This window comes from Silurus meridionalis, chromosome 3 (assembly GCF_014805685.1).
Source record: "Silurus meridionalis isolate SWU-2019-XX chromosome 3, ASM1480568v1, whole genome shotgun sequence".
Lineage (NCBI taxonomy): Eukaryota > Metazoa > Chordata > Actinopteri > Siluriformes > Siluridae > Silurus > Silurus meridionalis.
In genome coordinates, this window is record NC_060886.1 from 17,646,343 (window position 1) to 17,790,521 (window position 144,179).

A 144,179-nucleotide genomic window follows, 5' to 3' on the forward strand; every position below is an offset into this window, starting at 1 on the left:
GTTTGAGTTCAGGAGTAATCTAACTCCTATTCACATGTTCAGTTTTTCAGTAGTGATCGCCCACTGTGGTCTAATAGCAGGGGGTTCCTTCATGCTGGACATCATAGTGGGTTATAGATTCAAAAAACAAGTTGTAAATCTTTTCCAAACGTGTTTACCACATGTATGTCAGTGATTAAGTAGAGGTGCCAGCTGTAAGCCAGACCTATTTATATGAGTGTGAGAGAGCTGTGAGTTTGCTAACTTCACAGTGAATTATAATGAAAAACGCACACATATAGATCTAGACAGATCACGATTACATCATTCCTGTTTAAAATAAAAGGAGATAGTTAAATGTTATTCACCCTTTCATCAAGTTTGACCAAAGCAACTACTCACTATTTTAAGATTTGGACTAGTGTATATATGAATAAATTGCATGTTATAATGAGGAAATGGAAAGTCAGTTATTTTCTGATTATTATACGCTTCTGATTTTAAAAACACTTTATTTTGTGTGTTTTATTTTTATTATTATTATTACATTTGCTTCCGAGTAGATTATTCAGTTTGTGATTGTGTAGCCTTTTGTTCATTTCCATTACACAGTTTTGTTGGATATCTGGCTATGTGATATTTCTAATGCACCCTAAATTAAAATTATGGGCACATCACATCAGGTCAGGTGGGCCGTGCACAGTCCGTTGATTGAAAAGCTCGTACATCTCTAAATGTTTGTGAACACGTTAACAATGAAATGCTCTTAAAAATGCCCTGCAAGCAGGCTGTTCATGCCCATTATTAATGCATTACCTATTTTTTATTTTTAGATCTAATGCATGTTGTGCAGGGTCATTTGCTGAACTGTACCTCTGAAAGAGACGTGCAAGAGAGAAACCTGTCAGTTGGTGTCAGAGTTATTGGTCAGAACTGCCAATGTACCCTACAGTCGGCAAATTCATTTTCTTTCATTAGAAAATGAATAAATTTTGTTTATGAGGACCAATACTGCAGATTAAGTTTATGTCAGTTGTAAGTTTCTATAGATAATTTAAGTAGGGAGGAAAGTTAATCGCTTGCACACCCAATACAAGTCAGAAAGATATGTAACTACATACCTTTCGTTTTCTCTGTTCTTACTAAATAATTCACTGTTACTGAGTAGTATGCTTTAACACAGAAATAAGCAATAGGATAAAACGTACATATAGAATTAATACTGGATGAATTTTTTTGCCTTTCAAACAAAGTTGATCATGTATTAAACCTGTATTAAACCAAATGATATTATATGTACCAAACTCAGTTCAAATGCTTCTTAACAACTTGTGTATATTAATATAGAGCATGAAACATGTTCTTAATGTGACTGGCACTCGGTGATATGAGGGAATGATACAGGGCTGGTGCTGTATATGGTGTGTGTATTCAGGACATCAACAGCAACTCCTCCCATGGGTGTTGATTCGAGCTGAAAAGCTCTTTGGGATCAGGCCCATCTCACGCCCGATTGTCAATAAGTGCAATTTTGAATGACAGCTCCATATTACATCATGACAGAGTCAGTCATGTACATAGCTCTCAGTTTTGTTCAAAAACATGAATTTTGCCTAGAAAAACAGCATTTTGTTTTTCTCAAATTTAAATGCACATGTCAGAACCAGTATCACTTCCTTTTATATCTGTCTGCTTTGCTTATAAATGTCAATAATGTCAATAATGCAATATTTTCTTGCATTATGTAATGTTATTGGGGTAATATTTCAGTCTAGATAGCTTCTTCACCATACTGTCTATAAGGTTTTGTGAGTACAAACAAGATTTCATGAAATGAAAAACAATAAATACAGATTATGTGTGCAGTGACGTCATCGAGAAAACGTACGAGGGAGAAATATAAAAAGTGTAATAAGAGTTGATCAATGGGAATCATACTTTGCGAGTTATCCAGCACAAACAAAAGTGGTGTTATTCACTAATTACATTTATTCGTTGTCTGTGACTGCTTATCTAATTTGGGGCCGTAACAGTGCCGAACACAAGGCAGGAGTACAGCTTGGACATAACTAATTACTAGATTTAATCTCGTAAAGCCCATTTTTTATTGTTCCCGGTTGTCAATAGATTAGTTCAAATGCATTAACCTTAAAGAGTTGTATCAGAGTTACAGCCAGCTGACATTGTTCTGATTAATTGTGCAAAAAAATGCCAGACACTGCATTATCAATCAGGAAATTAATTTCAGTCTAGCTGTGAGAACATGGAGTTTAACAGAGAGCATGCTAACTCTGCACAATCCAGAGTTTTATTATCTAAGATACAGTATAATGTGTTTTGTCATTTCCTCCTTTATCATGAGTGGGGATTTAAAACCTTGAATTGCTTATACCACTAATGTGGTCCCCCCAGTGTGATGAATCCATTCTTCTCTGCTTGTGAAGACACAGGTTTACAAGTGAGAATAAACAAACTGATGAGCCCTGATGTCTTGGATGCATTGCTATCTGCAGTCAGAGTGCAATGCAAAACATTATATCATTATAACCCAGTAGGTTTATGGTTGCAATACTATTAATGTCCTAATTAATTAACTATTGCAAATGTGGAAACTATGTTAATGCATTATTGATAAAACCCCAAAAATATATTATATAATATATGCTTAAATTATGAAAGACTTTTCTAAGTGTACCTCATACACAGGAGTGTTTAATATAAGCATACATTATTTAATCACATCTTGTGTGTGCATGGCCTTTTTTTCTACCCTGTTTATGCTTTAGCTCATCTATATTTCAGCATGTCTGTGTAGTGCAGCACCTCTGTGCTATGTCCCAGATCAGATATAATAGTCCGGCTGAATGTGTCGCATGTGGGACTTGGGGAACAGACACAGTTGATGGCTCTGGAGATTAAAGGTATTCCCGTGAGAACCTATGCTATGAAACACACCGAAAAAAGTGTGTTCTTTGTAAGTGACCTGTAGCATTGTCATGGCAACAAGACAGATATGATCCTGGTAAAAATGAGCCAGGCCCCAATGGCCAATAAGTATGTCTGAAAAATGCTCGGCGCCTTTTTGTAGGAACAGACATCAGAGACTGATGTGAAGAGGAAACAAAGGAAACAAGTATTCTAAATATCACTAGGATCACATTCTAAAAATACTACCTTTTTTTATTTAATTTTTTTTAACAATTTTTGTTCTGGAAAATCCTGATCACAAAACAATTTAGAGTGCTGATCAGACATTTAATTTGTCTCCAGAGATCTGATTAACACATTTCAAAGCTGTGTGACAGAAAAAAACATCTCTAGTGTACCATAGTCTGCGTATCTGAGGTTAACAAGGTTCAACCCACTATCTATTAACACTTTTTCACCTCATGCCATTTACTGGCCAGTCCTTCATGGTGTGTCAAGTGAAAGCAAAAAGAAACAGATTGCTCTCGTTTTGTTGTCTTTTGTTTCAGGAAAAGCTGAAACTTGGCTGCTTTGTGCAAGAGCATCAGCCATGCATTTTTTACAAACCGTTTGAACAGTCTGTTTGCCTGAGGCAGTTTCTCTGGCTACCCACACACATTTTCTCTCAATTTCTATCTATTTCGCTCTGTTTTTCTCTTTGTCTCTCTTTCTTACTCTCCAATTGGATGATAGAGGTTTTATAATGTTATTTTGTCTCTCTATAAGATCTATGATTCCATTTACTCATAATGGCTTTGGATGTTTGGTTCAATTCAAAACATTCAAAAGTCGTCCCAAACTTCTGACTGTCTTGCTGTAGCTCATGTGTCATGAGAAATAATACATTTCTCAGTGGTAGAGTCACAGTGCTGACAGGGTGGAATGGGTCTGTCTCGTACTAAAATGCATCAGGCCATCGCTGTCTGATAAAATTGAGTCAGACCTGCTTCATATCTTCCTATGTAACCTGCTGAATTGCTCCCAGATCAACTCATAAGACCTATTATTACTTTTCAGCTAATGACATGTCAAAGCAGAACCATCAGATTGTCATCAGTGCCAAGACACTAATGACCTCCAGTGGTTCAATCAGAAATACTGTAAATGGATTTATACTGAATCTCCTATGACAGCATGAGTTTTAAAATCCTTGGTATGTTGCTAAACAATATTTGGGGAGAAAGAAAACCCTAAAATGTCCACAAAAGAAATGTTGTTCTTCTCCTTCTAACTGCTGTAAATGGAGCATGCACATCTTTAATGAATGTATGGGTTTCACAGGATAGATGATTAATCCCGACCTCATTGACCCTTAGAAGAAATGCTCCATCTAGCATTCTGCAGGGGTCTCTGTTTTGTCCTAATAGACATATGTTACTGGCATCCTTACAACTTTTTGAATAATTTGAATTCGGTTTGCACTGTTTTACTCGAAAGTTTCAGATTACTTAAAACCTACTTCATTCTTAATAAGACCTTTCAGAAGTTGTACAACATTAGTCTGAAATAAATCTTCTGTTTCTAAATGAAATGTATTAAATATAAACTCCACACAAAAGCTCTAATATAATTTGCCGTGCTGATTACAGTGTCTTTGAGAAGCTGCTTTCTTCCACCTTTGGGAATTTTTGTTTAATGGTGCACTGCCTTCTTCTGTCACAGTACACTGAGCATTCTCTAAGAGCCTCTGTGGGTCATGGCATATTGCATCACTCTGAAATATGTGGCAGAAAAAAAGAGACGTGTTTAATAAGCAAATCACCAATGTTTGGCATTAAAATATTTAACTACACTGACCGTCCACCTGTAAACCTGCAGCCAAGTAAAGAAATCCAGGCTACAAAGGGCACACATTCACCAAAGCAGGATAGTTAAATGCTGGAACAATGTTGTCTGCAATTTTTCTATGTCCACTGTTCAGGTTTATTCCAACTATGCTTACTTGTGCTTTGGATTTCTGTTCTTGGCAGATAGGAGCTAAACCAGATGTGGTCTTCTAAGTTTTAGCCTATCCAACCCAAAGTTTACCTGTCAGATGCTTTTATGTTTACCACGGTTATAAAGAGTTGTTATTTGACTTATTAAAGACTTCCTGTCAGCTTGAAATAATGTACCTATTATTCATTGACCTCTTTCATCCTCAAGGTGTTTTCTGACGCAGAACTGCTGCTCATCGGATGTTTTAGTTTTTTTTCAATATTTCTCACTTGTGTTTCTGAAATACTCCCAACAGCCTTTCTTGTATCAACACAAACCATGCCATATGCAAAGTCATTTCAACAGCATTCTTCCTCATTCTGATATCTGATGAGAAAATTGAATAAAGCTCTTGACTTGCATGTGCCTGTTTTCATGCACTGCACTACTAACTCATTATTAGACAATTGTGTACAGGTATTCCTAAGAAAGTGGATATTGAAATATGTTATATTTTTGGAGAATATTTTATTAACCATAATTTTTTTTTTTTACAATAACCCACCACTGAAAGAGTTTTGAGTTTGGTATTGTGGCACTCTACATGTGAGCAAATCAACAAGTCTCTATGAACACTAGTGCTGAGTTGTAATTTGTGCGGCAGCTCTGCTCTTTCCATGCTCGTGGCTTTTACAGCCACATTTGTACATGTTCATATGACATTACTATAAACATACTGCATACATTTGCGCATAAATTATTAAATGCATTATCTACACAAGTCACAAACAACAATTAAATACTCTACATGTTAGAAACAATAAAAAAATAAAAATAAAAAAAAGACACTGATGGCACAAGCTTTCATCAAAAAGATTCTTTTCTTTTGGGGACAGTTAAGAGCTTGTCAGCTGCTCATGAAGGCAAAAAGGCAAAAATAAGGCCAGATGTAGAGCTTTTGCTGTTTTTGCAAGTGTTACTGGCACTTCTGTGGTGACTGGAGTGGAGCCAGTATTAACATGTGCATATGCAGAAAAAAATACAGTCACTTGGCTTCATTTGTGCCAAGTCTGGAACCACAAATCTAAGATTTTGCAAACAGACAGCACTGTAGAAATCAGGCACAGCACTTTTAGGAAATAAATTGGGGACAACATTAATATTTCCTCTTTCGCACTTTTCAGGAAAAAGGCTGCAGATAACATCTCATCATTAAATCACATCAGAAAATTACTTGTTGAGGAAGAAAAACAGTGGGAAAAAGGTATACAGAAAGTGCACTTTATGCATTTCAAAAGTGTAAAAATTTTACTTTCCTACTTATGTACATAAACAGTTAAATACATTCACTGTGCATTTTAATAGGAGCACCTGCTCATTTTGGCAGATATATATATATATATATATATATATATATATATATATATATATATATATATATATATATATATATAGTGGCAGGCCATGCATTTGGTACCTGGGCCTTCAGTGGATTTCAGTGGACCCAACTTAATACCACCACTATCACGTCACGATTATAAAATACATCAATACAATACAAAAACGCATTATAACAACACGCAGCATTACAGAGAGAGAGGCTTTTTGCATTTAGAGGGTATATACCATTTTATTAAAGCAAGAAACCCACTTAAGAAAACTCCAAACCTCTACACTACAAATGCAACTGTGCCACCTACATCATCTGAAGCAGTTCAGAATCAATATTTGTCTAATAATATATATATATATATATATATATATATATATATATATATATATATATATATATATATATATATATATATATATATATTCACTGGTTTGGAAGTGGAGAACAAACCCTTTCGGAATAAATTGAGATTAGATTGTCATGGCAGCACATAGAGGCTGAAATCTGATTGAACAAAAAATCGATGGGTTACTTAACGTAATCCCGGGTTCTTTGATAACAGAGTGAGGTGTTTCACTATGGGAATCGCTTTGGGCGTGACCAACTACGGAAGCTCTAATGACACCACGTCTGTCTTGACAGACAGGTCGACCTGAGATCAGGCTCCGCCCCACCTTTATCCCTCAGGTCGACCCCTTCTAACATCATTGCAGCGAGATTTCTTCCCGTCCCCGTGCAAGGAGGGAAGTGCTGGTGAAACACCTCACTCTGTTATCAAAGAACCCGGATTACGTTAAGTAACCCATCGCTCTTTTCTAACCGCCGGTGTTTCACTATGGGAGATATAGACTGCTCCCGGATTGCACAGGTCAATCACATAGGCTCAGAACGCCTGGCACTCAGCACTGCATGTGCCAAGGATGACTCAGACACATCTAGTCTATAAAACCGCACAAAGGTGTGCGGCGTGGCCCAGCCAGCTGCCGCACAAATATCCTGAACAGAGACACCCTTAAGCAGGGCCCATGATGTCGCTATCCTCTAGTAGAGTGGGCCTCAGACCCGTGGGAGCCTGAGAACCACAGCATTCATACGCTATAGATATAGCCTCCACAATCCAGCGGGACAGCCGCTGACTCGACAACTGTAGACAGGACGGACTGACAGACAGGGCTTGCAGCTCGCTCACACGCTTAGCAGTCACTAGAGCCACAAGCAACACCGTCTTAAGAGAAAGAAATTTCAGCCCTACGCCATCCACCGGCTCGAAGGGGTGATGAGAAAGGGCTTCCAAAACCAAGGACAGGTCCCACTGAGGCACTAACCGCCGAGACACCGGCCTTATACGGCGTGCACCTTTCATAAACCGGCTAATCAAAGGGTGCCGACCCACAGGTTCGTTATTAAACCCGACGTGACATGCAGAAATAGCCGCCAGATACACTTTCAAAGTAGAAAAAGCTTTCCCTTTATCCCGCAAATCCTGGAGAAAACACAAAATGTCTCCCACAGAACACTGGAAAGAGACAATGTGACCGCGGCCACACCACTCCTCAAAAACTCGCCATTTATTGTCATAAAGCGTGCGAGTAGACGAGGCCCTGGCACTCTGGATAGTGTGTATAACCGATTGGGGCAAACCAGCCACACTCAAGTTCCACCTCTCACGGGCCAGGCCCAGAGAGCAATTCTGTCCGGGTGCGGATGATAAATCTCCCCGCCCGCCTGGGACAGAAGGTCCCTCCGTGGAGGGAGTGGCCAAGGCTGATCCGTCAGTAGCTGAACTATTTCTGCGATCCAGTGCCTGGAAGCCCAACGTGGAGCTATCAGAATCAGTGACAAGCTGAGTTCTCTGACCCTGGCCAGGGTGGGGGAAATCAAGCTCAGTGGAGGGAACGCGTAGAGAAGAACGTTTGGCCACGGGTGGGCTAACGCATCCACACCCACAGTGCATCTTCGTCCCTTAGAGAAAAGAACAGAGGACACTGAGCGTTTTCTCGCGAGGCGTAGAGATCTACGGCGGCCCAGCCGTATCTCTGCCATATCTGCTCCACCACCTGAGTGTGCAGTTTCCATTCCCCGTACAGAGGGTTTCCTCTGGACAATAGATCTGCACCCCTGTTCCATACGCCTGGAACATGAGTCGCCCTGATGGACAAAAACCTTGTGTCGCACCACATTATCAGTTTCCTCGCCAACTGATGCAGCTGGAGGGAGCGCACACCTCCCTGCCGGTTGATGTACGCGACCACTGTGGAATTGTCTGTTTTCACCAACACATGTCGGTCCTTTATGAAAGGCAGAAAGTGTTTCAGTGCCAGAAATACTGCCAACAACTCCAAGTAGTTTATATGTCTCGGGATCAGCTGTGGTGGCCACACGCCGTTCACAGCTCTGCCCATAAGGGTCGCACCCCAGCCCTTCAAAGACGCGTCCTTCGTCATAGTAACTCGTGACGACACCGCCCCCAAGGGAATCCCCGATCAAGAGTCGCGGGCATCCCCATTGGCGGAGCGCTAAGACGCACGAATGTGTTATTTTGACCGGCCGATTGAGATGACGTCGGGGACATAAGCGCAACCGCGCGACCCATCTCTGAAAATCTCTCATCATGAGAAGTCCCAGACGCACCACAGAAATCACTGAGGCCATTAAACCCAGCATTTGTAGGCACACTCGGAACGGGACCATAGACCCAGCCCGAAAACGGTAGCAACACTGAATGAGAGATGCGATTCTTCTCTCTGTCAGCGTGACTCGATAAGAGAGGGAATTTATACTGAGTCACAGATATTCCGCGCACTGCGCGGGACACAAGCGGCTCTTTTCCTGTTTATTTTGAAACCCAAGCTGCAGAGATGAGTGACTACGCTCTCCGCATCTCTGACCGCTTGCTTTCTTGACGAGGAGCATATCAGATAATCGTCTATATAAGACAAAATCCGAATCCCGCTGTTTCTCAACGGCAAAAGAGCCGCCTCCACACACTTGCTAAAAGTTCTCGGAGTGAGAGACAGTCCAAACGGAATGGTTTGAAACTCGTAGGCAGTGCTTCTGTGCGCAAACCTCAAATATTTTCTGTGTGACGGGTAAACGTCTATGTGAAAATACGTCTGTCAGATCGATCGTCACAAACCAATCGTTTGGACGGATCGACCGACAGAGTGCTTTGTGTGTCAACATTCTGAATGAATATTTTCTCAGGTGTTTGTTTAACACACGCAAATCCAAGATCGGACGGAGAGATGCGCCTCTCTTCGGGATCACAAAGTACCGAGTAAAACCCTGACGGCTTTCCGCCTCCGGAACAGCTCTGATTGCCCTTTTGCTCAAAAGAGAGTCGATCTCGGTCGCTAGGACGCGAGCCGACTCCCCTTCGGCCACCGTTGAATCTGGGTGGTTTCATTGCGAATTGAAGCCTGTATCCCCGTGAAACCGTGTTTAAAACCCACGAAGGAACCGCGCATGCGCGCCAATTGACGAGGTGCGCAGAAAGGGAACCTGCGCGCACACAACTCTGGTCGCGCATTGATGACGTCACAACCGTCGCCGCGCAGGGCTTCGCTGACAGAGCGAGCGCGCCCTCCAGTGGTAAAACTGGGGGGTGCACGCCGGAATCTCTGGATTTTCGTACACTATCGCCCTCGGCTGATCGCCTGGATGCGAAAGTGCCACATTTATTGTGTTTTGTATTGTCGAACACATCGCCCTCAGCCCGTGGCTTGGATGCGATGATGTAATCTTTATTGCGCAATCGTCTGAACTGACGTGCGAGAGAACAAATGTCGGGAGTGCTTGGTGACACTGAACATTTTCCCTTAAGCCTCGAACTCAAAGAAAAACTAGAGAGGAAGCCCTTACGGAACTTAGAACCGGGCTGCGTTCCCTTCTCCTTTTCTTCGCCAGCGGAGAAAGGAGGATAGGAGAACATTCGCGTGTCAGGTCGCGACGCTTCTTCTTCCGCTCCTCGGGTGGGGCGGACGGTTTTAGCCGCCGCCGCAAATGAATGCTTTCCCCACGGTCCCGATCCATCCGATCTCGGACGTTGACCAGCTTGCTGTCCGCCGAGAGTCGATCTTGAGCTCCTAGCATTTATCGGTCTTCCCCTCGCAGCCGCGGCTGCGGCAAAACCTCGTCGCGCTGGCTGAGAGGGCGTGCTCTGAGACAGCTTACGAGGCAAACAGAGGTTGAATGCTTCGTCCTCCTGTTTCCTGAGAGTGCTGGTTTCTCTCATCTTCTCCAGAGCAGGACCGAACAGACCTTTAGCGGGGTCGTAGGCAGCATCCATGATGTCCGCTTTCTGTGTGTCACCCAAGCCTGACAGGTTGAGCCACAACGCTCTCTCACCTGACACAGCCAAACCCATCACGCGGCCGCAGCCCTGAACTGCGCCTCGTGAAGAGCGGAGAATTAGGTCGTTCACCACACAGATCTCGTCCCAAAGTACCGGGTTCGGTACTCCCGTGTCGAGCTGTCGTCCCATCTCCTCTAAAATCTCCGCCTGGTACGCGGACAGCAAAGTCCCCGCGTTTAACGAGCACACTGACTGCGCTGCGTATTTGTACACCCTCTGATGGATGGACGCCGTCAATCTCTCGATTTTTCCAGGCAGCGCAATTTGAGAGGAGGCAGATATGGAACGTCGATTCGGATGGAGGTGATAAGCCACTGAAGGTTCCACGGCTGGGGTCCGCCAACCCCAGCTCCTCCATCCCTTGAATCTCCAGCTTGAGCACCCTTTTGCGGGAAGCTTGCTTTTGAAGGGGCTAGACCAGTAGCGAGACATTTCCTTCATGCAAGCTGGCACGGCGGGCAGGAGCTGTCTAGCGGCGGGTTGAGCAGGCGGCAGCCTTTTCCCGTCGTAAAGGTCTCTCACAGCTCCCTCCGCCCTGGGCCGCGGGCCAAGCTAGTCCTAGCTTCGCCGCTGCTCGCTTGCATACCTCGTGCAGGTTACCTTCGCCTGTGAGGTTGCATCGCCCGCGCCTGGGGTCTCGACTGTTGGGCCGGAAGGGACCACTGTCGCCCTCATCCTCGCCCTCCATATCCAAGTCGAGGAGGTCTGAGTTCGCGTCTGCGTCCTCGTCGCACGGTCGCTCCTCATCCTCCGCGAGGAGGTTATCAAACAGAGGCGGCATGACCAGCGATTCGGCCTCCATCAGGTCCGCCCAGCTCGCGGAAGCTCGCGGCTGATGTTCGACGATCAGACCTCGCGGCGGCGCCGGACAGGCACGGGTCCTGTTGGTTAGCCACCGCTACTCTCAGCCGTCTCTCCAGATGTTTCACCGGCAGCAACGCGCAGTGAGCGCATGCTTGAGGGTCCGCGAGCGACGTTTGAGCGTGCTTCGGGCCCATGCACGTGATGCACATCGGGTGAGGGTCCCTGCCCGAGATGGTCGCCCACATGATGATGGACACGGGCGGATACAACCTCCTGATCTTCGACTCATTCCCTTTGGTGGGGGATGATCGAGACATGGCTGAGTACGGGTTAATATTAGACTCGCCACAACACGTTAGTCCGCCGATGTTCGCAGGGTAGTTAGCCCTCTGAAAGCTTCACCTTGACGCGCTAAGCCTGCAATAGCTTGACGCTACTACGTCCCTACCGTGTAACTTAATACACAGCAGGTTGGAATAGGAATAGCTCGCCGACGCGGACGCTATTCCGTGATGTCGCCAGCACGATTCCGCACGACTGACCTCGCTCGTGGCGGAATCCAATGACGCCCGCACGATGAACAGTTAAGCGAAACCAGCCGAGAACCGGAAGTGCTGAGAGAGCTATGTAGTCCTCACGGGAAGAAAGCGAATGATGTTAGAAGGGGTCGACCTGAGGGATAAAGGTGGGGCGGAGCCTGATCTCAGGTCCACCTGTCTGTCAAGACAGACGTGGTGTCATTAGAGCTTCCGTAGTTGGTCACGCCCAAAGCGATTCCCATAGTGAAACACCGAGCGAAGTTAGAAAAAGAACCACATACACGTACTGGAAGCAGTGCAGCCAAGAGAAACGCTACGAAATGAAAAGAATAGACTGTTGGGAATAAATTAATACAATTTTATGGAACAAATATTACAATTTAGGTTGTAAATATAGGTCAGTGCTTCTGATGGTGTGTAGGCCAAAAGAGAACGCTTTGCTGGCCCTGACCACCCACCACTGGCAGCACAACGCAAACAATCATGCAGATACAAGTAAAGACCCCCATTAAATATCCACTTTAAACACCAGAATGACATGGTTGTTTGGTGCCAAATATGCTGGTTTGCTAATCTCCTGGGATTTTCATAAACAACAACCTCAGGATTTTACACAGGCTAGTGAAAAGTGAAAAAAAAAAATCACTGAGTGGGCAACAGTTACAGAAAAGGCATCTTAGTGTGTACAATATATTATATATAATATATACATTTTGACCCCTGAGGTGGATAGGCCACAACACTTGAAGACTACATTGGGTTACACTAATGTCAGTCTCCAAAATCATAATCATCCTGATGAGCAGGTGTATAGGTGTTCCTGTTCCTGTGCAGTGAATAATGAGTGTATTGTATCTGTTCAAAAATAAGCCCTTGTATTTATTTATTAAATGTTGAGATGTGAGAATGTCTTATGTCTATTTTGAAGGCCAAAATGTAAGCTATAAAAATGTTCTTTCCCTTGATAATAATGTTTAATTTAAATAATACCCGTGTACATTTACAAAGAAGTGCAATTTTTCGAGTATTTCCAGCCCTAGAAAGCAGTCAGCTGAAGTGGTGCCTTACTTTCTTATGCACTTGTCATACTTTTTTTGTGTGGCTTAAAAAAACATTCTGCACATCTCTAAATTTGGGTCAATAACTATGAGCTCCAGATTTGATCTAAGGACAGATATGGTGTCATAATCTTTTTAGTAAAGTAGGCGAGGTTATTTGGCTGGGTTAGGCAGATCATTATCACTAATAAGTAATCAAACATTATGGTTAGCATTGTGGAACTTGAATGATTATGCATTAAGTGAATAATTTATAAGGTACCAGTGATCCTGTCTCTTTCTTCTTTCCAGGCCTGTCTGATTCATCCTAACACCCCACCTCTGGATGGAGTTTTTATCAGTTGGATTCCACTCGCTCCTGCTGTTAAGCTTAAGTTAGTGAGCTTAAGTTACTGAGCAGGGTTAATCTTAAGAATCATGAAAATGGATTGATGTAAATGGTCTGGTACAATGGTTTACGACTACAGTTGCCATTGCAGTTTTTGCAATCATGTGTCCATCAGGAACATTAATGAAATGATGGAACTATAATAAATGGCTTATTCAGTGTCACCAGGACGACGATTAGTAACCTCTTAAGTCTGGTTCCACTCAAAGTTTCTTCCTTACACCATCTCAGCGAGATTTTACTTGCCACTTTTGCCACTGGCTTGCTCATGGAGATTGATTTATACATTATTATTTATCTGTAAAGCTGCTTTGGGATGATGTCTATTGTTAAAATCTTTATATAGATAAAAAACAATTGAATTTAATTGAATTAAATAAGACAAATATCAGTCTTTTATTTATATTCACAAAAATGTGAACAATATGTATCCCCTCATCTAATTTATTCCATTTTATTCAGCTGTTCCATGAATATGCTTATAGGTAAGTCTGTTCATGCAGGTTGAACATGCAAAGAACTCTGTGTGTGTGCTGCACCTGGCAGAGGTCTGAAGGCTTTGATCTTTATCTGCTCAATTGGGCCTTTGTAATGGGTGCTATGTCTCTCTCTCTTTCTCCCTTTCTGTCTGTCTCTTTGTCTCTTTTCCTTACTCTTTCTCTCTACTGAAAGAGCCCTAGGATTGTAATGATGAGCATTTCGAAGCAGAGGCAAATATCTGGCAAAGGGAAGAAAGGAAGCTGAAGTGAGAAAGGCTGAGGGATTGTTTGTGTGACAGAACTGAGTTGGTTAAAGGTGTTTGTCAGGTGAGATAGCACAGCATCACAGAAGACACTGGCAGGGATAGGGATGGGTCCAGAGATTTTTCAATGTCATCTCTTTGTTTCTCTCTCTCTCTCTCTCTCTCTCTCTCTCTCTCTCTCTCTCTCTCTCTCTCTCATACACACACACACACACAACACTGTCTCAGAGAGATATATTGTATCTGACCATCTGACACTAAGTGAACTGAACCTTTGTATATAATTTGGTAGTACACTGGCATACAGGCATGAATGAAACTGATATTTTATAGATTATGTTAAAAATGAGAAGAAAACAGCACTTATATCCAATCCAATAAAAGGAAGGAAGTAGTGGCAGTAAAACATCAGTGATAGAAGCGATGACTTTCATCTAAGTTGGCTTGGGAGGATGCCTGTATGCTGTCATGGTTGTCACAGGCTGGGCAGCAGAGCCTTCCTGCAGCATCTGTTCATAGCAATCATCCAGCCGGCATCTGCACAGGGGTCGCACCGCATACCTCATTTTAATAGCTCAATATCTGTTGCAGGAAATAAAAGGGCATCTCACAAAGGATTTCTAATTGTATCCCAAAGGAAATGTGTTTTTTGGGGAAATGTTTATTGACAGTGTGTAGGAAACTACTATATTCCACAGCTTAATTGGCTGTTGATTACATTTTCTTGAATCCATGCAAAGGAACCTGAGGTCATGCCATTTACCTGTAGATAGCATACCGAAACTATTTGACATTTCCATTAAATTTAGAATTTTGCTTACTGACTGTGTTAAACCAATTCTTACTACTTTCATCATTTAATTTCTTCTCATTAAGCATAAGCAGCGAGCTTAAATGTCATCATTATTTTCTCCAGGCAACACACCATCAGTCTAACTATAAAATAGATAGCTGACTCTACACCTGAATGTGATGGTCATTGTTACAGAACTAAACAGAGCAACATATCTGATTGAATTTTTTTCTTGTGTGTGTACATGTTTGTGAGTTTAGATTGTATTAAAGAAAAATACAATTAGTTATAACTTGTGCTTTTACTTACTCTTTCAGCTCACATTTTTGAAAGATACGTCAGCAATATAAAATACATGAGTCTATTTTCCATCAGAAGCATTTATAACAATTAACATTAATGTTTGTTTAATACATCCCCAATTCTAAAAAGGTGGGACACTGTGTAAAATGTAAATAAAAACAGAATGTCCTCTGGACTAAAGAGTAGAGGGACTATCTGGTTTGTTATCAGCGCTCAGTTCAAAAAGCTGCATCTTTTGCCTGTTTCTGTGGAATGGGCAGCTTGCAAATTTGGAAAGGCTTCATCAATGCTGAATGGTATATAGACATTTTAGAGCAAAAATTGCTTCCATCCAGAAAACATCTTTTCTGCATACTGCATTTATTACAATAGCATGACTTTGTAGTAGAAGAGTCTGGTCTCCACAGTTCCCAGATGTATACAGACAGAAGTAGTGATGATACCCAGTGGTAAACACGGCCTGCTTTTTTTTTTTAGACCTGTTGCAGCCATGAATTTCAAAGAGATCTTATATTTTACTTAAAATGGTATATATTCTCAGTTTAAATATTCCATATGCATTTTTTGTTTAATTGTGAATAGAATATTGATTTATAAGATTTGCAATTTATTGCGTTCTGTTTTTATTTTTACATTTTATACAGTGTCCCAACTTTTTTGGGAAACTTTTATTTTTAACTTTTTTTTCATATTTATACTCAACTGTTTTCAAAGTAATGCTTTCCTTTTTTTGCTAATAGTAAACAAAATAAATTTAATACACTTGCATTAGCCACAACGTATCTTATTAATCAGTAAGAAAACACGCATTGAGTAATGATTTCTTCATTTGTCTATTTACAGTGAGTAAGTAGCAAAAAATATTTTCATTTCAATTCAAATTAGAAGTTTTTATTATCTTCTTCTTCTTCTTCTTCTTTCGGCTGCTCCCATTAGGGGTCGCCACAGCGGATCATCCGTCTCTATACCACCCTGTCCTCTACATCTGCCTCTTTCACACCAACTACCTGCATGTCTTCCCTCACCACATCCATGAACCTCCTCCTTGGCCTTCCTCTTTCCTTCCTACCTGGTGGCTCCATCCTCAGCATTCTTCTACCAATATAATTCATGTCCCTCCTCTGCACATGTCCAAACCATCTCAATCTCACCTCCCTCTCCTTGTCACCAAAACATCCTACATGCACTGTCCCTCTAATAAACTCATTTCTAATTTTGTCCATCCTCATCACTCCCAACAAAAACCTTAACATCTTCAGCTCTGCTACCTCCAGTTCCACCTCCTGTCTTCTACTCAATGCCACTGTCTCTAATCCATACAACATGGCAGGTCTCACCACAATCCTATAAACTTTCCCTTTCATTCTTGCAGATACCCTACTATCACAAATCACTCCTGTCACTCTTCTCCACCCACTCCACCCTGCCTGCACTCTTTTCTTTACTTCTCTAACACACTCTCCATTACTTTACACTGTTGACCACAGGTACCTGAACTCCTCCACCTTCTCCACCTCTCCTCCCTGCAACCGCACCACTCCACTGCCCTCCCTCTCATTCACACACATGTACTCTGTCTTACTCCTACTGACTTTCATTCCCCTTCTCTCCAGCGCATATCTCCACCTCTCCAGGCTCATCTCAACCTGCTCACTACTCTCACCACAAATCATAATATCATCCGCAAACATCATAGTCCAGTGAGACTCCTGTCTGACCTCGTCCGTCAACCTGTCTATCACCACTGCAAACAGGAAAGGGCTCAGGGCCGATCCTTGATGTAGTCCAACCCTCAACCTAAACCAGTCTGTCATTCCTACTGCACACTTCACTGCTTTTACATTGTCCTCATAGATGTCCTGCACCACCCTCACATACTTCTCTGACACACCTGACTTCCTCATACAGTACCACAGCTCCTCTCTCGGCACCCTGTCGTACGCTTTCTTAAATCCACAAATACACAATGCAATTCCTTCTGACCTTCTCTATACTTCTCCATCAACATCCTCAAAGCAAAAAAGGCATCTGTGGTGCTCTTCCTCGGCATGAAACCATACTGTTGCCCACAGATGGTCACCTCTTCTCTCAGCCTGGCTTCCACTACTCTTTCCCATAACTTCATGGTGTGAGTGATCAACTTTATTCCTCTGTAGTTACTGCAGGTCTGCACATCTCCCTTATGCTTAAAGATCGGTACCAGCACACTCCTTCTCCATTCCTCAGGCCTCCTCCCACCTTCCAGAATCTTGTTTTACAATCTGGTTAAAAACTCCACTGCCATCTCTCCTAAACATCTCCATGCTTCTACAGGTATGTCATCTGGTCCAACCGACTTTCCACTCTTCATCCTCTTAATCGCTGCCCTCACTTCCTCTTTACTAATCCTATCTACATCCAACTCCACATCATCCAACCTTCTCTCTCTCTGATTTTCCTCATTCATCAGCTGCTCAAAATACTCCCTAAACCTTCTCAACACACTCTCCTCACTAGTCAACACATTTCCTTCTCCATCCTTTATTGCTCTAACTTGCAGCACATCCTTCCCAGCTCGGTCCCTCTGCCTGGCCAATCGGTATAAATCCTTTTCTCCTTCCTTAGTGTCCAACCTCTCATACAGCTCCTCATATGCCCTTTCCTTGGCTTTCGCCACATCCCTCTTTACCTGCTGCCGCATCTCCATGTACTCCTGCCTACTTTTCTCATCACTCTGTCTATCCCACTTCTGTTTTGCCAACCTCTTTCTCCTTATGCTCTCCTGCACTTCCTCATTCCACCACCATGTCTCCTTGTCTTGCTTTCTATTTCCAGATGTCACACCAAGTACTCTTCTAGCTGCCTCCCTCATCACTCCTGCAGTAGTTGCCCAATCATCCAGCACCTCTTCACCACCACCAAGCCCCTGTCTTACCTCTTCCCTGAACCTCACACTACACTCTTCCTCCTTCAGTTTCCTTATTCTTCTTTCAGTCCTCACTCTCCTCCTCTTCTTCTTCGCCTCCAAAACCATCCTACAGGCCACCATCTGATGTTGTCTAGCTACACTGTCCCCTGCCAACACCTTACAGTCTCCAATCTCCTTCAGGTTGCATTTCCTGCAAGTACCAACCCGAACCTCTACTCTCCTACACTGCTCCTTTCCCTGTCGTCTCTTTAGACCTCTTCCTCCTCTCCTTCTCCTCCTTTGGCCAACAGTAGCCCAATTTCCACCGGTACCCTGTCGGCTAACGATACCTGTGGCAGTCGTTGTTTACCCGGGCCTCGATCGATCCGGTATGAAATTCTCATTTGTGATCCGCATATTTGATTTGGCACATGTTTTACGCTGGATGCCCTTCCTAACGCAACCCTCCCCATTTACCCGGGTTTGGGACCGTCACGAAGAGTGCACTGGCTTGTGCATCCATAATGGCTGGGTTAGAAGTTTTTATTATAATGCTTTAAATTATTGCTAATCTATGCAGATGCACTTTAGTCATAGACGAAATAAACATTGGAAAATGCAAGTGTACTTAATTCTAATTTAAGCATCAGTCAATATGTATATGAGTTACTGTTAATATCAATGATGTTTTATCATTTAATTACATTTTTAGTTTAATAATCTTAGTTGAGAAACTTTAAAATACCAACATCTGAAATCTGTAAATCTGTAATGACAAATTTGAGTATGAACATACTGTATCAGCCCTGCAGAGCCATAATGACAATATTTAATAATAATTTAACAAATAATGTTAGAAACCTGATGATGAAAGACCTAGAAATAAAACAATATTGTTTTATGCAGTTGTGTTTTCTGTAGTTAAGAGCAGCACATCTAATCGAAGGTATGACACATTTATACATCCATATATAAGACCAGGTTTAGTCAGACATAGCATTACGCTGGGACACTTCAAAGCATTAATGGGTGTAAACTCAGATTTTGCTAATGGACACTGACTTGAGATGTAATTCATTTTTACCATTATGTTTTCTCTTCCCTGATTCCTACCCACTAACATCCTCACACTGCTCTCTGGGGTAAAAGTGGTTATAGGAGCAGTGCCGCAGTCCTTCTCAGCTCTTCTGATTGCATGACTTTAATGAGCTCAATGAGGAGAGCAGGACTTCATGCGCTGATGATCTCATAGATCAGCTTAGCTTCCAGGAAAAGGAATTATGGCTGACATTTAGGGCCATGCTCCAAAGTTGCAGAAATGGCAAGTGATGTCTGCTTTTTCATGCTGGTAGCATTTTTGGCTTTGAAAAATGTAGTTCTCATTTTAGTTTGAGGGGGGGGGACATTGCTAATAGTTTTTTAAGAAAAGTGATTCAGTGTCAGTAATGGACAGTGGGTTGTTAAAGAGCTAAAAAAAAAAGGTCACATTTGTGTTCTCTTCGAGAAGCTTTGATGCTCTTCCTGGTACCTGGTGACTAAGACAGGTGGTTTTTAATTAAGTTTAATAAATCACTGAATAAATGTTCAATAGCCAAACTGACCTCCAATTTTCCTGTAAATATTCAGGAAAAAGTCACTATTTCTAGGCGATGCAATCTGAACATATTTCTTTTCAGGGTTTTTGGGGTGTTTTTTTTTTTTTAGCATGTGCACATTTGCAATTTTCTTGCTGCTAAATGGGTTCTTCTAGTGCCAGAATAGCAGGATGTGGATAAAAGAAAAAAAAAACTTTTGATCATGTGCTATACTGTGTGTGCTCCATGACTACCAAGGTCAGTGTGAGATTGTCCTTGGCAAAGTCTAGACACCCACAGCAGGTTCCAAACCATAGCCAGGATTCCTCTCATGCTCACCCTCCAGGCCATGCTCACACACCACACACCAGTCTACACAGATCAGACATACGTTTTTTAAAAATTGATATGCTGCACTGAAGTTGTGAATTGCTGTTATTCTCCAAAAAACACAGCCATATTTTGTCCTGTTGCTAAAGTGCTCTGTGCTCCAGTGTGCCTAAAAGCCCCAACATGAAATTAATTTCCTCCCTAAAGCCTAACTGTGAGGCACAATTATGCACTAACTGAAGTTGTTTTGCCCCAGATGGGTTTGGTAATTAGACAAAAAGTGCCTTGGGGCTGAACAGGGTTTATTCTTTTTTATTCCTTTTTCTCACTTGTGTAAACTCTAAGCTTTTGGAATTACTCCTCAGCAGGGCTCCAAACAAACCACTGGCTCAGATTCACAACTAGGAGAACAGGGCAGGGGACGACAGAGTGAAGAGACTTGATTGCCTCTGCCAAAAATCTTCCACAGCATGAAATGAGAAGAAAGTCAATAAAGAGAAAAAATCAAGCTGAAAGCAGAGGGGAGACAACAAAGTGAGTGTGGAAAAAAAAGCAAACATGTGAAGTTGAGAAGAGGAGAAGGAGGAGAAAGTGGTGCAGAAGAAGATATGTGGCAATAACATGGTTGGTTATAAGGCGTACACACAGTTACAGTATCAAGCAGCAACAAACAAGAACATTAATGTTTAAGTGCAAATTGACATTTACTGTCAATTATAAGTGACCACAATGAAATGATTTCATTCACAATGATCTTTTCCACCCTTTTCTCTTCATATCATTTATTTACTTATACCCTCTCACAACACTTAGCAAAACACCACAAAAACATCTCATATGGTCTTAAATGGTCTTTTATTAATTCGCTAAGGGTTTCTATTAGAGTATCATGTTTATATCTTGTGTTTTATAACATAATGTATGTATTGATGTATTGATTGTTGGTCTTGGATTGTAATTATTACATTTTCTATAGGCAAATATTTAACTTTTAATTACAATCAGAATCACACACCTTAGAGTAGTTTAAAGCATATAGCAGCATATAACAAATTGTTGGTAAATGATTTTTAAACTATTAAATCTACTGTAATTTCCGGACTATTAAGCACACCCACTGAATTTGACAAAGATTTTTATTTTGAACATAAATATGCCGTACCTGTCTATAAGTCGCAGGTGTCTACATTGAAACTAATAAACTTTACACAGGCTTTAACAAAAGACAGTGTCTGTTACACGCCTTGTATCTAAACAGTAGCCTGCCAAGAAAGTCACTGTCTTCCCCCTTTCTTTTAACAACAATTTATCTCGGGAGTTTATCTTTTGGCATCGTCATGCGTTTAAAAATCACCATCGGTGAAGCTTTTCTTCCGTTCGGCAATTTCATTGGTCTAATGTTATGGGGTTTATTTTTTAAATTATCCGCTTCATTATTTAAGCCGCGGGGTTCAAAGAGTGGGAAAAAAGTAGCGGCTTATAGTCTGGAAAATACGGTAAAATGATAGGGTTAAGATATTTTAATAATTTAATAAAACTTCAACTACAAAATAAAAATGGGATGCTGTTTTTCAAATGTAAATAAAACCAGAATGCACTATTTTGCTAATCTCATGAGTTCACATTTTATTTACACAGAGAAAACTACTGTTAGAGCAGTAAAGATGGAGATGGAAATGTGTTGACTAGTGAGGAGAGTGTGTTGGTAAGATGGAGTATTTTGGGCACCTGATGAATAAGGAAAATGAGAGAGAAGGTTGGATGAGGTGGAGATGGTGAAGCAGGAAGTGGATAGGATTAGTAAAGAGGAAGTGAGAGCAGCGATTAAGAGGATGAAGAGTGGAAAGTCGGTTGGACCAGATGACATACCAGTAGAAGCATGGAGATGTTTAGGAGAGATGGCAGTGGAGTTTTTATCCAGGTTGTTCAACAAAATTTTGGAAGGTGAGAGGATGCCTGAGGAATGGAGAAGTAGTGTGCTAGTACCGGTTTTTAAGAATAAGGGAGATGTGCTGACCTGAAGTAACTACAGGGGAATTAAGTTGATCAGTCACACCATGAAGTTATGGGAAAGAGTAGTGAAAGCCAGGCTGAGAGAAGAGGTGACCTTCTGTGAGCAACAGTATGGTTTTATGCCTAGAGAAAACACCACAGATGCAACATTTGCTTTGAGAATGTTGATGGAGAAGTATAGAGAAGGTCAGAAGGAGTTGCATTGTGTGTTTATGGATCTAGAGAAAGTGTACGACAGAAGTTGTGGTATTCTATGAGGAAGTCAGGTGTGTCAGAGAAGTATGTGAGGGTGGTGCAGGACATGTATGAGGACAGTGTGACAGCAGTGAAGTGTGCAGTAGGAAACAACAGACTGGTTTACGGTCGAGAATGGATTGCACCAAGGATCGGCTCTGAGCCCTTTCCTGTTTGCAGTGGTGATGGACAGGTTGATGGACGAGGTCAGACAGGAGTCTCCATGGACTATGATGTTTGCGGATGATATTATGATTTGTGGTGAGAGTAGTGAGCAGGTTGAGAAGAGCCTGGAGAGGTGAAGGTACACGCTGGAGAGAAGGGGAATGAAAGTCAGTAGGAGTAAGACAGAGTACATGTGTGTGAATGAGAGGGAGGACAGTGGAGTGGTGGGGTTGCAGGGAGGAGAGGTGGAGAAGGTGGAGGAGTTCAGGTATCTGGGGTCAACAGTGCAAAGTAATGGAGAGTGTGTTAGAGAAGTGAAGAAAAGAGTGCAGGCAGGGTGGAGTGGGTGGAGAAGAGTGGCAGGAGTGATTTGTGATAGAAGAGTATCTGCAAGAGAGAAAGGGAAAGTTTATAGGACTGTGGTGAGACCTGCCATGTTGTATGGTTTAGAAACAGTGGCATTGAGTAAACGACAGGAGGTGGAGCTGGAGGTAGCAGAGCTGAAGATGTGGAGGTTTTTGTTGGGAGTGACGAGGATGGACAAGATTAGAAATTAGTTTATTAGAGGGACAGCGCATGTAGGACGTTTTGGTGACAAGGTGAGGGAGGCAAGATTGAGATGGTTTGGACATGTGCAGAGGAGGGACATGGGGTATATCAGTAGGAGAATGCTGAGGATGGAGCCACCAGGAAGGATAAAAAGACCAAGGAGAAGGTTTATGGATGTGGTGAAGGAAGACATGCAGGTAGTTGGTTTAAAAGAGTCAATGTAGAGAACTGAGGAGACGGATGATCTGCTGTGGCAACCCCTAAAGGGAGCAGCCGAAAGAAAAAGATTGTATTTTGAATTTGATGGCTGCAACATGTTTTATATCTCTTTCAGCACTGATGTGCCATCAAAGATGCAGAATTTTCTCTCTTCTCTTTAGTTGAGAGCACTCTTTAGTCATGGCTTCCAAAAATAATTTTATATTTATATATTCTTAGACCACAGAACAGTTTTTCACTTTGACTCAATTTTAAATGAGCTTTAGTCCAGAGAAGATTGTGGATTGTGGATTATGTTCACATTATGGCCTCTTATTTACATGCTTTAACCCGCATTTGTGGATAACATCGCAAACTGTTTTCACACACATTGATTTCTGGGGGGGTTAATAAGCCCATGCAGTGATTTCCATTATAGAATCATGTCTGTTTTTATGCAGTGCCACCTGAGGACCAGTAGATCACAAGTACCCAATATTGATTTTTGCCCTCATTTGTTACTCACAGAGATTTCTACAGATTCTCCGAACATTTTGATGATTTTATGTACTGTGGATGATAACATATTTAATGTCTTTGCAATTTTATGTTGAGGAACATTTTACTGAAATTGCTCAATAAGTTGTGGACAGTTGTATCTTTACTTCTGAGAGACTCTTTTTTTTTATCTCTGTTTTACCCAGTCATACTGACTGAAAACCAATTAACCTAATTAGTTCCTCCATCAGGTTTTTTTTTTTTTTTTGTAATACTTACAAATTCAGATTCAGATTTATTTCTTAAAATAGTACTTTATTATTGTGAACAAAATATGGTTTTATGAAATTTGCAAATAATTGCAATTTGTTTTTATTTAAAAATAAATTACGTTTTCATTTTATTTATTTAATTATTTATATAATAATAATTTGTGTTGTACTTTACATTTCATATTTTACATTCACTTTTTTAGATGGCAGTAATACTCTGCTGAACATTTAGCAAATGTATTAGCTACATGATTTTCTTTTTACAGTTTTTTGTGATGGAATGGGGTAAAGTTGTTTGGTGTGTATAGTGCTTTATGATGGATGAGTGCGGGTAAGCAGGACACAGCAGGTCTGCTTAAGCTGTCACCTTTTGTTACGGTGACTGTTTCTTCACTAGAACGTGACAACTGCTCCTAAAAAGACAGCAGGAGGGCCATGAAGTCTCCTCTCATCGGTGCACAGTCCTACATGAGAGCGACACTGGACCGAAATCAGGAAGCTTTATATTAAATATTCATTTGAACTCTGGCTCATCCCCATGTGCAAACCACACAGAGAAAGCAGCTGTCACTAAAACACTGGAGAGAGAGAGAGAGAGAGAGAGAGAGAGAGAGAGAGAGAGAAGAGCCTCAAATACAGATGAGCCACATACATCAAACAGACGTTTTCAAAGGTGGTGATATCTATCATGTAAGAATTTGATGATTACCACAATTTCCAAATCAATTTCGGACTTTACCATCTGCAATGTTTCTTGATGGCCTTTTAAATTAACCATTTGGATGTTTAACAAGAGGAATGCAAGAAGGGATAAATATAGAAGGTAACATCTTTAGAATGTGCGACTACTACTTAGTGAGACTAAGTGATGCTGGCAGCCTCTCTGTATGTAAATCGAGTGTTACAGTAGGTGATGCAGCAGACGCTTTGGTTTATGTAAGCAAAGAGTCCAATATGTTGTTATGATAAGAAACAGCTGCCACTCAAGATTTGAAAAGAAAAGTAAATCGATCTAAGATTTAATGAAAACCTGGCACAGACAAATTTTTTTAATAAAAGCAAAAAGATTATTCAAATATTTCATACAAAAAACAAAACCGCAGTTCTGGGAAATATAAATAACCTAATTTGATTAAAAGAAGAGGAGGAAAAACACTACTTAAAAATACTTTTAAAAGAAGGTGGCCAAAAAAAATGCGTATTTTGATTCGTCTCTAGATGGATGAGCGTGCAACTTGATTTAACATCTCTCTTTCTTTTTTTTTCTTTTTTTACCTGAGAGCCTGGTTGTAGGCAAGCATTGTTTTCCACTGAGAGAGGGAGTTTAAATTATCTCTCTCAGTGCAGAGAGAACGTAACTGTTTGGTTTCATTTGCATAATGTGTCAAACACACACTATTATAATTATTGCACATTTCATGCACAAAAGCACAACCTCCAAATCTACACCTTTCTCTACTTATCTCCAACTGTGTACACTAAGTGTCTTTGAGCAAAGACAAATAACCAGACACATCTTAAGTGGAAATGGCATGATATTTTCCTTGGAGAGCCTCTGAGATGATATGTTATTATGAGGATCAACAGGACAAGCCTCTCTCAAGAAGGCACTCATTATATTGCTTTCCAAATACTGCCACCCTGCTCTGAATGCAATTATCATGCGATATCACTTAATTATTTATTACTTTTTCTCACTGTGAAATGTGATAGAATCACTTACAGAGAGCATGACTTACTGCCTATATGCAGTAATTGAAATATGAATTATGTATTAATAATAATTAAATTATTTAATAATTATTTGAAGATGTTTTCAATTAAGCCAATGGAAAAACCAAAGTATAAGGTGCGTTATACCATCGAAGACATGAATTGCTTTATAAAGAATTAAGGTATGCGTACTGACATGTTCTGATCTTTTTTTTTTCATTTCCAAGATCCACTGTGACACACTAAGCAACACAATAACAAATTACAGTTTTTTCCAGTTACAAAATTTGTTGTTAAAGCATATCTAGACATAAATTCATTCTGACAGACTGTCAACACCAATTAGAACACATGCTATATGAAAACGCAAGTACAGACTAGTAAGAGACAGAGGGAGTCTTTCTTTTTAAACTGAAATAAAGGAGGGGAAAAAAAGAAATCTGCCCTAAATAATTCACACTAACTCCTCTCAATTTCCTTATCTCCCTTCTCACATTTTCAGCCTGGACTTGTAATCTGTCAGCTGTTAAGTGAATTCTGGAAATCTAAATGGACCAGTACTTTATATTTCTCAGGTCAGTAACTAAGGATAACAAAAGCAGCCTGTTTAAAATGGGTTGTTTGTTTTTCATTGAATAGCAAGTGCACATACTTTAGTTTTGCAGGCATTATCTGTGTCTGGAAATATGCAACAAACTACATCTACACATTTCAGTGTGAATTTTCTAATAACTCTTTTTTACTTTTATAGAAAAGTCATTCATCTAAATGCAGATTCTTATAGCTCTAAATTTACATTTATAGAAAGCCAGTTCCCTTATTGTATCTTACTAAGGATGCTAGCTATGTATGTTTATAGTAACATGAGCTTTAACACTTGTAAAAAAAGGAAAATGTTTGGTATTTTAAAATGGTATGAAACAGCATAATCCAGTAAACAATTATTAATTTTTGTTACAAAATATTTTAGATCTTTAAACCAGAACTGTTATTTAAACATATAAATGATTTTAGTAACTTACAAACTTCTTTGTGTAAACCTAATTAGGATGGAAGCTCAGGAGGCCAGTTCAGGGATTTCAGAGATTATTTAGTAGAAGCATAGTTGCTTGTCTCTTCTATCAAACTGGCATTGATGCTGAGGCAGAGAGAGTGGAAAAACCGCACCATGGAAGTTGGGTGCTAATGAACGCCAGTTCTCCTGGCGTACTGAATAGACACCTGATATCTGTTAAGCTATAGTGAAAGCTCCAACTGCACGTGTGAAGTCAGTAAGTAGTGCATGTGCACACACAAACACACACACACACACGCGCACACACACACACACACACACACACACACACACACACACACACACACACACACACACACACAGAGAAGGATGAGATCCAGCCTTAATTGACAGCCAGGCCTGCTCTGGCAGTGGTGATCTGTTTCAGGGAGATATCTGTGAAGATGGAGCATGTGGGAGAAGCTTCTGCATTCTATCAAATTAATAATGTTGGATCTGAAGTCACCACACTTGCCAACTAAAAGTTTTCAAACAAATTACATAGTATTCTTGCGTAATCACACTTTTCTGAAGATTTGTGAGTTTTGTCTGAGGTGTAGAAATAACAAAGATAGAGGAAAACTGTCTATCAGCATTTTTTTAAAGACAAATTAGATAACCCCCACACTATTTTACTGGGCTATTCACAATCATTTAGTTCACTGTTTTTAGTCGAAATCAAACTATTTTAACAACAATTGGTGAAATCAGTTATGTTCACAACTGTATAAAAACAATTCAGTGAATCAGACGCCTACACTGTAACAAAATGCTGTAAGAAAATGGCCAATTTCCAACAGCAACATACCATTTTCCCTTAAAACGGTACTATACTGTGGAAAAAGGGGAGTTATGGGAAATTTTCATGTTCCGTTTGCTATATAAATATTGCAATACTGTAAATGGTGTTGCATTCTGGCAGTGATGTTGGAATCAACAGCAAAGAACCACACAAATTTTTCAAAGTGGCATGCGGAACAGACGTGGAGCCAACTCTAGCCTTCTTTTCGAGGATTATACATCTGAATCCTGTACTTTAGGAGCCAATTTCATGGTAAGGTGAATTACATTTTACTTGTCTGCTAACTTCATATTAGCTACTAAAGAAACTTGAACTGAAACTAACACTTTAGCTTAAATTATAAACAAAAAACTAGCTTGCAGTCCTCTTGCTTTGTTGTGGCAGAAACTTGCAGCACATTGACTTTTTATTGTTTGGTAAATAAAGCTGATTACTCAAGGGTTAAAATAAGTTAACCATGTTGGTTTGTGTGTTTTTCTCTTTTTCTTTTATTTTTATTGCCTTGAATTGTTGCATCTTTAAATTAATCTTGTGAAGCTAGCATTCCCACAATTCTATTGTCTGAATTCCTAGTCCTCTTCCACAGTGGCTTGAAGACTTTCAAGCTACTCCCACAACTCTTCATCTAATACTGGTCAGTATGTATTTATTGAAATGACATACTGTGTATTTTATATCAGGTGAGCTTTTTAAAGTTACACTATATTTTCAAAAGTCTTGGGTCACCTGGTCATAAGCAGAGGTGGGAAGTAATGAAGTACAAATACTTCATTACGGTACTTAAAGTAGATATTTCTTGAATCAGTACTGTCTTTTACTATTTATTTTTCCCTTTTTACTTTCATTCATTACATTTTCACACAAATATCTGTACTTTTTACTTCTTACATTTTAAAAACAGGCTTGTTACTTTAGTTTTAATCTATTTGGTGACATGTTTTCAATATTTGTTCTTCTCACTGCGTGCCGTTTTTAGCCCATCAACCTATTTTCTCTCATTGCATGGATTTTTCAATCTACCACTGTATCACTGGTGTATCATTTCCTGGCTCTCATGCACCACAGATGTAGGCTAGTTTACGAAGCTAACAATGAACGGGACAGAAGGCAACAGGAAGTTTGGGGGTAACGTAGATAAGACAGAGGGAGTCAATGATGTAAACATGACTAAGAACAGAGACATTCCTGATCACCTGATCATCATCATCATCATCTTTTCTTTGCTTGTGTTCTATATGGTGGATATTCAGCCTGAATACATTCATTAGGCAACTAAATTTGAAAAATTACTTAGGGCTGTCAAAATTCAAATTCATTTAATAGTACAAATTTTTATGAACGCGTGATTAATGCAGGGCGCATTTCTGTTTAACCAGCATGTCACTCTGCAACTGGCTACTGGACTTTCTGACCAGCAGGCCCTAGCATGTTTGGGCAGACCACCACTGATCTTCCACCCTCATCCTTTGCACTGGAGTACCACATGGCTGTGTGCTGGGTCCCCTTTTCTACTTCTCCTGCACCAACGACTGCAATCGTGTATATGGTTCCAATATCATTATCAAGTTTGCAGATGACACAACAGTGATTGGACTTATCAAGGACAACAATGAGACTGGGAGATTGTCAGATTAGAGCAATAATGCATACTTATTGATTAAATGCACACTTAATTGCACACGTGAAAGGAGCTCCTGCATTTCGAACAATAGATTATAAAACAATAAATTATAAAAATTGACTTGCCATATTGATGCTATCCGTACTATCTACATTTTCTAGCAGGAGTCTTCATTTAATATAAACATCATTTAATAGATTAATTTGTAATGCATTTTGCATGATGAGCTACAGCACTGTCAATTCATTCACAAAGAGGGAAGCCTTTGCAGGGTTAACCTAGGTTAAAGAGTCCATAAGTGTAGTGTTGTACAGATCTGATCAGAGGTAGAAAGAATTATAAGACATAAAGGCTTATCTCTGTGTGTGTGTGTGTGTGTGTGTGTGTGTGTGTGTGTGTGTGTGTGTGTGTGTATGAGAGAGAGAGAGAGAGAGAGAGAGAGAGAGAGAGAGAGAGTGATTATTATTCATTCTCCCATCAGGGGTTTTAGCATATGCTTTGCTCGAGGTCGGAGGTGCGTGCTAGGGAGCAGGTGTGAATATTCCAGTGCAGTGTCAGTCCCAGATCATGCTGCAGGTTGAATAAAGAGGCTGGAGGTGTAGGAGTGTAACAGCCCCATGCCATTACTACCTTCATCCCCTGAGTCCAACTACCAAAACTCATCCATCTTCTCCATGACTACAGTACAGAACTCTCAGGAGAACACTGAGCAGGCAGATTCTATTAATTTTTTAATACTCAAATCCTTCCTTACAGCTAGAAGTGTAGGCAGGAAAGTTAATTGAGAGTGAGTTCCATGTAATAAAAATATTTATGGAACGTACTTTGAAATAATTTATAAGGACAGGCTCTACGTATTACAAATGCTTGCAGCTGACAGGAATATATTCTTAATATCTTCAGTCAAGCAATCTCTCTCTCTTGCTCTCTCTCTTTCTCTTTCTCTCCCTCTCTTGCTTCCTCTCTCTCTCTCTCTCTCTCTCTCACTCTCTCTCTTCCTCTCTCTCTCTCTCTCTCTCTCTCTCTCTCTCTCTCTCTCTCTCTCTCTCACTCTCGCTCTTGCTCTCGCTCTCTCTTTCTCTCCCTCTCTCTCTTCCTCTCCCTCTCCCCCTCCCTCTCTCGCTCTCTTTCTCTCTCTCTTTTTCTCTCTCTCTCTTTCTCTCTGCTTTTGCCCTCTCTTATTGTTTGAGTATTACAAATATTGCACACAATCAGGAGAGTAACAGTAATAAATAATAAGATAGCATCTAACTAAAAGCTGAAACACATTTGTCTCAGACAGTTGATTAGGGTTTGATGAGGGTGGTATAGGATTGTGTGTATATTACTCCATTAGGTTTAATGGCTCTGGTGACAAAGTGAATGGTTATATGGTTCCTCAATACATCTTTCCATGGGGAGACAGGGGCATTGAAAACGTGACGCTGCTCTGATAGATTTTTTTCACTGTTTTCTGTTCTGTGTCTTTGTTTTCAACACACTTCAAAATATTATCATTACTAATTGTAACTAATAACTCTGATGAAGCATCTGCAGACGCCGTGTTACTAATATTAGTTTTCGCACACATTGAATCGTGACTAATTACAATGTTAAACCATTACTCCATTCACTTTTCACTAAATGTGTCAGGACAGTGTAAAATGTCAATTTGTCTAGGATAGGATATTGATTGTGTTCCTTTTTAAAGCAGCATCGGTGTAGAGATTTTGTGCAGAATGTATGCCTTTGTAAAATGTATATTACATGAGGATAAAAGCAACCCCAAATCCAAACTATTGTCATAAATACAGAATGCAATGATTTGAAAATCTTTCAAACCCAATTTCATAACCCAATAACCATATAGAATATTTAAGAATATTTAAGAGATCGTGTAGTGAAAAATTAAAGGTAATTTTAAATTTGATGAATGCAATATGCCATGATTATCACTAAGTAATATCCCCTCTACTTTTAACAACAGTCTATATACAGTATGTCTGGGAACTGAGGAGACAAGATGCTTGAGTTTTCGGAGTTTCTTTGTTGCATAATGTGTTAAATGTTTTCAAATGTAAAATGTCTGGATTACAAGCAGCCCAGTTCATCAGATGGACTTTTCTTTTCTACGAATCCATGTAGTAATAGATGCAGTATGTACTGTAGTTTAGCATTGTCTGGCTGAAATATGCAAGCCTTTTCCTGAAAAAGAGGCATCTAAAACATGCATATACCTTTCAGTATTGATTGCGCCTTTCCAGATGTGCAACTGCTAATTCCATTGGCACTAATGCACCCCTATACCATCAGAGATGCAGGCTTTTAAACTGAGTGCTGATAACAAGCCAGATGGTCCCTCTGCTTTTTATTCCGGAGAATGCAGCATCTATGTTTTCACAAAAAGAATTTCAAATTTCTATTTATTTAACAACAGAAGAGTTTTTCATTTTGCCTCAGTTCCTTTTATATATGTGTGTATATACATATACACACATGTTAACAAAAATATTGAGCCACTTGACTTTTCCTGCCAGATGTGTTTTTCCAACATTGAATGATTTACATGGTTTGGAGTGGAAGATCTTGAGTGGCCTGCTATAAAGTTACCAGTAAGTTTTTCAGTAAATGACTGTAATATCTGTTGTATATGTTAGAAGCCACAGGTTTTACAGAGGACCAGCTCCTTCCACAGATTCAGTTATGGCTTAGTGAAAAGTAGCTTTAATCTTTGACTCATGTCTTTGAGTACTATACATATTAAAATTGCAGGCCATTTTAAAATAATTTAGCTTTCTACTTATCCCATTTCCTGCAAATAAAATATTTGGAAAAAATATTATCCAACATGTCAAACTGCATATTGTCTAGAATTTGTCTTTAATAATAAAAAATAAAAAAACAAGCAAAAAAAAGCATTGTGAATACACAGAGCACAGGAGTGGGTTTCCACACTATCTCGTTTAGTATTTCTTTAAAGCTGCTTTGTTAAAATGTCCATTGCTAAAAACATTATACAAATAAACATGAATTGAAAAAGGTTGAACTTTTAGCACAGTAACATTTGCAATCTAAAAATGAATTTTGTTTAAAATAAAAATCAATACCCACAACAGAAGTATTTAGGGACAGCGTCTCGAAATAAATACAAGAGGCTGGCACCAGACTGTGATGAGATGAGAGAGAGAGAGAGAGAGAGAGAGAGAGAGAGAGAGAGAGAGAGAGATTTCTCTGATTGATATTCATATAATCAGGCGCCTTGAGGAAGTGAGATCCAGGGAGGCTATCACTTCTCTCCAGCAATCAGAGGCTTTGTGCCAAAAATCAAAGCCCAATGAAAGACATATTTAGACATATTCAGCCACCTTTAGACATTTGTGATACAGGCAATATATAGACATGTCTTTGATGTTGTCTGAAGGTAATTTTATTACCATAATATGGTATGTTTGTTTATTGATGCTTTGTATGAAATTATTAAACACTGCCTGATAGGAACAATTATAGATTTATGCTAATATAGGCAGTTTTGCCACCAGGATCAATAAGAAATGTATTGATTACTATAATTATAAATTACTTATCAAAAAAAAAATATCGGTTTATATATATATATATATATATATATATATATATATATATATATATATATATATATATATATATATATGAACATTATTTTAAAAGGAAAATAAAGTACTTTTTTGTGAATTGTACCCTAAAAATGAAGTAACACCCTCATCCCAAAATAAACACTATGTAGCTGAGTCCACTGAATGTAGGAGACAAGAGACAGGGTTGAATCAGTTGCAGTAGGAACCACACAGTAAGGATCAATGAGCTGTGTTTGGATCTGGTCAATATTTTGCCACAGGACAAATACCCATTTAGAGTAGTAACACAACCATTGCAAAGCCACATCATGCACAGATCCAGGGAGTTGTTGTTGTTGTTTTTATTTATATATTATCCCTACACATTCTCATATACATATGCAGTTAGAAATAGAATTTAATTGTAAACATACCTTTTTTGTGAAAGACTAGATTTCCTCACTTTTTTTGTAATGATGAAGCACTATTGAGTGGGAAATGATACCTGAATCCACCCACTTTTCAGCTCATTTACCTGCTATTTATGTCTGAGTAAATTGCTCAACAGATAATCCACTTCATTGGTTTTCTCTCTCGGACTCTAGCAGTGACAAATGCGGCTGTTTACAAGAAAGGGTGGAAAAATGAGAGAGGAAGTGAAGCACTCAGGATTTTTATAATATAGCTCATAAGTTTCTGCACTTGTGTACAAATGTGTGAGAGAGAGAGAGAGAGAGAGAGAGAGAGAGAGAGATCGAGAGAGAGAGAGAGATCGAGAGAGAGAGAGAGAGAGAGAGAGAGAGAGAGAGAGAGAGAGAATGAAAGAGGGGGTCATTCTGTCTGTGGATGTAGCTACAGAGTGTTTAGCAAATAAAGCAATATGCTTTAAAATTTCTGCTTTAATGGTTTGCTCTAGTAATCTCTTCACAGCAGGAAATACTAATGTAGGTCTTTACATGACAATAATATGAGATGAATCTTCTAACAAGCGTATCAAATATAAATAAAACCTCCTAAAATATCAGTTATTTACTTTTATTCCCAGTATAAGCATTAACCTCAATTGTTTGATTGATATGGTGTTGCTTCATGTAGCATATTAGTTTTTGAGCATATAAAGTCCTTCACAGTAGTATTTTTGTTGGGCTGTAGGGAAAAAGGTACAATTCTCTGTCATTATACTTTGTGTAAATTTATTATGCACCTTTTACTTAGAAAATGGTTTATTCTAAAGCAAATAAAATACTTACAGTTCAGTTATGTTTTGTAAATTTTTGATGTACATCATATCCACATTTAGAGGTGATAAATACATATTACAGGTACAGATAAGAGTGAGGAAACCACACTGGCAACCGTGAAAGACACAGTTTATAGCTTATTAAAAACATTTTTTTAATAACTTCCTTTCTACGTTCAGATGTAAAACACATACTGTATGAAAAGGGCAATATTTTGTGCATATTTTTACAGTAACACTTCCTGCAATGTGTTTGTTCAGCAGGTATAATAGCAGTTGCAATTATACATTCATTTCTAGGTGTAATGTAGAATTGCCAGTTCATGCGCCCAGAGGAATTTTACATGATGGGAAGCAAGATATATTTTTATGGCAAACTTTATATAGCAAGACTTTAAAGCTCACTCAGGACAACTACCAGTGTTTACTGTATTCACACTCTATGTTCATCTCTTAGTTAAGACCAGAAAGTGAGGAGACAGTAAATACATAACATGATGTTTATAAATATGAAAATTACCATTAGATATGGTTATGTTTATATCCAAATAAGATATGGCAAATAAAATATTGCTTGTTTTTTTTGTTTTAAGCCATTAAAATTCGGCTAAGATCGATGTAATTTGTGTTTTAAACTTTATGTATAAGTCATTGTTTTTTAACTTTTAATGCACTTTAAGTTGGACTTGGTTCCAGCTCTTTCAGGACACAATGAGGAATTTGTAGTTTAAATCAAATTAAAGTGGATCCCATGTGGAACAAATGCGATATCTCCATTTTGCTGTAGTTAGTATATTTATTATGATCTCATCTGTAAATACGAATAATGTCATCAACTGATAAGAATATCTAAAAATGAGACCGTTTTTCTAATGGCACTTTTACTTTTAAGTTCTCTGTGTTCTGCTTGATAATTTCGTGCACTGTTTATGTGTCCATGTACCAGCGTCTCATATTATCCTTTGTTGAAAATGTTCAAAGAGCTGGCAAAGCAGTAGCCCTCACAAGATCACCGTGTGCCTGTGTACGTCTCAGACCACTTTTTGAAAGGCTTTGAAGCTAGCACCAGGCCTAGCAAAAAACTCATGGATGGCAGCCAATTACATGAAAATTGTTCTCTCTACTTCAGATGATTCTTTTGTCATGCTATTCTCCTCCATCTCTCCACCAAATGTGAAAGAGCACCTTATTTTCTACCATTGAAGATTATAATGGTTTGTAATTTTAAAAGTATGAATAATAATCTGAACTTGCACCAGACATCATAACATAAAAAATATATAATGCTTAAGACTTTTTTGTTGTTTTTGTTTCTGTTCCCAACAATCCCAGCACCTGTAAGATCAGTGATGAGATCAATGAAACAGAAATGGGTGGTGGTGTAAGGGTATAATAATTCAACAACAAAGCATGTCACCCCTCGTGCAGCAAGAGAAGTACATTTAAAGGTAAACAGGAACATGTGGCCAATTAAAAGAGCATGACGGATGGCAGTAACAACATGGCGACTGACAGCTTTTCAGGGCTACCTGCGGACGGTTTATAAATAGATCCTGTGCCAGACAGAATATTGTTTTTTGCCATCTCACTGTCAGCTGTGTACTGCTTAATGGGTGGCTCTACTGTTTGATTTTTGTTGAACAATATCCAACATTTAGGCTGACTATTTTAGCTTGCTGCTTATACTTGTTTATATATTAATATTTGTCTTCTGGTGGAGCATCAAATTTATAAAAACTAAAATTATGCAGATTGTAAATATTACTGTTTGTCACATAGGCCCCAATTTTAGATATGTGTAGCATTTGTCATGTTTAAAAACTCCAATAAAGTGATATACTTTTATTTAGAATAAATGTTAAAAAAAATGTACCATATTCAAAATACTTTTGACTAAACTTGTCTGCTATACACTGCAGAGATGATCACACCTTCTTGTAAAAAATAGTGGGAGATCTTTAATGCTCTTCAGCTACTTTACTGATCATCAGTATAGAGTTTCTTTCAAAGATCAGTGGCATCATGAATTCCCAAAAATACACGGATATTTTGTCCGAAACTCTAGAGGCATCTAAAAGACAATGTTTTCAACATGAGTCATCCAAAAAAACACATCAAAATAAAAAGCTCACTAATGTAAAGTCTGTTGAAAACCTGTGGACTGAGATTAAGAGAGGGCTGTTCACAAAATCATACCTACCATTAACCTTAAACATGAGGAAATATACTTCTTTAAATGTAATGCTTAACAATTATTAATATTATTCATTTTCTTATTATTAATGGTTAAAATTAAGGTCCTTGCTTTTACTACAACCAGAGTTCCGAAGAAGATGCAATGATTTCCAAATCTCATAAACCCAAATTTTATCTATAAAAAGAATAAATAAATAAAAATGTTCAAACTTAGGAGCTGTACCATTTTACAGGAAATAAGTGGGTAAATTTAAATTTAATGGCTGCAACAGGTCTTACGAATGTTGGGACAACCAGAAAATTTAAAAGTATCTATTTCCATCATTTGCATCTATTACTGCAGCATGGTTTTATAGTAGAAGTGTCCAAGCGCTGAACTGGTCTGCCAATTCAAATTGCTTCCACTATTTGAAAACATTTGGTGCATCATGAAACAAAAAATACAACAAAGAAGACCAAGGACTGTTGAGCAGGCAGAAACTTATATCAGACACAACTGCGACAGTATTCCTTCCTTTTACAGATTACGTGTTTGTTTGTTTTTATCACCTATGTCACATCGGCATACATTTTCCTTTCCTAATATGCTAACTCTCAAACAAACATGAATGTTCTCTTAATGTAAACTTTAATAGGATTTCTCATTAAAACAAATCTATTAGCAAATATATGTAACTTGAATTATATGCATCTTGTAGGGCTGCAACTAACGATTATTTTGATGATTGATTAATCGGACGATTGTTTTTCGATTAATCAGATAAAAGATCATTATACAGTTTTTGTTTGCCGTGGTGATGTTTCACCTTTATCCGTGACATCAATGTGTTCTTTTTTCATTTGCTCATTCATCACTGTGGTTCTTTAATGCAACACAAGCTCAGCTTTGCATAACTTGTTTTGTTGATTTAATATGAAATGGTCCCTTGGATGACTTTGGACGCACACTTTTTCCTGCTGCCAGTTGACCTGTACACTCTGCCATTTTGCAAGCGGCTGTTATCTTCTAATTGGTAACTTGAGCAGGCCAACTAATCGATAATTACATTTGTTGAGAACAAATTTCATTATAGATTATTATCGATTTAATCGATTAGTTGTTGCTGTCCTAATGGTTTGTCATCTGGATGTTCATTTTACTTTGTTAGAAATGTCCTTTGCAAATATGCCAAAACATTGCACAGACACTTAGTAACTTAACTGTATATTAAAGTCATCTACATTTAAATGTTTGATTTCATGTTAAAACTAATTGTTTACAAGAAGTGAAACATGCATTTTCATGCAGAGTTGTAACTTCATTACAAAAAAAAATAAATAAAACTATTATCTGTTTTTTTTTTTTTTTACTATTTCAGAGACCTCATCGGTTACATTATTACACATTTTCAGTTTGGGACAAGCATTAAATTTTGGTGTGTTTTCTTTCCTTTTTTTTATTTTTTACTAAACATAACTTTACTCATGAAATGTATTTGTAAAAGGGTTGAGGTCTCTTGTTTTCTCCCTCTTTTTTTTTTTTTTTTACTTTTAGATATGCGAGTTTTGGCAGTTACATTATTCCATCATTTTTGACTCCAGTTTGGGACAATCACTGCACTGTTTCAAGTTCCAGATCAGGAGAAAGTGCAAACTGATTACCATACCATGCAAAGATATCTTAATGTTACTTAAAAAATTTAAAAGTAATGTTTAAGGTTGCAATGTTACAGTTGTGTTACATTATGTTTAATGTTAGATTTGATTCCTTGTTGATCTCTGTTACTTGTTGGCACACAGATTTTAAACAATTGCTTTAATTTAGGTACTGCATCATGTCCTGCTGCTTGCTCTTTTAAATCCAGAAGCATTTGTAAACCAACAATAAATGTTTGAAAATGACCATTTATTTAATAGAATTAAGGAAATGTAAGGTAGTTGTATAAAGTAAGTAATAAAAAGTTATTAGAAAAGAGTACATTTTATGTATTTCATCAGTTTACCTAACGTTTATTTAATTTATTCAAAGACACACACACAGAGAGACATACACAGTGTATACAGTGTATATATGTATGTGTGTATGTATGTATGTATGTATGTATGTATGTATATATATATATATATATATATATATATATATATATATATATATATATATATATATATATGTGTGTGTGTGTGTGTGTGTGTGTGTGTGTGTGTGTGTGTGTGTGTGTGTGTTATAAATACAAGTATAAACATCCTATACCCATGTTTATGTATTCTATACGCATATACTGTGTGTGTATTTGCGAGAACTGCACTGCCTGGTATCCATCTAGCGAATCTCCGCTCTCTACCCAGCAAAATGGACGAACTTCTCCTGCTCTCCTAAACAAAAATAAAGACTTTTTAAACTCTGCTGCTCTGTATTTGACTGAAACCTGGCTGGATGAAGCCATTCCGAACAGCGCGTCACATCTGCTACATCTGTACATCTCCAGCTGTTCAGAGCGGATCACGACACTGAATCTGCGGGGAAATCGCGAGGCGGTTCGATATGCTTTGACATTAGTGAAAGCTGGTGTACGGATGTAACAGCATTGAAGAAGTTGTGCTGTCCTGATCTAGAAGCGCTCTTCATCAACTGTAAACCTTCCTACTCACCGCGAGAGTTTTCCTCTGTCATTCTGGTCAGTGTTTACACTCCTCCGCAGCACTGCAACAGCTGGCCGATCAGTCCACAGACCCTGAGCAACAACACCTGGACTCTGCTCTAATTATCCTTAGGGACTTCAATAAAGCAAACCTCGCACGAGAACTTCCAAAATTCACGCAGCATATTACATGTCCTACCAGAGACAAAAACATTTTGGACCACTGCTACAACACAATAAAGGATGCATATCGCTCCATCCGCTGAGCTGCTTTATATCTCTCTGACCACTGCCTGGTTCATCTTCTCCACACATACAGACAAAAAGTTCAATCTGCTAAGCCTGTAGTACGGACAGTGAAAAGATAGACCAGTGAAGCAGATCGGGCATTACAAGCCTGTTTTGACTGCAATGATTGAAGTGTTTTTAAAGCTGCTGCCTCTGATATGGAGAAACTCAGACTGTTACATCTTATTTCAGCTTCTGTGGGGAATATCCATTCCTACCAGGAACAACAGTTAGACATTTAACATACAACAACAGTAAATCATGGTTCACAGCCAGACTCAGACAGCTTCTTTGGGCCAAAGAGGATGCCTACAGGAATGGGGACAAAATCATGTACCAGGAACACACTTATAAAGGAGATTAGAGTGGCTAAGATGAGCTTCTCTAAAAAGCTGGAAATTCAGTTTTCAGCCAACAACCTTTCTTCAGTGTGGAAAGACCTGAGAAACATCACAAGAGACCATCCACCAGCTCTGTAGGGAATCAACAACTGTTTAATGATCTGAATGAGTTCTACTGCAAATTTGAAACACCTGGTCTCACACCTTACACCTGTCCTGACCATCTCATCACTCAACCAACACCCCCCCCCCAAGACCAGCTGGCGTCCATATTTTCACAGATCTTTAACAGATCACTGGAACTGTGTGAAGTGCCTCCCTGCCTGTTGTCTGGTGGGGTCATAACATGCCCAAAAAAGTGAAGATGATTGTTGATTTCAGGAAAAACCACCAACTCTGAGGGCTTGAAGTGAGACAATCACATCCACTAACGTTAAAAAGGTGCAACAGAGGATGTACTTTCTTTGTCAGCTGAGGGAAGTTCAACCTGCCACAGGAGCTGCTTATTCTTCGATAACTGTCTGGTTTGGCTCAGCTACACAATCAGACTTCAGAAGATTACACAGGACCGTTCGAACGGATGAAAGAATTATTGGTGCTCCCCTGCCCAATCAAAAACTGTATACATCCAGAATAATAAAGGCCTCAGAATATCATTCTGGATCGCTTACATCCAATTTATATGTTTTTTTTAACTTTTGCTGTCTGGCTGACGCTACAGGGCACCAAGTCCTGGGATAGCCAAGCACAAGAAAAGTTTCTTCCCTCAGGAAATCTACCACATGAACACTTATATGCTTTCCTCCTACTTATTTACTTCTTTAGTTTTCTGTGCAATATTACTACTTATTTCTGTTTCTTTATAAAAATGTGCAATAACAATTTTTGTAAATTATTATTTTACTGATAATTTTTTTTTATCTTTTTTTTTTTTTTAATCAAATGTGCAACTGTAAGCTTATGTCATCAAAACAAGTTCTTCAGAAGAAGCTAAACAGTGGTAACTTTGTTGAGACTTGTTACCATCAAATTCAATATTGCCTTTTATTTCCTTAACGTGGTACATTTCCTCATTCAATATATATTATATGTTCTATTGTGAATAAACTATATGTTTATGAGATTTGCAAATCATTGTATTCTGTCTTTATGTACATTTCACACAGCATCCAAAACAAAACAACTTTTTATTTTTTTTGTTATTGGGGTTGTAATATGTTAATTTGACCAAACTAAAACATATAAATTAGTTTGAATTTATATTTTAATTGTAAATGATATTACAATTTCGAGCAGCAGATTTAAGGTTTAGCAGTATATTAGGATTCATCTGTCCTTAAATAAATGTAAAGCTAGTTAAATTAATCATTTTATTCACTCTTCATGTTGTGTATGCTTTCAAATGCATATTCCAGTGCACATTAATCGAAACTGGTAAATGTCCTGTTTCAGTGTCCACAAAAGTGAGCTTTTATTTAAAAACTTCACCCTTAAATTTTTCAGATCTCGAGTTGATACACCTCTGAGATACCTGCTAATATTGTAGAAATTCGGTTCTGCGCATGCCCAATTCACTCGCACATAAAATCCATGCGTGTTTGCATTATTTAATGGTGCAACCATTTAAATAAAATAAGAAATAAGCACAAACCTAATAATTTACACTATTTAAATATTGTATATTTACATTTCCGAGCTGTAATAAAAGACACTAACATAATCGGCCCAAAGTGTTTTTTTACACTATTGAAACAGTCTATACATAAATTCCCTGGTGTAAAAATCTTTTTATTATTATTATTGTTTTACTTATTTGACTAAAAAAAAACAGGTTTTGTTCGGTTCGCTTCTTTCTCACTATCCACCGCTACTGCACGCGAGCGCTGTCGTTTCCTTCCTGACCTTTGAACCTTGGCTGAATTATCCAATCAGATTGAAGCTTGTTGAGTCGTGGAGGAGAAGTTCGGCTGCTAAATGCTAAGTCAACATGGTGAGTGACCCTCTGTCGAAATGTGAAAAAAACGTGTAAATAGTTGAGTATTTTTGCGATGGAGCAGTGTGAGGGTTAATTAGAGAAGCTATTTTCAGCCTCGTGGAGTTTAGAACAGGTTATATGTATTGAGTTGAGCGGGTTTGGGAGCGTTAGCGGCTGTAGCTAGGCGCTGCGGCGCGTGCCGGATGAATGAGCGCCGTTAGCGCGCGCCCTGTTGTTACGTCCCGGGCGTCTGTTTGTGATTGTAAACAAGCCTGTAAACATGTTCGTGTCTTAATGTTCTATATTCCGGGTATTTTCTTCCCAATTTCATGACTATAGGTACAGGTGTTTTAGTAAAATCGGGCTCGTTAGCTCACGGTGTTAGCGACACCACGGAGTCGGATTGTCTCTCACACAGCGTGCAGTAAAACACCGAGGAGATCCGATTTCAGCTGTATAATTCACACATGGATCTCCGAGCTGAACTGATGTACACACTCAGCTCACACATTTCACTATGAAGCTTAGAGTCCCATCTGGCTAAACAATGATCTAGGGTTTAGCTAACTGTAGCTACATTGGATGAAGTTTAGCTTTCCATTAGTAAAAGATTCACTTTGTCTATAACAAACTCGGCTCCTGGATTTGTTCATTTACATGTGCCGTATATGAGAAATGCCATTTGAAAAATCAGGACCAGCTTTGTGTCTTTCATTAGGTCTATACATTGCTGTATTCTAGGTTTTGAAGTCTATTGTACAATACATTGAATCGTTTCTCATTGTACTAGAAGATTCAAAATACGACTGCATTAGTCGAACAGGTCGCAGAGAAATGTTAATGAATGAGAGGATTGCAAATTTCATATAATTTTTGGCCCTTAATCAAGTTTGATTTATGGCTTTTCACATAAAAAGCTTTGGCCTCCACTGCAGTATGTAGTGAAATGTATAATCTCCTGAAGTGCAAGATTACCAGTGACTAGACTAATAAACCCACATCACACATGTTTTATGTCAATTGATTGCTGATCTTGTTCAGTTGAAATTCTAATTTATTTTGTATTGGTACTAAAACATCTAATTGGCATTTAGTAAATATTTTCTAACAATAAACAGGGTTTATTTTTTAATTCAAAGGCACTCTCAGGAGCACGTTTTACAAACAAGTTTGTTAGGGAAATCCTCTCTTGTTCTAATCTTAAAAAAAAAAAAAAAATGACCATACATTATTATATAAAATATTTTGTGCACCAATACAACATTTTGGAACATCTGTGCGATTTGATTTGAAATTGGAGAACGATCCTGATTGTAGATGATCTAGAACCAGATTTTGTATTGTATATAGAAAAAAGTGCAAAGTGTTGTTTTTTCTGTTTTAAGGTTTATAAAGAAAGTATAAAGTGCGTGTACAACCTGCTGGCAGAAATTGATTTCAAACTCAGCAATATGTGATGAGTGCAGAGTTGGAGCCTTGATCAGTTTTAGATAATGTACTGTCGCTGTGAGATTTTTCTTCTGAGTTAATTTTATTTTTATTTTTTTTATTACTACTGATTCGGAGATGATATAGATGCAAAATTTTCCTTTCTACTTGTTGAACAGTGGAAGCACACTTACTGGTGTAGTTTACCCTGTACACAGGTGAAGTGTAGTCATTAATAGTTTGAACTCTTGTTCATTAAAGTCCTCTACTGATGGGAATAATGCTCCAAGCCAAGCACCACCTTATCCTGGAGTCCCTCCATCAGCAATTCCCCCTCCTTTTGTAAGTTGCCATTGAATGTGACATTTCTTTAACAGGTGTTGCCTTTGTTGTGTGATTTTTTTTTTTTTTTTGTTTTGTTTTGTTTTTGTTGAATAAAAATAAATATACACTGTTTTTGTGTGTCATTCGGCCTTAAAAGATGGGACCACCTGGAATACCGCCTCACTTCCCACCTATGGGAATGCCACCGATGGGTCAGAGGCCCCCCAGCATGGCTCCTATTCCTGGAGGGATGATTCCACCACCCATGATGCCCCCGATGGGAGCCCCTCCAATGGGACAGGTAAAGAAAACAGTTTATTAATAAATCATGTAATTACTAATCAGTAAAAAAAGGGCTGCCTGTACAGCTATCAGATCTCAGTCTCATACATTACCAATGTTTACATTTCCATTTATCTGTACTCTGTGCAGCTCTAATGTACCATGTTTATTGTTCATGAGCATTGTCAGCATTGATCTGCTTTTAATGAGGCATATAATTTTATAATATATAATTTTACATGCATAACTAAAAGCTACGTCTCCGCCTCCATGTGATGTCATTTTCAATTAGAAGGTGTTGTGTGGAGAATGTTGGTTGTAAGTGTTCATCTCCACATCACCTCCTGTGCTTTAGTATGAAAGCTAATTTCCTTTATCACGAGAATCAGAGCTGCAGCTTCACATTTCTAAACAGGGGCTTCTAAACTCACACGCACACTTGCACGCGCTCTCTTGCGTCTCACACTGTGTATTAATACCACCCAGCACACTCTGCCACACTGGAGAGAAATTAGCATCTTAGATGAATTTTTCATGGAGCTCTTTTATTAGATGCCAGGCATGATGCCACCGATGATGCCGCCAATGATGCCACCACGCATGCCAGCAGCGACGTTGCAGCCCACAGGACCGGTAAAGTAGTCTCACAGAGCGCCCCCCACTCATCTCTCGGGTTAAAAATAGTTCCTCAGAACCACCAATGGTGTTGGGATTAGCATAATGAACACAGGGGCATGGAGGGAAACTGTACCCATTAAAATTAGCTTTTTTTTTCTTTCTTTCTTTTTTTGGTTTTATAACCTAGCTGTGCCATATCTTTCACTCTTAAAGGTTGAAAGCTATTGCAGTAAAAACAGTCATCCAATTTGCAGTGGTGGACAGTAACGAAGTAAATGTAATTCGTTATGATAATAAGGTAGTTGTTTTGCGTATCTTTGGAAGACTTTAACTTGAATTTAACTACATTTTAGAGTCAAATATCGTACTTTTTACTCAACTACATTTCACAAAACCAGAAAAAAAAAACGATCGTCACAGGAATTGAACCTGGTCAGGACTCGGGGTGTGCACTTACCGCCGGGAAAAGTTCCCTCACTCAGAAAGAAGGTTGGGTGACGTCAAGCTGTTTAAAAATAAATAAAATGTATTATTTATAAAAAAAAAAGGTCATCTCGTTATGAGGATAGTATATGATAATGCATTTGCTGAAAAAGGCTAATAACTGTATCACTTGGGTAATGCTGAGTTGCCTGCTATGCTTTTACACAACAATATTTCTTTTTGCATAACCTAAATTATAGTGTCATTTATCATAATGTGTGTCGCTTGTAACAAAACAATTACAACCTAACTAGTCTAGTTGGATTGTAGTTAAACTTGCACTTATTGGTTTGGGTACCTTTAATTAGGTGATGCCATAAAGTTTTTCTTTAATTGTACTGAATAGGTTCTTAAAAGGGTAATTTAAAAGAACTATATTATAAGGATATAGTTTGTATTTTATGGCTACATTTGGGCAAAGAGTTGGATGGTTCTTAGTTCTGAGAGTTTGATAAATTGTGCACACTGATGTGTATTTAATTGTGCAATAAATGCATTTATGGTGATATTTCTACATGGATTGGAGCTCTCAGAAATGTATTTAAATTTGTGGACTGTTTTGAGTATGTCTTACTCATTCAGTAAGAGTAGCTGAAGCAGAGAGGAGATTTTCAAAGCTGAAACTAATCATTGCGGAGACGTTGGTTCACCCAGGGCCTTATTCAAGCTAGAACCGCTATTGCTGCTTGGTGGTATCTACTTAGCACAAACATACAGTTCAGTCAGTTTAGTATGAAGCAAAACATTTTGAGAAGAATCAATGATGGAAGAAACTCCTGAATCTAACTTTCCATAGCACCCATGGCCTTATTTGATAAATCGTTGAAAAGAAGGTTTTTGGCTCATGATAATTTTAACAGATACCAATCAGTGTTTGACTTTAATAGAATTGTGCTAAGAGTAACATTTTCACCTAAAATGAGTTGATTTAGCAATTTAAAGACACATACTTTTGTACTTTTACTCAGGTGAAAGTTTAAAGGGACTTTTACTGGAGTAATATTTAACCTAATGTATCTCTACTTTTACTCAAGTACATGCTTTATGTACTTTGTCCACCACTGCCAATTTGACAGATTCACTGTGAAACAAATGTATTATAATTGTGCCCGTTTTTACCCTAGTGCTGAATTACCATTTTTTCCAATCAGCAGTGATTATTACAATCAGAGAGATTTTTTTCCCTCAGGGCTTGGAAATGTGAAAGTGTAGACACATAAATACTTTAATATAATGTATGAATGCATGAAGGTTTCTTTCATTCTTCTTGTACTTACATGGCTCAGAGTGTTATTTTACCCAGTGACATAATTATTTGTTATTTAGGATATTGTTTGAATTAATTTTGATCACACTGATGTTTTTGTTTGCATGGATTTGAGGTTGTTTTATTATTATTATTATTATTATTATTATTATTATTATTCATACATTATAAAAACGATTCTCTGTGTCTTCTTTTCCCTTTAGCCCGGTGTTAGTCCTGTGGATACAGCTGGTAAGTCAGCTTAGAAATTAAAATTTTAATATTTTCTCATTATGATTAATATTGTAATTAAAATTTTTTTTTTCCCCTTTTAGCAACTGCTGCTCCTGGAACTACTGTAAGCACAACAAAAAACTAATTAATTACAGATAACTGCAAAAAATAAGTGTTAATAGGGGTTTAATGGTACACTCACCCTGGTTTTTGTCACGGTTCGGTTTAATTTTGGTACAGTTTGGGGGAAGAAATGCAAAGCTAAAAATTGCTTGGTTTTTTTTTTTTATTAACACAGTTTCTTATTATTAACATTTATGATCAACATGTGACATTTAAAACTATTTTAATTGAAATGCATATCCTTAGTTAAATAATATATAAATTAAATTTAGATCAAATAGAATAAACAAATGAATGCAATAAACTTATTTATTATATGGATTGAATTGAATAATCAATTAAAATGGCACAAATTAAATTGATTAAATAAAAAATTAAATAAAAAAAATAAATAGTTTATATTTGTTATATATTACAGGTGTGTGTGAGTTTTACATTTAATATTACATTTTCTAAACTTTTCTACTTATTTCAGCACACTTTAACAAAAGACTTCATTCCTTCTATTTTTCATTTATTCACTCCCTCTATATGCAGAATTGTCATAATTTTCTCCTTTTAAGGGAAATTCTTAAAAGGAGATAATTCTCCTTACAAAAAAAAAGAAGAAAAGCTGTTCTTAAAACATTAAAGAATCCACCGTGCTAGTGTTGGTCACTAGCCACTTCCTGGTTAGCGGCTAATGCGGTGTTATGTGTTATGGATTCTTTAGCGTTTTCATGCATATGCAAAACCTGCGATCTGCCACTTAATATGTTCCAACTCTTTTTTTAAACTCTGTTCCTCACGTAAAATAGATTCCACCGAAAAATGTTTGTATGAATACGTGTACCTTTACACCCCTAGTAGTTAAGAATGATCTTGCTGTTTTGCAGGGTAACATTTTGTAATATTTTTGTTTTTGGGATTGTTTTTACAGAGCACAACAGCAAATGACTCTTCCCCAGATGATCAGCCTAAAAAGGTCAGTATACAGACGGCCTACAGACTCTGTGTTTAAATCTAATGTAAAAAAAAAAATAATAAAAAAAACGATGCCTGGAAAGCTTGAAATAAATGTTGCCAGCTGTTGCTGACACTAGTGACACTAATATAATGTGTATGGCTCCAAGCAGAAATCAGTGTGGACAGAGCATAAGTCAGTGGATGGCAAAACCTATTACTACAACACAGAGACCAAGCAGTCCACATGGGAGAAACCAGATGACCTCAAATCACCTGCAGAGGTAAAAACAGGGCAAATCCTAACTTTATTTATCTAGTGTTTTTGCCCTATTTTGTCCATCTGTTCAAAATGTAATCATTCTTTTAGTTTTATTGATCTTTACTGCTCAAAAGTTCACTGATGTTTATTAATGTTATTGCGGTGTAGCAAATGCTTTCTAAGTGCCCATGGAAGGAGTACAAGTCTGACACTGGAAAGCCTTATTACTACAACTCTCAGACTAAAGAGTCACGCTGGACAAAGCCTAAAGAACTCGAAGATTTAGAAGGTATGTCTTTCAAGTATATTCTCAAAATATTTAACAATAACTGATGGATGTGGGGTTTATAGTTTTTTTGCCTGAGAACTTAATCGGTACAAAGTATCCTCAGAATCCTCTCTTCTTTGACTATTGCATTGCAGAGAATCAGACATGTGACAGAAATAAAAAAAACAAAACCACACGTTATTTTTTGTTATTTTTATGTTTTATTATTGATTCATCAGATTTTCATTTAGATTTTTCACGTCACTAATTAATTCAATACATAGATTTAAAGAGTGACTTTCTCTACATTGTGTGCACAGAAAAAAATAAAAATATATAGCTGAGGATTGGTTGGTTGTGCCAGCATGACAATCTGTACAATGCTGCTTAATAAGCGTCACTTGTTGCATTGTCAAGCATTACTTATTTTTTTATTATTTGTGATTTGTAGTCATAAAAAGTGTTGTATGATCTAATATGAAACTGATCACTGTGGAATGAAATGGCTTGAAGAATAAATTTTCTTTCTAGCTACTGAAAATATGAGCTGGAATTATTGTATGAAGATGTATAAAGAGTCTCTTTTAAAAAGAACTTGTCTTTCTTTCTTTCAGCGATGATAAAGGCAGAGGAGAATGGGTATGAATATTAATATGACCTTAATTGATCATTGCATTTAAAGTAAAACGTTCAAATTCTTTGCTTTTAAGTAAATATTATTGTGTGTGTGTGTGTGTGTGTGTGTGTGTGTGTGTGTTAGGACCGTGGACGTTGTAGCTCCTGGCACCACTCCCACTCTCGCAGCTCACACGGAAACAGCGCTCACTGTGCCAACTGTTCCAGAGGCTGATGCTACCATAGCAACGAGTGTTGCAGAAGAACAGCCATCTCAAATGCCTGTGCAGGGGACTGAGGGAGGCAGTGAAGCAACAGTGGCATCACCCAAGGACACACCCACAACCGAGACCCAGCCCAGGTACACACACACACACACACACACACACACGCATGCATGCACAGTATTTCGATCCTACAGCTGTAAGCTACAATTTGCTAATGGCTTATTCTTGGCTCGCTTTTGCTCGTTGGCACCGTAAACTGATGTTACTGATAGCTATCCTTTCTAGCATGGCCTCAGCATGAACTTCTTTTTCCTCTCACATGAACAGTGTACAACGTTGAAACTCTATCATGTGTGAAAAGTTTCTCACCTAACCAAGGTTCAATGAAAGTGTGACTTTAACTTAGCTAAGTGGCTGATACAGAATATCCCCAGAACCTGGGTAGATGTTTTAAGTGACAAAAACCTGGAGTTTCTGTGAGGTCAGAAATTACTGACTGTTTAAGAATCTGTATATGCCCTTTGATCAAGTCACATAGTGATGTTGCACATCTCCCTTGTTGCTGTTTATTCTTTCATATTATTTTCTGGGAAATGGGTGCCCAATAGATTTTGAGTTTAGTAGATGACAAGAACTTGCTGTCACAGTGAAATAAAATCTCATAAAAGCCAGTATGAATGATTTGTAAAACTACAAACGAAACGATGCAAACTATAAATCACTAGAACTGCAGAAAGTACTCTTTCTTACAGTCGATTCTCACATCCACAGTTCACCAAACTAATAAAATGTTACACACTACAACAGTAAATCAGTTTTTATTAGTCCAACGATAAATCATTACACACATGCTGAAATGTTAACGTGAATTGTTTAGGTAAACAATTTGCCATTTGTATTTTAAAGAACTTAAAGGTTAAGATCTCTGTAGATTATAGATTTATAGATGAATCTTCTGTAGATGATCATCCTAAAAAGATTAAAGGTTTAGCGTAATGTTTTTATTAATGTTTTATCAGTGCTGCTGATATTTATTAATGAATTGTTCATTATATTACAATATGCAAAATAAGACCTCTGATATGAAAATATAATATTGACTAAATCTACTGTTATCAGTACAATCTTAACAATGATTATTCCTTCAGTAATGACACATCTAAAGAAGAAAGGCCGGAGCTGGTGAAGAAAGTGTACAAGTGGAACACCAAAGAGGAAGCAAAACAGGCCTTCAAAGAACTGCTCAAGGAGAAGGTAGAGCTCTTTGCTATTTGTGTACACCCCCCCTCTCTCTCTCTATCTCTATCTCTCTTTTTCTTTGATGCAAGAACCTGCAACTCTAGATCTCTGAAATGCCCGTTGGACCACTTTCTTGGACACACACTTTCTCACGTCATTCCTGTTACAGATATTGCACTCATTTGAGTGATGACCACCTGTATGTGCTTCTATATATAGTGTTTTAATTTGATGCACAAAGCTGTGTTCCTAGGCCCCTGCCAGCTATTCCTAAGGGTGCTCTAATTACCCCGACTGTATGATTAGGGGGTTGAGAGTTGAGGACCACACAATAGGATGCTCCAGTGAGCAGCACTTATAATGAAGGTGTATAAATGGAGGCCTGAATTTGTCTAGTTTCCTTTTTGAACCTGTCACTTCCTACTCACCATCCGCTTTGTCTCTGTCCCCTGCATTTTGTCTCCATCCTGTCTCTCATCTCATGAGGGATGGGGAAGTATTCGAAAAGGTGACTTATGTAAGGTCCTGGCATTTCTAAAAATTATGTTAGTGTCACACATGCCTACTGCACAATTAGGAGAACACATCACCTAGCCTCCTTACAGCCACAGAGGAGCTTCTGGCATTTCCATTATTTCTCTCTCACCCACTCACATACTCACACAGATATTTTTACAGAATTTTCTATTAACCAGTTCTCTGTTCACCAACTTTAAATTTGAAAATTGAGTATTTTGATCTGCCATGATTCTTTTATACTTATTTGGTATAAAACTTTGAGGACATTTTATACCAGCAGTTGTTTGTTTATTTTTTTTAAACCTTATGTTGTCAGTCAGTGTCATTTAATTTTGGCAGATCAGACATGATCCCAGACAAGAACAGCACAGTTTCAAGTTCTATAGCGTTTCTCACAATGGACATCATCTCAGAGTAGCTTTACGGAATGTAAGACTTAAAGTGAATGATGTGTGTTTATCCCTGATGAGCAGCCTAGGGTGACCATGGCAAGGAAAATCCCCCTTAGATGTTTTGAGGGCATGTTATAATGAGGCTGATATGCTGAATTTGTAAAGAACTGCTCTATGGGTTTTGTGTCCAGGGTGTGGCGTCGAATGCGTCCTGGGAGCAGGCCATGAAGATGATCATTAATGACCCTCGTTACAGGTACCTACAGACACTGAAACTACTAACTAAATTTAACCCTGAGACGAATAGATAGTTCATGCCTTGATAACACTGCCTTTATTGCTTTGTCTTCCATCATTAAGTGTGGTGTGTGTTTGTTGACAGTGCTCTGCCCAAGCTGAGTGAGAAGAAGCAAGCATTTAATGCCTACAAGGTTCAGACAGAGAAGGAGGAGAAAGAGGAGGCCAGGATAAAATACAAAGAATCCAAAGAGACATTTCAACGTTTCTTAGAGAACCACGAGAAAATGACTTCCACCACCAGATACAAGTAACAACTTTAGCGTAAATGTTTTAAACAGACCAAGGAGGGGAAAAATACAGAAGCCCATATACTGAATTAAAATCCAACCGGCCTAATAATATGTAGGTCCCGCTTGTGCCACCAGAGCAGCTCTGACCTGTTGAGGCACAGACTGTGAAAGACCTCTACAGCTGTTCTATGCCATCTGGCAACAAGATTTATTTATGCATTGGATTTGTTTGTCCAGCATTGAGAATTTGAATGTTCCTCAAACCATTTATGAAAAAACTGTTGTGGTGTGGCAGAGCGCATTATCCTGCTGATAAGTACAGCAGGATTATCCCAGAGATGCTACAATTCTTTGATTTTCATAACTATTCAAGAAAAGCAATTGTGAATTCAGGCCTATGTGCAAAAGACATACAGATCACCTTTGTCCACCACTAAGTGCATTTAAAGATTGGATACTCTACATTTAACAGTTTTTTAAAATGCTACACCATATCTTTATTCAGAAGCTCACCCATTAATATGTACAATTTTGAGTAATGACAGACTATGAATATATAATACAAGTAACTCATTAACGAGTTCAGTTCATGGTACACTACTTCCTCCTTTTGGCAAACAAATGCACTGCAGCAGTGTTCCTTGGGTGATGGTGTGTGTGTGTGTGTGTGTGTGTGTGTGTGTGTGTGTGTGTGTGTGTGTGTGTGTGTGTGTTAGGAAAGCAGAACAGATGTTTGGTGATCAGGAAGTGTGGAGCTGTGTTCCAGAGAGAGACAGACTGGAGATTTATGATGACGTTCTCTTCTACTTGGCCAAGAAAGAGAAGGTGTGATATATTTACTTGATTTGCTTAATTGTGACTTAGCCGTTATTAAACGTCTACATAATTAATGTCTCATATTTACTTGCATTTATCTAATTTATTTAAAATCACCATGTAGCATTTCATGCTATTTCACACCAATTTCGGGCCTGGCACTTGTAGTTGGGATTGTCCTTTGCAGATTGTTAAATCTGAACTCATTTCATGGAACTGAAGTAACTTTTATAAAAAATGATTAAGCCGTATACAGTATCGCATGGTATTATTACTTATGGTAAATTATTCCATAAATTACATTAACAACAATGAAGGATATTCTTGTATTCAGCATGTACAGATTGAAATCAGTAATTTCAAATACGTCCTTGTCTTGAAATAAGCAGAGAAATTATGCTAATTAAAAAAGACCACTAATACCACATCAGTCTGAAAGAACATATGTACATACATATTGGTTCAGACATAATTGGGTGATGATCTTAAGCCTATTTTCTCTCTGCTGTAGGAACAAGCCAAGCAACTAAGGAAGAGGAATTGGGAGGCACTGAAGAACATCTTGGATAACATGGCTAATGTGACTTACCGCACCACCTGGTCCGAGGCTCAGCAATACCTGCTGGATAATCCCACATTTGCTGAGGACGAAGAGCTACAGAGTATGAAATCACAGACACATATACCAAAGTAGAAGCCAATAATTTGAAAGGGTCCTTCAACACGGTTGTGGATCTCAAGTATATTTGAGCTGTTATGCTGAGTGAAACACGAGACCCTATCTAGAAATGTAGGTCAAGTTCAAATATAGCAGTATATTTAAGACACAAAAATAAAGCTAAATTGAATAAAACAGCTGAATGAAGTGCTGTAACCATATGAGCTTTTTGATGTAGAGTTCATTTTTATTACTACACCTAATGAACAGTAGCTTGTCTAAAGTAATTATTTGCAGCTTTTAGTTTCACTCCATTACTTGCATTGTGATACCCAATCTGTGTGATTAACAGTAAAATACTGACTTAATTGGTTTCTCAAGGGTCATTAGGTTCAACTCGTACAGAAGTGTCTCAGGTGGTGCTCGCTTCCGAATAGTGATATTATAGAGCCGTATGATCTTTGGTTTGATGCCTGGTATAAAAATAAAAGCTGGAGACCCACTGTCTCTGAAAGGCCAAACCGAGCTAATGAAGTATAAGCACTTCTGGGAAGAACACAGTGATGTAAAGCTGTTTGTGTCTGTGGCAGACATGGACAAGGAGGATGCACTGATCTGTTTCGAGGAGCACATCCGTGCACTGGAGAAGGAAGAAGACGAAGAGAAGCAGAAATCTTTGCTGAGAGAGAGACGTAGACAGCGCAAAAACAGGGAATCTTTTCAGGTGACTGACTCGCACCACACACTGGTCATGTATTTATCATTTCTCCAGTAACCTAAATGATTTTAAATGTCATCATTTTAATATACTTTTACAAAAATTGATATTACAAATGCCTGAATTGAGTTGTGATTTAATTTTCTTACATAAAGCAGTATGACTGCATTAACCGTCTGCTTTGTCATGTAGAAATTTCTGGATGAGTTGCATGACCACGGCCAGCTGCACTCTATGTCAGCATGGATGGAGATGTATCCAACCATCAGCTCAGATATCCGCTTTGCTAGCATGCTGGGACAACCAGGTGAGACATGGACACACATCCTGCTTTTCTCTGGCACTAACCAGTTCAGAACACACACACACACACGGAAGTACCACTATTGGTTTCTGATGGATCCTAAATAATTTACATCTGCCTAAAAAGCAACATGGGATTTTCGCTCCTTTTTTGATTTCCAATAAATACACAAACAAAAGTCTGTGTCTGGGAATAAATCCAATAGTAAGAAATTAAATGGTGCATGAATCACAAATGAAATGAATCCTTGCTTATGCACCCATTTTGTTTTGTCCTAATCTAGTTTTATATATATATATATATATGTGTGTGTGTGTGTTTGTATGTATATATGTATAAGTGTGTGTGGTAGCCAGCTAATTAACTTGTTCCCTATAATCTTTGATTATATAACTCTTATTTTGTTTACTTCTAAAGAGAAAGCGATCAGGATATTCAGATCTCACAACAGAACTAATGTTCAGTGTGCACTGAACTGATATTTTGTATATGGTTGATAGAGCATGTTCTCATGTCCATTCCTCAGGCTCTACACCTTTGGATTTGTTCAAGTTCTATGTGGAAGATCTCAAGGCTCGTTATCACGATGAAAAGAGAATCATAAAAGACATTTTAAAGGTGGGGCTTTATTATATGTATTATTTTGCATTACTGCATTTACAGGACTGTTCTTTCACAGTTACAGTTCTGTCGATCTAACAGGATAAGTAATAATCTGAATTTTGTAAACGCTTTGTGTCTGCAGGATAAAAGCTTTCTGGTGGAGATTAGCACCAGCTTTGAAGACTTTGGTTCGGTTATCAGCTCTGACAAGAGGGCCACCACTCTAGATGCCGGCAACATCAAACTAGCCTTCAACAGTGTAAGCATGTAAAACGGTGGTTAATGCTTTATATTATAGCAACTAAAGCAGTATGCAAACTTAACTTTCCCCAATTATTATGACCATCAGCGCTCCTGATGATCTTGAGTAGAAGTGTCTTCATAAATTGTAGCATTGTGAATGTCAAAACACATTTTTGGTCAAATGAATGCAGATTGGAATTGAAATGATTGTTTGCTGTGTTCACATTACAAAGAAAAATCAGTAAAAGAGAGGTCATCTGAAAGCTCATCAGCAGTTCGTTATTAAAGCATGGAGGTTAATGTAGCTTCTGTACTTCTGTGTGAAGCTTCTTGAGAAAGCAGAAGCACGAGAGCGGGAGAGAGAAAAAGAAGAGGCCAGAAAGATGAAAAGGAAAGAGGCTGCCTTCAAGAGTATGCTGAAGCAGGCCACACCCTCACTGGAGCCTGAAACTTCATGGGAAGGGGTATGGGCTGCAATTAGCTGAATTGATCCCCTTTTTTATTTATTTTATTTGTATTATTTTACTTTGAATGCTGCTCATATAATGAGTTTTGCTTTGTCTAAGGTACGAGAGAGATTTCTAAAGGAGCCAGCATTTGAAGACATCACTCTGGAGTCGGAGAGAAAGAGGATATTTAAAGATTTTATGCATGTACTAGAGGTAATGCTCAAATTCTCTTTTAATGTGTTTCAGTTTGCAGATAATCCAATCACCTGGGTTTCATCATCTCATCAAGGTTTAGAAAATGCAAATGAGCCCCACAACTACTGCCGTTTAAATATTTAGTGTTTGAGTTTTCTCTCGTTTTTCTCTTTCGTCTCTATTTGTGCAGCACGAGTGTCAGCACCATCATTCCAAAACCAAGAAACACTCAAAGAAATCCAAGAAGCATCACAGAAAACGATCACGTTCTCGCTCGGTAACCAAACCACAATCTTTCCTCTCGGAAGCAGAAACCCCACACATTCAGCACATACCTAACCAGCCTCGTCACTTTTGCAGGGTTCTGAATCTGAGGACGATGAGTATCACTCGAAAAAGAAGAAGCGCTCTACATCGAAATCTCCGTCAGAGCACTCTTCCTCAGGGGAATCAGGTCGGCATGTCCTTTATTAAACTTTCCCGCTTAGCATTAATCAATAACATCACTGCACAACACACCACATTGAAAACTCCAGCTCCGAAGTTAATCCACTCTCTAACGATAAGACCTTTTAACAACTGGTATTGATGTTCACAGAGAGGAGCTACAAAAAATCCAAGAAACACAAGAAGAAGGGAAAGAAGAGAAGACACAAGTCTGTAAGTTCTGCAGAGATCCAGTGCATTAAAATCTCCTCAGATTCTCTGTTTCTCAATAATCGAATCAATTTATCATGTTTTCTTACTTTGAAAACAGACTTATATACATATTTATTTTACTCTTGTGTATACTAGCTTATATTTTACGACATTTTGTATTATTATTTTGAGGCGTTTTCAAATAGGTTATTATTGCAAGATGGGTTTTTTTGTTATCCTCTAGATTTGAAGATATAAAGTTACAGTAGCTGCTATCTGTAAGCTATCAGTTACTCATAAACTAAAGTTATTGTCTAATAATTTGCCCCTTTTTGATCTCCCTATCCTGCTCTCCATGCAGGCTTCCCCAGAGTCTGATGTAGAAAAGGATAGAAAGGGACGAGACAAAGAAAAGGATAAAGAGAATGATAAGTCCAGAGGGAAAAACCGCAGTGAATCCAAACAGAAATCTCCCAAGAGGAAAGCGCCTAGAGAGGAGGTGAGACTTCATTTCAGCGACTTTCACGAGAGATGTTTGGGCTTCCAATTTTCTCGGCCACAAAAATCTAGAATAGCTGACCCGCTGCTCTGTTTCTCTCTCTTTCTCTCTCAGGGAGGGTGGGACACGTCAGGCAGTGAACTGAGTGAAGGAGAGCTGGAGAAGAGGAGGAGAACTCTCTTGGAGCAGTTAGATGCACCTTAGATGTCCTATACCTGTGTCCATCCACTTTACCCTGTAAAAGCTGCATTCCTCATAAACGTTTGTATGATGACTCAAACAGTACATTTATGCCGTGCATGGACAACGATTCTTTCCCTTTAGGAGGCTTAGGAGGAAGCGCTCACTGATCAGAAATAACCTCCATGTTTCTCTGTAGTTTCTCAGGAGAACTCGGTCAGGGTGCAAAACTGAGTGAGTGCACAAAGTGGTCTTTTCTGGCGACCTGTTTTCCTTATACCGTTTTGTTCTCCTTATCTCCATTGCCACAATTGTTTTTAGGTAGCTGTACATTTATTTTGTAATTGCCAATTGTTTGTCTTAAAATTATTGTTTACAGGTGAAATAAATGCTTGGAACTTTTCCAAAAAAAAAAAAAAAATCAATTAGAATCAAGATGTTTACCGGACAATGGTAATTGTTTAAAGAACTATTTTCAAAAGTATTTTAAACACAAAATACTCACACAATAAACGGTATTATACCACACTGGTGTTCAAGTCTCGGAACTAATTGCTCAGAAGGATTTGATTAATATTGTTGCAGCTCTGAAAGCTTTAAATCACAGGGTTATAATGATGCACATGCACCTGCAATAACAGCTAATTCACAGGGATCGCTGTCATGTTCTTCAAAAAAGTTTCATTAATAGACAAACGTATCATTTGCCGTATTTTTCGGACTATAAGCCGCTACTTTTTTCCCACGTTTTGAACCCCGCGGCTTAAACAACGAAGCGGCTAATTTGTGGATTTTTCCTGGGTTTTTCCCGGTTTCACAAACTTCAAGCCAAAAAACTGAACCCCATAACATTAGACCAATTAAATTTCCGAACGGAAACAAAAAAACGCACCTCACCTGTGTTCTGAGCTGCACGGCAATTTTTAAACGCACGGCGATGCCAAAAGATAAACTCTCAAGAGAAATGGAAGTGAAAGGAAGGAGGAAGACAGTGAACAATGACTTTCTTGGCCGGCTACTATTTAGATCCAAGCCGTTGTAACACGTTGAGTCTGAGTGAAGGGAGAGCTCACTAACTCCAGAACAGAAATCATATAAGCACAGACAGGTTTTCAAAACTCGTGCTTTTTTTATTTTTCTTGGCAACAGCGTTAAGGGTTAGTCAAAGAAACTTAGAAATAAGCATCAGAAAATAATAAGGACATATTCCTCGGTCTTGCACACATGCAGTAATACCGGAAAAATGCGGCGGCAGGCTGTTCCCAAAATGCCGCTCTGCTCTTAAAGGAGCCACAACATATTTCACCCGTTACACCGTGTAACAGACACTGTCTTTCATTATAGCCTGTGTAAAATTCATTAGTTTCAGTGTAGACATTATAGACAGGTGCGGCTTATTTATGTTTAAAATAAAAATCTTTGACAAATTCAGTGGGTGCGGCTTATATATGGATTATATATGGCGCTTTATAGTCCGGAAATTACGGTAAGTAGTGTTTTATCTGTATGGGGACTTTTCTGGAAGGCGACTGTAGTCTGAGTTTGAAAACCATTAGGAAGTTTTCCAACATTAAACATCTGTAAACATTTTCAATATGCAAGTCATTATTGTAGGAACGTTGCTTTGGTATTGTTTCCAACAACCTTAAATAAGAACCACCCCGAGCAAGAATTTCACCTCACACTTGTTCCTAATGTTTGCTGACGTACTTATAAACAATCCATTTTCTAAAATGTAGACATGGCTGAGGTTTACAAACTGCACATGGTTCTTTCAGTGTCCTGCCAAGTGCTGAGCATTTTCCTCCTGAGTCTGAGCTGATCAGCTGTTGTCAGTAAGTGCACTCCTGACACACAGAAGACTTACCAAAAGTTATAACGTGTTGATTACGTTATGTTGATGGCTCTGGTATCTTTAAATACAAAAACTACTTCTACAGCTGCTTCTGTTCAGTTGTACATTGTTCGGTCACACCTCCAGCTTCAGAGGCTTTTCTTTATTATTTACATCACTGTACATTAATCCTGAAAACCTCCAAACTACGAAAGCACATGGAATTATGTAGGCAACAAACAAAAAGTACAACAACCCAGAATACGTTCATTTTAGATCGTTCAAAGAGCCGCATTTAGCTTTAATGACAGCTTGGCAAACTCGATGCATCACAATCGTATGGTAGTCACCGGGAATGGTTTTCACTTCTCATGTGCACCTTTTTGAGTTCATTTGTGACATTTCTTGTGCTTTAGAGCATCAGTTGGCATTTATATTTTTGGCCAAATACTATAAATGTAAATGTTTTTGACTTTTGCAGAGGAAAGAGTGAGTACAGAATCAATAGCTCTGCACTCCAATAGCAATAGTCACCACTGACTTGCTCATTATGGTTAAACGTAAAATTATAATGAACACTTATAAGCACTAAACGTCTACATTCTTTTACACAGCTTTATAACCTCGATCTCTATAAAGCTGCTTTTGAGAGAAAGTCCATTGGTAAAAGCGCAATAGACACAACGAATAGAATAGTTTGGTTAATGCTACTGGAACTACTATACAAATCAATATGGCATGTAACACTCGGATCAGTAAAAAGAAAAGACCATTTCTTTAAGAAATGAAGTTCAGTCAAGCCGAAAAATCTCAGGAACTTTAAAAGTATTCCAAAGTGCAGTCGCCAAAACCATCAAACACAGGAATGAAACAGGCTCTCATGAGACCCGTCCCAGGAAAGGAAGACCAGGAGCTACCTCTGCTGCAGAGGATCATTTTATTAGAATTACCAGCCTCAGAAACAACCAGTTTACATAAATGCTTCTCAGAATTTAAGTGGCAGACATATTTCAACATCTGCTATTCAGACCTTCATCTTCGAATTGTGGTAAAGAAGCCATTACTTTGGAAGAACAACAAGCAGAAGAGATTTGTTCAGGCTGAGAAATGCAAAAAAAGGACATTAGATCAGTGGAAAAATGTGCTTTTGTCTAATGAGTCGAAATTTAAGATTTTTTTTTATCCACCTGCTGTGTCTTTGTTAGACGTAGTGAACGTGGTGAACAGGCTGTATGTGTGGTTCCCACTGAAGCATGAAGCAGAAGGTGTGATGGTAAGGAGACATTTAACCATCAAAGCAACCAGATCAGTTTGCAGCGACACGCCATCCCATCTGGTTTGCACTTAGTGGGACCATCATTTGTTTTCCAACAGAACAATAACCTCAAACACACCTCTACTTTATGTAAGAGATAATCGTTCAAAAAGGAGAGGGATAGAGGGGCTGCATCTGATGACCTGAACAACACAAACGCCCAATCTAAATCCATTTGGGATGAGTTGGACCGGAGCGTGAAGAAAAAGCAGCCAACAAGCACTGAACACCTCTGGGAACTCCCTAAGACTGTTGGTGAACCATTTCAGGTGAACTCCCTCATGAGGGTGACTGAGAGAATGCTGAGTTTGCAAAACTTTTACTAAAGCAAAAGAAGGATCTTTAGAAGAATCGAAAATTAGAAAAACATAATTTGGGTTATTTAAACACAGTTTTGTTTACTTCCTAATACTATACATGTTCTTTCATAGTTGTCTTCAGTATTTATGCACAATAATAAAAAGAAAGAAAAAACACAGAAGGAAAACATGTATCTACTTTTAACAGAATCTGTACCACTGTTTTTGAAACGGGGAAGAAAATGATCTCTGTGTCAGTTTAATTCTTCTCTTAAGTTTTTTTTTCCTCAGGCAATTACCGTCTTTGTTTATTCCTGTTTGCAATATTTTCTGACGTTTTTTTTTTTTTTTTATCATTCAGTTTCCCAAAATGTAAAGAAATTATTGGGCTAATTAAAACCCTGACCTTCTTAAACACTGGTTAAAGATATCTCATCCTACACGGAGCACAAAACCCCTGAAGAGAAACTGCATCAGCCACCAGCACAGTACAGTAACAGCTACAAACCGCTGAACCTGTGTTTGGAACTGTATTAAACAGTAGAATATGTTCTATAATAATAATGTATGACAGTAGGTGAATTGTGAGTGAGTACTCATCTAATTACCAAATTCTTCAGAATAGAGGTTCACACTGCTTGAACTATCAGGGCTGTTATTACCCTCATCTCTGGGTCTGTTCTTGTGGCACTAGTCATCTGCACCACCACCTGCCTACACACATTTAAGATCATTAGCACAGTCAGCAATATCTAAATGCTCAGGATCACAAATATTTGCTACTATTTGCCCTAAAAGCCAGTATAAGGACTACTGTAATGATTCTATTTTAAGCTCCTATCAGATACCTGTCCTGTCCTATTTTTACATATCTGTTAATAACCACTCAATAAAAAATCTGTCTTTTTAGACACTTGTTTGTTCATTCTGTGTCCTTCTAAACCACAATTATTTACCTTAATTTATTTGATGCTCAGAATGAGAGTTAATTAACATTAAGTCTCCTATTTGATATGGTTTTATCCCTTGTGTTGCTGCACAAAGTGGTGGTCAGTTAAACTGTCATGAGCCGCACACCTCGAGTTAGTTCGCGTCACTTAAACTGCATGATGTTCATGCAAAGCAAAAGTCCTCCAGCATTTCCCACAGTCCCTCCTTCAGCTGTTCAGAATAAATGAGCTGTAATGCAGCGGTTATAGTTTTGGAAATAGTTTATTCAATCATTGACATTGAAAAACTTCGTCTCCCAAACATTGTGTTATTAAAATCAAACTGCGCTATAACGATACAACGCTCTGATTAAAGGACAAGAAGAGATGCCAGTTTAATCCAGTTTTACAGAAGGAATGGTATGTAGTAATGTCATGAGACGGCAGCAGAGTGAGAGAGAGAGAGAAAGAGAGAGAGAGAGAGTGTGTGTGAGAGAGAGAGAGAGAGAGTGAGTGAGTGAGAGAGAGAGAGAGAGAGAGAGAGATCAGTATTACTGGTGTTATACAGATTATTTTATGCTTTAATACTGCCTGGCACGTGTAAAATTGAAGCCTCTGCTACGCACTTAAAGACACAACAAAGTCATGTTTTTGTTTAATTAAATATACAAAAAAAAACTATAAGTTAAAATAACATTCAAATGGAGTAACAGGATAAAATCAATATGTACAAGATTAACCTCATGCTAATGAAGGTTATGGTGTTTTTTTTTTTTGTTTTTTTTTTAAATGCAACCTTTTGTAGCAAAATATCTTTACAATTAAAAAGCATTTCTGTTCTTATTTTTCTCACAGAGTTAGAAGCTGAAAAAAGAAGTGGTTTGCATAAAGCCACCTGGAGAAACACCGGCTTAAGTGGTTGAATAATCGAGTTGAAATGTGTAAGTGGAGACATGGCATGAGCGCCTCTGCATTATTTATCAGCACTTTTTAAAGAATGTTCACTAAAGTCGAAGCAGGTGCTCGTGTGCTGTTCTTTTTTTTTCTTCTTCTTTGGCTTGTACAGTAATTGAAATAAACAGGTGTAAATATTGGATCCAGTTGATCTGCTACAGCTTTTGTATCTTCCTACTGAAGGTGAGCTGCTCAGGAACAGATGTGTGGCTCTCGGCACAGCTGTATTACTCGCTTTACTGTCATATTGCTCAGAGTCCATCAATTGCAGGGCATGAAAAGGTATTTCTGAGCTGTAATTCTGAGCCGAGTGGATTTTGATCTGCTAACACTGATGTTTACGTTATATACATTTCACATTAAACTGGAACCATCTACTTTACACAACCTTTCACCGTTTCCATTAATACTTCTCCATAAACCCTCTAGCATTTTTCTTTTTTTAAACTAAGATCGGTTTTTATAAAACCTGCCATGCCCACATTCAAAAATGCTACATAGACTTTCCATTTCTTTTTGATTTGCTATAAGCTCAACATGCCTGTAATCTTTAGGGACACACCCAGCCCTTGTCCAAACATAGGACAAAAACGTGTTTTTGGACAACATTGTGCAGTAAAAGCGATGTGCTAATTACCAGTGGAATGTATGAGTTCATCAGGGATATTCATACTAGTGTATTTCTATGTTTATATCCAGTTTTACAAGGTGGTAAATGAGCAAATGGTCCTATTGCTTAATAAAAAATATATGATACATAATAAAAGTAAACAAAAATACAACATCGCACGCATGTTAAATTCAGGCACTTGGTCAAAAAGTAGCTTCAGCTTTTGGCCTTTAATATGAACGTCTCCATTCCTTTCAATCCTTCATCAGTCCTTGTCACACAGAGAGGCTGGGAAAAAAAAACCCTCTCATTCGCTCCCACCTCAACCAATCGCATCCGCTTTGCCTTCGTTACATCACCAGCTCTGAGTTGTTGATTGGCCGTAAGCTCTGATCATCAAAACGTCTCCGGACACTCCTCCTCACCGCATCAGCGCGCCTGTAAGGCTGGTTTCTTAGATCTGATGGAGAAAAAGATGTGTCGGTCATCATGTCTGGATATTCTTATAAATGCTGGGTGTGCTGGCAATCAGACAAAGCAGCTTGAGTTTAACAGAAAATCACTTCAAATTCTTTTTAAAGATCAATTAAGAACTGGGAGTGTCCTCTCACTAAAAGTCCTCTCTCTGTAATAAAAACACTGCTGATCACACTCTGTCCCTTAGCGCTTATTAACAGACTACACAAGGTGTAGACTCTATTCATATGAACATTAAAAGGTACTAGCAGGGCTGTTCACTGTATTTACTTTAATCTTGATTAGCCCTGAAATGTTTTAAACCTATCAACAGGATGAAATGATGGGAAAGAGAACACTGTAATCAGAACAGAGTGGTTGAGGTTAGGTAAAATAATGGGATAAATAGAAAGAGATGCTTGCCAGGTTGGAGTACCATCCATCACCACTGGGGTGCTAGTGGACGAGTTCCTTACCCTCGAGTGCACATTTGGAAATTTAGTAATATTATTCTTCTTTAAGGCTGAGAGAAGAAGGAGACAAAAACTGAGGTTAAAATAAAGAAGGGGTGACCGAAGAAAGAAAGGTCGCCAAGCACACCGAGTCAAGCTGCCCAGGGGTAAGAGAGCAGAGGGTAAAGTTGCAAGACAGTCTTTAGCTGTGTGAAGAAGCACTCTGTGCCTATAGAAAGAGCGCAAGCCGTCATGGAGCATGAATTAGCAGAATTACTTTAACTGTCAACACTCAAACTGCTTTGCACGTTGACCTCCAGCAACACGCCATTGAGCAAATACCAAAATACGCATGAAAAGCCCTCTGATAAAGAAACATAAATAAATGCATGGTAGGGTTATTTGAGGTGCGTATCTGTATTTAAGATACAAAAAATGACCATGCAAACATAAAAAAAAAACATTCAAAGAAAAGCAAACCACAGAGCAGTTAAGAGGCAAAGCATGAGAAGAATACAAATAAAAATATTCGTTTCATGCAGCAGGCAATGAACATGACACAGAAGGAGCTAGCTGGAACAGGAAATTACACAAGCACTTCCTGTTAGTCCAAGCTCAACTAGAATGTAAAGAAAAATGAGATGAAGCAAGTCAGTATCATGCAAACAATGCAAACACAACAACAATGATATAATACACACATTATGATGAACTGATGAAACAACTCAAGCAAGTCATAAAGCCACAGAAGAAGCCAAAATGCCTGGAGATGCATATCAACTTTTTTTTTTTTTTTTTTTAACATATGTATTTAATTTATTTTTTTATAATAACTAGATTTGATTGCCTATAAAGCGGCCCATAGATGATAGCTGACAGCAGAGGGCGCTCTAAGCACAGCACTTTAACACACAAAAACTGAATCGAACCTTCTACTTGGAGTGCAAATGTCAAGGCTGAACGTGACATTCCAATCTTTTAAATCTTAAGCACAATATCAAGTTCTCCGGCATTATTGACTTATCGTGCCATTTGCTTTGCTCGGATTGGAGATGATGGTTTTGCCACAATGATGAATATGAATTTGTAATGAAACACTCCATGCAGAGGAAGTTGTGATGGGATCACTCTCACCCCCCCAAAACCACCCGCCTTCATGCAGGGTATTGGAGTGAAGAAAATGATGGACATAGTGATTACAGAAACACCCAGAAGACATAACACACACACACACACACACACATATATAACCTTGGACCATATCCAAAAGAGTGAGGGAGTGAGAGTGAGTGAGTGAGTGAACCCAAATGGAGAACAAAAACCTGACCTCCCACCTGGAATGTAAAACGTGTGAGGTGTGAAAAGAGCACACAGTGGATTAAAAAGAGAAAGAGAAAAAAGCATGCTATTTCTAGCAACCTTTAAGAGAGAGAGAGAGTGTAAACTTTAACAATGGAGTTCCTCATTGAAGAAGCGTGAACCCCGTTTGGCCGTGCGCGCCGTAAACGGGACGGTCTTCAGCACTGCGTTCGGACAAAACAGTCACACGCACGCACACACAATGATGCGCACACACACACACACACACACACACACACACACACACACACACACACACACAACAGAAACAGTTAACCAGCCAGCACAGCAGCTAGGATGTTAGCACAGCTACTGCATGTTCAGCAGCACGGCACAAATAACAATCTCATGGGTTAATAACAGGTTCTACTCTCAGCTAATTCGAAAATAAAATAAGAATGATATGAAAGATCTAATTGGACAGCATGAGAGCCAACATTCCACTTTGATTCATTAAATACACAAGCTTGTCAGGTCAAGCCCTGCTCCGCTATTGAGGAATGTTTCTAAGTGAAAGAGATCAATGACGGGGAAACCACCTAAAGTGACCTTCTACACATCTGATTCTTTTTTTTTTTTTTCCTTTTATTAAATCTTTATCTGATCGGATTAGTTATCCAGCTATTGTGCAACAGGGCAGTGACACTAAGAGCTATAGCTCAGTTATTAAATGTTAGTGCTTTAAGGTTGCCATGTTAAGTTTGAACACTATTACAAAGCAAATCTTCAGCATGCACGCTTAACTAGAGCACTGCAGCCAATCCCAGCTCAGGCCAGAAGATAAGGAGTATGTGTACATGTTAAGGGGTTTGAGGAGTACTGATGTTAATCCTGTGAATGTGCGTGTATATGTGTGTGTGTGTGTGTGTGTGTGTGTGTGTGTGTGTGTGTGTGTGTGTGAGTGAATGTATGTAGAGAAAGCTGTGTGTGTTACCAGTGATAATATCCTCAATGGTCCCGTCCTTTCCCTCGTAAACATGCCGACTGTCCTTCACTTGCTTCTTCCTCAACTCAGCTATCAGCTCCTGCTGCTGACGTTTATTCTTATGAGAGGGAGACTGAAGATCAGAAGAAGAAAAGTGAATTGCAATGCGTTACAGTACATGACCCATTTTATACTTAATATATATTTATATATACTTGCCAGGAATGTGCATTCAATTTTATTACACATTACACATTTTTTATGATCTTTTGGCACAATGGCACCAACATGGCTCTCCATTGTTTGAAAGGACAAAAAAGAATGCTAACTGTGTCTGCTCTTAGTTTTACTACAAAAAATTTCTTGTAGCTTGTGCACATGATTACATTTCTTTTATCAGGGAATCTTTTTCTTTTGTTGACTAAATGATTACTTACTGAGAAGCTTGCTGTTCTTTTTCTTCCACAAACCCAAAACAGTTCTGTTTTTGACAAATAACTGCGCAAATATTGTCCACTTGTCCCTACTTCTGAAATTTTATGGTCTGTACGTGTAGTGTATTTTGGATTTATTCTCAAATTTGGAGCTCCAGGTTTGAACTATATAAAAGCAATCTAAAAAGAAATGTAGCATAAAAGCAGCAACTTGGGTCCCACATGTAAAAAAAAAAAAAAAAATAAAAAAATATATATATATATATATATATATATATATATATATATATATATATATATATATATATATAAATGTCAACCAAGATTTGAATTCTAACATGTCTTTGATTTTATTGACAGGAGTATATAAATACAGCATTAGTAAATACACCCCGCACATTCTACCTTCTGATCTTCCTGCTCCATGGCCTCCTGCTCCAGCAGCTTTTCCATCAACATCTGCTCCTGCCTTTTCCTCTGCTCATTTTCCTCCTCCGCTTGCTAACAGAGGGGAAAAAAAACAAGCAGTGAGTCTTGCGCACAAATTCTATCTTACGTAACACGTTAAATGGCTGTTCTGAAAGTCGTTTGGAAGGGGTCTGACATTTACCCTGTATGCTTTCACAAAGCGCACAAACACAGGGAAGAACACTGATGGAGGCATGGTTTTGGAACTCTCCCCAAAAAACTTTACTACCTCATCAAAAGCATCCTGAAAGAGAACAACAGTGTCACAACAGGTCTAAGTGACTATAATTATGTTACAAAAACAAACAAAAATAAATAAATCCTATGACTAGATAATAAATAATAAACCTGTGCAATCTTGGCATCATCCTGTAATTTCTTCAGCTTGTTTTCATTAAGATGTATGAAGTCTTTGAGAAGCGTGTTGTGGCCATGCATGCTGTACTCTCTCCTAGTTAGATCCATTCCTCTCTGAAGCTCCTTCACATCCATCAGCACATTCTCTAAAGATACTACAACACAAACGGTACAAACGCAAAAAAATGTTCAAATAAAATAAAAAAATATTCGACAATATTATCGAACGTATTAGAAAGACGCAACATTAGATGTGTCACATGAAACTTTCTCTTTTGTATATACTGTACCTGCTGCTGCTTTTTCCACATAATGGATCTCGTTATAGAAGAGTGCCACCTGCTGGTATTTCTCCCTCACTACATTTGCAATGTAATGCAACAGTGTTACCTTCCTGTCTGTTGATTTGGTATCTATTAACTGAAAACACAAAAGCATGTTAATGTATTGAAAATGACATTAAGGCCAGAAAGCGCAGTGTAATGAAGTCTTACCAAGTCTAAACTTTGAAGTTTGAAACCATACACTGCCCCTCTTTTACTGCTGTTCATGTAGTTTCCAAGAGCTAATATAATCTACAAGTGAGGAAAAACAGGAATGTTCGAGCAAGAGTGTACAACCAGAAAAATGAAAGTTTCCTCTGGAAAAAAATAACTCACTAACCTCTAGAATTTTCTTAAGTTTCTGTGAAGACTTGATGGACACAGAGGCTGCGATAATGGCATGCATTTGCTGTTGAATTAAAAAAAAAAATACATCAAACACTCTTCTAACAAAGAACGCACAGCCAAAAGACAGTGAAATGAAAAAATGACTGAGAAACGCATTGTTACAGAATTATAAATTATTCAGATACTGATACTGACTGACAGAAATAGAAAGGAGTCATACAGTAAATACAGCCATAAAATATATAACACTAGATATTTATATCAAGGTAACAGGTGACGCGTGTTTTATACTAACTGGCGTAAGCATCTGCACACTTTCATTAAAGTTCCCCACAAATGCCATAATAGTCATCTTCTGCATGAGGCGCTCGATTTTGCTGAACTGCATCATGAATCGGTCCTCATCTGTAAGGTTTTCCAGTGGTTTTCTCTCTTTCTCGTACTGCCGGAACATTTTAACCTCGGCCTCTGTCGGGATAAAACGCAGCAGGCACTCCACAAAGTCCACCGGCAACATCCGCAGGTCAAACCTGAGAGAGGAAAGCAGAGAGCTCTTTAATGCATGTTTACCAGGCTGCTCCTTTAAATCAAAGTGTAGCTGCAGGTATGAAAACTCTCCACACGCAGGAAGAATAATAGCGCACAGTTCTAAGCAGAAGGATGAGAGGATAATTGTGATGCTTCTTGGCACACAGAAAACAGCAATATGAGAATGCAAGCTCTAGTTTTGGAGAATTTGTAAAATGTACTAGATACAAACTCAGTTCTTTTAGAGCAAACAAAACGTAGGAAAAAGTATGACTGTTTTCTTTAAAACAGGGTTTCTGCAGGTTTCAAGAAGTCAAATTTATGACTTTTTAAGAACTTTCAAAACTATTAAGAATAAAATATAAGACCTTTATCACCACATCAAACAACATACAAATTCATTTTTAAGCCAAATTTAGGTAAACTTGCACTTCCCCATAGGTGAAAAATAAAATCGGTTTGACGTCTGTGCTACAATCCAAGAGAGACTCCTGCCAATAATTATCTTTACACTAGAGAAAGTAAGAACTACACCAAGAAAACAAAACAAAGCAACAAAAAACAACATTCTAAACAAGTAGTGATACATGGACATATGAAAATTAAGACCTGTTTCAAATTATGTAAGACCTAAAACAGCGAATGTAAGACTTTTTAAATCATAATATTTTTTAGTTTAAGATTTAAGACTTCTTTAGGCTTGTTAAGACCCCAAGAAAAGCCTGTAAAAAAAAAGTAATATTTCCACATGAATATTACTTACATCTGAATTGATTTGCAGATTTCCTCCGGCATCTTGCCCACTTTTCGGAGTGTGATGGCCAGATTTTTGGCTCTGTTAGAATCAAGCAGTGAAACTTTGTTAGGGACCTTCTGAATGGTCTTCTGCTTGTTAGAAGTGACATCAATTGCAGGCCCTTGAGCTCTTGTCTTGAAGATCTCCTCAAACTCATCTACATTCAGATCCTAAAAGAAACAAAAGGAGCAGAACATTGTAATTCCTTATAGGTTCGATTTGTATATTATAAATGTCAGTGCAGAACCATTTAATCGAAATTGGAAAACAAAGGTGTGCACATAACATATTCTAACTGTAGCATTATTTAGTGGAGTGTGAGATCTTTTACCTCCAGTATTCTCTCATCATCAATCTCATTGAAGACGGTGCCATTGATTTGGTTGGGTTTCAATGCCACCCAGTTAAACACTGGCAGTCTGAATTTCGTTTTAATTGGCTTCTTAATCTTCACAGCTGCACGACATCACAAAAAGCATACATATCTTATACAGAATACAGCCACAAAACAGGTACTACATAAATAATGTCATTAGAGTGAGTGCTGAATTAAAAGTGGTGACACACACACAGGGTCATTGCAGGGAAACGAAAGATATAAAAAGGATAAGTGTATCATAAGGACACTGAAGTTCCATGGCAACAATAAGAAACTCTTTGTATAGAGCTGCATTCAGTCATAGTGAGGTGACAGTGAGTGAATAAGAGTGACTCATGTTCTCGCCACTAACTCTTGGTAAAGCTTCTATTATTTGACTGAGAAGCCTTATTGAGGGGAGAATTCAGCAATGTTGAAACTATGTGCTATAGTACGGACAATTGAAGTCAATGTAACAGATGAGTAGCAACTAGCACAAACTAGTACAAACTAGCACAAACTAGTACAAACTAGCACAAACTAGCACAAACTAGCAAACTAGTAGAAACTAGCACAAACTAGCACAAACTAGTAGCAACTAGCACAAATTAGCACAAACTAGTACAAACTAGCACAAACTAGCACAAACTAGTAGAAACTAGTAGAAAACATCTCAGGAAGCTAAAATTAATTTCCAAAAGGTTTTCTCTCAGTGATAATGGTGAAGAACTCTGGTAGATTTTGTACGGCTGACTTCTAACAGAGATGTTCAAGTGGCACTGAAATCCACTGAAAGACACTCCCTAATTTTAATCCTCATCAAACCATGCAGTAGGGCACCATGCCCTGTGGATAAAGGATTATCATAATGGAAAACACCATAGCTATCAGGACAGACATGTTTTTTTCACATGGTAACAGAAATCATTCATCTACCAGACCCTCTCAGATCTGTACTGTTCACTTGGTGTGCACCAGACCTGCACTAACCCACTTGCTTGGAATAGATTCAAGGTGGGATGATTTATCTGAAACTAGCACGTTTCTTTTTTCTTTTTTTCCCGCAAGAAAATGTTTGTAGTTTTGTAACACTAAATCCTCAAATGACCAGTTAACAGTTTTTTCCCAGTTTTTTTGTCACTGGCCTGTGATTGTAGTCTCATGCTCATAAGGGGGAGAGATGCCCACATGTTTGTATGGATGGATAGAGTAGAAAAAGTAATCAGCCCACTTCCTGTACATTATCTGCAGGTATATCAGTTGTGCATCAGCTGCAATCTTATATTTGCACAACAGTTCACATGTAGTAGCATGCCGGTATATTCTACCATGCAGCACACAGCACACACTTTAAACAAACACACGGAGTCGTATCTTCATTTACATGAATGCCATTTGCCAGATGCCCCTTGTTTAGAGTGACTTACAATTATCTCAATTATACAACTGAGCAGCTGAAGGTTAAAGGCCTTGCTCAGGGTCCCAGCAGCTTGGTGGTGTTGGAATTTGAACTCATGACCTTCCGATCAAAAATCCATTGTCTAAACCACTGAGCTACCACTTCCTTCTTTGCTGTTAAAAGTAAAAATAAATGAAAAAAATTAAAAAACGTTTTCTAGCTTGGGATGCACAATTCTCCATCAAAATCTGACAGTGTAATGAAGAGAGTGCAGATCCCTAAATTTCCAACTGCAATGGACGAGTTAGAAAGAAAAGCAGCAGGTCTAATGCAATATGTGGTTTCAAACTTTGGCGTTTGCATACTGTGATTTACTGAGGTCTAGAAAACGTTCCATTTTTGAACAGTGATTAGACTGAAGGGAAAGTCTTCAGCAAAGCATCTTATTTTATGCCTGGTTTCAAGTGGAACAGTTTGACATAAGCTGCCTTGGAGCACCAAAAACTAACAGGAACTATGTGGACTTTTGGGACTACAAATGCCATCTAAACTAATTTTACATATAAGGATGAATTAGAAAGAGCACAACACAGAAAACCTACAGAACAGCTTTATGGGTCCCTCTATGTTGGCAAAAAGATAGAAAAGAAACAAAAAGCGAGAGTTTAGTAAGAACAATGGAAAAAAACGACCATCAAGATATGTATACTGTCCCTCATTTGACCATAATCATAAGGTTGTAAAATGTTGAACAAGTTTAGTTCATCTTTGCTCCATAAAATAAAAAATGAAAAGTTCACAAAGAATGAAAAGTTTTATGACAGGACCAGCAGTACAGTCTCACTTGTTACACTACACAGCAAGAGCTCAGCATTTAAGAGCTGACCCATTAAACCTACATGTGCTACTCAGTGTAACAATGCATTACATTGCAATTTACATTGTAGAGACAGATCTTATCAGACAGGGAAATGATTTCAGGTAGATCAAGTATGAAAATTAGCAAATTGCATAATAGGAAATAAGGTGCTTTCATAAATTCCTTTTAGTGATCCTTTAATCCTTTCAAAGGTTAAAAAAGATTACTGTTACAAAATAGTCTGAGAATTCACACGTCATTATTGATGCTTATAAAATCTTTGTTCTAGACTGGGAATGCTGGCATTTTCCTCATAGGTCTCTATATGTGAGTCAGTTATGTCTGACCAAACAGCCGAACTGGGAAATAAAACTTGCTGAGGAGGAGTGAATAAACACCCACAGCTTTAGTGATTTTTATCGTGCTCTGCTGAGAAGAGCAGCAAAGCCCAACTTACGTACAATACCTTAGTGTCAGATAAAATCCTGATAGTGAAGCATCTTATAAAACACATACAGTCAGACCAACACCGATTGGCTGATAAAATCCAAAGTTATAATATTATGGTTACCCAGGAGCAGTGACATCAGTGTAAATAATTCTAACAATGCACCTATTATGTCTCTTCTAGTAAGGCACCAATAGATGACTTACTGTCAAATGAACCCAATTCCATGTGACCATCAGAACAACAGCCATTTGTGCCTTGAGTCAAGTGTAACCACCATAACAATATTTGGTTTTATATATATATATATATATATATATATATATATGTAAGAAACTATTTTGATTATTTCTAGACACTGTGGCTATTGCTGCTATAGTAAGTTACTATTTTTGGATATTATTGTTGTTGGATATTCCACAAAAAAGATGTCTCCTTTCACTATCACATCAATATTTTTAAAATGATAAATTGAATGCACCATTAAAAATACTGGTTATTAGGACTATTCTTAATGAGGTAAAGGGGGATGATGTGACATGATGCCTGCTTTTAGGGTCTTACCTGCAAGACCAGAATTAAAGATTACCGTGGGCGACCCACAGCCTGGTAGAGGTGGTGCCATCGGTGGTGGAGGTGGAATCATAGCCTCCACAGCGCTCATAGAGCCCGGAAGAGGAGGAGGTGGTGGTGGAGGAGGAGGAGGAGGGGGTGGGTCATGGGCAGCCGATGGACCGTTTTGTACTGAAACAGTAAAAGACAGAGGAAAAAAAAGCCAGTGAGTGAATAAAAAAAAAAAAAAAAAGAAAAAACAACACAAAATGTAAAAGCACAACAGAGAGAGAGAGAGAGAGAGAGAGAGAGAGAGAGAGAGAGAGAGAGAGAGAGATATGCTATGAGCCTGCCAGAAGATATTTCCCCTACAGAGAGTCAATTAGCAAAACCAAATATAAAGTCATTTGCTAATCCGCTGTGTTCCACAAAGAAGAACTACTGGAGCTGAAAGCAACCATGCTGCTGTTATCATTTCCATTTAAAAGCATGCAAAATGCTGGAGTGCACTAACACACACTGAATTATTCAAACAGGTTTTACTACAGTTTAAACATTTGTGCACTGGTCAGGATAACAGAGTATTGATGAACTAGTATTGGATCAAACTCTCAAACACAGAAAGACTTCTAATAGCTTTTTCCTGTAGCTGTTACTGCACTGAACAGCTGATTCAATAATGCATTGCCACTTTCTGTGTATTTTGCACTGCTTATGCACTACTGTACAGTCCACCCATATTTATACTGTATATACTGTATCATACATATGCTCATACTTGTACATAACTATAATCATGTCATTTGAGTAGATTATCTTCTGACATGTCTGTCTATGCATAATCTTTGTACAGTATATTGTATATTACTATATATATATATATATATATATATATATATATATATATATATATATATATATATATATATATACACCATATATTATTACCTACTATACCTTCTGTACATTAATCACCCTCATCTCAGTATATATGGTCCTCATACCTTATTTATCTACTATTATCTATTGTAAATAGGCCACTTATGCACAGCTGGTTAGATGCTAACTGCATTTCATTGGCTCTGTACCTTGCACAATGACAACAAAGCTGAATCTAATCTAATCTAATATGAAACCACTCACGTGATGCAGGCATAGGTGGGGGAGGAGGGGGAGGTGGTGGCATGGACATTCCCAGATCTAGACCGTTACTCGGTCCCACAGGACCCAGCATGGTACCCCCGGGTACCCCCATCACACCCTCAATGCCTGCCAGCAGGCCGTTAGTGGGTGGAGCAGAGGCCAAGATGGCAATATCCCCATCTCCTTTCTTCTGGATCTTGATGGTTCCTTGCTTTTCCAATTCATGAATCTTCTTTTCCAGATTGCACTGCCTCTGAATGGCCTCATCCTTCTCCTTCACCATCCTCCTCAGTGTGTGTACCTGTGAGTTGGCATCCTTGTAGACTTCCTAAATCCAAATGCAAAGAAATCTGATCATTTATACTGATATACTATATACAGTATATATATATATATATATATATATATATATATATATATATATATATATAGATAGATAGATAGATAGATAGATAGATATACTATATACAGTATATATATATATATATATATATATATATATATATATATATATATATATATATATATATATAGTAATAAAGAATAAAGAAATAAACAGATGGACAGAAAAGGCGACAGTGAAACCCTCACCAGTATAGAGCCCAGTTCCTTGTTCTTATGCATTAGCTGCTTCTCCAGTTCTACAATCTTTGCCATGGCTTCATTTTCTGTGTCCTGTAACTTCTCTGTCATCTGCATTGAAAGGTTAGGGACATGCTCACAAACAAAAAGTAATATTTTGTATCTTCATGTTTAATTGTCTAAATTCAAATAGCCTTAGATCAAGATCATTTGATAATATATTAGAATTTATAGCTGACAAATTTGCATTTACAGTAGAAAACTGTCAACAATCAAAGTAATATGACTAATATTCTTGTGGAAAATTGGTACATCAACAGCAAAGATACACACCAAAAAGCACACTGCTACTGTTAATCTAATCATGGTTATGACTATTAGATCAAATAGCTAGAATTCGTAAATTCCAACCAATCACGTTTCTACATGAGCACAGTCAGGAACAATAGGAAGAGGGCAACAATTTAACTTGTGTTCAAAGATATGCCTACTATGAAATGACTTCTCTTCAAATCTTTGACATCTTAACTATTAATTATCGTGGGACATTATTGTTGGGATTTACTTTAATATTCAATTATCTGAATTAAAGTACAGTCATAATCTATTTTCTTTATCACAGTATATCGGTGCTTTCCGAAAGCATATGGGACTTTTTAACATCAGGCCAAACGCTCCACAGGCCTGCGAGTTACCAGGTTTTCCTAACACAATGTGTTAAACTTTTAAGATTTGGATTTGTTTTTATAGTCTCAGGGAAAAAATATTGAACCAGTCTCTGAAAATGGCACTTACATGCGAGATACTCTCCTCCAACTCTTCAACTCGCTCCAGTGCTGCATTCTTTGTCTCCGCATCCTCCAACAGAGCTCCCACATCAAACACATTATCCAGGTAGGCCTGGATTTGAACCTGCAATTTATCGCTCTCTGTGTGCTTCAGTTTCTACTCAAGGCACAGAGAAAAAAAAAAAAAATAAAACAACGAGAGATGAGTGTATCTACAGAATCGATGAAAAAAGCTTTAATGCGTTACACTTTTTTCCTCTAGACAAAACGGCTAAATAAATTTGGCTTTATAATACTGCACTTATGTATACTCACATCCAGGTACTCATCCAAACACAGTTTAGTGAAGTCATACTGTAGGTGCACTCTGAAATTCATATCTTCTACTGAGTGGACCACAATGTTTATGAACTGCATACACGCCACCTGGAAGGTAGTAGAAAGCTGAACATTAATATGTTGAATTGTAATGAATGAAATGCAGACACTAAATGTTGACCAGATTAAGTGTGCCAAATAAAATAAATAAAATATTTGTATTTAAATTGACATTTTATTCCTTTTTTTTCATAACAATAATGAATAACAACGAAGAAAAAAAAAATCCTTGTCTGCACAATCTCTGATGAAATGCAATGACAAAAATACCAGTATTATGTTCACCTGACAAACATGATTACGCAAACAAATCAGCTACTTCCTATTCTCATGCACCAGTGTTTGTACTTACTATTAGACATATTTTGGGCCTGATGTCATTGGTTATATATGGGCATATAAGGTAAATCTTTGTGAAGCAGAAATACGCTACTGTATATTAAATCTGTAATGCTCACCATTATGTGATTCGTATATGTTACTAATATAAAGACTTTGAAATAAAAAAAGAAGAAGAAAGGTTTAAGGTAGCCTTTCACTGATAGCAATGTAGATTTAGACAGTCTTCACACACATGTACATTTCACACAGATATGTGGGCCTTTCCCCCACTGTCACTTATTTCTTGGCATGACACAGCGTTACAATGCTCCTTCACTGGGCCTAATCAAAACCTGTTCCAGCATGACATTGCCCCATGCAGAAAGAAGAGATTGGAGTGGAAGAACATGAATGGCCTACGCAGTGTCCTAACCTCAACCATGAACCATCAACCTTAACAGAACTCCTGCCTGACTTCACTAATGCCCTGGCTGAATGAAAAATCTTCACAAGCAAAGTCTAGTGCAAAACCTTTCCAGAATAGTCTGTTATAGCTACAAAGGGAGGACCAACTACATATTAATGTCCATGATTTTTTAGGATTTTCAGAAACAAAGGTATGAGACTGACAGATGTTCACATGCTTTTAATGCCAAATCTGACAGAAAATACAAGTAGGTTTCATCGACATATTGCTCAGTGAGTAGAACGCTGTATTTATTCATAAAATAAAGACTAGACCCAAACACATAATAATCAATTGACTGCAACAGAGCTAAAGCTAAAGATGTTTTCATAAAGTCTAAATAAACAGTTCAAACTAAATACAAACTGCAAATGTACTGCTTCTTGCTTTTAGAGGGTAGAGATTTCTCATACATGAACAGCTACATGACAGTAAGCTGACACAGGCTCGTGAATTTTACACACACGAACAAAATACATACAGGCGTGTGGTTTGCTGTCCCCCAAGTTGGGCTAACTTGTAATTTATGGCTTATTTAAGTGAATTTATTTATTAAATGGTAATAAATGGTTGATAAGTACCATGAAGTCAATGTTATTGTCCTCATTCTTGAAGTGCTCCATCAGCTTCTCAAAGCGCTGATTTTCTGAACAAACCTTTGAAACAGAGCATACATTTCCATATTCTTTAGTTAATGCACATAAATTTGTCTGTGGCAAGATAGCAAAAAAACTTTTTTGTTTATTTTTTTTATTTATTTATTTTTTTGCAGAAAAGACAAATGACAGAACATGTGACATGAGGAACATAAATGTTCAAATAGAAAAAGTATAGAATAGAATGACAGGACTTTCTATAGTGCAATGTTATAAATAATGGTGATATAGAAACAACGTAGCATTGTACCTCTTTAAAATGATCAAAAGCAGCAAGAATAATCTCATGCCCCCCTCTGACTAGACATACAGCAGCCAGCAGTTCCAGTACTAGCGCTTTTGTCCTGCAAAACACACACACACACACACACACACACACACACACACACACACACACACACACACACACACACACACAGGTTTATTTCTGAACTTAAAGCACATCAAACACAATAGGATTTCAGGAGTTTTCGATTGGCATGACTGCTATTGTGGTATCAATGTGAGGCTACACGCATGCAAAAATGGCCACACCCACATACAGCAGATCGTCTTGTTACAGCTGCTGATATTAATGACCCTTGTGAGAGGACTTGCATCCTGCCTGAATGAGAAGCGTGGCACATGCTGGGAAAAATCGCCGTTACGAAGCAGGTGTTTTCAATCACCCTGTCAAATAGCACTTTCTCCCTTCCTCCCTTCAGCAAAGACACACAACCACACACAACATTTATAATGCTTTACCTGGGATTCTTGTTGTTCAGACTTAGTGCAATTTCATTCACAGCATGAGGGTGGGACATAACCATGTTGAAGCCATACTAACGACAAAAAAAAAACAAACAAATTGAAAGGAAAGTGAGTGGTGCATTAATGAGCACAGAAGGATGCCTAAAATTAAACACCACAATTGAAAAATGAAAAATGGCCTGTCGAAGTATAAAGAAAAGAAAGCAAAGCATTTGTCCGCATACTAAATGCATTTTCCTGTGTGCGGCGTTCACCTGATAGTTCATGATCGCTCGAAGGCACATAATGCAGACGTGAACGTCATCTTTCTTACACAGCAGTCTCGAATTCTTCAACGTTCGTCTGCTGGGCAACGTATTACATCTGAGAAAAGAGTTACAAGTAGAGTAAAGAACGTTTACAAACGTAGTAGAAGGATAAATCAGTTCTCCACTAATAATAGATGCAATTTGAAAAAGACAAATTTCAGAGCAAAATTATTAAAATGTCAAAAAGAAAGAAGGCCAAAGAAAACCAAAAAAATATCGCAGTCTAATGTTAAAGTGGTGAATGGTAGTGGACTGACAAATGTTCCCATGGTGACAGCAGTGGAATCTTAAGTAAAATATCATTGTTATTATGCTCTGGAGTCTGCCAACCCACTGGCCATAACTTAAATAACAGCAAGAACATTAAACACAGAAGCCTACTAACAGTTGGTCCTGTGCTGTGTAGAGGGTATTGTCTTAACTCGAGCAGCTTCACACACATATCACTGCGCTGTGCACAATGGCAGCATCATTGACATGCATGGCAGAGGTCTGTGGCGCTTTGTGAAGGCAGATTGAGCTCAAGGCTTTTATGTGCAATACAGGGGTACGCTAACAAAAATAATACATGCAAACACACACACACACACACACAAAGACAGAACATTCACACGCATCCATTCAGACTTAATGTATATTAACTGTTCAGCACTCTATTGTACTATTTTGTTTAAAACAGTGAAATATGTTTAATCTAAATCTAATCGGAAACTTAACCCCAGTAGATAAAAAGCAGTTTTCCTCATGTTCCAGCAAGGTGAAAACTGTCAAATATTCCAATCCTTGAGGGATATAAATATAGACACACAGACAGATATAAATATAGGTACACATACACGGGTTATTTCGATCTTGTCACAAGGTGCACACACACACACACACACACACACACACACACACACACACACACACACAAACTGAGTCATCCACACCAGCATTGGTGCCTTTTTGGAACAGACAGAAAAAGGTTTCGGAAATGTTGTCCTGAAAGCACTCATGCGGTACGAGTGAGACATAGCCTGCATTGTGATCCTGAGTGTTCCTCACACTCTTACATCTTATCATGCCATTGTCTTCATTACGTGTGTGTCCCTTAACTTTCATTATGTTTGTATCCATGAGCACAATGTTTTAAATCATTAATGCCAGACACCATATTTATGTTCTATCACAGAATACCCTTTTGCATCATCACATTCAGTGCTAATTATTATTATCAATGGCGTTCTCCAAATTAAAGGTCCCTATAAACAGTTCTGGACATGAAAGGTTTGAGTTGGCTAAGTTGTTTTTTTTTAATGAACGTACTGAGAAATTTGTATTAGATGGACAAAAGGAGGTGTTTAACGAACTTGGCTCAAACCAAAATGTGCATAATCTGGCAGCAAGCATCCAGAAGGAGTGAACCAAACTCAACACGTCTTTGTGTTAAAGGTTTCTAAAGATTTTTGAGCCAACTGCAACTATGCTTTTTCACTTTGGCCCTTTTACCACATATATTCAACTCACCCTCATGACTATTTCAAATCATTCCTGTGAGGAAACAGAAGCTACATACACACGTGTGTATACTTCCGGAACAAAGTGTTCTGCAAAGTAATGAGTAATTCATTCATCATAGGAATGGAAGTTTGATAATGTTCTCTTTGAATTCTGGAAGGCTGTTATTCATAGTCTGTGTTTATACCTCATACTGTGTCAACTTGTTTTGACAAGTTTGTGCTAAGGCTGTAAGAAATGCAAGTAATGCTCTCTTTTTGTCACACTAGAAAGCTGTAGTGTGACATAAAACTCATTCCTGGATGTTCCAGGAACTATGTTCCTGGAATTGATTATTATATATATCGTATATTATATAGACTCCTCACACAGAGACTGATATATTTCAAGAGTTTATTTCTTTGAATTTTGATGATTATTGCTTACAGCTAATGCAAACCCCAAATTCAGTATCTCAGAAAAGTAGAATATTGTAAAAAAGTTCAATATTGGAGACTCGCGGTGTCACACTCTAATCAGCTCATTAAATAAAACACTTTCCTGAGCCTTTAAATTGTGTCTCAGTCTGGTTCAGGCTTCACAATCATGGAGGAACACTGCTGACTTGACAGTTGTCCAGAAGACGATCATTGACACCCTGCACAAAATGTCTAAGGCTAAAGAAGCTGCTGTTCACAGAGTGCTGTATCCAAGCACATTACTTTAAAGTTGAATGAAAGGAAATAAAGTGGTAGAAAAAAGTGAAATGAAGAATTTGGGGGAAATTCACAAAGAGTAGACTGCAGCTGGAGTCAGTGCTTCAAAAACCACCATGCACAGACGTATCCATGGGCTACAACTGACGCATTCCTTGTGTCAAGCTACTACTGGACCAGAGACAACATCAGAGTTGTCTTACCTGGGCAAAGGACAAAAAGGACTGGACTGTTGCTCAGTGGGCCAAAGTCGTCCTTTTAGATTAAGAGGAAAGAGAATTTTGCATTTCATTTGGAAATCAAGGTCCCAGAGTCTGGAGGAAGAGAACAGAGGCACAGAATCCAAGTTGCTTGAGGTCCAGTGTTAAGTTTGCACTGTCAGTGGTGGTTTGAGAGGTCATGTCATCTGCTGGTGTTGGGTTAGGGTTAGCACAGCCGTCTAACCAGGAGGTTTTAGAGCACTTCTTGCTTCCTATTGCTGATCAGCTTTACGGAGATGCTGAATTAATTTTCCAGCAGGATTTGGCACCAGCCCACACTGCCAAAAGCACCAAAAGTTGGTTAAATGACCATGATGTTGGTGTGCTTGACTGGCCAGCAAACTCACCAGACCTGAACACCATAGAGAATCTATGGCGTATTGTCAAGAGGAAAATGAGAAACAAGAGACCAAAAAATGCAAATGAGCTGAAAGCCAATGTCAAAGAAACCTGGGCTCTATACCACCTCAGCAGTGCCACAGACTGATCACCTCCATGTCATGCTGAAATAAGGCAATAATTGAAGCAAAATCAGCCCCTACCAAGTATCGAGTACATGCACAGTAAATGAACATACTTTCCAGAAGTCCAACAATTATTTTTTCATTGGCTTATGAAGTATTCTTGAGATAGAGAATTGCTGGGTTTTTATTAATTGTGAGCCAAAATTCCTTCAAAATTAAAATAAATAAACTCTTAAAATATGTCAGTATCAATATATATTTTTTCTTATGATATTCTAATTTATTCAGATGCACATGTATATATATATATATATATATATATATATATATATATATAGAGAGAGAGAGAGAGAGAGAGAGAGAGAGAGAGAGAGAGAGAGAGATATTCACATACACACACACACACACACACACACACACACACACACACATACATATACATATACATATATAAATGTCACCGTAATGTAGAGTGTCTTCCAGTTCTGCTGATGCTTCCTGGAATTGGAGAAGACAGGCTGCTCCCTCCATGCAGATCTTCGATTGAGCGACTCCAAGATCTTGACTTGTCCATAGCATAGTCTGTGCCATTCTCAAAACTGTCACCATCAAACCTACACACATCAGCACACAGCACTCAGAATACACACACATGATCTAAAATAGCTGAGATCCATGTACCACATATCCAGAATTTCTTTTATATTTATCCCCCTCCAACGCACATTTAGATCAAATCTCATATGGTGTCTCTATGTACTTATATTAATCACTAAAATTAAATATCAGTTTTAGGACATTTGAGTTGTTTGTCTTTACATTAAACGAAACAGTGAATATAAAAAGAATAAACACACATTCCAATAAAAATTTACATTTTAATCACTCACTGGGATCAAAATATTCTCTGGGCTCTACAGTACAACCTTGTGAACGTGTCTATCTCTGTGAATGGACAGTATACATTATGCCCGCTAATTCACGATGCAGTCAAAGAGAGAGATCTCGAGCGCGAGTGTGATGAGTCAGTGTACCACAGCATATGTGGCAATGTGAATGTGAATACAACTGTAGTTCTGGGACCTGAGAAAGGATCCATTGTGTTCATTGTGCACTGAGTATAAGCATGAGGGACTTACGTGACAGCATACTGTGCAAAAGAAAGATACTCCACCAACACGTCCAGGCCCTTATTCTCCTCGTTTAGAAACTCACGCACCCATCTGCACAAAAAAAACAGACAGAGAGATAAGGTATAGAAAAAGGTATTTTCAAACATTTAAAAAAGCTAAATCCGTAAATTATAAATTATGAAGTACTGTGTCAAACAAGATCTTCCAGAAGGATTTCCTTGGTCTGTTTCATTGAATTAAAATTCCAAGTGTTTCCTCTCATCATTCGCTGGGAAGAATGACAAATCTTTGTACAGTTCTCCATGCTGTGTGTGCACTCTCTTGCTTTCATTTGTAATGCCAAATGGAAAGAAGCTCTGTTCGTTTTACAGCTTATCGCTGATTCACAGGCGTTCTATGGCAACTCTGTTGACTCTAACTTTGCAAACACTTCTTAAAGAGTAATCATTATATAATTTATCTCTTGAATTAGATTTGATTATTAATTCCAATAAGGGCTGAAATGATTCCGTGAGCAACTCGAGTAATTCGATAACAAAAAAATCATCCAGGCAAATTATTTCCAAAACTTCGAATGAAAAAAATCACCTTTCTTCCACACAATTTTTTTTCTCGTAATTCCGACTTTATTTCTCGCAATTCCGACTTCATTTCTGCCAATTCTAAACTTTTTTTTGCCAACCAGGCAGCGTCACCCCTCTGTAGTGCCAGAAAACTTTACACATTGAGAATGAAATGGGCTACAATCAATAGAATTGCATGAATCACACTAAGGCTCCGATCCCTGGAGAGAACTCTGTCTCACAATCGGCTCTGGAGAAGACAGAACAAAACAAATGAAGCAGAGGACAACAACAGGTCGACAACATGGTTACCGGTGAATGCACCAGAAATGTTGGATGTTTATGAGAAATAAAGTCATAATTGTGAGAAGAATGAAAAAAGAATGAAAAGTTTCCAAAATTTGGGATCATTTCAAACTAAAACAAACACCATACAGTGTGTTTTCTTTTTTTTTTCTTTTTTTTTTCTCGAGTAATCTAAAAAAAAGTTTTATATTTGTATTTATTACAATTTTATTTTTTATTTATATATTTAAATTTGCATTTTGATGTAATGTGGCAATTAAATGCATGAAATGGGTTTAGTTTTCACCGATTGCAAATTCAGCAATAAAATGCAAATGTTTCTAAAGGGGAAACAAATTACTTGTTCATTTTAATTATATTAGTATTGCGCTTTAATAGGTCCCCTGGTGGTCTAGTGGTTAGTGCCGGTCCCAAGCCCGGATAAATGGGGAGGGTTGCGTTAGGAAGGGAATCCAGCGTAAAAACGTGCCAAATCAAACATGCGGATGAACCGCTGTGGCGACCCCTAATGGGAGGAGCCGAAAGAAAGTTAGTATTGCGCTTTAATAAAGAAAAAGCACTTCTTATCCGATTACTCGATTAACCGATAGACTAATCGGTACAACACTCAATTCCTAAAATATTCGATTGCTGCAGCCCTACTTCCAATCCATATCGGAAGTCTTAAATCACATTCCCGAGAGCTGTGAAGGACATACATTTTCAGCACAGCCATATTGTGGCTGATTCGTCTCGCTCCTCATGTGACTAACCAAATGCTGCCGTGTTACACAGATTACATATAATTTAGTTCAGCAGCATAAAGTTTGCTCAAACTACTAATGCTGCTGGTAGTGAGAGTAAACAAAGCACTATGCTGTGTAAATGAGCTTTGTGTGATTATATGGAATGTGTTGACATTTGTTTTGCTTGGTTATGGTAAAGCTTCCACCCTGTGTGTAAAATCATGTATATTTAGGTGTGTGGATAGTTGGAACAGCAGGACTTCCTGCTTTTCTGCGACAGTGACCTCATCCAAATCTGTCAGTTTTTCCACTTCTGATGCAGATTCCAGCGTGGTTTTAGACGTGTTGTGGCAGTTCCAGCCTTATCAAATGATCTCAGTTTCTCATTCTCTCACACTGTCAGCCTGAATATCCCAAGAACCGTACCGGCAACCGTAAAACAATAACCTCCATAAACAACCACAATTCTAAACAAAAAAGTAGGATGCAGAAAAAAATGTAACTATAAACACAGTGCAATGGTTTGCAAGTCTCTTAAAACCATATTTTATTCACAACAGAACATAGAACCAGTGGTGGAGAGCAACAAAGTTAATGTAATTTGTTACTGTGCTTAAGTAGCTTTTTCATTTATCTGTACTTTACTGAAGTATTTCTATTTGGGGAGACTTTAACTTTCATTTCACTACATTACAAAGTCAAATATCGTACTTTTTACTCAACTACATTTCGTGAACTCAGTCGTTCCTTTTTAATTATGAGTGGATAAAAACGTGACTGGTCAATCCCGCATTAGGTCACCAATCAGGGTAAAGCAGTCGCTCTTTTTGAACTTGTTTTGATTGCCGGTGGCAATCTACTTAGCATTAACATACAGTTCAGCTTCAGTTCAATAGCAAGCAGAACATTTTGAAAGGAATAAATGATGAAAGAAACTCCTGACTCTAACTTGCCACAGCACTCGTGGACTTATTCGCACGATATTTTTGAAGTTGCTTAAAAGAAGGTGTTGAGCTCATGATAATTGTAGATATCAATCAGTGTTTAACTCATTATATCACTCGATTGATCAGATTGCTGTGCGAAGACTCACATTAAAGTCTTTTCATATAAACTGAGTTGATTAAGCAAAGAGTCTTGTGACAAAAACGATAATAGAAACATATAGCCATAAAAATTATAGCAATAATAAATCATGAAACACTTAAGAACGTTTTAAGGCAAATACTTTTGTACTTTTACTCAAGTGGAAGCCTTAAAAGGAGCATTTTTACTTTTACTGGAGTGTATTTTTTTATTTTAACGAGTGTATCTCTACACTAACTCAACTTCATGGTTTGTGTACTTCGTCCACCACTGCATAGAACAAATATCAAATGTGTATATTGGTGAAAAGTTCTGTACTGCAGGCAGGCCAGTTTAGTTTTTACTATGAAGCCATGCTGTTGTAATAGATTCAGCATGTGCTTTGCTATTGTTTTGCCAAGATATGCAAGGCCTTCCCTGCAAAAGACATTGTCTGGATGGAAGCATATTTTGCTCTAAAACCTGTTTATACCTTTCAGCATTGATGGCGCTTTAAAGATACGCACGGCCCATTCCATAGGCACTAATGCACCCCCATGTCATCAGAGATGCAATCTTTTGATCTGAGCGCTGATAACAAGCCCTCTCCATTTAAGCTCAGAATACACGCCAGTCATGGTTTTCAAAAAGATTTTAAAACAGTTTTCCAATTTGACTCGGCCCTTTTTAAATGACCTTCGGCCCAGAGAAGACGGCTGTGTTTTGGTGGCTGTTGGCTGTGTTTCTGCATCATGTTAACATATGGCTTATTATTTACATGATGAAGATGGCAGAGCAAACTTTGTTCACAAACAATGATTTATGAATGTGTTCCTGAGCCCATGCAGGAACATTAGTCTAAAATTGTTTCACAATTTGCAGACACCCTTTTTTTGGCGGATTGGTGAACCTCAGCGAACCCTATCTTTACTTCTCAGAGACTCTGCCTTGCACAGATACTATTTTTATACCCAATCATGCTACTGACCTACTGCCATTTCAACCTAATTAGTTGCAAAATGTTTCTCCAGCTGTTTTTTAGTAACAGTTACTTTTCCAGCCTTCTGTTGCACCATTAAAATGTTCATTTCCTAAATGTTAACATTTGATATGTTTTCTATGTTCTGTTGTGAATAAAATATCTGCAACATCGGCAAATCATTTTGTTCTGTTTTTATTCACATTTTACGCAGCATCCCAAACCCTTTTTTTTGGAATTGGTATTACAAATATTTTACTTGTTATGAACTACATTTCACACTGTTATTGCAGTGTCCAATTTGTTTGTTATAATAGATGTGTCAGTTTCTGCAATTCTCTTGCACTGTGCACCTACTCCACACCATGTTCTGTTTTCCTGAATGACGTGTATAGCAGCCTGCACCATATGCATAGTGGAAAATGAACATTATTATATATTTATAATGTTCCATTACATTCGTTATACCCCCACCTCTGTGTGCTGCTGTAATACTTGAATTTCACTCTGGGATAAATAAATTAATCTATGTATCTAGGTCTATCTTTCTATCCATCTGTCACTCTTTCTGTCTAATAAAAAAAGAGCTCGTATTTGGGTACATCAACAAATAAATCACTTAAATTAACATTATTACAGGAAATGGCTCATGTGTATATTCTGAACACCAAAATAGTTATTAATGTTTGTTAGGGGCTATTGATTCCCTATTCCCTACATAAACACACATCCACATACAGTCTTGATCACTCACCCGATGTGATTAGTCCTTAATGAAATTTCTAGTTCCCTCAGCACCTGAGTGGATTCTTGAACTCTGCGGCGGAATTTCTGCACACGGAATAAAAGAAAAATAAACATGAGAATGAATGGGAACAGGGGAATGTAAAAATAAAAAAATTATATATTGTACATCATAATGCACACGTGCTCTGATAAAACAAGAAAGTCACTATTGCATTTGCCTGATCAATATTTAATCGCACATAAGTGGAGAGTTCACTCGTTGGGTTACAAAAACACATTACAAAAAAATGCTAATTAGTGAACAGTGAAAGAGCAGTCCTGCTGGTGCTGTTTTGGTTCAGAGGTGACGACTATGCCTTGAGTAATTATATCATCTTATTAAAGTGCGAGCTCGTTTCGTGTGCGAGCCGCCCTTTCTGTGCTGAAGTGAAACTGTGGACCCATTCTTGTCCCGCGTGCTGTTTCCAAGGTTACAGCCCCTGTGTGCGAGCCCCATGACCCAGTCTTGTGTCAGGTGAAATGCATGTGAACAAACCACCCAACACAGCAGAGCAGACAGGGGCGTGCTAGACTAGCCTTCAGCTACAGACAAAAAGCTCAAGCTAAGTCATGCACATACACGACAGCCATTGGAAGAAATGCTGATACAAACAGAGTGAGGATGGCAAACTGACGAATCAGGCATGAATATCTGTTTAACAAAATCCCTGATTCGTCAAGTATTGACGTCCAAAATATATGAACAGTATACACAAATATAAATACAGAGACATAATAAAGAGAAAAGCTATGGGAAAGAGTGATATTTAACAAAAGAACAGGCTGAGGGGAAAATATAAAGCATGTGCTTCATGACAGCTCCCTGTGTGAAGACACATGTGGAGAAGGGTTTTACAGGGGTGCATGTGTGTGTGTGCGTGTCGGCTGAAAAACCTTTGAATGTTTGCATGTCATACAGGTCCACAGACACATGACTGCATTCTTTTTTAGATTTTACCCAAAACAGCCCTTGTATTCATAGCAAGGGCTTATGCATAATCCTCTACATATTAGCAAGCGTCCATAAATGACAAGCTCAGCGTTCATATGTCTGTTGGGTTCGTGCATGTGTTGCATTTATTGAGTTTAACTATCTGGTCTTTTTGGGTTTCAAGATCGTAGGGAAGCATCTTCATCCGACTCGTCCTGAAGACTTACTATTTTAATTTGCATTTACTATACAGCATAATGCAATATGTAGCACAATTCAAATATATGGCTTACATTTTTATATTTAAAATTGATCTACCCCTTTAAACTTGTAAGTGTGTGGATTACAGACTCCTCACTCTTCACTAAACATTCCCAGCTGTGAGAGAAAGTAAGACTGAGACTGAGACAGAGAGAGAGAGAGAGAGAGAGAGAGACAGAGAGTTAAGGACAGTCAGAGAGTTAGAGAGAAAGGAAGGGGGTGGGGTGTTCTCCCACAGGGGTCATCCTTGAAACTGGAAACAAATCTAAGGCTCAGACATTCTTCAGGACCTTATGCAATGGCCTTCTTCCTGCTGCTGGCTGATTGGCTGAGGAGAGATTGTGGAATGCGTCCTATGTAAAAAAAAAAAAAAGAGAGATGGTCCGCTGCAGCTCTCCAAGCTCACCACCACACAGAGTAGCGATTGTTCAGCTGTAAAAATGGGGCGAGCCAGGATGTAAAACCATAACTCTCCCTCGCTCTTTCTCCACGGCCCTCCTTCTTTTCACTGTCTGTCTCTCATCTCCCTTTATCTCTAGCACTTCTGCCCCTATAAGTGTAACTGGGCCCCAACATTCTCGTACAACTATTTTCTCCAGTAACTCTGTCTCTCTTTTGTTCCACTTGTGTTTGCTTACGCCTCTTTCTCCCTCATCCTCTTTCACTCTCGTTGCAACTGTACTTTCTGTACTTTTCTGCTGTTCTCAGGAAGGGCAAGAAGATCAGAGTGGGATCGGAATACCCAGGAGGTGGGTTTGTGTATGATGGCTGGGTGTTTGCTCACAGCCTCACATGTAGTAGCACCTGATTTTATGGGCCCTCCTACACTCGGGGAGAAAAAAAAAAAAAAAAAAAAGACTTTACGCTCTTTTTCGCAGAACGAAAGTGTTTTCACCTTTCCATGACAGAGGCAGCAGGTAGAGCATATCACAGTAGATGTAATGTGTTAGATAAATACTCGTGCTAACTCTTGTAGACATACCAGTGCTGTTAAGCCTTTCCCATTGCTCCTGTACACACATCACCATTCTGACGTCTTTTCCTTTCTCTTCACTCACTCTTCATTCTCTTGTTTCTCCTGTCGAGTCCTTCATAAAAATGTCACCTTGTGCTAATAAAACCTCAAAACTCCTTAAAGGAGACAACTTTTCACACAGTACACGTACAAGTATACCATATACCATACACCGCTTTTAGACACAAGGATGATACAACTTCATGATACGACTGAGAAGAATGAGAATGCCGTAGCAGTAATATTCAGCGTGAAACACACGAAGTGCTGTAGCAAATCAGAACTGACCTTCCTGGTGACTGCTGGGTCCAGATAACCCTTCAACTTCTGGATATATGTGTGAGGAGGGTTTTTCACTTGAAATCGTTCCTGAGAGAGAGAGAGAGAGAGAGAGAGAGAGAGAGAGAGAGAGAGAGAGAGAGAGAAAACGATACTAAATTTATGAAATGTAACTTAATTAGACATCATTGTTAAAAAGGTCAAAAACAAGGTGTTGCATAAAAACACAGCTGATGTACACAACTCATTACCTGATACGACTTCATGGAGAGACCAATGTTACTTAAAAGCACAATGCTGCATTGATCTCTCTTTTACTACAACCATACAGACATTCCAGTCAACCAGAAAGGAACAAAAAACGTATTCCTATGATAAAGTTATGCTGTAGTATTCCTATAATACTAATACTATACCTCATATACAACCCTACTTCAGCTTACAGTTGTTATGGCATGATATTTTTTAGATTGAATATTTTCGAACGAACCAAAAATCATGATGAAAAGACTAAAGCCTTAATCTGTCTCCCTCTTGTTCATCATGGAGCTCCCATTTTGATCGCTTCACATGGTCTTGGCTTTCCTTTACTTGGTGCCTTTCTGTGTAACTGGTTGGTCCTGCCGCAGGGTTATTATCACATCATTCCTGATGGACTGTCACAGGAAAAACAACTCCCTCATCAACGGCGCATATATTTGAATGTATCGTTTGGGTGGTCGTGTGAACGTTTATATGAATTTGGATCTTTTGTTTTGGGTTGCTGGGTCGCGTTTGATTTCATTCGCAGACAATTCTACATGCTATGAAACTGCAAGTGTTATGGGAACAAGAAGAAAAAGATTGTTTTGTCCTCTTCTGAGAATTAAAATTCTGATCTTTGGGGGAAAAAAACATTCCTTTTGTTTGGCCTTGGTAAGGACACTCCACAGATAACACTGATGTTCCATGCACAATAACAGGAAAAAGGACAGTCCCCAGGAAACTCCAAACCAAAGACCTAGCAGACCAAAGCTGCTAAACAGACATTACTGGCATGAAGATTATTATACATGACCTGTTTTCTATTTCTATTCGTTCTTGCAAACACATTAATTCAAAAAAGGTAGCATACAGTCAATACATCAAGTTATCTGACTGACAAGGAACAAAACATACAATGCTGAGTAAAAAACAAACATAATCACTTCAAACTAACTATAAACATACACAAGCTAGTAGGAGAGCCAGATAAAAGCTAAATGAAAGCTAAAACTGTTTATCTGGTATAAAGTCAGAGCAGCAGAGGATCAAGCACAGATCCCTGAGGTACACCACAGTATATAACCTGATACAATAAGATATAGATATTTTACATGAGATTAGGCTCATACTTCTTGAAATATTCTTTACTAACACTACCTTCTTGTAAATTTATCCAAAGTCAACAAACTAAGGCAAAATGACATCAGTATTCATTTATGCAAATGTCAATAACTGACCTAAAATAACTTGAAGCAACCTGGTGATTTGGGAAGGAGAAAGCTTGAGAAAATGTGGGCGGCTTTGTCTAAAGGCCTCTGGCCAAGGTTAAACAGAGGTTTAGTGGTGCATAAATTTAGATGGGATTATAACTGCTATAGCTGTGCACTTTTTTCATAATGACATCCATGCATAGTCTATACTTGCAGTCAGGTGGGCTAGAAAAGAACTGTATTAGAAGCACGAATATGATGTGCCAAATACTACTCACCTGGTCACAGATGAGCTCCCACTTCTTCTCGTTGTCATACTGGCGCAGTAGCCGAGCTTTGTCTGGAGGCAAATTCATAGAATTCTGGAAACAAAAACAAAAAATAATTAAGGAAACTGTTTTTCTAGAAAAGTGTGCAGGATTTCAGAATTTTAAGCGGCATTATAATATCTAAAACCAGAAATAATTTAATTTACTACACTAGCAAATACAGAATTTTTCAAGTACACACAAATGATGTGGTAAAGCAACACATGCAAAGAATTGGCTCTTATGAAATCCTTGAACCAGTTCATCAGCGATCCGGTCTGTTGACCAGGAACACTTCAGCTCTCATAACATCGGTTCTTACCAGTGTTTAGCCACAATTTAACCACATTTGCCATTTAATTCTGCAATTGAAATGGAAGGGGAAAAAAAAGTGGCTCATATTTTACAGGGATTAACTACAATTGGAATGCCTTTACTGCCAACAAGCCTAGTCTTTCTGTTTACAAACGTGAGCTTGCAGTAAACGTAAATATATTTCAAATCGAAAGGAAAAACAATTTCAGATATTTAGCTTGGCTATGACCTTGATCCTGATTGGATCGAGTCTAAAATCTAATCCGTTCATCTGTTCCCCACGATGATCATTTCCTATAAACCCCCGCAAACATTTAAGATTTCAAGCTAATGAGAATCTTCGACAGGTGCACAAAAAGTTGGATGGACATGCAACCTGAAATCATAAGAGCCTAAGCTACCAATACCAGCAGCATACAGTGGATGAATGGTACTGTAGACTGCATACCTTTTGTCTTTTACCATCTCATACCAGAACTCCAGACAGCGCATGCTAAATTTCTCTCACATATGCCTTTTTCAGTTCATAATAAAAAACATGTAATAAGCGCATTTACAAACACACACTTTTGCACTAAGCTGTGTATCAGGATAATTGCACTGCTTAGCTCAGCAGAGATTTGTATGTTTACCATTAACTTCCTTCTGCTGTTCCAATATACCACTGGAAAGTTGTACACTGAGATGGAGGTCTTATTTAAAGCGCTAACTAGGGTAATTGCACAGAAACAACATGAAAACATAAATGTCATCACCATAGTTTTGTGGTCCTATGTTTTGCATTTGGATTTAATGCCATGGGTTTTATTAATTGTCTATTTTATAAGCTTTGAAGTATAAGCTTTATTGTTTGCTGTATTCATCCTGGAAGCACTTGGGATTAGTGCAGATTTTTACATGACAAATTAAACTCTCACAATGTCAAGTATCAACACAGATGTTTGTTCCAAACTTGGATGAAAAAAAATAAAAAATCAAGCACTCCTTCCTTTTCCGCTCTTACGCAAGCCCCCTTTTCCCTTCTGCCCTACTTTTAAACATCTGCGTTATGGAACTCCCCAGAAATACTGCAGTCAACATCAGCATTTGGCTCGAAATCTCCTCCTGTGCCTTCCCTTCTTCTCCATCCTCCCTTCTCTTTCAGACTTTCCCCTCCCTCACTCTGCTTCTCCTCCAACCTCTACTATGCTCTCGCTCTCTATTCTCTCTCGCTTTGCACCCCACCCTCCAGAGCATGAGGTGAGCCTGAAACAATTAACTATAATCAAAACCTCCCGCCCTGACACATAGTCACTCAATCTGACAAAAACACGACCCTGAGAAACAAGAGCTGTAAACGCTGCTGCTTTAAAGTGCAATGCAATCTCCTTTCTGGCCCCGCCCAATGACCAAAGCACTTTATAACGCGGTTTCTTTTTATGGAAAAATCTTTGTGTGTGTGTGTGTGTGTGTGTGTGTGTGTGTGTGTGTGTGTGTGTGTGTGTTTTCATTTATAAACCTCCACTGATTTCCATTGTAGTGCTGGGCATGGGAACATTAGAGAAGAGATCAGATTGTTGTCTTTTTCACACACATCACTAGGACCCTGTTGGAGGAAAAACTCTGCATGGCTTTTAAACATAAGCAGATGATCTTGCCTTGAGCAGGGCTACACCAACAACATGCCTGGTTCCTCGTGAATATAGGGCTGTGTTTGTGTCCCACTATTTAAAATTCGGTCATTAAAAAATAGAAGCATATCGATAAAAGCTGAGTGTTTATTCAATTCACAAAGACTTTATTTCACTTCTGGAACACAAGGCCTCATCTACAACATGTTTTATCAGAATTTTCTGCGGTCATTACCAGTGTCATCCAATGTAACACTGTACCAAGGGCATAATAATAACCACAACGTCTGAAAGACCTCCTTATCTTGGCAGTGTGGGTTTAACAGAGACAATGCTGAGACTGGAGGTGTGTGAATCCAGCAGATGTGAACAGGATCACAAACACACGCCAGATATGCAACCCGTACATCACTATTTATTCTGAAATGGCCTATTAGTAAACCATTGGTTCCGACAAATGACCAGCCAATTCCACCAGCATGTACAGTAACCGTAAACCTAATGTTAGACACGGGACATTAACCATCACATTAATCCCCAGATTTGATTAAAAGACATATTCAAATTGAAGAGCATTCACTCAAAAAAAACTAGAACTTAAACGGTGTAGGCGAATTATTACGTTTGGAAATCAGGCAAAAGATCAATATCCATAATGTAGTTGCAGAAGAAGAGACTAACTCTCAAACACTACTTCAAGGTAAATCTGACCTCGGTTCAGTACTAAGCCGAAATAGTGAAATGAATTTTAATTACCACAAATTAGATGGAAAGTAGAGAAGCTGAACTTCTGACCCGGTTTTCAACCCAGGACGCGGATGAAGGGGAAAAAAAAAAAAAGAAGTGGGAGAAAGGAAAATGAAAAGGAGAGAATGAGAAGACTACTAGTCCTTATATAACACAAAAGCAAACACAAACCAGAAGGACTAATGAGCCTGAATATGAATTACACAAACAATAAAAAAGGGAACATTTTAGCATAACCTACAGTTTTGGTCAGGCTTTTTTCTTCACACCAGCACATCAATCTGTCAAGTCTGTGTTACCTGTATTTGAACTGGCTCCTAGCGACCAGAAGCAACCTGCCTGAACTCTCAGTGGCTAGAAATTATATCATTCCTATTTAATTACAGCACAGAATCCAGGCCCAAAACAACTACACAGCGGCCATACAAGGGGTATTGAATAAAAACCGATCGCTCTGAAGCTGTTCGTATGAGCCGTGCTAATCTGACCAGCAATAAATTCAATGGCTTGCTATGGAATTTACGGTTTAGCGAAAATCATCTGAATATGCACTGACGTGTTACTTTTTCAACTATACTACTACAACAGTTATGGAGAGCTCAGTAATGTTCTACAAGCTCCAAAGCACACACATACCTCTCATTTCAATGTGCTCCAAACCAAGCCAAAAAAAGGCTGCAAGGGTGTTTTAATCTATTTGTGTGTCTCCCAAAGTAGGAAGGAAATTACAGTACAAACTCCAAGACTAACCATTTAGTGCCGATATCAGGCTTAACATGCTACAGTTACGTATGGATGTACGCTTGGAGAGAAACTACCGCTCTGAAGCTGAAACCTGACGAGGAATCTTGCTAGATGAATAAAAATTCCTAATCTCTCAAACAATCACCTGCAAAATGAATAATATCTGAATCACCTATTTTACACTGACAGTCACAAAATATAGAGAGAGATCTGATTGAGATTCCTGATAGACTTGGCCATGGATATTTAAGCGTTGCCCACACCACTAGCAATGGAGAGTGGACTTAGTTTGCATCACACAGCCATTATTTATGCCTTTTTAACTACAGGTAGTCGTCGACTTACGACCATTCGACTTTACGACCACAATCGCTAGCCGCGGCGTACGACAGTGGGTACCAGCTTCCGGCATCATTTCACAGCACTGTACGTATAGCCTACTCTACTTACGACCAAATCGTGTTACGACCGGTCTGTCGGTCCCAATCGTGGTCGTAAGTCGACGACTACCTGTATTCACTTGATCACCAAAGTGCCTGTTGCATCATAACCTGACTGAAAAGACACATTTTCATTCTAATTCATCCTCAATGTCCTCAAATAGACTAAAGAACTCCAGTAAAAAGCTCCAGTGTGCTGCCCAGTCCCATGTTGCCTGGGAACCGAGTCGGCTTAAAAGTTGGTAGCTAATGTAATATAGTAATGTATGACGAGCAGGTTTGCTAGCTAAGTGGATTAATATGGACTACAGAAAGCGAAATGTGATCTTCATCCTCTTGTGTTTGCAAGCAGTGTTTCAGCCATGAGCTGCAGAGTTCTCACATTACAAACAGAAGATAACATTCGCGTTCGGCTTGTGTCTTTATTTTCGGTCACTGTGATTAACAGTGAAGTGACTGCACTGCCGGAACCAGAAGAGCTCCACTGTGAGTTTGTAATTAACCCCTTTGATTGATTGATTTCGCTTGATGTCATCTGGGTTCCTACAAACCTGTGTTTGTCCATGCAAAACTGTTGCACACACAGCTTCATTGTGTCTCAGCAGGTGTGTGTAGTGAAGCAAAAGTCGGGATTCAGAAGCGCGAGCTATAGTTACAGCAGCGAGAGACGGCGCAGTGTTATGGTGTGCGATGTTTAAACATACGCGTCTAAAGAAACCTACTGTGTCTGGGTACTGAACAACTACAAATAAGTTTAAACCCCTTTTATACATCCAGGCTTTTCTCTGTAGAATCAAAACTAAGCCTTCAATTATTGTTTAATATGATCTCTATTTTCAAACAAAAAAGTTAAACAATCCTTTAACATTCATTGAAGTAAAACTCTTGCACACTTGCAGTCACACTGTAAATGACATTCTGGGCAGTGAGCTCGTTTGTAATTCTACAGATATTTTTATTCTTGTTTAATGTCGATTCACTCGCTAATGACATGTCAGAAACATGGTCACATGACTCAGCGTCTGCTGAGCATAACCATAACAGATTATAATCATTAGCTAATCACATTCTGGATATCAAGCGTGCTTGTAGTTTTAATATTAATGCAGCGGTATAAGGTGTATTGATTACTAAACGTTAAATAAGTGTGAGCACTTTTCTTGAAAAGATTAATGTACTGCTCTGGTAATGAATAAATATCGTGCTGCCTTTGAGGCGATTTTGTACATGAGCACGGTCACTAGCTAACAGAGACACCGGTACCTTGACTTTACACATCATCTTGTTGATGTTTCAGCAATTTGACATTAATGTGTAACCCTAAATCAAAGACTTCGCTATATGATGGTTTCCAAAAGAAATGTGCGTAGTGGCTTCAGATTACTCTCAAGTTTCCGATTCTTTTGCTTCCGTCCCTCTCTCCTAAATGAAACACTTGGTTGTACTTTCTCACATTATTATATTTCCTTAGTGTTTCATGAGTCTGATAGAGAGAGAGAGAGAGAGAGAGAGAGAGAGAGAGAGAGAGAGAGAGAAGCAGCCAGACACCGTCTGTCCCACGGCTGAAGAAAAGACTCCTCTCTACTGGCCAGACAGGGCGAGATGAGAAAACCACCAGGCAAACAAAAGAGATGACGTGGGTTTGTTTAATTAAACACTAAAACGCTGAACCAAATGTGGCCTGCCTTCATTCTTGGCTTCAAAAATTTGCATATCTGAATGTAAAGCGAGATCAGTTATTTGGTTCTGGAGATTTACAAATTTCAATAAAACTCTTATTAGATTGCAAACTGTTTCTCACTCAGCCTGGATGAAAAGAGAGAGAGAGAGAGAGAGAGAGAGAGAGAGAGAGAGAGAGAGAGAGAGAGAGCTGTCCACATATGCCCTATACTGGAAAGTTATCCCCAATTACCCACAATCTTGTGCAGATGTGACTGGTCAGACTGAGTTGGTTTTATCCCCTAATTTGTGCCGTGTGTTTCTGTAAGCTGGTGAATGTCTGTGGGTGTGCAGATGCCCTCCGTCTGATTTAGGATAACTGTAATCCTCCCTTCATCACCCACTGTAAGCTCATTAGATAAAAGCACATGATGTTTTATTTTTTTTATTTTATTACAAATGTTTTTCTAAGTATAAATATTTACCTTTAATGAATATTTACCTTTAAAACAAAAACAAAACTTTTTCTTAATCCCCAAAGAGGAGAAATGAAAACTAAAGTCTAAATCCTGAAGAAGTTCATGGAGGTCTTCACTATGTGTAATCCTTTGATCCACTGTAAAGTAAATCCTATTGGCTGTATTTTTCTGAATGTGCTGAAATGTCATGTCCACTCCTGTCACTCTGACAGAAAACCTTAATAGAAAGCGATGAGGTCACTATTAGCCAAATGTCTTTTCCACCTATAGCATCTGCTAGCCCCATTCATCTCTTCAATGATCTCTACAACCACTTTGTTAAAGCTATGAAACTTGAGCTATTATGGGGTTGTTGTTCTGCAATTCCAGTGGCTTTCATGTCTCTCTATCTGCCACTGGATCTGTCTTACTCGTTCGGTCGCTCATAAACCCTAATTACTCGGGTCTTTTATTGTCCAAATCCTAAAACAGAACCATATCTACAACTTCATCGTGGACGTCTAGACTACCAGTTCTTTTAAAGGCGTGGGCAGAATTGTTTTCAATTCCTCACAGTGCAGTGTTAAGAACTGATACCATGTATTTCTGCTTTTCATTTATAGTACTGTGACGTCAATCAGTGTGCAGGAAATCAATCAACAGCCAACAGAAATCTGTGAAAAAAAAAACATCCTAGAAACAGTCCACTTTCGCAGTTATAATAAACTTAACTCTTCTGGGAAGGATTCCTGCTAGATTTGAGTGTGACTGTGGAGATTTGATCCATAACACTTTTATCCATTTTTAACCCACAGACATCACATTGACCAGCTTGTGTGACATTTTGTCATCACACTATGAAAAAACAGTACAATGAATAGCTATATTCCAACCAAATTATTTCCACATAAGAAGGTGGATTGATTGAATTATTGTTGGTTATCACTGTAATTTATTCATGTCTAAATCTGTTTCAAATCAAAGGACCTGCGTAAAACACACTCCATCTAAATGAACACAGTAGTAAAGATTAGGTGCGAGCACTCGTGTAGGCTAACGATCGCACACTCGACAGAACACAGGCCCTAAAACAAGCAGCCATTATAAATGCTAAAATATTCAGTTTGCATTAACGTGAGGTGTAGCGTACGTAGCACACTTGTGATGTGACAAGTATGTGTACATCCTGGAGACACTCCTATTGACCGTGATTACTTAAGATGACCTCCGGCAACATTATTTACAGACAAATGTACTGAAATCTTGTTCCGCCTGAACAGCCCTTCGTGGCTTCCTAATAATGAAGGAGAGGCCTGTTATGACATGACGGATGTTTTGTGTGAGGTGTAACGCTACTCTGAGTAGGTCCGAGCACTGATTACACTCTATCTGTCTACAGCTGATAGCTGCAGACTGACAACCTGGCACAGAGTCACCCTGAGGACATAATGAAGACATCCACAATGAGCTACTGTCAGTGCGAATGAAGTGTCACTGACAGACCTATTCAGTCTTTCAGGAGGCAGGCTGCTAAGTGGTACAGTAAAAAATAATAATAATAAAGCTATTAATAATAACTGCTATGCTCTAATGATTTGGTGAATCTGGCTTACTCTTCCTTGCCAAAGTTCACGTGCACTCAAACTCTTTTGATTCCTTCGACACAATTATCATCAATTATCAACAGAAAATAGCTTTCCCTAGAGAATTGGGATCACAAGCTCAAATCCGGGCCGCAAAAGCATTAATTGAAAGCGTCGGTTTTTAAAAAGTGTACACAGAATAATAATGCAATTTTTACAGTCACTTTCTTTCTTTACATCAGGCCGTAGATGGGTGTGGCTTTGTTGGGCTTCAATTCATTTTCATAAAATATGACGAATGTATCTTAATAAAGCGTCCACAAACACAGTTTAACAGCATTTTATGCAGAACAAATAAAAAAACTGACTTTTGATTATAAAAAGAGAATTGGGTTACTGTGCCGAGGGATTCTGAAGACAAAGACAGACAGTGTCGCTTCCTGATAATCGGCACCTGTCTGACCTTTACTGCGCATAATCACTCTTTTTCTAGAGGCTTTCACTTTCATTCATGCCGAGCTTCATTTGTGTACAAAAGACAAAAATAGGTGAGGCTTGGAAAAAGGTCAGAGGTATGGAACAAGTTTAAACTCTCCACTAAATACACACACAGGAGCATCTGGGACTGATTTAGGTGGTGAGGAAAGACACCATTATCACTGTAGTTGTCTTGTTAATGAGTATTTAATGATGTTTAGAGAAGGATTCAAGCCGGGACAGACCTCCGCAGCTTCGGTTCATGTAGCCGTGTAATATCTTTGATCGAAAGAGATATTTATCAGCTTAAACATTTAATTCTACATTTTAGAACATATGAAAAAAAGAATAAACTGTTTGTGAAAAACTCAAAGTGCAAACTCTGTTGGTTCTCCGTGTTTTGGAAGAGGAAGTCGTGTCTGCTGTAGAGAGGGTACAGAGATATCAGATAGACATAGTTATATATATTCCACAGGACAGAGCATGAGGAAGACAATTCAATCGCAAACATGTTTTTAGTACTGCTAGGGTCCTATACCTTTTCTATTCTCATCCTGGACTCTGAAAATGACCTGTGCACGCGTTCTAGTGCTAAATCCGAAACACCGCTCTAAGAAAGAAAGTGGATTACTAATAAAGTCCTGTGACTTATTAACCCTGAGTCTCCTGACTGCTGATCACATGACCTGCACTATGCACTCCCAGAGACTACGTGAAAGAAATCCGTTACGTGGGTTTATGGTCCAAACTTCAGATAAACTAAACCGGATTTAACAGAACACAAGCCCAAATGCTGAAGTCCCCAAACTTCAAAATATTAAAAAGGTTTTTATTAAGAAGCTCCTATATTTAAAAAGCTGTTGTTTTAAAAGACGGATCAAGTGCTTATTTACTTGTACTAAAAACAGCTTGAGAAGACCTTTCCGAGAAAAAGAAAAACATGAAGTGATTTCAAGTATTTAGAAACGTTCTTGGGTTCCTTCTACTTGGAAAGACCTAAGAAGCATAAAGCTTTCGATACCCTGTTAGTTAACAATATAACATTAATAATGCAACTTATATAAAGCGACTAATATAAATTAACGCTTAAACCACAATAAAATATTTATAGCTAAATCACATACATAGAACATTTTCTTTCAAATATGATTACTGATTGAACAGGTATTGAAAAATCTCATACATTTGAGTAAACTCTATTTCCTCTTTTTTATTCAATTAAATCCAGAAAATTGGAAAGAATATTTTTTTATTTTATTTTGAGTAGTGAACAGTAGTCTACGCTGCCGAAAACATCTTTAATAAAAACATATTCATGTGGTATTTCTTTATTATGAGACTATTTCAAATATGACATTATTTAGACAAGATTATTTACAGCTTGAAATCAGTAAACAAAGTCTAGATATAGGTTTAATGCTAAAATGTTTGGTGTATTAAAATAGCACAAAATATATCTAGGATTTATTATAATCAAGACTCACTTGCTAAAAGAAGATGACAAGATCTAATAACAGAACCTATGCTTTGAGGATGACTCTCTAGAGAAGTTTATTCTGCTTCTGCATAACAACAAACTTGAATTATATGACGGTTGAAGTCGACGTGTCAGCGCTGTAAGGATAAAGCCGTCCTGACAGATTGCCGTATTGTTCTCTCTCTCTACATGCAGCACATTCAGATACAGTTGAAGCTCCCATTCACATAGCAGATGTTGCCCCTGGCAAGCGCTGAGGCTACAAACAAGTCCTTTCACCCACACACCTTCAAAAGACAAGCCTCTCCAGGGACACACACAGCCACAGTGCATCTGTCTGCGCTCGGCAGAACTGTTTGCTTGGGTCTCGTCCAATAGCCAAAGTGTTTCAGCGTCACTGAAGCCCGAATACAAACATCACAAGCACAAAGGCAAAGTCCATTCAATACAGGAGTGTATTAGGAGAAGTGCTTAGACGATGACTCTCTTCAGATGGTTAGAGGGCCACGAGGCAAACTTTCTTTAGCGAGGAGAGAATAAAGTGCAGAGTGCAGAGATGAAAACGCGTCCAGTAACTCACCAGGTCGAGGAGAAAAGCATTGTGGATAAATGAAATTTGATGGCTGTGTTTCATATAGAGCGTTAAATATTTTTAAAAGATGATTTCAACAAAATTTCTGTACTTACGAATACATTTATGAAATAAAGTAAACAACAAATAAATGTAATTAATAAATAGAGAAATGAGCAAAAAGAATTACTGAGAGATATCGATTTCACACAGAGGTGTGATCTGAAATAAAGCAAAAATGCTTTGGAACTCGGTACAAACACAATCTTGTGACGAAACTGGCCTGTGTTGCTCTGTTTTCTTTTTCTCTGAGAATCGTTCTCTTTGTTTCAGAGTACAGATGCAGGTCTCTGTGTTTACAACGAATAACAGCTGGATTGGGTAATGGCTCGATTTGTCAAAGCAAACGCCCACGCACGCTTTTACGCCCTCGAAGTGTCTGGCCATGTCCTTGCTACGCTTTCGAGCAGCCATCATCTTGGCCAGCACAATGAAACCTACTCCCATAATGCTCTGCATGACAATGAGGCACAGTGCCCAGGAGTGACGCTTTGGCTACTGTATGGCTCCGCTGGCAAATCTGAGCAGCAATTCTGTGCTGTTAATGAAGCCAATAGCAGACCATTACATCATCCCACAACCTGTGCCATAGAGCACACAAAAGAGCTGCAACGTTCAGGCTGGTGTGCGTAAGACTGGAACACGTGGGGCATTATCGCACACGCAACAGCGATTGTTAATCAGTGTTAAGATTGTCACCTGATCTTAGCAGTAACCTCTTGAAATCTTCAATGCTACCATTCAAGAAAGTGGGTGATAAAGGTTTATGAATGTTATCTGTAGTATAATTCGTGTTGTGTTCTAATCACCCAGCATGAGTCATATAAAAAACACTAACTTCTGTTTTATTGTGGAACAAACGGATAGCTGACTGAAAATGTGCGCATGCCGCGTGGAACAGAAATCGCACTGTGATAGAAAACAGAATATACGTGTTAAGGTTAAAGACATTAAGAGATGAGTTGGTAAAGGAAACGGGCCGAGGAGTGAGAGAGATCCCGAAAACTATCTAAATTTAAAAAAAGAAAGAAAAAAGAACACCTCAGGAAAACTCAAAGAAGTCAAACTACAAACTGCTATTAAGGTCAGAGCCAAGAATCAGTTTCCCACACGGCAGGCTGCCACGCTGTCCACCGCATACAAGATCTCCGCTTTAGCTTTTCCCAACCGGCACTTTCATACACCACAGGCCCTGACTTCACAAAGCTCTTAAAGTGCACAGCACTGCCTCTTCCCTTTTCTCTCTCCTGCTCTTCTTGCATCACACCGGTGTGGATCATTAGATAAGGAAACGATCCTGGCACCTGGACAACATGCCACTAGTTGCCTTTCAATCAGGGACTGAACAGCCCAGTACCCCGAAGCTGCTCATGGTTGGATGCATGGCTAGAGTCGTACAGTACAGTCAGAGCAGGATCTTCGGCTCCAGTAAGGGAGCTCGTAGACGCTGCAGGGTTTGGGTGCGGTGCCAAGCTCCACGCCAGGACAGAATAAAGAATGGCTCTGTTCTGTTAGCTACATGTGTGGAATCTGATGCTCAAATCTACTCTCTGCTGCACTGAGGATCAGCATTGTTCATTCGTCTTAAAACAAATTTCGTGCAAAACTGACAAAAATGCTGTCAGTCGCTGTGCTGCTGATGTCATTACTCAATTGTATTGGTGTGCTACAGGAGGCATGTGCATGTACTTTATTAGATTAGCTAAGGCACAACCGGATCGCAATCAAATCATAAATCCGTCTCCTCGAGGTAGCGATAAAATGCCACATTTCTGTGAAATAGGCCTTCAGTACAAAGCAGTTCGGTTTGATAAACATGAACATATTCTGGTTTGTTGCATGGTGCTGCACAGGGAAAAGCACTACAATTTCATAACCACAGACTTCTGCTTCACATTCATAATAGAGATTTTAAGTGTAACCTCGGCGGAACACTGCCGCAGCACCCAAAGGAAAAGTCGAGCAGGCTGTGGGAAAGGAAAAGCTGGACAACAAATCTTCTCGCAAAACTGAGCCACGCACGTCCAAACACATTTGTCTAAAGCACCAGCATGTTGTTTTATTCAAATAAAAATAAAGCACGGCCACGTTTTCCTGTATGTGTGTGTTTGTGTGTGGGATGCTCACAAGAGGGTGTGTCTGAAGCACGGGGATTTTCCCATTTGCTCTAAGTTAGTTGTGCTGTTGAGTCTGTTTGAATACGAGCACATTAGGTCAAAAACTATGTGATTTTTTATTATTTTTGAAAACCCCTGTAGGCCTCTCTGGTTTTAGACAAGAAAGAAAGCTGGATTTTTTGAGAATGTAACATGGCCTAGATGAAGTTTAAATGCTTATTTCAGTAGTAGTTGTAGTATTAGTATGAACCCGCCCTTTTTCCACATTCAGCACTGTTGTTTTCTGTTGTTTACTAAATTCAACATTCACTTATATTTTTAGCAAAATCAAAGGAGGGTCTGTTTGTAAATTCAACAGGAAACAAACCCTTTGGGGCTTTACAGGAAAGGCAGCAGAGGTGGTTAACAATAGCATGACACTGAAGTTCACCTCCGTGTCGGGCCTGTCACCGGCGAGTCTTTCACAGGATAACGCGCATTATGCTAAAGACAACAAATCATTTCCTTGAGCCACAATTTAGCGCTAAGGAAAGACAAACTTATTTTCAGATTAATCCACTAGTTCGATGGATGCATAAATCCTGGAGTCTCATCTCAAAAGTAAAAACCAGTCAGAAAGTAGAAACATGGATGCTTCTGAATAACTCATTACCTTTATATTGACAAAATACTAACGGCAGTGGGAAAACATGCAGCATGTTCTTTTAGTATTCGAGCAAACAAAGAAAAAAGAGACAAAACAAAGTGCTCCACTTGCGACCTGCAATATACCCGTATGATGTGTGGTCTTTTAAGGTAAAAACCCATGTGTTCATGCTCTAAACTCTATATTAGCTTGGCAAACTTTTGTTGGGCTTTATTTTTAAGGAAGGAAAAAAAAATGAAATAAAAAAAAAAAAACTTTTAACACTTGAACGTCACATGTACCTATACTACTATAAAGCGCACCCATATATAAGCCGCACCCACTGAATTTGACAAAGATTTTTAGTTTAAACATAAATAAGCCGCAGCTGTCTATAAGCCTACATTGTCTACATTAAAACTAATGAATTTTACACAGGCTTTAATGAAAGACAGTGTCTGTTACACAGTGTAACGGGTGAAATATGTTGTGGCTCCTTTAAGAGCAGAGCGGCATTTTGGGAATAGTCTGCCGCCGCATTTTTCCGGTATTACTGCATGTGTGCAAGACCGAGGAATATGTCCTTATTATTTTCTGATGCTCATTTCTAAGTTTCTTTGACTAACCCTTAACGCTGTTGCCAAGAAAAATAAAAAAGGACGAGTTTTGGAAACCTGTCTGTGCTTATATGATTTCTGTTGCAACTGGAGTTAGTGAGCTCTCCCTTCACCCAGACTCAACGTGTTACAACGGCTTGTATCTAAACAGTAGCCGACCAAGAAAGTCATTGTTCACTGTCTTCCTCCTTCATTTCACAACTATTTCTCTTGGGAGTTTTTCTTTTGGCATCGTCGTGCATTTAAAAAAAAACGTTTTTTTCTCCCGATGCCGTGCAGCTCAGAACACAGGTGAGGTGCGTTTTTTCGTTTCCGTTCGGAAATTTCATTGGTCTAATTTTATGTCACTCAGTTTTTTGGCTTGAAGTTTGTGACCCGGAAAAACCCAGGAAAAATTCATAAATAAGCCGCTTTGTTGTTTAAGCCGCAAGGTTCAAAACGTGGGAAAAAAGTAGCGGCTTATAGTCCGAAAAATACGGTATATGTTTTGTACAAAACCTGCTTGAACATGAGGCTTTTGGGGGATAATGTATTCTCACATGTGAATGTTATCTTTTATTTCCTTTATGACTCATACCTGATAGGCATACTGAGCTTTTTCTTTATTGATATCACTGCAAACAAATTGGGTTTGCAACCACACTGCACACTTATCATGGCTAAATCTGAACTCATTTACAGGACTAATCCTCTCTAACTAGCATTTTAATTATTACTCACAAACACAAAAACTGGATGTGTTGGGCGGTTTGCATCAACCTTGCCCTACTTGGCCTATGTTTATCCTTAACTAAACGAGGAGCAAAACCCAAGCAAAAACTTTTCACTAGATCAGTAATACTCGGGTCTGCTCTGTGTTCCCTTTAACGCTGGAAGAGTTTCGTAACAAAACAATGTTTTCCTCTTAAATCTGATAAGCATGCTCATGAGCCATGTTGAGAACCAGCGTCACGCTTCTTCTCCTCAGAGAAGCAGTTAACAGTAATGTTCCTGCAGCTATGGCAACCTCGGCGCTGCTCGCAGATATGCTCTTGGCTGAATGATTAGCACGAATGCCACACATTGTTGCCTCCTGGCCTACGGGAAATTACACACAGTCACCTGAACCTGTAATGGTCCCCATCAGAAAGTCGAATATATTAAGAAAATGAAATAAAATCAAGACCGATGAACATTACTACAATGTAATTTGTATCAAACTGATTTTGCAGATTGCAATATAACTGGAAAGTCCCTTAAATAAACCTGATGAACGAAGAAAAGGTTTCCATTTCGCAGTCCACCGCATGTGAAACAGTTTGTCTTTAATCTTGGCAACAGCTGAACAATGTGAATGTGTCTGCTTAGAGAATCAGTAGCAGTTCCAGACATTCTTTAATTCCCATGAGTTTCAGGTCAAACGCGGCATTGCAGCACTGAATGGCTTGCGCTTTTTTGTCTCAGGAGAGTGAAATATTCCAAGGGTGGATTTCGAGCGTCTACACGATATGTGCTTAAATCCTCCCGGTGGATCTCTGCAGTGGGTTTGTTACCACATATCACTTGCAGCTGAACACATACGCAAGGTTTTACATCGCTTTACAGAAGTGCTCGAACTGCTGTGGCACCGAGTAAACTTGATTGAATTGAACTTCCAAAAGCAGAGTAAGAAAATGTCACGATGCATCGTTCAGTCCATTTAACTACCCACGGAGCACTGTGTTTCCCAATGGACCGTTATTCCTGACGCATCACCCGCTAAACTCTGGAGCGCCCTGGGGTCTCGTTTATAAGCGTGCTGGAAATGTGCGTACGGGCGTTTACCTTTTGTTTTTATTAATTTGAAATTGATTTTAATACAGTAATCCCCCGCTTTATCACGGTTCGAGTCTCGAGTCTCTGCCACATGAATAATTTGTTTTGCTGATTTTGTCTCTCGCGGATAGAGCGATAAATCAAAAAAATAATAGGGAATTGTTTTTATGGAGTTTTATGTTGCAATAATTAAATGTATTAATAGAAATATACTTATTAATTATAAAATGCAATAAAATGTTAATACAGTACAGTACTGTATACATAAAATAGCATTTTTAAGGTGGTGTTTATCCCTGTTTTTCTTTTATCACGGGGGGTTTTGGAACGTAACCACCGCGGTAAACGGGGGATTACTGTAATATTATTTTACATTTATATATTTGTATTTGCATTTTAAAGTCCTATCACGATTAAAGCATTAAATGAGCTTAGATTTCACAGAAATTTTGACATGACGTCATCAATAAAAATAAATTTTTTTCTAAAAAGGAAACAAATTACATGTTCATTTTAAGAAAGCAGTTTTATTTTCTCTCTCTTATTTAGTAGTGCTCTTTAATAAAGAGAAAAGGCACCTTATCCGGTTACTCCATTACTAAAATAATCAATAGCTGCAGCTCTAATAACGAGCGCATGCCTCTTTGTGTTGTAGCACATGAATTTGATTGTCACCAAAATCTATTCCAACGGCATGAAAAAAGCATGCAATATAGAAAAGCTCCTATACAAATACTACTTCATCACCAGCAGCCGCTCTGTGGTTTAGCAACACGGGGGGTCATCAGTAAAGTAGCTACTCCCTCAGCCTGCCAAAGCTCCGAGGTTTAATAGCAGTAAAACTCTTTAAAAGCTGTGATTAAAACACGTAAGCCCTCCCAATGCCGGCCAAAAAGTGACGACATCACCACATGCACATCCTGCCATCACATTTAGTCTAGAAGGTGTTCCAGTGTCACGTGAAAAAATATCCTACACCATGTCTCGAATAGACTTTTTAGATCACAAACAAAATATATATGTTTTTGGCATTCAGCCTGCAAAATTAATTTTTAAACAGGAGATTTTCAGCAAAACTTCACAGACCATCGTTCCAAATAAAGTTTTTTCTTGGCTACAGTAGCACTGTCCACGTTGTTGACGTTCTCTGTTAACATTACGATTTGAACTCTGGGAGAAAATGAGAAAACCACTAAAGGTGCTATAACTTCTTACAAGGAAATGACCTGCATTATCATTTCTTAGCACAAAAAAAACCATATCGTGGTAAACATAATAGTGTAAAAAAAACTGTAATCGATCACAAATGGACGTGGTAGAAGCAGAATCAATTGCTTTAGGATGCGTCATTTAACCAAAAATGATTCTCTTCTGAGTGGTAACGGCCATGTGTGTTTTTTTTTCCATAACGCCATGTCCAGCCGTGTTTTCGCTCGCTTATAAAACGCATAGAAACGTCACCAAAACAAACACCAAAAGTGACTCTGAGCATCAGGTCAAATTAAAATGGATGGTCATTAAAATACTGCATGACTGCATAATTACATGTTTTAAAAAATGATCATATGTTGTACAAGTATGAGAAGTCTCCTCAGGCTAGAGAAAAAGAAAGACATGCAGCCGTAGGCCCCGTGCGAGGCTGAATGACTCATTAAACCCAAACCGGCTCCGTTTCCTCCAAAAGCGCTTTAACTTTCCAGTAGCGCTTTAACTTTTCCCACTTTCTTTCGCCCCAGGATCCTCTGCCGTCACTCATCTCAACTGTGTTATTACTCGAGTTGTGTGCTTGTGTGTGTGTGTGTGTGTGTGTGTGTGTGTGTGTGTGTGTGTGTGTGTGCGTGCGTGTCTTAACTGCAGAAACCTGGGTCAAAGTGATGAGGGCTGCTCTAGAGGTAGTGAAGCATGAAGTCTGGCAATGTTTGACCTATAAAGCGAGACAAGCAGCCAGGCCTGTACCACCCAAACACACACACAAAACACATGCAAAATAGAAGAGCAGACATCAAATGCATTCCGTAGACACCCAGGTGCATCAACTGTTAAAGCCATGCTAACAACAGATTTTAGGATCTAAAAAAAAAAAAAAAAAAAAAAGGTTTAGAATAAAGCTGAACTGATTTGGAACACTATTCTTATTTATAGGAACAGGAATCTGGCTCTCTAAAGAAAAAATGAATAGAAGCTGCAGGACACATTTATTACACAGTAATGCTTTAGTGAACGTGTTCTTTTCACAGGCAGGATGAGACACACCACGGGTGGACAGGTATGGGCTTGGAAATAGCGTAGGGTAGTAATGCAATCCTTTGTTTAAACATTGTTCGATTGTTTCGGGTTCATCAGAGTCTGCTTTTCACTTAAAAAGCTTTTTAAAACAAGGCTACTAACGCTGCATGTGTGAAATTCCTGAAAAATACACATTTATAAATGGACCTGTGAATCTTGACTCACCTGGAGCAACCTATTATAGTGTGCCTAGAACTATAGATCAACATTCAGAATTTACTCTACACAGTCTTAATGGTTCATTCAGAAAAAGATTGTGTCGAGTCCGGTTTCGCTCAAGGTCTCTTTCTTGAACTCAGGAAGTTTTCCCTCACTGTTGTTGCTCATTAGGAAGCAAAATCTACGTCCGGATTTCGGTAAAGCTGCTTTGCGACACCATCTATTGTTGAAGCTATTGCTCCAAACTGTATTGCTAATGCAACAATTATTTCCTGATCTGCCGTTCTCTAATGAGGTACAAAGCTTCTGCCCAATAAATCACGTGCATCTTTAGAACACTCAACCTGGCCACCCTCACCACTGGCGCTTTGCATAACGTCAACAAAGAGTCACCTCGATTACTATCAAACGTCAGTATTGCAAACAAGCAGATCACTGCCATAAGCATATTAACCCCCACCCCCGAAAGAAAGAAAAAAAGCAGCAGAAAAAGAGGCACTGGTTCATTCCCCAGGGGTCATAAAGATATCCCATCACACTCTTGGCATTTCCGGGATAAAAGCAGTGTAGATGAGAGAACTGAGCAGGTGCTGTGTAAATCTGGGTGGTGAGGAACTGATTTGCAAGAAGCAGTGTGTGAGGCAAAATGCTCTCTCTCCCTCACACACACACACACACACACAAAATGAACCTCTAAACATTGGCTCTCTAGCCAACCAGACAACCATGTGAAATTAAATTAATGTCTGATCCTTAACCTAGAGGGAGAACTTTATAATATAATAATAAGCACTTTATATCAACAAGTAGATCAATGTGTAGTCAGGCACTGTCAGGAAACAGCACTGATAACTGTAGGATTCACTTTACTTTTACCTGCAAATCTGCTTTATATATATGTATATATTACACACTATATTTCCAAAAGTATTGGGTCACCCGGTCATACGTATGTTATGTGATTTTTGAGCATTGCATTCCACATTTAGTCCCAATTTACTCTTATAATTCCCTCCACTCTTCTGGGAAGATGTTTCACTAGATATTTGGAGTGTGCTTATGGATATTTGTGTTCATCAGCCACAAGGGTGTTACGAAAAGCAGGTACTGATGTAGGTGAGGAGACCTGGGGTGCAGTCAACGTTTACATTCATCTCAAAGGTGTTCAGTAGGATTGAGATCAGAGCTGTACAGCAGGCCACTCAAGATCTTCCTCTCCAAAGCATGTGCACCAGATCAGGAGCTCACTTTGTGCACAGGGGCGTCACCATGCTGGAACAGGTTTGGGTTTCGAAGTTCAAGTGAATGCAAAATGTATAATCTAAAGGCATCTAAAGTCCTGTATAATTGAGTGCCTCCTGATTTGTGGTAACAGTTTGGAAAAGAACAACATATTGCAGGAACGATCAGGTGACCCAATACTTTTGGCAATATAGTGTGTGTACTGTATGTATAAAGCAGTATCACAATGAAAAAGAATGGTTGTTTTGTGTATTAGTACTATTGTGTATGTGCGTGTGCGTGTGTGCGTGTGTGTGTGTGTGTGTGTGTTTGTGTGTGAGAGAGAAAGACTAACTGGGAAGGTCGCCTTTCTTCACACCCAACTAATACACAAAACTAATACAATAACTTCCAATTTCTCTCAAGTGCAAGTTTAATGGAAACGAATGCAAAATTTGAGTTAAATGAGTTCAATATTTTCTTGCTGGAAAATGAAACAAACGTGGTGAAAGTTTTGTTGCACCACAAACACACGCTCCTGGGTGCAAAATCAGTGGCAGGACAGAGACCTGCTCCCATTACACACACACAAACAAGGCTTGTGATGAATACCAGAGTGTAATAAATGTGTGAGAAGTGTGTAATAGCGGCTGGGAGAGTTTGTAAAGAGTATAAGTAATTGTGAGAGAGTGGAGTGTAGAGAGAGTTTGAGGCTAGTCCCGTTAGCTTAGCTCATAACCGCGGACAATAGCGGGGAGTAACCGAGCGGAGCTGCTCAGTGCCCCGGCAGCAGGAGTCTCCTCACCGCCGCCAGGATGTGCCACAATCAGCCGAACAAAGACTGATGTGTTCACTCGGACTTTTTAATGTTTCTTATTTTTTCAATATTAATATAAAAAGTTGTAAAACGTTACTTACCAAAACAACTGCAAATCGCTCTTCTAACTCCCCCGGCTCGGGCATGGGCAGTTTTAACGGCATATTGTGTCCCCTCGGGTCCGTGTGTTGGTCCATACTCCCCGCGTTCCCCATTTTTAAGACTTTTTTTCTTCCTTTTCTTCTACGACTTACACTATTTCAACCAGCTTTCCAGTATTGTCCTTTAAAACGTTAACAAACTTAGCAGAAACAAGTGTCCCGAGTGTGAGCATTATATGTGTGTGTCCCGAGTGTGTGTGAGAAAGAGAGAGAGAGAGAGAGAGAGAGAGAGATACAGAAAAATCCAGAAAAAACTTATCAGCAACAGCGCATCATTTGGTGGCAAAAAAAAGAAAGAAAAGAAACGTGTCTTATCCGTATCTTGCACAATTTCCACACCACTCCCAGTGAGTCGTACAGCTGACGAGGTGCATGATTCAGCCTGAGCGGTCTGCCCCGGTCTCAGCTAGCGGAGATGTTCAGCTCCAGCAGTGGAGCGCTTCAGTGTTTCCTCTCATCCTTCAGCTCCACTCCGTCTCTCACACTAAACACGCCCACTGCCCACTGCCCACTGCGGAGACGCGGAACATCGTCGTTAAACCTGGAAACCTGGTTCTGTACCGGTGCATGCTGGTACTTGGAGTTCTCGTGCAACTAGCATAAACCTATGGTATACACGATGGGCGTTCAAGTCAAACTCGTATATTTGAGTTTCGAAAATTAAAGAACAAATTTCAAGGAGTGGCAACTGCATTTATTTGTCGACATCCTCCCCTGCTACATTTGTACAGCAGTGGTGGAAAGTAAAGTTAAAGTAATTCGTTTATTTATGCTTAAGTAGCTTTTTCGCGTATCTGTACTTTACTGAAGTATTTCCGTTTAGGGAGACTTTGACTTCACTACATTTCAAAGTCAACTATCTTACTTTCTAGTTAACTAGGTAATCACGCAGCAAGCCGACAACCAGGATAAAGCGTCCGCTCTTTTTGAACCCGTTTTGATTGCCGCTTGGTGGCATCTGCTTAGCATCAACATACAGTATAGCGTCGGTTCACCAGCAAAGCAGAACAAATGATACAAATAAACCTTAAACCAAAACTGCCTGCTCTCAAATCTCTTTGGTTCTAAAGGATATGGTTTAGTCTCAAAGTTTTGGCTTTTTGAATATTTTAATAAATCAGTGTTTGACTCAATAATATCATTCTATCAATAGATTGGTGTGCTAAGAGTAACAGAATCAACTCATCAAATCAAACGGAGTTGATTAGGCAAAGAGTCTAGTGACAGAGATTATAGTAGGAACATTATAGCCATAATAAACCATAGTACTTTGGATACTCAAATACTTTTGAAGGTAAATACTTTTGTATAGTTACTCAAGTGAAAGTTTAAAGGGAGCACTTTTACTTTTACTGGAGTAATATTTTAGTGTGTAGCTCTTCTTTTACTCAAGCACATGTTTTGTGTACTTCATCCACCACTCCTGTACACTTATTCCAGCTTATAACTAATGCCTGGAAAGAGTTGAATAGAAAGATTTGTCAGTATGCCTGAACCATCGTAGGACAACCTGCTTCACTTTGTCATCAGAAAACCACCCCAACCAGGATCGTCACTGACGGGTGTATGGCCACGTGTGAAATGGTTAAATCAATCAAATGTCTTACTGTGGATGAGCGTCTCATCATCGTACTGTGCTTGAAGTCTTCTTTGGATATTCGCGGGTTATAAGCTTTAGTTCACAAGAAATCAAACACTCCCTGTTGCATGCACTGTTGTCTGCCATCCTATTAACAGTCACTGGACTGGTCAGCGACATCAGTACTACCGTGCTAGCTTCATACCTGTAAAATTAAAAGTCCCAGTTTGACTTGAACCTTCAAATATTAGCTTTAACTGAGGCATGTAGAGAAAAGAACACAGCTAATTACGCAAAGCATAAAATAAATCCACCGTTACTATATATTTAGTAAAGCTTGTGTTTGGTGAGCCGTGATCTACAGATGGCTTCTTATCCAGCACTTTGTGACATCAGGGTTGGAGTGTTTGCTTTGTCCCAGCTGGACAGTTTCACTGAACTCACAGGGCGTTAGCTGTTTTAGACCATCTGGTAGGGAAGACCAAAAACAACATCTGATTCTCAAACTTTGAATACTGAAGACTTCCTTCGAATTATTTGCTAATGCCAGAAGTCCCTATAAAAATTTGGAGCACAGGAGTTCAACATTTTTCAGCCAGGCAGCCTTTCAGGGTCACACAAATCCTCTCAGGACAGATTTTTCCTGAAAAAGTATTTATTATCCAACTATTTAAATGAAAGGCTCTTTTAAGTGTTAAATATAGTGTGTTTTTCTTTAAAGCCACTTTTAACTAGCAGGACATGTTAGGCCCAGTTTGACATCATTTGAAGACCTACTTGTTTTCGAGATTGGATTAAATCCCATTCAATTCAAAGGACCAGTCAGACAATGCAAATTCAAATGTATGTTAAATAAAGTGTCTTTGATATACTTTTCAAACAACTTCTCTGTAAAAGACCCCAATCATCAATGATAACCACCAAGATGATATTACAATTTAATGTGGCCACAAAGCAAAATATTCAGTATTATAGCAGCCAATTACAAAAAAGCCCATGGATAAAGTGTTTTCTTTTGTCACCAGACCACAAGCTTTTTCTTTTTTCTTTTCTTTCTTTCTCTTGTCCTAGTGAGGTTTTTTCCATGCAATGTCATTCATTTGAGATCTAAATTGACCTTTGTGCAAATGTCCGTCATTGATATCGCGATGAAACATGATTTGGCTGCATGTCGGTCTTTCAAGTTTCAGAGCCTTAAAGATTTAAAGCCTTAGATTTGATTTGTTGAACATGAATTTCAAAAGCGATAGGAGAAATGGGCAGTATTTGTACAGATGTAGCTACAGTGTAAATGGAGTAAAAAGGTTTCCTGGTCTTATAACAAAATAAAGAAAAGGAATGTATTTCTAACAAGAAGAAAAATTTAGCGTGTAAGGTTTCACGGATGTGCCTCCATATTATAAAATGGTCAACATTTGCATATACTGCATATAACTGTACATTCCTTTCTAACTTACATGTTACTTCCTCAAAGTATTATGAGGAAATAATATATTGAAACAAATTATTCAGTGAGATTAAACATGGAAGAAAGGTATGAATTTAGGACAGAATGGAATGTCCTGGCTGATTAATGACTTAAAAAAATTAAACAAACAAAAAAAAGAATAAAAAAAAGATACCAGCTCAGAAATTTAATTTCCATTATCTGATGTGATAAATTGTTGAATTACTTGTTTATGTTGTCTTCCTGTAAGCTACACTCATTCATTTTGTTAGTTTGCTTGTAATTTGTAAAAATAAAGGTAAGTATTTCCCATTTTCAACTAGAAAGCATTTGTACTCAACTGTATTTTTGGAGCATTGATGTAAAAAAAAAAAAAATAAAAGGCGGCCACATATGTGTGGCACCTAAAGCTCCTGTATACAGAAGTATGCGTCATGTTGGATCATTTTACTTCAAATTAACAGTTTTATTTGCCAAGGACACGGTGAGACTTCAACATTTTCTTTTCAGTTCACACATAGGGGAAGTGAGCGTGGTAGTGAATAAGAACACAGCTGGTGAAACGTAAGTAGTCTAAAGAGACCCTCTGGGTTTAAGTGCACTACAAGGAAATGTAAAATGCCAGACAGATGCCAAAAATAAATTAGGAACAATAAAATCTCTATTTCAGCCGTAGTTCTTGAAGAGACTCCAATTCACGGACATTGCAAAATTAGTGTGCAACATTGCCAAAGGCAGTACTGTTCTTAAGCCTGGAGTGCACACTCACGAGAAAACACAGAAACAGAGCGCACATTGTGATGTTCGCCAGTGATGCCCTTCTCTTAAAGCATGCTCGTTCTTTAACAGTCAGGAGGGGGGCGTCCAGTTAGCCAAAAGATGCTTATCGAGAATTAAATGTTTAATAAAACAATAATGATAATTTTCATTCATTAATAATGTGTTTATTGAGTGGTTTGTAGGAAAATCTTTAAATCATATAATGTATTTTTGATTGTACTGTTTGGATTGGTCATGGGACAGTCTTATTCTTCCATACCAGTGAGTGGGCCTCCTAAATAAGACGCTACAACACAACATTGACATCTAGTGGAGGCAAGTCTGGTACTGGTAGATGCTAAAATCAACCATTTTTTGTGTATTTACTCTTCCCACTGTCTAAGGTCACCCCATAGTGTACGGAGGAGAACCATAAAGGTTCCCTTCAAGTCCAGTTTAAGTCTGAAAATTTCTTCCTTGGATCTTGGATCCTTGTATTCTTCCTTGGATCATCAAGTTTTCTTGCCAATGCTGCTTAGTAGTTCCTTATTAGGATCTAAATCTTTGTGACAATTTTTATTAGAGCAATAAAAATATTAACATTTTCGTCAGCTGTCATTTAGTAATAAACACTAGAGAGGAATATTATCACAGAAACACCTTTTGTGATTAAAAAGAAAAACAATTTATTCAGTAACAGTGAGTTACTACAGTTGTAGTGTTCTCATTGTATTCTACAATCAGTCAAAGTAGGATCATAAAAATAAAGAAATATAATATACTTACATATCTGATGTAAAACTTTTAAGACGTGTTTTCAGTTATTTTTAACAATTAAGTGCAGTTTTAAAATATAATGAGGAGTGGAAACAATGCATTAAAGCTAACTTGTCCATGATTAAATAGTTCTTACATACAGTCTTTGTAATAGAGAAATGGCACACAAACACACTTGTGAGTTTGGGATTGTTTGGTTATGAAGCAAAACAAAACTGAACAATTAAATACGGTGTAGGTCTTATCACATAAGAATGTCTGGAATGTAAGTTTATAAATACTTTAAACACCTGCCACTGCATTCGGTATTTAAAAAGAGAAAATTAAAAAAATAAAAGTGCAATCACAGGGAAATGTAAGCCCGCCTTCAATGTACCGCCTTCAGTCCATGTGGGTTCAAACAAAACCAGTGAATGGAGGAATTAAAAGGTGAAAACCAAAAGATCATCCCCTCATCTTTTACCATTTATTCCTCTTCTTCTTCCTCCTCCTCCTCCTCCTCCACTCCTCCCATGACTTCTACAATGAGCTCAGCTGTACAGATGGCTTCTCCAAGGTTGTTAACTGCCTTGCAGGTATATTTGGCGTCATCGTCCCCGCTAACCTCAGATATGACAAGACTGCAGTTTCCTTCCTCGTCATAATCAATCTGGAAATGGCGTGTTTCTTTAATAGGCTGGTCATCTTTATACCACACCACCTCAGGATCAGGATAACCTGAAAAGAAAAAAACAAACAAACAAACAAACAAACAAACAAACAAGAAAAAACAGGAAAAAGTAATTAAATACAATTTTACACATAAAAACCATCCTGATATGTAAATATAAAAAAAAATACATGACAATAGTAAATACCTATTTTTTTCAGGTTTTTTTGTAAATAAGTGTTGTCAGGGCCTGGCAGTAGGATGGACAAATGTATAACTAAAACGATCATCTAAATAAAACTAAAGGACTGAAAAATGCATTTCTGAATGATGCCATTAATTAATGAGGGTTTGCTACAAAGTAAAAAAAATCTGAATTTGCAGAAGTCTGCATTCACATACCCTCAATCTTGCAGTCAAAACGTGCAGCACTGCCCTCCACCACCTCCACGTCCTTAATCACGGAACTAAATGAGGGCTTCATCTGACTCCTCCGCTCACTCGCTTCTGCATACTTCTGGTTCTCCTCTGAAGGAAACACGAACCATTAATTATGATGAGAAATACAGTCGAGGTTAGTTTTTTTAAGACTAGAGTAAAATTTAGTAATTTTTCAAGACCGTGTGAAAGACAGTTGATTTTGGAAACATGTTGAGAAAAACTAGACAAAAAAATGTAACTTTGGTTTATTTTTGTTTGAAATATTCCCCCCGTTTCTCCCAAATTGATCACCTGACAATCCTCCACCCACTAGGTAACACTCCCTTTTCACCAGTTTAATGACAACACGTGTTTTCTCTGCGACATGTGAATTCTTTCCACAGCACACGTCATGACACTCAGAGAAAACAGCTAACTAGCCTTTCCTACACATATGACCTTACAGATGTCTACAATAGGCTAGTTTCGCTCTGACTGACAGAAGAAAGAATTTGCCATCTCCCCACCAATACAGTACATTGCACCCAATTCTACTCTCCTGAACACCAGGTCACAAAAAGATTTGCCATCGTCAGGATTTAACCTCTTGATGAAAGAATAAATGCTGTTCTGTTGTTCCACTCTGAGGCATTCTGGACCTCCAATAATGATGAGGCTGATGACCGACAATGACAATAATGCTGATTAACTTTTACTGCGCCCGAAAGTGGACATAAGATGGGGTCAATTTTGTACCAACTGGCAATAATAAAAACAAAAGCGCCAAGTACAAATAAAACAAACACTGTTTCCATGGTACCTTCAACTGAGAGGCTCTTCTTGGCATGGACACCAGCCATCATGGCCATGGAGGAGAGTCGACCTATGGCACGCACTGCATGACCCGTTTTCTGTGGAGACGGTTAATGTGTATGTTATGAGTATAACAAAGTGGTAAAATGTGTTTCCTATATGCAGGCAGATGACAAATTAAAGAGAAAAAAAAACACTTTAACAAAATATCAAATACCAGACATAATTAAAGACACTAGAACAGTTTCAATGCACCTTGGCATGGATTATACAAGTGCAGGAAACTACTAATTTCCAAAAGAAGTCCTCTCAGATGGTTTGATGATGGTGGAGAGAGCAGTCTAACACAATGGACCAGAATCTGTTATGAACCTTGAAGGTCATAGCTTATAATTTAGCTTTATGTTTTTAAATCAAATCATTCAGTGAGCTCTCGTGCCTTATGGATGGAGGCTTTCATCATCAAGGAGACCATTCATATCAGCAAAGAAATGCTGGCTAAAAATGATAGGATTAATAAAGAACATAAATATGCCCAGGCAGTATAACTTTGCACTGATTTCCTGAGTTCTTAGAGGACAAGTGGACACTAACCAGACTAGCACAATTCCCCTAACAGAACAATAATCACGTTTTCCTTTAATTTGTCACGTTTGTACATGCCCAACTAGATAAACATTCAAATAAGAGATTTTAGTAGCTTCAAATATTTGAGAATAAAAGGAATGATATTAACCCTAATAAAAACCCTGTATGAGGCCTTATGGTCTGTAAGACTACTTCTATAAAATAAAAATAAAAACCCTTCTGCTCCAATTAATCTATACATGAAAATGAATGTCAATATTTCCATTACTCAGAGAAGTGTATTGTACATATAGTACATAGAACATCTATAAATAGCAGTCATAATGCACGTTCTTCAGTTGCCTGCCTGCAGATTTGCCCTAAAAGTAAAAAAATTATTTTTGTTTGTAAACAGTGGCATATACAGACACACCCCTGTTTTCCAATACTGTGAAATCATCGACTCCAATACTGATCTTTTCACAGCAACAGGTATTTGATTTCTGCACAGTCTCAACTCACCTGCCACCTCCTCCTCAAGATGTACTTCTTCATCCTTTCCTTAGAAAGCTTCTTGGCTTCCATGTTCTTGGTGTCCTGTTTAAGCCAAGGGTGCTGAAAACACTGCTCACAGGTAAGACGAGCCCTAAGAAAACACAGTTACTCAGTTTCATATAGAAACCACTTCTTTTCCTCTGATGTTTTACACTGAACTATAATAAATGGTTTATATCATCTCTTAAGCCAATTTTACATTTAAACACAGTATTTTCTCATACCAAGAAGGATTTAGTATAATAAGTGAAGACAATCAAACAACACCTAATAATTAGATTGTCACTTATATGAATATTCCCATGCTTTTGTGTAAAACTTATAACCTACTGTAGTCATTACAGATGCACAGTGAATACTGTTTGGCAGATGGGAAAATCATTTATACTTACAGCTGAAAAAGGTTTGAAACTTAAAACTGGCCAAAACAGAGATAGAAAAAGTATCTCAGTATCTCTGTATCTCTGTATCTCAGAAATCTGAGGTAAGTCAGAATAACTGATAAATGTATCTGTGTAGCATTGATATATTTATTCCTTTTGTGCATTTACTCTTTATCTCTATCATTTCACATTGTCAATGAATATCTATTGTATAGAGATGTGACACCATTAAAAATAAAACAACAATGATACACAGCCTACTTCATGTCTTTCTTCAGCAGATTGCTGATGAAGTCTTTAGCCGCGTCTGAAATTTCATCGAACGCCTCGTCCTCAAAATCCCAAGTTGCCGACGTAACGTTGGACAGCGTTTCGTTTTCATTATCCCCCATGAACGGAGATAATCCACTCACACTGAAAGAGAGAGAGAGAGAAGACGAGAGCGAGAAGGTCAGACTAAAGACAGAAGACAAACATTAGCGAGATGAAACACGAGTGAATTTTTCCGGGGATGGGGGCGACAGCTGGCAGTGGTCACACTGAGTAATTCAATCATTCTGTACTCAAAGCAGTAGTGGTGAGTGATTATAATTTGGCTCTAATTAAGCAGATCGCTATCAGATTATTATTAAACACCCACCCCGAACAGATGGAAACAGAACACAACACATACATTTCTCTCTACCACTGTTACTTCATCCGTTTTCATCTGCCTTTAAATACCTCATTGATGCATCTAAAGTGCTTTGTTATCAAACAGCAGGAGGATATTTTCTTTCTGCTCAGCTCAACTAAGCGAAGTTTAGAGCAGAGCTGCAATTTAACTTTAACCCTCACAGACATTGTCGTAATAAACCAGCTCTTTTATAGCTAAACCACTTGTGCTGGCCTGAGTGGAGGCTGAAATCCCAGGACTAGCATTAAGGGGAAAGATCAGAGAGAGGCCACAGCGCTACCACAAAGAGACAGACTTCAGCAAACACCGCTAAGGTCACATGAGCGCCGCTTCAGTAGTATAAACACAGGGGGTGACCAAGTCCACACATATTTTCCCTCTACATGCACATGGATTCTCCTTAGATCAACTGCCCACAGTCAGGGATGTATAACCTCAGTATGACTACCACCTGCTCATACACACACATACTAAAGCCAAAAGAGCCAACTGATCATACTAAGGAATCTGTAACTTAGACGACTGCAACCAAAACCCAAACAATTGTTAGATACTCACAGTATGTAGCAGATTACACCGATACTCCACATGTCTGTAGTGTAGCTGATGGCTTCATAGTTGATCACCTCTGGAGCTACAAACTCTGGTGTTCCAAACAGGACCTTTAGTGAGCCAGCATTTTCTGTTTTTACGACAGATTTACATTTAAGCAGTTAGCACAGACTGTGGTAGTGATCAGTTGTAAGTCCATTGACAATGTAGTGTAAATTTTATGCATAATATTATATATATATATATATATATATATATATATATATATATATATATATATATATATATATATATATATATATATATATACACACTTTAGCGTCCATTGTATTATATCTTCTCAAGGGACAATAACACAATAGAAATAACATTTTTTTTATGGGGACTAATGTATAATATAATAATTTAATTTAGCTTGATAAACACATTCTAAACAACAGATTTACACTGTGATTCATTAAACACATTACTCAGGTTTCAAAAGTGTGCATTCCCTTGGGACAAAATTAGGAACATGATTATGAGGTCTCAGGTTTAAAAAAAATAAAAAAATACTAACAAAAATTGGGTGCTCAAATAAATACTAATGAACAGCATTAGAAACTGCAGTCAAATCAGGTCTAGACAGCAAAACTGCATTATTTTACTGTCAATTTTATAGTATATTTTGCATTGTTCTATTACTGCAAGATACATCAATTTAAAACATTCTGCAATTTGTGTCTGCTCATGTAAATATTTTGTATTTTGTAGCCATAGAGGATGCAAACTTTTGGACTAAAAACTGTCCCCAAAAGAACATACCCAGCCTGCGAGCAAGTCCGAAGTCGATGAGTTTGATCTTGCTTCCTGTTTTGTTGACACACATGATGTTCTCCGGTTTGAGGTCGAGATGAACAATGCCTTTCTTGTGAATATATCCGACCCCATCTATAATCTGCAGCATGTATTTAATCACCTCTCTCTCAGACAGTTCAAAATCCTCATCAATGATTCGCTCAAACAGCTCTCCTCCAGAGACCCTGCACGACATTAAACATGAACCATACTGTTTTGTGGCTAATAAAGTTAGCAAGGCCATGACGCAGCTTTATGCACCAGGATCACCGTGATACTAATGAAATTATAATGAAATGTTTTTCAGGAAATGTGAGAAGACATTCAAATGAATAACAGTGTAGGTTAATCGTGAGATATTTTAACGTGAGCTTTCTGCAAAAGGCCTTAAGCAAGAGGAATAAATATTAGCATTGTTAATTAAAAGTACTGAAGGAGAAAAGTCACATTTCTGAATCAGCAAGATCGAGTGGCTCATCTACATCTAAATAGCAATGAAAATAAAAGAAAATACACATCATCCAAGACTCCAAAATAATTTGTCTAAATTTTACTGTACTATAAAAAAAAAAGATAAAAGCCTTTGTTAATATATATATATATATATATATATATATATATATATATATATATATATATATATATATATATATATATATATATATATGCATGTATGCATCTTAAGCAGTCTGGAATATAATTCTATGTCAGCAATTTAGGACTTTCAGGATTTAATTAGAAGGAAACCAGAATGAAGACAGTTTTAAAATACATACTTACATTTCCAGTACCATGACCATGTCTGACTTGCCTTCAAATGCATCAACACACTGCACAAGTTTTGGGTGACGCAAGTCATTCATGATTTTAATCTCTTGTCTGACATTCTCCTTCTCTTTTCCAGAGTATGCTTTTATAAATTTCCCAGCCCAGACCTTTTTGCTTGTTTTATCTACCAATTTAAACACGGTCCCAAATTTGCCCCTAGAACAAGCAAAAAACAAAAAACAAACAAACATACTGAGACACTACACATAATACAAACATGAAAAAAGTCTATAGTTGTTTTATAAACCTGAAGCAGAAATCACAGTACTGAAACTCACGATCCAAGCCGGTCACCCACTTCATACAGGTCTTTAACCTTGACATCAGTTTTAATAGAGACGTCTGTGTATTCGTCTAGTTGCTTCTCTGATTCTGCCGGTAAAACAGTGTAACTTTTTGGTAAAGGCTTTTTCAGTACTATAATCAATTACATACAACTGAAAAGTAAAATCTCAAACTAAAAAGAGGCTGAGGTTTGACACATACCATCATCTGAAGGCTCAGCGTCATCTTTATTCTCTGTTAAATTACAATTAAACAGCATGTTAAGATGCCACTGCTGAACTATAAAAAGAACAAGTTTACTATTCAAGCACTAGGTGGAGCTCACCATCTTCTTCCACTTCCTCCACCCCTACTTCGACGGGAACGCTCTCTGCGCTAGGCTCCCCAACACCGTAGATATTCCCAGCTCTTACACGAAACTTGTACTTCCTATCAGCCAGCAGGTTCTGAACATTGTATGAGGTGCTGTTACAGGATGCCAAGGCTTTCCAATTCTTATCCACGGAATTCCAGACTTCCAGCTTATAAGACTGAACAGCACTTCCGCCATCATATGTGGGGCCGTACCACGAGAGGGTCAGACTGGATTTGCGGATGTCTGTGACGGCTGGGATTCGAGCAGGAGGATCGGGTTTATCTGAAATGCAAAGGTTAAAAGGTCATGATCAAACCTGAGGAGCAAGAGGAGTAAAAAGACCTAATATCAGCATTGTTTTACAAAACAGCAGCTGCTTTCTCCTGTTGAGGCCAAAAGTGAATCCAGAACATATTCAGAGGAAAGACTGGACATGAGGAGGGAACCAGTTAAGCGCACTTGTTTTGGGAAATCCTAGAGTAATGGAATTAGTGTATTGCTATATATACTTTGCCAAGCATACTTTATGCTGTACCTCACAGTTCATTAACCCCTGATTCAGTTAGAGAACTCATGGAAGTATTTGAAGTGCATGGGTTTTCTCTGGATTCTCTGGCATCCTCCCATTGCCCAAAAATATATAACCGGCTAAAAAGAAATAGCCTCTAGTTGAAAATGATTGTGTGAATGAGTGTGTGAATAAGTGCACAGTGCTGAGTGATAGATTTTCTTCCCACACAGGGTGCTGTTCCAGTATGACCCCACTGCAGCCCTCAAAATGATTAAACACTTACTAAAGAGGAATTAATTAATCAAATCAATCAACCAATATAATGCTAATAAAAATCTAAATGATTTATTACACCAAAACAAATACTGTGACACTTCTCTCTAAAGAAAAGAAACTTTCATGCTAAATCAACAAATACATTCAGTCAGATGTTTTACCACAGAAGTTTCTACATTACAGTAAAAAGTTCAAATTATTTAAACTTTTTAGTTGGTTTTATCCCTTTAAGGTTTTTTGGTTAAAGAACTGTGAAGTACAGAATTAAGTATACTTGGCAATCATATTGGAGCAGTATAGGCAATTCCATTACTCTGGGCTTTTGAAAAATGCAATGATAGTTATAGTTGGTCACACTTGTGGGTTTAACACTTACCAATTTGATTAATTACAATCAATAATTAAATGGGATATTTTTTTTTTTATTTTTTTTAGCAAATCATAAATGCATCTATTATTAACCTGTTCATTATGCACGATCATGAATCAATAGAAATTTGGTTTGAAAGAGGCAGATGTAGAGGACAGGGGGGGTATGGAGACGGTTGATCTGCTGTGGTGACCCCTAATGGCAGCAACCGAAAGAAAAGAAGAAGAAGAAGATGATGAATCGATACAATTAAGGTATTTTACTTTATTAATCATTATTTTATTAACATTAACAATTATACTGCTAAATCTAAACATTGTCAAATATTTAAATCCCTGCCAACAAAATGCTACTGTGTCAGTCGTGGATCATGGAAAGTAAAACTTAAATCTGTCACACTGTTGGTTGAATTGATTTTAGACATTAAAAGACATTAAAAAATTTATTAAAAGCTTCTTTCTTTATGCATTTCTATTTAAAACATTATCATAAATGGCTGCATATTAACTTAATGGGAGAAAAACGGTAGTTCTATGTGAAAACAGACATTATACACCCCATATAACAAAAATGGCCTGATCCTTATTTCATAACACCTCTGTAAAGATTTGACTGTGAAATTGGTAGTCGAATCAGGCTAATCCTAGAGTCAAATCTTCGAGGTCACCCCTACTGAATACTGTACATGTACCACCTCTTTCTAAAACTCATGCAATACATTACTGGTTTACTTTTTTGTGTGTTAACAAATGGGTCTAGAGAAATTAACAGTTTTTACACATTTGATGAGGTCCTGCCCCCATAATCCCACAAAGGTGGAGTGGAAAAGGCTGCTTCACCGTACACACTGCAGTGTAGCCAGGACACTAGCATAAACATGCCAGAGCAGCCCCAATATTAGCATTGGCACATTCTGAAGAAGTCTTACCTACTATGGTGAGGTTAAGTGCAGCTTGCTTCAAGCCATAGCTGTTCCTGATCTCAATGGAGTAGCAACCGCAGTGCTCCTGCTTACCGTGTGCGATTGTCAACTGACTGCTGGAGTTTGTGCTCTCAATGCTGATGTCTCCAGTCCCACATTCAATCTATTACAGAAATAAATAATTGAGACAGGAAATCAGTTTTTAATTGACCAGGAAAAGCTTTTTTATTTACTAAATAGGAGATCAGAATGCCCATGTTCACAAAGTGAGCTCAATAAAGATATGGTTTACATGGGTAAGAATGGAGGCTCTTGAGTGGCCTGCTATAGAGCTCTGATTTCTGACTTATTGATCATCACTGGGATGAATTGGAATGCTGACAAATGTCCAGGCCTCCTCATCCTACATCAGTACCTAACTTCACTAATGCACTTGTGGCTGAATGAGAACAAATCTCCACATCCACACTGAAAAGAGAAGTGGAAAATCTTCTCTTTCTTGGTTGAGTGTCCACAAGCATTTGTCCAGAAAATCAGAACATTAACCAAGTTACAGTTGATTGGCAGCTTCCAATATGATGGAAAATAGCAAATACTACCTAAAGTAGCTTCTGTTTTCTTATGTAATTGCTCGTAGCTTCTGTTATCTTATGTACTTGCTCAGTACATGTTTTCTGCAAAATTGCCACTTAGAATAAATACTAAGTAACACAATTACATGAATAATGCTATAATAATTCAGGATTTGTTCAATTTGTTCAAAATGCTTATTAAATGCACATTACACTCACTGGTTTGCGAAACTTGAGCCAGGTGCAGGTGATGGGTGGCGCTCCAGTGAACTTACAGACAAGACTAACCCGCTCTTCTGCTCGAATCTTCAGATCATCAGGAAACTGCAGGATCTGAGGAGGCATACCTAAATACAAAGTGTATGCATATACATGCAGAGGTTTAGTGCTTTCACAGCTGGTGCCAGTCTGCATCCACACACAATAAGGGCATAGGTCCAAGTGTGTTGTTTTGCAAAAGAAAGATTAGAAAATTCCAGAAATCCCATGACACACCTATAAGGCAATAAGTTACAGAACTAAATAATGAAAGCAATCATGCTAAATAAGTGACTGTCACTGGTAAGTGTAAAAAAACCAAAAGTTTTTTCCTATAATGGTCCATTTTACCTTGTTTAACTGGTATTTTTGGTGGTGGCTTCTTGATTCGGGCCTCGTCTGAAAAAAAGGAAAACTTAAATCAGTTCTGCATTACGCTGAACCTCAGCTACCACAAGTACCCGGATAACGATTTGCTTGAGTACATCATATGTAGCAAAAACAAAGGGTAGAAAGCACATATGCACACACTCACATTTGTCTTCTTATTGTTTGTGAGGACCTTCCATTTAATACTACACCATGCTACAACCTAAACTTTCAGAGTTTTTGGTAAAAGTATTTAAAATTCCTTGTAAGGCCATGCCAGGCTCATGCTTCGTTTCCAACAACAGTCACATATTCCTATCCTTGTGGGAACACATTTTTTTTAATCTTTGCAAATTACTTCCACGGGCTTTCATATTAATGTAGCCAAACAATATTGTGCCATTGCATTTGCTAAACAAATTGTATGGTCTACCCAAACATGCTCCCAAACTCAAGAGTATTGAGTATTCATTTGATTAACACAACATTTGATCCTGCACACACATGTATAAACTAGCTGATTCTGAGAATTTGAGAGAAAAGAGAGGGTGTGCCTTGTTCAGTTCTCAATGTCCTAAGAGAGATCAGATTATATTCTTTAGTGCTTGCCTTTTTTGGTCATACTAAATATAGCCCCCAAAAGAAGCCAGAAAATAGTTCTTGGCAGCATTTATTTTACATCTGAACATTGCCATGAAAAAAAAAATAAGGTAAAGAAGCAAACTAACTCGATCAGCATGTAAAAGCTGAACCAGGCTTATTTCAGTCAGCAGCCATTAGAAATGTATGGTGTACTTTTCAGTGGTACGTCACACATTCCAGCCTCGCTGCTTATCCAGAAGAAAAAACTTCCCTGCTTGGGGAAATGAAAACTTCCCTTTGCCAACATTAAACAATATCAGTTTCATGACTTCACTCATTGTTATAGTGATAAGAGACAGCCTTTTTTAAATTATTATTAAACAAAGCCATTCACTTTTTGGCTTTTTGGAAAGACGTGTCAGTTCAGAAAGAAAATAATTTATCAACAATAATAATCTAATGAAAACATCTGCTATTTCAGCTATTTAGCTTCAACACTGAATAATTTGAGATATTTTAAAAAAATGTTTTGTTCTATTAACTACATACTGCAGTAGAGAATGTTTAAACAAAATATTTGATTACCACTACGCCAAGAACTACTGTAAACAGTTCTGCAACTAAATGCAGAATGAAACCATGTGGTAAAACAAATCTCATCACTAATTCAAAGACAAGATATGCAGAGATAAAAACACACAGTGTGGACATTATGAAAGCATAAAAAAAATTAAGAAATAATGCTTACAGTTGAAAGTAGCAGGAAAGTGAAATTAAATTAATACCACAATGGAATCAGTACATCCATAATCAAAAGTTTATCTAAGGCATCATCATCAATGTTTATGTCTGCTCAGTGAAGGCCAGCTGCCTTTAACCTATTAGATAAGATATACCTTTAATTGTCCCACAGTGGGGAAAGTTCTCTTTTACAGCAGCAAAAAAAAAAAAAAAAAAAAAAAAAAGAGACATAATACAGTATATACACACACAACACAATGTATAAATACAGGAAAAAACTCAACTAAATAAAAAACAAAAAATAATAATAATAAAGAGATCACGAGTAAGTAGTAACTCTAACAGACATATTGCACATAGGTAATATTGCACGGTTTTAAATTATTGTTATTGCACATTGTTTTTTTTGTTTTTTTACTTTGTTATAGTTATTATTGCACAGTTAAACGGTAATAACAGTGTATATTTTGATGACTGCTTCACTGGGAGCAGCTCTGATTAAAAGTCTAATAGCAGCAGAGAGAGACGTGTGTCGGTATGCGTTGAGTAACCATTTGCAGAATATAAAAGTTACAAAGCTGAACTCTGGGATACATGTTGATACCTTCAGGTTTAGAAACCAGAAAGTGGTAAGATTTTTTTTATAAACCATGCTCACAACCTCGTATACTTTATTTATAGCAGACCTAAAACAATTATAGCATCTGTAAGGAAAAAGCTTGCAGAAACAAATATTTAGAAGATTCACCCTATAACACACACATGCATGCACACACACACTCCGTTGAGAACATGTTAACTTTATATAGGACCTTTTCCAGGCTTAAAGAAAAAAAATGATCATATACAAGACAACCTGACAGTCAAACATATGGACATTAAGATTTGCCCAAATCTGAACAAAATATACACTAAAAGATCAGCATATTTTGGACTGACATACAGTATGAACATAATTATTAAGGCAGCTAATTAATACTATATACATACACACTAATCTAAAGCTCAGTACTTATAGAGGAAAAGGCCCAATTAAAAAAAATTAAAATAAAAAAAAATAATAATTCCCAATGGGTTCAAGTATGTTTATTCAGTAAATTAGGTAGCCTTCTTTAGCTTCTCTACATCACATGGCCAAAAGTTCTAGGGATGAAACGATTCCTCAAGTAACTCAAGTAGTTCAAATACAAAAATTTGTTTAGTCTATTTGACTCCACACGGAGCACTGTGTTTCCCCATGGACCATTATTACTGATGCACCACCCACTAAACTGGAGCGCACTGGACAAGTAAACACAGAAGGCGCTGCAGAATTACAAAAGATATTTGTTGTATAATTTTGTAGTGATTATAATATAAAAAGTACTGGCACACAGTCACAAAATTACCATCTCTCCCACATTTCCCATATTTTTTAGTCTGCACTGGGCAGCTTCAGTTCATCACATTGTCATAAATATTCACTAAGTCACTTTTAGACAGTGTATGTGCACTCCTGCCAGTATACATTATGTAACATTATGTGCAGCAGTAAATCAAACAGCACAAGTCTCTTTGTTATACTGTATTTTAACAGCAACTGTCTTTAAATAGCAAATTATTTACAAGGTTGTTGACGTCAGGCCAATTTTATGTTTAATGACAACTTCTTTCACTGATTACTGACTACTTTCACAAAAAATGGAATAAAATAAACATTCAGGTCTAGACTTTTGACTCCTGAGGGCAAGAGCTAAGAAAAAACAAAGAAAACCAGATGGAAGAGATAGAAACATGTCTGAGAATTGGGTAAGGATTAGAAGAATAATGTTGGGAAAATTTAAATAATAGCAGCAAGGAAGTCCAATGATTAAGTGAGTGATTATTCTCACTCTATACATTAGAATTGAATAGAATAGATTTAAAAAAAATAATAGCCTAAGCTAGTATTTAGATCAAGATAAAAAAAGGCAGAATAACATCTGTAAAATTATGACTTGTTATGGCACAAACTTTTCCATATAAAGTACGATAAGTACACACACACACACACACACACACACACACACACACACTTCAGCAACCATTGTATTATATCTTCTCAAGGGACAATAACACTATAGAAATAATACTTAATATATTTTAGAGTAGTCAGTGAGTTTTTCCGCTATTACTGCATGTGTGCAAGACCGAGGAATATGTCCTTATTATTTTGTAATGCCCATTTCTAAGTTTCTTTGACTAACCCTTAACGCTGTTGCCAAGAAAAATAAAAAAGCACGAGTTTTGGAAACCTGTCTGTGCTTATATGATTTTTGTTGCAACTGGAGTTAGTGAGCTCTCCCTTCACCCAGACTCAACGCGTTACAACGGCTTGTATCTAAACAGTAGCCGACCAAGAAAGTCATTGTTCACTGTCTTCCTCCTTCCTTTCACAATAATTTCTCTCGGGAGTTTATCTTTTGGCATCGTCGTGCGTTTAAATAAAACGTTTTTTCTCCCGATGCTGTGCAGCTCAGAACACAGGTGAGGTGCCTTTTTTCGTTTCCGTTCGGAAATTTCAATGGTCTAATGTTATTGGGTTCAGTTTTTTGGCTTGAAGTTTGAGAAACCGGGAAAAACCCAGGAAAAATTCATAAATAAGCCGCTTCGTTGTTTAAGCCGCGGGGTTCAAAACGTGGAAAAAAAGTAGCGGCTTATAGTCCAAAAAATACGGTAACTGTCAACAAATGTGAGTACACCCTAAGTGAATGTGTCAAAACTGTCAATATTTTGTGTGAGCACTATTTTTTATCTTGCACTGCCTTAATCCTCCTGGGCATGAAATTCACCAGAGCTGCACAGGTTGTTGCTGGGATCCTCTTCCACTCCTCCATAATGACATCACAGAGCTGCTAGATGTCAGACACATGGCACTTCTCCACCATCTGCTTGAGGATGCTCCACAGGTCCATACTTGGCCACTTCATCACCCTCACTTTTAGCTTCCTCAGCCTCATCTTGCCAGTATGTTTTGGGTCGCAATTCTGTTGGAAAACTGCTAATGGGCCTAATTTCTCAAGGAAAGGCATCATGTTCTGCTTCAGAATGTCACAGTACATGTTGGAATCTATGTTTCCCTCAATTAACCGCAGCTCACCAATACCAGAAGCACTCATTCAGCCCCAGACCATGATTCGACCACCACCATGCCTGACTGAAGGCAATACACAATTTCCTTACTACTCCTCACAGGGCATCACCACACATGCTGGACAGCATCTGAGCCAAACAAGTTTATCTTAGTCTCGTCAGACCACAGGACATGGTTCCAGTAAGTTAATGCTCTCAGACAGTTTGGCTTTCTGCAAACTGTTTGCAGGCTTTCTTGTGAGCCAGCTTCAGAAGAGGCTTCCTTCTGGGACGACGGCCATGCAAAATGACTTGCTGCAGTGTGCAGCGTATGGTCTGAGTACTGACAAGCGGATTTTTTGCTCCTGCAACCTCTAAAGCAACGTAGCTACTACTATAGAACTGGATTACAACTGATCTTACAGCAGCTTATGTGGGTTAAATTGTGAGTTCTGTTGATCCTGACAGGTATGCAACATATACTTAAGTATTACAGTAAACCGCACACCTTGAAGCTAATGTAACATTGAAATTATAATACTAAATCAACATTATTTAAAAAAAGTCAGATAGCAGAGACAGTGGCAAAAGAGAAAGAATATATATCATGAGAGACAGAAGCAAAAAAAAAAAAAAAAAACAATAACAAATGAATACTAGAAGCATGCACTTTTTTTCCTAATGATAATTAGGAAAGGAAATGTCAACATCCAATGGAAAAATAATTAAATGACAACAATACAGACAAATAAAAATCAAGGAAGTGATTGAGTAATGAAAAATAAACAAACTAATCTAAAATGTAAAAACTGTAGTACATGTGCTATTTATTCTTTTGAAGAATGTCACACAATCAGCTTCACTGAATTCCAGAGTAATGAGCCAACAACAGTGGAAATGATATCTCAAGTGGAAAACTTCCTTTCATCTTTATCAAGTTATAATAGCATTTTATATCAGAGTGAAACAGAATGATCATAAAAACATCCTCTTAGTTCTTAGATAAAATCAGAACAGTCAGCAAGCACCGAAATGCCACTGGGAAAAAGTTTGAGAAAACAATGCATGATGCTAATTCTTGTCACAAGCTCCGGCTATCCATTAGCCTTGCAACTCTAAAATGACCAATTAAAAATTTGCACACATATGTACTTTGGCCCACTGATCTCCCGAAGCATTACCTCAATATTCTGCTGGTGATTTTCCTCTTATGTTAGCCACTGAACTATTCTGAGAGAAATAATAAATATGATTTTTTTTTCCTCAGACCAGATGTCCCACATTTACTACACACACCAAAAACGTCTACGACGAGCCAACAGAGGACAAGGCTGCAGATATACACTGGCAGAAATGACAAGAAAAAATAGAAACAATGTGTGTGGCAACATGAGAGAGAGAGAGAGAGAGAGAGAGAGAGAGAGAGAGAGAGAGAGTTGGGCAGACAAAATAAAGAGTGAAAGAGAGATGACTGAGACCATACATGGAAGTTTAGGAAAAATGCAGACATCCTATAAAAGACTAAGCTTTAGTTTCATCTGTCCTTTCTACCTACTCTCTTCAATTTATTCCCCATTATCACTCTACATTTCCTTCAGCGTCACTTTGTTCAGTGAGACGTGAATCGTATATGAATCTACGGGAACACAGAGCGCACACTGCTCATACTGTACTTCTCATACTCTGTTTAATTACAAAGGAGTACCATTAGTACTAGTGATAAACGGGCTTAAAAAAAAACAAGTCGATTTAAAAAAATTGATGCATAAATCCAATTATAAACTCAGTAAAGAAATCCTAGATCACTAATCCTGAAAAAACATCAATATGTTCTGTTTAAATTACTTTACACAAAATATACATTCCATTAAATCCTAAAGAATTTGTGTGTGTGTGTGTGTGTGTGTGTGTGTGTGTGTGTGTGTGTGTGTGTGTTTGATGGGGTTCAATTCGTATTTAGCAGTGGGAAAGGCAGGTCTCCCATGCTTCTCCTTTTTGGGAAATAAAGAAGGAAGTGCATATTTTGGAAACTTACTCTCTGTGGTTGGTGTAGAGGGCTTCTTGCTTTTCTTGTCAGCTGGTGTTGAGCTTGAGACACTGGGATCTGAAAAAAAAAAAAAAAGTAGTGGACAGCATATGAACTGCTGAGTTTTATAAATATATGGAGGGAGCATAAAAAAAAAAAAAGAATGATAGAGAGAGAACACAATTCAATGGAGAGAACCTAAAATATCAGATTATAAGGTGAACCAAACTGGGAAAAATATTTTTGTATTAGAAGTTTTTTGCATCATACCATTCTTTTTATATTTTTTACAAATACAGTTATCCTGCCTGCAGCTTTAGGGCTGTGAAGCAGGGATGCCATTCTGATTGACATTGGTAATTACAGGAAACTTCTGGGTTGAATAGAGAGTCAACCAGTCACATTTCCCAAACTAAATCAGAGCAGAAAGCTTAAAATGCACTGGTCTGTAATCCGTATAGCCACAAGGCACATGGTTATGTTATACTCTGTACCAAAAATTTCCTCACCATCAACCATCACCATGCAGCTGCACTCAGCTCTTCCTGCACTGCTTTCAGCTCTGCACACGTACTGGCCTTCATCTTCAGGCAAGGCCTTATCGATGATCAGTGAGCATAGGCCACCTGATTACACACAAACACACACATACCATATATACATTGAAAAACAACAACAACGTAATCCCCATCATCACTTTGTTTCTTACTTAATGTGAAAATGATGTAGTCATAGAGCACAGAACATTTAGCATCATAGTGTACACTAATCTGCTGACTGTAATGGTTTGATGTAATCTATATACAAAGTTGAAAATAACTGTTGCAAATAACTGTGAATTTGCAATAGTAATCCGAGTCTCCTGTGCATGCAACATAATGATTTATTTTGTGCCTGACAAGACTGAGAGCAATTAGGACATTGGTGATTAAATGGTCAAGACTACTTAACCCTCAACTGTTGATTTGTATCCTGTCTCATTTGATAAGAAAGAAAGAAAGAAAGAAAGAAAGAAAGAAAGAAAGAAAGAAAGAAAGAAAGAAAGAAAGAAAGAAAGAAAGAAAGAAAGAAAGAAAGAAAGAAAGATTTGACACCTCCAAATTTATACCAAAAGCTTGTTGATTTGTATCCTGTCTCATTTGATAAGAAAAAAAGAAAGAAAGAAAGAAAGAAAGAAAGAAAGAAAGAAAGAAAGAAAGAAAGAAAGAAATGACACCTCCAAATTTCTGAGTTATACCAAAAGCTATTTACATCTAACAAAAAAAAATTACATACAAATGAGAAACATTCGAACATTCCAATCAATAGTCCAAGCCCAAAAATCACTGAACTACCAATGTCCCTACAGCCTCATCAGTGTGAACTTTCCTCATGCATATGATTCATACTTTTGTATTTATGATACCAGCATTTATAAGAAAATCAAACAAAATTCTCTGATTTCCTTATAAAGGAATATGGAAAAGCGCTATAATGATAATAAACAGTTTGTTATATTGGATCACATCCATACACTGAGATAAAGCAGACCTCTGGACTGGACATTAATATGGGGCATTTAAATATTTGGTGCCTGGTTTAAACCTCATTGCCATGATTTACCTAAGGTAACTGCTTATGATAAGAATTCTGATTCTCAGCACAGACACACAGAGTCAGAACTAGGATTTCAAAAGCAACATTTTGGAAAAATTGGTTCATTCTAAGCTTTGGTTTATATTACAATGTGATATTTTTGTTGAAGTTGAATGCGTGTGAAACAAAAGCACTTTGCGGTTTTGAAGAAAACAGATTACAAATACATGTTAACTTATGGGTGCTGTGGTTTAAGTTTAGTATGTTTGTTCTTTAGTAAATACTATAATTACATTTTTTGTTTTGTTGCAAAATGACAAGTAAAAAAAAAAAAAAAAACTCATTTTATACCAACCCTCATTGGTGGTGATGATAAATTTGGATGGCTTGATAACTTTTCCATCCAGACTCCATGTGACCGTAGCAGGTGATTCAGATGAAAACTGGCACTGCAGATGTAAACGTTCCCCATCCAGTACACGCACATCTTTCAGGTTTTGTGTAAAATGTGGCTCTTTTCCTCCTTCTGCATTCATGATCTCTTTCATCCCTCCATGAACACAGTTCAGATCATTCTCCTTCTCTGTAGGGCTCTTTGGCAATGGGCTCTCTGTATTATTCTCTACACTCTCTTGTTTCTTCTTGTTTAAGACCGATCTAAAGTCAGTTGGCTCATTTTTGTTGAGATCTTCCTTTGCAGAATTAGCAGAAGCAGGTTTGGGTCCCACAGTTCCTTTTTTGCCTAACACTGCTCTGAAGTCCACCTGCTGAGGGAAGTGGATCTTCCTCTCCTCCTCACTCTGGGTCTTGGGCTTGATTTGCCGTTGGAGGTTGCTCCTGAAGTCCATCTGCTCGGCCGTGATCTCCTTCAGGTCCTCCTCCGAGACACTCTTGGTGGTGACCTTCCGGCCCAGGACGGTTCGGAAATCAATCTGCTCGGCCTCCTTCTGTCGGATTTGGTCTTCTCTATGCTCCTTGGTCTCCACTCGCCTTTTTAGAAGACCACGGGAAGCAACTGACTCCTCTGGATCCCAACAGTCCCAAACCGGATCTGGGTCTGCTGGGAGTGTTTTAGAGCTTAGTGCCGCTATCTGTTCTACTCGGTCTCGCTCTGTCCTCTCCAACCCTCCTGATCTCTTATCAGTCCCCCTACAGTGAAGGAAAAGCAGAAAGAACAGAGCAATGTTTAAAAAGGAACAGCCCACAATGGAGAGCAGCATAAATGAGCAGGGATTTAGTCAAGCACAACACAGTTACATCACAGATGACTTCAGAATCCTTATAAGGAAAGGAGTCTAAAAGGAGTTCTTATGCTAGAGCGCTCCCCTTGGGACCATAGCACAGCTGGAGGAACCAGTATCAACAATTTGTTAAGATAAACTGGTTTACATGTTATAGACTAAGCCTGAAGGAGACATCTATAAATAATGCTTTGAAACAAATAAGAGGGGGATCACAAAGAGATACGTACACTTCATAAGATTCCTGCTCAGACTCCTCTTTAACTAGCAAAGGGGCCACTGAACTGCATTCTCCAATTTTGTTTCTGCAAAACACAAGATTTTGTGGGTTAAGACACAAACATAACTAGAGAAGTAGCACAATATTATACAGAACTGGAAATGTGAACATGAACAGACTTTTTTTTCTTCGCTTTACATTTAAAAGAAGTCAAAACGTCATCGACCGCTTTTATGTTTCAAACTTCAGAACTGAAACTGATTATTTCCCTCACCACAATCGTACAAAACACAATATAAATCCATAAATGTACATATCAATTTCCTCTTGTGTCACAGAAAGTGACCTGACCTGAGTGTTATTTGTCATTTTATCGATTTTGCTTACTGAAAGATTTATCAGGGATAACATTTACAAGACATTCACAAAAACAGAGCTTGTACTTTAGAAGGATCTCGTAGTTTCCAGCATGATGAGCTTTCACTCTCCTGATAAGCAGCGAAACTACATCCTCCTTCTGCAACACCTCAAAGTCTTGCCCGGAGGACACCACCTGTCCATCTTTCATCCAGAGGAACTCTGGAAAGGGGTCTCCTGCGATAGCACAGGAAAGCAGAACATGCTGACCCTTATACACTGTGGTAGACTTGGGCTTTGTGATGAACCATGGTTGTACACCATCCTGGGGCTCTGAAATACACACAAACACAAGTAGGGCACAAATCTTACAGCATTTAAGATCCACTTCCACTCAATTCCAAAAGAATTATACCCAGTTCCACATACTCCCAGTTATTGTTTTACTTGTTATTTTTTTATGATACCTGGCCATAACTGAGATTCCTAAAAATTTAATTGAAATGAATGACTGCCATACAGTATATATTTTGCAGAACATCAAATACATGTCTGTTTTAATCTTTACCCTCCTGCAGGCTTAATACAACACATGTAACTTGAATGAGTAAACAGAGATCGCAGTCTTGATGCCTCTCTTTATTTCAGATAAAAGTCACCTTTTTTATTACTAGTTGCTGCATTAACAATTAGCAATAAGAACACTGATCAATACCTTGCACAGTGAGCAATGCTTCAGTCCGAGCTTCCCCTGCCTCATTCCACGCCTCACAAGTGTATGTACCCGTGTCTTCTGGAAACACTTCCTGTATCAGGAGGCTGTACTGATTGCCTTTGCTCTCAAAGTGGAAGTCTTCAGACTCTTGAATTTCCTTTCCATTTTGTAGCCAGAGCACCTCTGGAGCAGGATGTCCTAAACACCAGATCAGCACCACATTCAGATAGGTCAAAGGACACTGCAGGTCACCTTGTTATTTTGAATATTTGAAATAGGACTGATATAACCAGTACTGAATTTTAGAAATTATAAGAATATAGATTTTTGTTACTGAAGCCAACATTGCTTCCAATTCAGCCCTTGCGTTATTGTACAGTATGTAAGAAATTTGTGATATTTCCCAGAAGTGTATCTCCTCTAGAGGTTGATGCACAGGAAGGACCCGGAGAGGAAAAGCATTTGCACATTCCAAACAAGAAGTCATAGGGGAGATTAGAGGAAACGTTAGCAAAACAACACAGATAAAACATTCAGAACCACAAGACACATTTACATTATGAATACAAAAGCAAGATAGTGCAGCACATATAGAAGAAAACGTTGAAATAAAACAAATCATTGGTAGACTTTGTTGTATTTGTAATCGTTACATGATATTATAACTGGAAGGAACATTATTGTCGCCACACAGCACTCGGGTGCGATCCTGATTTTGGGTTTCTGTCTGCGCAGAGTTTCTCTTATGTTCTTTTCCTATTTGTTTTCTTGTGTTTCCTCCAGCTTTCCATCAGAAAAGGGGGGCTGATTACATCAAACTGCCTCTAAGTGTGACTGACTGTGTGAATGCGTAGCTTCATGGTAACCTGCAATGAACTGGCAAACCATCCAGGGACTATTCCTCCTCTGGAGCTCTTTTCATCCTAATTATAATGAAGCAGTTATTGAAGATAAATGAATTAAACTGATTTAAGAACCTAGTGATGTGCAGAAGGCACACATAGAAGTGAGAATGCATTGCAAGGAGAAAAAAAATGTCTCTTACCAGTCACCTCCACAGTCATGGTAACCTGGCTGCCATCCATGACCCTTAAATCATGCAGTTCCTTTAGGAACACTGGAGCAGAGAGTCTGTTCTGCTCTGAGACTGGCACAGCAACTGATCTTTTAACGTGTGACTTGGCTGAAAACCACACGGACAGATAAATTAGATTTTTCTTTTTTTTTTAAGTGACTGCACAAATGATCGATACATGTACTTCAATACAAGCCATTCTTTTGTTGGCCTCTTTTGTCATGCAGTTCCATCAACATTAACATGTAATCAGACCATGTTCTTCTACTCTGAGATATCTGCGTATGGGAGCAGCTAAGAGATCCAGCATCTGCAGAACTAAAACAAACCTGAGGAGTCTATGGAAGCATAATGGATGAGAGAAATAACAGAGCGGTGGCTTGCAGAAACATCATGCAGTGATTTCCTTGAAGAAAATCCTGCCTGTTTTTAACACAGTGCAACCTGGGAGCCCGAAGAACATGGCTGTTCAATTTATTTATTTATTTTGCTCTTATCCCTTGAGCACTTTACTTTTCCAGCCTTTTGTTGCCACATTCAAACTTTTTTTTTTGACTTGTTGCAGCCCTCAAATTTAAACATTTTTCCACCTTAAAACGATTTATATTTACATTAGTTTAAACATTTGATATGTTTTTTATGTTCTATTGGGAATAAAATATAGGTTTATGAAATTTGCCAATCGCTGTATCCCAAACAAAAGCTTTTGCAATTGGGGTTGGATTATATTTATACCCCCATCACTATGTACACAATGTAATGCCAATCCTTTCCAAAGATAACAACAATTGAATTCCTGTAGCCTCCCTTACTGTTATCATGGCTAACTCCTTCTTGCTTTCCCTATATACAGCTGAAATGCAGGTTGGTGATTAATGATAAATATGTATATTTATTTGTGCGTATGTGCAATTTGTCTAAAAAAAAGCAACCTATTATTATCTCTTATTACTTCCTTCTCCTCGATATTACTGGCTGCTCTCCACAGCGGTCCTTCAGAAGGACAGGGAGTACTGGCCTATCGGTTCCAGCTATGGCTGTGTGGGAAAACGCTGGTCTTTCACATTTTTAACTCGCATCAATGTTGAACCTTTGCCACAGTGCAGTTCACTGACAGCAGCAATACAAGCAAAAGCACAGAAATCAGCTGTTCTTTTAATCTAGAACACACAGTCATTGGAGTGTTGAAGTAAAGTCAAAGCTCATATCTTAAGCCTTGACAAAATAATATAGAATTTTTTTATTTTCTCGCTCTCCATTGTAGAAAGTTTTTTTGTTTTGTTTTTTGCAGAGGAAAAAAAACAGTAGGAGACATTTAATAAAAGATATGAAAAGGATCAGCTCCATTCAGTGAATTCATTCCTTTCATATCAAAACCAAAGTCAGGATACTGTAGAAATTTTAAGCTAAGCTAAATACTGTCAGTGGTATTACAGTGGGACAGGCAACATCGCTCTCATACCTTTAACCAGCACTCGGGCAGTGCACACCGCACGCCCATGCTCATTCTCAGCTACACAGGAGTACAAGCCTTCATCAGCACACACCGCATCCTGTACAGTGAACTGGGCCTGAACACCATCAAATACAGAGTTTCCATATACGATTGCTTTGTCTGAAAGAGAGAGAGACACAGAGAGAGAGAGAGAGAGAGAGAGAGACACAGAGAGAGAGAGAGAGAGAGAGAGAGAGAGAGAGACAGAGAGAGAGAGAGAGAGAGAGAGAGAGAGAGAGAGAGAGAGAGAGAGGAGGGGAGGGGGACATTAAAATGAACCACGTGTTCAATTGTTCACTAACATATTACTTCCTCCATAGGAATGTACAGGGGGTTACCAAAAACTTGATAATTTCTCAATCATTTATCATGTACTTATTTGTTGTATTAATGAACAAGTGATTATTTTCCATCTATATTGTTCTTTAATGATCAAACCATTATTATAAGTACCATTTTAATTCATAAAATCCACGTTATGATAACCTCTAAATTCTTTGATATTTCCATTTCTTTTCTTCTTGTTCAAATATCTGCTATAACACCTTTCCCTTTTAATGCTTTGCACAAGCTGGACATCTGGTTCCAAACAGCTTCATAAAGGAGCTTCCCAAACAGGCTGAACTCTAGTCCGTTGTTTTTCCTAAATACTAATTCTCATTTTGAGTGACAAATTTTTATGAAAAAAAAATGCTTTGATTCAGAAATTACTATTTACACCATAGAAAGAAATTTGCAGTGGTGTTATCGAAATCCTTATACATCAACTGAAAAAGGAACCACATGGGAGCAAAGCAGCTGCACTGTGCAGTGAGCTTTCAGTCAATAAGCTTTCAGTAAGTGATGTACGCTTTAGTTTACACAACTTTTGAGCCACATTTTGGTTTAAATATGGCATTCTGATGGGAGGGATCTAATCAGGGATCAACAAAAAGCCCTAAACTACTGTTTTCCCAGAGTCAACAGATAAAATCAGCACATTTTTGCATGATATATTACACAAACAGACTGGGATGGATAAAAGACACAACAAGGGCTTGTGGGATACACATACAGAGACATGCACACTATTTTTGTCTGCACTCATTGTATTTTTTTTTTTTTATCATTTACAAATCCAAGCCATTTGCAGTTTAAGACTGTAAATAAACACAAAATATTGACTGATGCACACATTTATGTCCACCTGAGTTTGAGAAGGTATCAGGTATTCTAAGCCTAGCAAAGAGCCGAGGTGAAGTTATACACTTTTCAATATTGTTAAAACATATTACTTTCTCAATGGGAATGTACAGGGGGTTACCAAAAACCTGATCATTTCTACATTTATAATGTACTTATTTTTTGTAATAATTAACAGGTAATAGTTTCCATTAATATTGTTCTTAAGTGATCGAACCATTATTATAAGTAAAATGTTATGTATAGCTGAGGTGAAGTTATACACTCTACAATATTGTTAAAACCCCACTGTTTCATACACACACTACTCATAAATATTTCTGAAATACAGACAGCACTGTTAAGGAGAATATAAGTAATATAGTGACAGTGCTGCCCTCTGTTGGCTAGAAAGTGTACTATATCAGTAACTTACACAAAAACTTAAATTGCACAGCAACTATCAGTAACCAAAATTATAATAAACAAATAGTAACCAAAATTATAATATATTATGTCATGTTTTCTTTCTTATGGATGTTCTGTAAATTCTTACCATTGAGCAGCCAGGAGATTGTGGGTTGGGGTCTGGCTTCCACTGAGCACTGCAGACTGATGCTCTGTCCCTCTGTTATAGCACAGCCTTTTAGAGCACTGAGAAACACTGGAGCTTTACCTTCTAAACGCAGACCTACACACACACACACACACACACACACACACACACACACACACACACACACACACACACACACACACACACACACACACACACACACACACACACACACACACACACACACACGTTGATAACACTATCAAACAAAAATCCAAAGCAGAACATATAGATTTACCAGTAGGTGGCAGAATTGCTCTATTGTTTCTCAAAATCCCAACGTGAAGCAAAAAGCCACTGAAATAACTCTCCAAGAATGAGACGTAAGCTAGGCTCAGTGAGAGATATGAAAATAAAAGCACATGCTCTAACTAAGGTATGCACTCAGATTATGATAAAAAAAGAAACCATGCCTTTATTGGGTCAAACGGCTCTGGAATAAAGCATATAGTGCATGCCTTTTTTTTTTTTTTCCAAAATCAGTTCTGCCAACTTTTCCATTGAAATCTCATCCAATTTTATAGCAATTATTGCTGAGCAAGCAGCCATGTCCTTTTCTCTGTCTGTCTATCCTTCAGAGGCAGTCTGAAATAGTTTATGATCTAGCACACGAAACCTAAAACAATACTTCCATATTTGAACTTCAGTAAAACTCTATCCTGCTCAGGGTAAGCAGGGAGATGCAGACAAATACGCACTCAGGCATGCACAGGTGCAGTAGCACAGAAAGCGATGTAGATGAAGTCACACATGCACACAGAACACACACACACACACACACACACACACACACACACACAGACACACAGGGGCACACAGGGGCACTTTAGAGCTCCCAATCCCAACATATTTTTGGAATGTAGTATAAAACCCACAAGAACACTAGAAGAAATGAGGAACTGAGTTATACACCATTAGTCAGATGTGCACACTTACTCTTTACAGTAAGAGTCCAGCTGCAGGTAGCTTTTCCTTTGCTGTTCGTGGCGGTGCAGCTGTAATGTCCTGCGTCTGTTTTCTGCACTTTCTCCACACACAGAAGATACAGACTGTCCTCCTGCTGAATGCTGATACCTGCTCCGAGCCTGAGCACTGCACCATCTTTAACCCAGCTCACAGTGGACACTGGCCAACTAGTTACTAAGGACACAAAATAATAAAACAGGACTCAATATAACAGAGAAACATTCGATAAAACCCTCACTACTGCAACATTAGTTTTTTTATTATTATTATTATACCAAAAATTTTAATAAACTTTGCATTCAATTTAGGTACCAAACCTGAACAATAAAAAAAAAATGTATTAATTATAAACTGTTAGAGTATTGAATTCCAAAATAAATACGGAAAATGAGTTCTGAAAACAACACGCTACAGAGAGTACTGTAATTTCCGGACTATAAGGCGCATATATAAGCCGCACCCACTGAATTTGACAAAGATTTTTATTTTTTTAACATAAATAAGCCGCACCTGTCTATAAGCCTCTACACTGAAACTAATAAACTTTACACAGGCTTTAACGAATGACAGTGTCTGTTACACGGTGTAACGGGTGAAATATGTTGTGGCTCCTTTAAGAGCAGAGCGGCATTTTGGGAATAGTCTGCAGCCGCATTTTTCCGGTATTACTGCATGTGTGCAAGACCGAGGAATATGTCCTTATTATTTTCTGATGCTCATTTCTAAGTTTCTTTGACTAACCCGTAACACTGTTGCCAAGAATAATAAAAAAGCACGAGTTTTGGAAACCTGTCTGTGCTTATATGATTTCTGTTGCAACTGGAGTTAGTGAGCTCTCCCTTCACCCAGACTCAACGCGCTACAACGGCTTGTATCTAAACAGTAGCCGACCAAGAAAGTCATTGTTCACTGTCTTCCTCCTTCCTTTCACAACTATTTCTCTCGGGAGTTTATCTTTTGACATCGGCGTGCGTTTAAAAAAATGTTTTTTCCCCCGATGCCGTGCAGCTCAGAACAAAGAGGTGCGTTTTTTCGTTTCCGTTTGGAAATTTCATTGGTCTAATGTTATGGGGCTACGTTTTTTGGCTTAAAGTTTGTGAAACCGGGAAAAACCCGTTAAAAATTCATAAATAAGCCGCAGGGTTTAAAACGTGGGAAAAAAGTAGCGGCTTGTACGGTACACCTTTTTACCAAACGGTTTGAAATGCTTGGCCTTGTGAATACAAAAGAACAAAAATATTAGTCATTTCTACTAGGTCGAGATCTTTTATTTACTACATGAAGATCCTTTAACAGGTGCTTGACAAAGTGACAGTGTGAATCATTGCTAACTAGTGAATTAACTCAAATATTAGCGTTAATGTAATAGAAAGCTCACCATGCTTACCTTGGCATTTGAATATCACTTTAGTTCCTTGCATGACCTCCTGGCTTTGCGGCTGTACATCAAAGCTGGGAGGACTTCCCAGAGCCTCCACTGGAGACTCTCGAGATTCTCTAGTCATCCTCTTTGTCTCTCTGCTAAACTCCACCGCTGCAGGAACCAAGTTCCTTCTTGAACATCTTGTAATATCTGAGTCTTTCCTCTGCACAACCTGCCCTGTCAGCTTTGTGCTGGACTCAAAATTGCTTTTCCTGGCCTGTTGACTCTTAATGGTTATAGAGGTAGATGACCTCTGTTGACCAGCTGGGAGCCTCTCATCTTTTGATTCGATAGAGGTGAGTAGGGTTGATGTTACAGCGTTTTTCTCGACCTGGGGCATGGTTATTGGACTGACTTCAATGGCTGTGGTGATACTGGTTGCTATGTGAGTATCTGTGTTTACACTACGTGTGGATGCGTTGGCAGATTTTGGATCACATGTAACACCATTACTTTTATGCTGAACTGCAGTAGTGGCCACTGATTTTGGGAGATCATGACTTGAAGATTTGCTGCTGTTTAGAGAAAGAGAAACAAAAGTTTGTAGAAAGCAAACAGGCTAGGCATCTGCAATGCTTAAATAATCTGTACAATAAATACATAGCTGACGATATTTCGACAAAACTTAAGTTATATAGATCCAGATATCACATAGATATATACTAATATTAAGTTAAATGAATTAATTTTTAGATAAAATGCCTTAGAAATAAACTTACATGTCAGCATCTGTGTCGGATCCTGAAGGAAATGAAAGAAATTTTTGTACAAGAGCCCAAAATTTGAATGTACAGTGATATTACAGCAAAACACCATTGGATACTCACATTGGACTTGATACCACAATAATTTTATAATAATTTTACAGATGAAAAGCAGACTTGGTTACAATAAAATAATACCTTGAACAATGAGTTCTATTGTAGCAGAGGCCTTGCCTGCACTGTTAGACAGCAGGCATGTGTATGTCCCAGCATCTTCTGCATGTGCAGCCCTAATCTCCAGGAAGTGCAGCCCTGACCTCTCAAACATGCTGTAATGATCTGAACACTGGAGCTCCTTATCCCCTGTAATAGTGCATATAGAGACAGAAAACAAATAGCTGTACCTTTCCCTCTCATTCTCTGTAAAATAGAAAAAATAGAGTCTGGGCTTTTACCTTAAACCACTGGATCTGTGGTTGGGGACGTCCTGTAATCTTAACTGAGAACTTGCCAGTCTGTTCAATCTTCAGGTAGAGGCGAGAAGGCTTGGTTACAAACTTTGGAGGACTTTCACCCCAGATGCTGGGTCTGTTCTCTACTGCAGGGAGACCTATGCGACCACTAGAGTCAAAACATGACAATACCACAGAAGATTAATCATTATTCATTTCACTACAAATTTGGTATTTAGGCTTGTGTAATTAGTTCAGGTTCAAGTTTATTTCTATAGCACTTTCCACAATAGACACTGTCTTAAAACAGGTCAAAATTTGACCTGTTAATAAAAACCTATTATAAAATGTAGTAGTATGTATGTGACAACCAAAATAAATAAATAAATAAATCTAACTTTTAGAGGGTAAAAATAATAATAAAATCAACAACAATGTGGTGTGATACCATTCTTATATATATTATATATATATATATATATATATATATATATATATATATTATAATCC

At 38.3% G+C, this 144,179-nt stretch overlaps 4 protein-coding genes and 1 pseudogene across 9 annotated transcripts in view; 2 read left to right on the top strand and 3 right to left on the bottom strand.

Annotated features, from left to right (window-relative positions):
* rprma (reprimo, TP53 dependent G2 arrest mediator candidate a) overlaps nucleotides 1-422 on the top strand; it is a 2,444-nt gene extending 2,022 nt beyond the window's left edge. Inside the window, exon 1 of the mRNA XM_046845421.1 lies at nucleotides 1-422. This exon is cut by the window's left edge and continues 2,022 nt beyond it. The gene's annotated coding sequence lies outside the window, so the exon portion shown is untranslated.
* Nucleotides 423-7,906: 7,484 nt separating this feature from the next.
* On the bottom strand, nucleotides 7,907-11,051 carry LOC124382718 (annotated as a pseudogene).
* A 30,227-nt stretch (nucleotides 11,052-41,278) lies between these two features.
* prpf40a (PRP40 pre-mRNA processing factor 40 homolog A) lies at nucleotides 41,279-56,941 on the top strand. 2 transcript variants are annotated; one of them, XM_046845568.1, is made up of 27 exons: nucleotides 41,279-41,392; nucleotides 43,067-43,147; nucleotides 43,287-43,430; nucleotides 43,964-44,044; nucleotides 45,983-46,010; nucleotides 46,094-46,116; nucleotides 47,035-47,079; nucleotides 47,231-47,341; nucleotides 47,488-47,608; nucleotides 48,202-48,226; nucleotides 48,348-48,563; nucleotides 49,578-49,683; nucleotides 50,771-50,835; nucleotides 50,962-51,126; nucleotides 51,826-51,934; nucleotides 52,437-52,587; nucleotides 53,174-53,307; nucleotides 53,494-53,608; nucleotides 54,132-54,223; nucleotides 54,351-54,467; nucleotides 54,778-54,915; nucleotides 55,018-55,113; nucleotides 55,286-55,372; nucleotides 55,456-55,549; nucleotides 55,694-55,755; nucleotides 56,096-56,233; nucleotides 56,348-56,941. In XM_046845568.1, the coding sequence occupies exons 1-27, from the start codon at nucleotides 41,390-41,392 to the stop codon at nucleotides 56,435-56,437; spliced, it is 2,637 nt and encodes an 878-aa protein (XP_046701524.1). In that variant the 5' UTR covers nucleotides 41,279-41,389; the 3' UTR covers nucleotides 56,438-56,941. The 2 variants fall into 2 exon arrangements, with proteins under 2 accessions (XP_046701524.1, XP_046701525.1); XM_046845569.1 differs by lacking the exon at nucleotides 43,067-43,147 and having other exon boundaries at nucleotides 41,318-41,392.
* A 4,113-nt stretch (nucleotides 56,942-61,054) lies between these two features.
* Nucleotides 61,055-110,956, bottom strand: fmnl2a (formin-like 2a). Of its 4 annotated transcripts, none has more exons than XM_046844755.1 (27): nucleotides 110,411-110,956; nucleotides 90,503-90,586; nucleotides 88,780-88,860; nucleotides 86,253-86,329; nucleotides 81,867-81,950; nucleotides 81,189-81,341; nucleotides 77,755-77,863; nucleotides 77,495-77,571; nucleotides 77,001-77,094; nucleotides 76,676-76,750; nucleotides 75,245-75,355; nucleotides 74,937-75,086; nucleotides 74,151-74,252; nucleotides 73,560-73,887; nucleotides 72,429-72,608; nucleotides 69,132-69,256; nucleotides 68,768-68,970; nucleotides 67,772-68,006; nucleotides 67,469-67,537; nucleotides 67,300-67,380; nucleotides 67,096-67,225; nucleotides 66,797-66,960; nucleotides 66,591-66,692; nucleotides 66,386-66,481; nucleotides 65,556-65,679; nucleotides 63,234-63,333; nucleotides 61,055-62,814 (listed from the first exon to the last, which is right to left on the bottom strand). In XM_046844755.1, coding segments are annotated over exons 1-27 (3,249 nt in total). In that variant the 5' UTR covers nucleotides 110,525-110,956; the 3' UTR covers nucleotides 61,055-62,813. The 4 variants fall into 4 exon arrangements, with proteins under 4 accessions (XP_046700711.1, XP_046700712.1, XP_046700710.1 ...); XM_046844756.1 differs by lacking the exon at nucleotides 63,234-63,333 and adding an exon at nucleotides 64,682-64,785; XM_046844757.1 differs by lacking the exon at nucleotides 61,055-62,814 and adding an exon at nucleotides 64,682-64,785.
* Nucleotides 110,957-114,916: 3,960 nt separating this feature from the next.
* mylka (myosin, light chain kinase a) overlaps nucleotides 114,917-144,179 on the bottom strand; it is a 50,852-nt gene continuing 21,589 nt past the window's right edge. The window contains exons 6-33 of one of the 2 annotated variants that reach the window (XM_046845090.1): nucleotides 143,672-143,838; nucleotides 143,416-143,580; nucleotides 143,233-143,254; nucleotides 142,478-143,028; nucleotides 141,061-141,264; nucleotides 140,065-140,199; nucleotides 138,315-138,467; nucleotides 136,823-136,960; nucleotides 135,778-135,975; nucleotides 135,149-135,395; nucleotides 134,716-134,790; nucleotides 133,600-134,393; nucleotides 132,179-132,295; nucleotides 131,679-131,747; nucleotides 125,213-125,260; nucleotides 124,823-124,950; nucleotides 124,038-124,194; nucleotides 121,923-122,234; nucleotides 121,799-121,831; nucleotides 121,591-121,684; nucleotides 121,265-121,468; nucleotides 120,452-120,669; nucleotides 119,654-119,777; nucleotides 118,681-118,833; nucleotides 118,004-118,127; nucleotides 116,922-117,012; nucleotides 116,084-116,209; nucleotides 114,917-115,749 (exon numbers count right to left, since the gene is read on the bottom strand). In XM_046845090.1, coding sequence (XP_046701046.1) covers nucleotides 115,499-115,749; nucleotides 116,084-116,209; nucleotides 116,922-117,012; nucleotides 118,004-118,127; nucleotides 118,681-118,833; nucleotides 119,654-119,777; nucleotides 120,452-120,669; nucleotides 121,265-121,468; nucleotides 121,591-121,684; nucleotides 121,799-121,831; nucleotides 121,923-122,234; nucleotides 124,038-124,194; nucleotides 124,823-124,950; nucleotides 125,213-125,260; nucleotides 131,679-131,747; nucleotides 132,179-132,295; nucleotides 133,600-134,393; nucleotides 134,716-134,790; nucleotides 135,149-135,395; nucleotides 135,778-135,975; nucleotides 136,823-136,960; nucleotides 138,315-138,467; nucleotides 140,065-140,199; nucleotides 141,061-141,264; nucleotides 142,478-143,028; nucleotides 143,233-143,254; nucleotides 143,416-143,580; nucleotides 143,672-143,838 — 5,098 coding nt within the window. In that variant the 3' untranslated portion in view covers nucleotides 114,917-115,498. Of the gene's footprint in view, nucleotides 115,750-116,083; nucleotides 116,210-116,921; nucleotides 117,013-118,003; nucleotides 118,128-118,680; nucleotides 118,834-119,653; nucleotides 119,778-120,451; nucleotides 120,670-121,264; nucleotides 121,469-121,590; nucleotides 121,685-121,798; nucleotides 121,832-121,922; nucleotides 122,235-124,037; nucleotides 124,195-124,822; nucleotides 124,951-125,212; nucleotides 125,261-131,678; nucleotides 131,748-132,178; nucleotides 132,296-133,599; nucleotides 134,394-134,715; nucleotides 134,791-135,148; nucleotides 135,396-135,777; nucleotides 135,976-136,822; nucleotides 136,961-138,314; nucleotides 138,468-140,064; nucleotides 140,200-141,060; nucleotides 141,265-142,477; nucleotides 143,029-143,232; nucleotides 143,255-143,415; nucleotides 143,581-143,671; nucleotides 143,839-144,179 lie in introns of those variants that run through there. The other variant, XM_046845091.1, reaches the window with a different exon arrangement.

Bases quoted from the DNA above. Each gene is read 5' to 3' on its own strand.
- prpf40a (XM_046845568.1), top strand. The intron at 43,148-43,286 runs GTAAGTTGCCAT...CGGCCTTAAAAG, and splicing joins CAGCAATTCCCCCTCCTTTT to ATGGGACCACCTGGAATACC. The intron at 46,117-47,034 runs GTAAGCACAACA...TTGTTTTTACAG, and splicing joins CTGCTGCTCCTGGAACTACT to AGCACAACAGCAAATGACTC.
- fmnl2a (XM_046844754.1), bottom strand. From the start codon at position 110,524: ATGGGGAACGCGGGGAGTATGGACCAACACACGGACCCGAGGGGACAC. The intron at 66,693-66,796 runs GTTTATTATTTA...GTTCTCTTTCAG, and splicing joins ATGATGCCAAGATTGCACAG to GATGCTTTTGATGAGGTAGT. The intron at 65,680-66,385 runs GTAGAATGTGCG...TCTGATCTTCAG, and splicing joins TGGAGCAGGAAGATCAGAAG to TCTCCCTCTCATAAGAATAA.